Genomic DNA, 144,179 nt, shown 5'->3' with positions numbered 1-144,179 from the left:
GGACCCTCGGTTTACCGGAAGTATTCTTGTTGAGCTGCCTGTATTCATGCCTATCCTTAGTGCCTGCCTCTTTGGCATGTTCCCGGTTGATTTCCATTAAGGAGGCCCTCCAGACTCCCTTTTATTTACTTTGAGGGGATGCTTATGATTATCCATCGGATGGCCACTGCTCTCGCTGTACAACAGAAGGCCATTTATTTTCAGTCCAAGTATGTGCCAGTCCGATCTTGGATCTTTGGTACACTCCAATAAATAAGTGCTGTGATGAGGAAGAGGGACGTGGATGTAATGTTCTGATTACTTACTGTTGATCTTCATTACCCCTATTGCTAATCTTCCTCACCACAGTACCGACACCAGTCTGTGGCTCCCTGGTGCTGTGATTGTCCCTTTTCCTTTGGTATAGACAGGCAGATTATTGGACATGACAGGTGCTTTATATTCTGGGCTGTGAGGTGAAACAGCTATGAAAAGAAATGGTGCAACGGTCCTATTGGAAGGCAGATCACTTTGAATAAGTACTGTGACAAGGAAAAGTTGGATTAGGAGTAATGAAGATTGGTATGATATGATATGGCATTTATAACGCACCTATACACAAGTGTTTCAAAGATTAACAGTAAATAACCGAGCATTAGTGCAGGGCTTGCAATAAAAGACCAGGGTACTAGACCATACAAAGGACTTTTGAGCAAACCACTGTATACATTGGCACTTAAACTTTGCTAAACGTGAAATATACCCAATTTCTACTACAAATGGTTTCAAGAGATAATCCTTAACCCCGGCCTACCCAGGCCTGCTACAGGCCTTTGTCTGACACTGGTCAAGACCTTGCATAGGCTCCCGACCTTGTATCAGTATCTTGTGTGGTCTGACTGACTGTCTAAGAAATGGAGTGATATGTTAAGTTTGTCTCTAAGGCACCTTTCACAGGGCGGCCCCAGTGCTAAATAGTCAGTGTTTGATGCCTCTACATTCTGCCCCTCCTCACATTCCCTCATGTCATTCACACATTCCGACATGTTCAGAAGTCCCACTTATTACGGCCAGTATGTGCTCTACTCTAATACTCATACTATAATAACATGCTGTTTTATCATATTTTGGGCCTAATTCTCAGGTGCTCATGTATTTAAATATAAAGTTTGTTTTTCTAACACCACTTATACTCCTCTTTTGTTAAAAATGTAGGCTTTGTTAGGCCTCCGCAAAAGAAAATCTGATTGAACCCATGGTACAGTTTGCCGTGTAAAAGGTTATTGCATTCAGCTACCGACTGAGTGACAGCATTCTAACTTTGTGTGCGTGCCTTTATTACAGAGATGTTGTTCGTTTTAAGAAAGAAAGAAGTAATACACAGGTGTTAACCAGGTTTCATCTACTTCTGAAAATTCAAAGTTAATGGAGAATTATATTGTTGTTATTGACATGTTTGTAGTGTTCACAGGTCACTCATTTGGTTAATGTATTTCCCATGATGGGTCAGAGAATATGGGATAGGACACAACAGGCAGTCCTTTCCTGTGATCTCTTCAAGGCCATATGTCAAGTGAGGTCATTTCCTGTGATGCCATAAAGTGACAGTTCACGTGACATAATGTCCTGTGATGTCAAGTCCTGCCATTTCATCGGATCAAGTTGATGTGACAAATCGTTTCCTGTGATCTCATCATTATGCAAATGACTAGTTTTGATACATTAAGATTCCTACAGTTTTTTGGTCACAACATATTGGCATGTATGATATAAGTGTAGACTATTATGCACACAAACAATGTTTCCAGCCATAGTTGCACAGAGATATGTTCAATGACTTTTAAAAAAGAATGGATTCATTTCAAACTACTTATCAGAGCGTCAAAATGAGTGAGGGAACCCGACTTTTTTTGTCAACTAAATACATCCATCAGATTTGCTCGTTGAGGCGAAAAAGGAAACCTATTGCTTCTCCACAAACAGTGTTTTCATAGAACTATATTGCCGTCGAAAGCCGTTTTCACTTACCCACATTGTAATTATACAATGATTATTTTCCGAATAATTGGCATTTAATGCAAACCATGTGAAACGCCTGCAATGTATTCTGATGAACACACCGAAACAGCTACAGAATGCGCCTACTGGGTATTAGGCTAATTGTCACCTTTAATCAGCGGATTAGGAAGCTAACAGTGAGGAGACAATGAAGACTAACAGCCCGATAGGTTTCAGCTCCACCTGGAAGACTCTCATGAAATGCACAGCCCGCCAGGGACCGCAGCAGTACGCATTCTAGAAGACTATAATTCCACAATGAGGCGGGGGCGCCCTCTAGCGGCCCAAAGGAGCGTTTTATTGAACTGTGTATCTAGAACTTGTAGTTTGTTTACCTCTTCAAAGGGCTGTGGGGAGATGTGTTTAAGTGTTCCTTGTTTAATGCGGAGTGTTAAACAGCAAGGTTTCGCCTATATATCCAACCATGCATTTATATCCATCCCGAGTTGACAACTTTTATTTGTTATAGCTCGTGAAGGGATAAAACGTGTCTATTTGAAAGGAGAAATCACTCTGTTTCTAAGGAAAAGTACATTTCAAATCAGTAAATGTGATCATGCGTTTTACTGGGATCTTCAGCATTTTTAAACTTTCTGAAAGAAGAAGAAACCAAAATACCGGAACAACGGAAGCTGCAAACAAGTAGCTACACGTAAAGACGAATCGACACAACCGCGTTGATCTTTTTCTGCTGAAGAATGTTGGTATTCTGGAATGTTTTGAGGGTTGGCGTTTTAAAATGCATCATTCTACGAAAATAGTTTGGCCCATCATTCATACTGGAAGGTTTGAAAAATGGAACTATACAGAGGCGAGGTTGAAAGGGTAGGATTTTTATTTTTATGGCAGGCTAATTACAATTGGTTCTATGTATGGGCACTGTAAGCCTGGGGGGCGCTTCTTTGATGAGCTGTCTGCCTTATTGCATACCTTGCATGGTGAAAGTGTGATTCTGGGGGGTGAGTTTAACTGTGTGCTCGATTATAAATGAGACGACTCAGGCACTTGCAGGTACACAAATGTGGGGGCAAGTAGGGACTTTGGACGCTTTCATCAAGATTTTGGCTTAGTCGATGTGTGGAGGGTGATGACTCCAGATGTGAAAGCGTTCTCATTTTACTCTCCTGTGCATGATTCATATTCAAGAATAGATCTGATGTTAGTGTCAGACAGGTTTATTGGCAAGACACAGGATGTAGCTATACACGAGAGAAGAAGCTCAGATCACGCATTAGAGGAACTGCGGTTAGATTTGAGCGCAGGGAGATTACCTTTTTTCCATGACGGCTAAGGACAGGTATCTTGAGTGATCTGGAATTGCTTGATGCATTCCATAGTTTTATTGATGTTTACTTGGTGGAAAATAGGGGCTCTACTAATATATTTCTGGTTTGGGACAGTTTTGTGGTGACAATAGGCAGTGAATTTATTAGTCGGATAGGTTATGCTAGGGAGACTGGACTTTCAGAAATCCCATTGTAGGAAGGTAAACTTAATTGGAAATGAGGAAAGTGGATGATGCTCTGACTGTTGAGATTAACCAGCAGATGGAAAGGGGGATATTTTTAATTGGGAACATGGGATTAAGAGTGTTTTTTACTGGGGACGTGGGGATAGAGTGTTAAGTCATTTGCCAATAAATTGAAGGGCATGACTGTCAGTTCGCTTATTCGAGGTGTGGCGAATAAGAGGCTGTGCTGGTAATGAAGCATGTGGACACTTGTGGACACTTGTGAATGTTTTCGATCCTTTTATGAGGTGCTCCACAAAGAGGATGTTTCTCCATCGGAATTGGAGATGGGTGAGCTTTTCCAGTACCGGCGCCTGATAGCAGGCTTTCTTTAGAGGTTTGTGTTAGTGAGGCAGAGGTGATAATGGCCATCTCCCAGTTTAAGATGGGTAAATCTCTGGGTTTGGGAGGGCTACCGGGAGAGTTTTACGAGGCCTATCCAGTGCAATTCACCCCCTTTGTGTGTGAGATGTGTAATTGTAGCCCAATCTCATTACTCAATGTGGATATTAAAATATTTACCCAAATCTTAGCCAATAGGTTAGACTGTTGTACGGAAGAAATGATTCATAAAAACACAGACTGGATTTATAAAGGAAAGGTTTGGTTATGATAACATCTGAGAGATTATTGACTTTTTGGGTCTTTGTGGTGAGGTTACTACAAAGACTGCTTTGGTGTTTTTGGATGCTGAGAAAGCGTATGATAGGGTTAACTGGGTATTTTTGGAACCTTCGTTGTTGAAGATGGGTTTGGGACACAGATGTCCGAGGGTGATTTGTTGCTTGCATACTGGAGCAATGGCTAAAGTTTGGCTGAATGGGGTGCTTTTGGGGGAAATTACGTTGAGCCCCTTGCTGCTGTAGTGTCCTGTTGAAGGGAATTTTTGATGAAGTAGGACATTTGTGTGACCTTAAAATAAATGGGGATCAAATGGAAGTCTTACCACTTGCATCATCTTGTTGCAGGAGTGACTTTTATTCATGTAACTGCAAATGCACTGAACAATGTGTGAAATATTTAGGGATCTACATAGTACTAGATTTGAAAAAGATAGTGGATTTCAATGTGAACAACCTGATTGAGGTCATTGCGGAGATGTTAGAAAATAGGAGAAACTACAATTGAGTATCTGGCCCAATGTCAATGCTATAAAGATGACTCTCCTTCCAAAAGTGTTCTATGTAATGCAGTCATTGCCACTAAAGTCTGCCAAGAAGGTATAGGGAGGATTAATAATGTTTTTCAGATGTTTCTAGGTGGCAACAGCAAAAGATTGAAGATTCCGCGTTTCGTGTTGGTACGGAGCGTCAAAGAGGGTGGGTTTGGCTATTCAGATCTTGAAAGTTACCACAAGGGTGTTTTTCTTAAAAAGTCTGCACATTATTTTAAAATGGATGAGGGTTCACCACCGGTTTGGATGGATATTGAAAAGGAAGGGTTGACACCCTACTGCACAAACAATTTATATTCCTTGGAGAGGTTCCCAAACATGAGCAACAAGTTACCCATCAGTGATGCTACATGGACTGCTCTTGTTTCATGATTATGTGACAATGATCAGAATTGGTGGTTGAATTATGAGGCTTCATTGTGGCATAACACGGCATTACAGATTGATGGTAGGTCTTTATACTGGCAGAGTTGGATTTTGAAGGGTGTGTTGAAGATAGGGGATATTTTGCGGAATTAGTATATGGTGAGCTTTGTTGCTTTACGTCATAAGTTTAAACTAGAGAGACGTGAGTTGGAACGCTATAGGATGCTTAAGAGCTTATTATTGCACAGGATAGATTTTCTAAGTGCTCCACTTGCAGACAAACTGAACATGTGCAGGAATTTTGCCTCGCCACCGCGGACGGTCTTGACATATCTTAGTTTGATGCCTGTGAAACCGGAATATGCTGAGCGCTGGGATGTGTAATGACAGGTTTGGGCGACGGAACTGGATTGCAATATCTCAGTAGGGCTACATGCTGAAGGGAGGCTACAGAGCAAAATTGGATCTGAATTTGAGATTGATTCATTAGAAGATACTTGAACACTTATATTGGATGCCTGTGCACATGCACAAGTTGGGATTACTCGATAATGATCTCTTCTGGGGATGTGGTAAGGAGAGGGGTACGTTATTGCAAATGTTGTACTAGAGTCCCGCATTTCTGGAAGGATGTGTTAGACAGAATGGATATGATAATAAGTGGGTCCTTCCCTAGATCACCTATGCAGGTTATTCTGTTATCTGAGCAGGACAGGTGTTTGGTTGCCTGTAGTCATACTCAGTGGATAGATAGGTCATTAGTGGTGGCAGTAAAACAGATACTGAAAGTCTGGAAAACAATAAAAAAGCTGCAGGTGGAAGTTATGGTCAAGTTGCTCAACGCATAGAAAGAGCACTTTTTGGGCTTTTTGAGCACTTGTCAAACTAATGAAACAATCTCTGGGGAGAAAAGGAGTGATGGCGATGGGATGGGATATGGCCATAAAAAACCAAAAAACAGGGGATTTGTCATCTCCGATGTCCGTGAACAGTTTGGGGACAGCCCTGTGATGTTCCAGAACATCTCAGATGGTCGGAGGCATCTATATATATATTTTTGCATTACAAGGGTTGGTGAAAAGCAGTTTTTGGATGGCGTATAACTTTGGCGCCACTCAATGAATCTGTATGAAATCTTGTGATATCATTCTAGACGTGACCTTCAATGGTTCAACAAAGTGTGGTGCTGTTTTGCCAAGAGGGAACAAAATTAGACAGGGGGTCCCAAAATATTTGAAAGGCTTATAAATGTGGTACTGTTTCACAAATCTGCACAAATGTTTCCAAAAAGATTTAAGACCGAGATTTGAATGTTTCTGCAAAGTTTGGTGGCATTTTGTGAAGAAGGGGCAAAATTAGAGGGGGCGGGTTGATATCTTTTAGATGGGTTATAACTTTGTTGCTGTTTGATGAATGTGCACAAAGGATTTTGACACTTTTCAAAAAATAAAACATCGATGGATTTGCAGGAAAGTCGTGCAAGGAGCATCGGCAAGGGCCTGAAAGCATGGTTTTGCAAATGTGTCCGTGTTTTATTTTTTGAAAAGTGTCATAATGTAGGTACAAAAAATTGTGATATACCTTTGTTGACTGAGGTATAGCCGGTGGCCATGGGCAGTGGGCAGATTGTGCGAGTCATGGCCTGTGGCCAAAGGCCATGACTCAGAAAATCTGGCAACTGGCCATGATCATGGGAGACTGGCAATGGGGTTAAAGTGGGCATGACCACCAGGACTGGCCATGTGGTGAGGTTTTTCAAAATCGGGATCGGTTTGAATGGGAAAATAAATTCTGCCTGTGTCTACAATTCTGTCCGTGGCTACAGCCCGAAGTGCTGCACAGGATTGCATCAACAGATCGCAGTGACTATCGCTGCATAGACTCCAAAATAATGCTAATCAGCAGATAATTACCAAGCATGCCAAACCAGGTGCTCACGTGATCACCAGGCTACCCCTTGAAATCATTAACCCCCCTTATTTGCGACCATAGTGTGATAAGATATTTGAATTGGATCCCGGACACATTTCCATAGCCTTGCAGCAATGACTGGCCCACAATCCACATGCCTTGAGAAAGAAGCTAGAGAGTCGAATCACATGTCGGCTGACTTCTAACAATAAATATAGCATCAAGAATGGTTTTGAAGACTGCTTCATTTTGACAACAGTTACTTATTGAATACCCCAGCGCTGAGGTGAACAGGGGTCACTCTCCTATTCAAAACCTCACACTTGAAAGAAGGAAGGGCATCTTCACAAAAGAGTCACATTAACAGTAGCATGGTCATTTGATTATGGTACTGGATGAAATGTAGTGATCTACCCATTCTACCGCCCTGCAAGTACTTTGATTTGATTATTGGGGCATGCAGCACGGCCGAACCCTAGGTTTGAAATGGAAGAAATATTCTGTTTGCGGATACAGCCTGAAGTGCTGTACTGAATTACAACAAACCTGCGCAAGGATCCTGAGCAAGGACCTGAAAGCATGGTTTTGCATATTTGTTTGGTGTTTTATTTTTCCAAAGTGTCCAAATGTAAGCAGAAAAAATAGTGATATAAGTTTGGTGCATGGACAATGGGCCTGGCCTTCCGCAAGGACGAATGCCTACTTTAATTTACTTACTGCGGCATGCAGCCTGGCCGAAGCTCTAGGTCTAAATGGGGGAAAAATCTGCTTGCAGCTACAGCCCAGAGTGCTGGACAGGATTGCAGCAAAGTTGCGTGAGGACCTTCAGCAAGCACCTGAAAGGATGCTTTTGGAAATCTGGCCTGTTTTACTTTTTTTTAATTGTTGATACGTAAGTACAACAAATAGTGATATAACTTTTCTGCCGTGGGCAGAGGGCCTGGCCTTCCGCAAGGACAAATGTCTACTCTGATTTACCTATTGGGGTATGCGCTGCTGATAACGACTCACATTAAGTATGGGTTGCAAAAAATATGTTTGTTAATGGAGGATTAAAGTTATTTAATATATGTTAAAAGAGGAATTATTAATAATTTATATACAGTGATGTAACATTATGAAACATTTGCGCTTCTGAAAACATATTTAATTGACAGAAAAATCTTTGTTAAAGGGACATTACGGTTAAGATGTACCCCATCTCGGGACTCCTCTGCCCAAGCAGTTAGCTAGTGGCCTCCCACCTTGGCACCCCTTGGCACTTCCCTCCTGGGCTCCCATGAGCACTTGTCCATCCGTACTGCCCCTTTTATTTATGCACTTCTGTCACTGTACAATGCATATGTGTATTTATAGGAGCACTATGTACAATGTATAAGTATGGGAAATGTAAGTGCAAAAGATTTGTAGAACATTGTTAAGTGGCAGTTGGTGGGTGGAAGTTTAATATGTTGGATATATGTAGAGTTTTTGTTAAGTGATTGGTGGATACATGTGTGAATGGTTTAAAGCTGGCAATGAGGGAGTGTTACAAAAATAACATTAACAAGAGTAGAAGGGCTGTTTTGTGTGATGGTGTGCATATGCAGGCATGGGCTGGACAGGGGAATCCGGAGACTGTGGATGGTTATAAACGGCACTGGATTATGGTGTTTATTGTATGCTAGAGAGAAGAATTTCAGACAGAAATTTGTTTCTGTGCTTTTTTTTCTCTCTACTATACAATTGTCCATTATTTCAATTAGCATAGTAGAAAATGCTAATGGGAATGTTGGAGAATCATATTGAATCCAACTACTTTACTGACAAATGTAAAGTAGATGGAGTCTATAAGTTTATTTTATTAGTTCTATTTTTAAACTGTGAAAGGTGGTTCCTAAAGGAACCTTTTTCTCCCTTCTTTCTTTTTGTTGCAGGAGAGGTCAGAAGGTAAGGTGGGGAGGAAAGTGAGGGAAGGGACAACATCCACAGATATGGAGGGGGAGGTGGACAGGCGACGATGTTATGCGTGTGTTAAATCTAAGGTAGAGGGACGTGTTTATCAGGCTCCTTGATAACAGCTTCAAAATCACTTCATATTTGCTCCCCCCTGCAGAGTGGTGTGTTGCAATATATTCAGAGTTCTATTGTTTTCAAAAGATATGGATCAACAGCCTCTTGTATTGCTTGCAAGGTAGCTGGTGGGATATTGTGTCCCACAGAATTAGGCTGTGTGGTTACAGCATTGGTTGAGGAAGAGGAAGACAGTCTACTACTTCCTAAGAAAGGAACAACCTTTCTGAGAGCATTGTGTTGTTGGATTTGGTGTGGTGGCACACGGAGGTGGTCCTGTAGGAGTACTGCCTAGGTGGTCTGCGACTGAGTAGGTTGCACTCGGTGCATTTGACTTTGGTAGCTTTAGCTTTTGGTACATTTCCAACAGTGGTAAAGAACTGCCACACCCATGATTTTTTCTGGGTGCTAGAGGTAGGCACTTCTTCTACCTCATCTTCCTGGTCTTCTTGATTGTCTTTTGAAGTATTGCACTTCTTTTGTTGTGTAGGTCCTCCAGCTGGTGGTGGTCGTGCCTCTTGGGGAGGAGGGATGGCAATAGCTGATGCCATTCTTAAGATAAATAGCAGTTTTCCTAATCTTCTTCCAACTATGTGCTGTGTGCTAGATTGTTAATGGATTATGAGTAAGTATAGGTGTAGGAGCTGTGCAAGGGTATATTTGGAGCTTCAAAGTTCCTAGATGAGCTGAAAATGCAGTTCCGAACTGTTAGCGAAGCACGGACCTGTTCGTGAAGTGCAGACACGTTCAGGGACATGTCATAACTCGGGAGGATAGCTCAGGAGCAACGTGCTCACCTTGGAACCAAGACGACTGCGGAGCAACCCAGGTTCGATCCCCCGGTCCGCGCTTGGAAGCCTTTGGTCAGTAAGCGCGTTATAAATGACCAATTACAATCATACCGCACGCGAGCGTGGTTACATGACACTAGTCCACACTCAGAAGTGTACGAACATTGGCAAACACAAAAGCACTGGAAAAGTTGCAAAAAGTGTATAGAAGGGGGAAAAAATGGCTATGTTGGGGTAAGTGTGATATTAGTAAATTGTAGCAAATTAGGGTGCACTGTTAAAAACCCATGAAATTCACTAAAATAACTTTGTTAAACGGATTTTATGGTTAAGTTGCACTAATAAAAACCCATGAAATTCAATGAAAAAACTTTGTTAAACGGACGTTATGGTTACAAGTAAAACCGAAAAACCCCATAAATGTGCCAGTTATGGTGAGCTAAGAAACCATAACTTGCGGCATTTGATTCAATCAGTGATGTCATCAGTGACATTTGCGATGTCATCTTTCATGTACTGTTTGTTTTAGCAGTGCACTCTGGTGGCACGAGTTATGTTTCCTTATTTTACCATAACTGGCGAATTTCTGGGGGTTTTCTGTCGGCAATGCTATCCCTGAGTTCTCCCTTGCTACCCCTAAAAGAAAATGTAAAACAAAGTGGCAAGTGGCAATGCAGCTCTTTGTTTCTGGAGTGGCTGGCTTTCTTGTTCAGACCTCTTAAAATGACAGGGGGTACCAAAAGTGTAATACTTTGAGCAGTGACACTAAATAAGAAAGAATAGGAATAACAAATAATTAGTCTTTCTCGAATTCTATACAATAATTGCTAGACTCATTAAAGGTTTATTTCAGGCACACTTCCGGGGGTGCATCACTGATTTAGTCTGTTCTTAAACACCTCAACTGAGCCTTTTATCCTTCTGAGGTCGATAAATGAGTACCAACGCATGTTGGGTGATATAGTTTGTATATTTGTTCTATATAAAGCGCTTAAGCATAAGTGCTATTTAATAACAAATCATAATCATTTGGCCTTGGACGTCTGCTTGCATTCACAGTAATTTGGTAATACGCGCCTATACACACTGATATTAACACTACATATGATGATCCATTCTTGCATGAAATGTATATCACATTATAGTGATATCGTAACCATATTATTTGTAGTGTACTTTGGAACAATTCTATGTGATGCCACGTCCTGTTTTGTCAAGGGGTGAAAGATCATGTTCCATCGGTTCCCGTGATGTCACTTCAGGGTGGGGTCATGTGATGTCACTTCCGCTACCCCTGGAATTTTGGTGAAATTACGTGCCTGTGGGGTATCCAAATATTACGTAGCCAGTAATATCCGGAGGGTCCTAACAAGTAACTATGCAAAATGTGTTGCAGATTGGTGAAATGGTGTGGAATTATATAACGGACAATGCTTCGCCAAGCCACAAACCCACAAACAAATTCTGAGTTTTGCTAAAATCCAGGGGAAGGTGTGGGGGGTCCAGATGGCATGTAACCAGTAATGTCCCGAGGGTCCTAATGGGTAACTATGCAAAAGTTAGTGCAGATTGGTGAACCGGTGTGGAATTGTATAAGGAACAATGCTTGGGCAAGCCACAAACCCACAAACAAATCTTGAATTTTGCTGAATACAGGGAACAGGGTGGGGTGTCCAAATGGCATGTAGCCAGTAATGTCCGGAGGCTCCTAACAGGTAACTATGCATAATTTGGTGCATATGTTACACGCCCAAACCCAAGGGTATCACAGTGTTGGTTACTTATAAAATACTTGTTACAGACTTGGGATACTTGTTACATACATTAAGTTACAACATGTTGAGACAGTAACAGTGTTGGTTAAGGAATTAGTTGAATTTGTCAAAAAGCCAGGTATTAATCATTTTCTTGTAGCTCTGGTGCGATTGCGAATTTCTAATGTGTGCTGGCAAAGTTTTGCAAAGAGTTGGTGCGACTATGGGAAAAGCTACAGCCTCCCACCCTTTTTCTCTTGTAACGCGGAACATTCAGGCATGTGCTGGTACATGATCTTAGGGACCAAGTGGAAACCTTTTGGTTTACGCTATTGTTCAAGTAGGACGGGGCATCATTCTTGATTTGTGGGCAATGATCGGGGTCTTAAAGAGGATTCTCACTTTGACAGGGAGCCAATTAACTTCTCTTCTAATATGGGAGATGTGATCCTTCCGTTTTAGACCAAAGGGAGCGCGCGTAGGGCTTTATTCTGGAGTCATTGCAGTTTGGCAAGATTTATTGTCGTGGTACCCAGTAAAAGGATGTTGCAGTGATCTAGTTCTGAGAGGATCAGGGCTCGTGCTAGTGTTAGGCAGTCCTGGGGTGAGAGGATTGTCGGCTGAGTGAGATGAGCTAAATTGTAGTATAGGTGGTGGAGGATGACAGGGCGTTAATGTGCTTGGTCATGGAGAGATTAGCATCGAGGTAGACGCCTAGTCTTTCCACTTGTTTCAGGACTGGGAATCAATGTACCATCAATATTTACGGCAGAGTAGCTAGCATCTAACGATTTTAGGCGGATGGCGGAACCCACGAGGATCTCTGTTTTCTCATCGTTGAGGCATAGGCTGTGTGTGGCCATCCAGTTTTGGATGATCAAATAGATTTTATTGATGGTGGCAGTGTCTTGTTTGTGGTCCCCGGTAATGGGTATCAATATCTGGGTCTCATCTGCGAAATTCATGTAGATGACGCCGATGGCATCTAGCGCTGCAAATAGTAGTTTTGTGTATATATTGGAAAGTGTGGGTGAGAGGCAAGAGCCTTGACGGGCACCCAGAGTACTGTGATGGGGTCAGCAGCCTCATCGCCGATAAAGACTCTTGAGGTGTGTTCAGACAGGAATGATTTGATTCATAGGGTGGCTTCTGGGGCGAAGTGGAAGTTTTCGGCCAATGCAAGGCACAAGTTATCATGGTCTACCAAGTCAAATGCAGCTGACAGGTCGAAAAGGAGTAGAATGCCTATGTTACCAGTGTCTCGGATGCTGTCCATCTGGATTTTTAAATCTAGTAGTGCTGTTTCAGTGCTGTGTTTGGGGGGTAAACCCGATTGTATGGCTCCCAGAAAGTGGTTACTTTCCAAATAGTGTTGGATTTGTGTGTAGGCTACTCGGTCAATTATTTTCAGTAGGAAGGGAACAGTTGTGATGGGGCAATGGTAGGGTTAGTGGGATCAAGGGTGGTTTTCATGAGTAGTTGGGTTACCCAAGCCGATTTGATCTTGGAGGTAAATGAGGCATTGATGAAGTCTGTGATAATAGGCACTAGGGCTGGTGCACAGAGTTTAACCAGCCAGGTGGGGAAGCTGTCACCTTTGCAGTTGGAGGGTTTAAGGGGAGTGATGGTGGCCAAAACCTGTTCTTGGGATACATTACTGAATTTGAATTGGGACGAGGTGGCTACAGCATTAGGGCTAGGTAAGTGTGAGGGCATACTTTTGCCAGCTAGTAGGTCTCTCTTGGTCTTTATTTTCTCTTTTAGGGTGTGGATTTTGTGTGCCAGTGCATTTTGAATAGTAGTACATCAGGCTTTGTCTGTATGGGCAAGTGTAGCTGTGGGGATGGGTGATTCTAGTTCCCCGAATATGGTGAAAAGTTCTTTAGAACTTGAGGCTACATTAGTAATGCTGGTGTTGAGGGAGTTAGCTTTGTGTGCTACCACTGCCGATTTGTAGGTTTTATGGGCTACGTCAAATGCATTGGTTGTGTTCATGGAGGTGTTCCAATGCTCTTTTGTTAAGGCATACGAGTGTGAGTTCTTCATCAAACCAGAAATACACTCGCTTAGGTTTGTGGTGCATTTTGGAAGTGAGTGGGGCTACTATGTCAAGTGTGGATTTCAGACATGTATGGTTTTGAGTGTAGATGTTGTCAGGGTTAGTATGAGTGGAGAAGTGTTTCTTTAGAGCAGCTGCAAGTAGAGGGATGAGATTTTCTGCAGTGAATTTGCGGTGTTTGTAATTGAAATAGGGTTGTGACTAGCGGGTGGGAGAGCCTGCGTCTTAGTGGTGAGGAGGTCAAAACGTATTAGGAAGTGGTCTCACCAGAGATGGATTCTAAGTTTATAGTTACGTTAGATGTGAGAATCCAGTCAAGGATTCTGCCCTTAATGTGTAATTTGTGTAAAGTGCATATAGTAGAGGGCAGAGCTGAGAGCAGTAGCTTTGAGGTCTGATTTGTCGTTAAATCCAAGTTTGATATCTCCTAGGATAATACATTTGGTTAGTGGTTTCAAAAGAGGAGTGATCAACAAAGGGATGTCGCAGTTGGGTTTGTTAGTGTTATTGGGTAGATAAGGAGGAAGTTGAAAGTAGTTTTAGGGTAATTCAGGAGCTTCAAGAGAAGGAGTTCATATCCTGGAACAGGGTCTATGGGGCATGGTCTGATTTGCATAGTGATTCTGGAGATTACTGCAACGCCACCCCCTATGGCATCCTGGCGGTCTGCCCTGAAGATTGTGTAGTATGGAGGGATGGCTAGAGCAAGGGATGGGCCTGACGCTGGGTGTAACCGTGATTCTGTGATGGCCAAGATGTCTAGTTGTTGATCGAGTAGTAATTCATGGATGTCAATGGCGTGGGCTCATATGGAGCGGGCGTTAATCAAGGCACATTTAAGACCTTTGTTAGTGGCTACTATGTGGGGCAGGATGTCAGTGTCAGGGGTGATGGGTACGGATAGTATAGGTTCTTTGAGCGTTATCATCCCCTGCTCCAGCTGAGGAGTGGGTGGTTGGCGATGGGATATGATGGTGGGTGTGCGCACCAGTGTAGTGTTAACAGTGTGCAATAGGGGGCCAGTTAGGTCAGTGTGGCAGTAGCTTGGGCGTGTGCATGATGAGAGTCTAGCTTGTCTGGCTGACCCTAATGCAGGTATAGTATTGTGCAGTGGGAATGCTAGTATTCTAGACCTGAGGCTTGAGAGATGGGCTGTACCTATGCAGGGAATGGTGGGCCCTTTCTGTACTATGGTAGAGGATGCTGTGAGTCTGCGTTGGGTAAGGGTTCGCTGCTTGAGCATCTGTTTTGGAGATGGGAGTGTTTTACAGGCGGTCTTGGAACTGAACTCGGTGGGTACAGTGGTGGGCTTGGATGATGGCTGCAGGAGTTGCACAGACGTATGTGGCAATTTATTTTGGGTAGGCATGGAGAGCCCATGACTAGTACTTCTGGCTCGAGTGTTGGGAGCGTTACTAATGGGGTATTCAGGGGCTGCTGCAGTGTTATGTTTGATAGCTGTTATGTGATCATTGAATAACGGTGTATAGGGCGCTATGAATGGAGGTACTGCGGGGAGAAAAGGCATCGGGCATGGACTGGGGAAGTGGTGCAGGCAATAAAGGCAAACAAGGCCATTTCCGACCTGTACATAGGCGCCAGCAGTACAATGCAGTATTCACGGCTTACTTTGATGTGTGTTGCCCCAGCGAGCAGTGGTTTCCACCGGCACACACCGCGAGCAGCGGAGAGCTGCAGAGAGCTCATTCAGCCTTATGGTCCTGCCTTTGGGGACAGCCGGCTTCCCCATCTGGCTCGGATGATCCATCGGTATAGGTTTGTGAGGCAACCAATCACAGGGCTCAATAGGCATATGTGCTTTGCCAAGACTTGTGCTCGCAAATGCGGCGGCCATGTTTCCAGGGCAAAGTAACGCATCCGATGCAGGTGGCAAGGCAGTCAAGGTGTCCTCTTGGGGGGTCAGGGGGACGGGCCGACAGATGATCGCAGCAGAGCTGCAGAGAGCTCATTCAGCCTTATGGTCCTGCCTTTGGGGACAGCCTGCTTCACCATCCGGCTCAGATGATCCATCAGTATAGGTCCATGAAGCAACCAATCACAGAGCTCAATCGGCATATGTGCTTTGCCTAATCCTGTGCTCCAAAATGCGGCAGCAATGTTTACAGGGCAAAGTAACGCTTCCGATGCAGGCGACAAGGCAGTCAAGGTGTCCTCTTGGGGGGTCAGGGGGACCGGGTTCACAGATGATTGCAGCAGAGCTGCCGAGAGCTCATTCAGCTTTATGGCCCTGCCTTTGCGGACAGCTGGTTTCACCATACGGCTCGGATGATCCATCGGTATAGGTCCATGCGGCAACCAATCACTGGGCTCAATAGGCATATGTGCTTTGCCTAGTCTTGTGCTCGAAAATGTGGTGGCCATGTTTCCAGGACAAAGTAACGCATCCATTGCAGGCAACAAAGCAGTCAAGGTGTCCTTTTAGAGGGTCAGGGAGATCGGGCTCACAGATGATCACAGCAGAGAGCTCATTCAGCCTTATGGTCCTGCCTTTGGGGACGGTCGGATTGGTGAAATGGTGTGGAATTGTATAAGGAACAACGCTTTGCCAAGGCACAAATGCAGCCACAAACCCACAAATGTTCAGTTTTATAAATATAGATGGCAAACCATTTACTTACTGTTCGTATTATGTGTAGCGGATGTAAATACATCCTGCCATTTACAGCAAGACATGACATTCTGCATGTTGCTGTGCAGTGCTATTTTGAATTATGCTATTTATATTCTTAGTGATGTCATCACATAACCCGCATGACATCAGAGATGAAAAACATTGCGTTCTTCCATCAGGGAATATATCCTTCATCTTCTTTAATTTAAATCATTAGTGTTGTCCCACTGTAGGAAGGAAAATCCTTTTCCAATATGGCCACCATGGAAAGGGAGGACAGGGCTCCGTACAGAGCCCCTCTTCCCTTTCCATGGGAGCCTACAGAAGTCGAAGAGAGAACCCTATGACCATATTACCACAAGCAAATTTTTTTTCCCTTTCAAACCTATCACACTTTCAAATAACTTTACCACATAGCCGGTCCCAGGTGGACATGGTCACTTTAACCCCATTTGTCATCCCTCGTGGTCATGGTCAGTAGCCAGATTGTCCAGGTTATGACCTTATGCAATGACCCAGACAATCTGGCCACCGTCCATAGCCAAAGGCTAGACCTCAGTCACCAACGGTATATCACAATTTTTTTAACCTACATTATGACATTTGTCAAAAAGTAAAACACGGGCACATTTGCAAAACCATGCTTTAAGGTCCTTGCCAATGCTCCTTCCACGTGTTTGCTGGAAATTCCCCCATGTTTTATTTTTTTAAAGTGTAAAAATCTATGTACATATAATAGTCATATAACTTAGCCCCACTTCACAAAATCCATTCAGACTTTACACAAACATTCAAAGTTGGGTCTATAATCTTTCTGAAAACATTTGTCCACATTTGTCAAACGGCAACACAGTTATAAGCCATCTAAAAATGTTGAAACCCCCCCTCGAAATTAGCCCCCTCTTGACAAAATCCAACCAAACTTTGCGAAAACATTTATATCTAGATTAACAATCATTTTGCTAATTGTTGTGCAGATTCGTCAAATATAAGCCTTTAGAATATTTTGGGACCCCCTCTAATTTTGCCCCCCTATTGACAGAATCCCACCAAACTTTGCAAAAACATTTATATCTAGATTAACAATCATTTTGCTAATTGTTGTGCAGATTTGTCAAATGGCACCACATTTATAAGCCTTCACAATATTTTGGGAGCCCCCTCTAATTGTGTTCCCTCTTGACAAAACAGCACCAAACTTTCCAGCACCATTCAGAATCAGGTCTAGAATAAGATTCCAAAATTCTATGCAGTTTCGGTTTCATTGAATGGCGCCAAAGTTATAAGCCATCCAAAAACTGCAACAACCCTGTAATGAAGTATTAGGCATAGATGTCCCCGAACATCTGAAGTGTTCACGAACATCACAGGACTGTACCCGACCATCTGGAATGTTCACAGACTTCAGGGATGAAAACCACCCGTTTTTTGGCTTCTTACGGCCATATACCATCCCATCCTCATCACCCCTCACCTCCCCAGAGATTGTTTAAGTTTGTGTTTTTTAATATGTTTTTACCGCGATGTTCGCAGACACCGGCGGCTGTCCGCGAATCCAACATGGTGGGCGTTTCCCAAAATCTGACGCACTTCACGCTTTTCACAATCCAATCAGTGGGTGCGTCCGATGTCCGCGGACATCACGTTGCCCTCTAGGCCAATCGGATGCCCGTCCCCGGACTGAACAGGGAAGGGAGTCCTCGGACTGAACCCAGATACCACAAATTTTTGTTTTTACCTACTTTTGGGCCATTTTAAGAAGACCTACTGGATGGATTTACACCAAATTTACAAAAGCATGCTTTTGGGACGAAGCCACCGCTCATGCCAAAAATTCCGTGAAAATCCGTCCAGCGGGTTGGGCTGTAGATGTGAGCAAAACATTTTTTCCATTGCGTATAAGGAAAAAAAAACTACACCTTGACGAAACCTCACCAAACTTCCCAGAGATATAGAGATATTCTGACAGGACCATATGCTTATTTTTGCAAAGTTTGGTAAGGATTCGTCCAGGGGGAGCAAAGTTATAAGCTGCCAGAAAAGTGCTCTTCCTATGGGTTGAGCAACTCAACCATAACTACAGGGCTGCTACCGCCGGCCGTGTAATATATATATACATAAAATGGGGAGTCCAAAATCTACTCCTGCCCCCCTTTCCGCAGACACATGAACAGTAAGAAGAGCAAAAGAAATAATGAGCGCACTCACCATTTTGCGCCAGCCCCAGGTGTGCCCATGAGTGACAAATATGCTGAAAGACACCCACTTCACCAACCCTGCAACCGGAAAGCAACACAAACCTTGCCCAGAGTGGATGAAGGGCTTCTGGTTGCCAGCAAAGACTCTTCAATTGACATTCTTGACTAAAAGTGCTAAGAAGACATGCTCACTGCCCTTAGGGCCCTCATGACATAGCTGCGTTTGACAGGAAGGACATTTGCCGTCCGCACTGAACCACTCAAACACGTCAAGAACACAGATGCGCAGTTCTATAGTTAGAGGACAGAAACACATACATACTGTCATTTCTTTTGATATTTTGTCACTAGTCTCAATGCAGCAATACCGCCATGCAGAATCTACAAAGTACAAGAGTCCCTATTTAAAGGCTTGCAGATGCTTACATGAATCAACCCTATGGGACAGCAAAAGTATTTGGACCACCTAAAGCGTTATAACTTATTAATTCATGCAGTATAAAATGGCACAGTGGAAGCCATGACTGGCTCAGGAACATTACAACCAAATACACTTGTCTCAGTGAAGTCCAGCAGCATTGGGATCCACGCGGACAACAGGAATGCACCTCGCAAATCCAAGCTCTCCGCTAAGGTCGTGCAACAGATAAAATTCCTTTCTCTGAACTACAGAGAACTCAAGAGCATTATTAATTCTTATAAAATCCAGCAAATTCAGACCTGCAAAAGACCAGAGCAAGACAATTTCGCAAAGCCCAGCCAACATGTGCAAGATAGTGTAACAAAGAACACCTGCATGTTACATTCAGAAGACACATTAACGCAGTGGTGATTCACACAGAATGATGACACAGAAAGAAAACATTTACCATTATTCAGGAAGATACATTCGAGTTGAGAGCAAATTATGTCTCAGGCCTGGGGCATCAGCTAAACCCATGGGAAGACCTTCACAATGCAACAGTTTAGAATTAGGTAATTGGGAAACAGGCAAGCCAGCCCTCTGACCATGTAGGACGAATACAAATTATTTCTATAAGGCAGCTATGTGTGGCCAATCACTCAACACCCAATCACAGGGTGAGATAGGTTCTGGGAACTGGCCCAAGCTCTGATGTCGGCAGGGTACGATGTCTTAGAAAAAAGCTTGCAACCAGGCTCTGGCTGAGAGAGCGTTTGGATTTGCTTTCCCTGTGTGCCAGAGAAGGCAAAGATTTGGTGAAGAGGGGCTGTACATGGAGTACACTGGCTAAGGTGCAGAGCCAAAAAGGCTCATAGAAATTGAAAGGTGCTAAATTGCCTTCTAGCTTTTGTTCCCTGAACAGCGGATTATCGAAATCCTCAACTTGAGGTGAGGTAAAAGTGGTACATAATGTATTTAGGGAATATCGGGGGAATGACTCCCCTTCAACTGTTAAGATACTACCGTCCTACAAAGATAGATTAGCCAATTATAGTATAGAATGGTCCAATGTTACAGAGGGCACATTGGTAAGACCGCCTCCCCCCAAAGGCAGCTTTTCCAGAGATGTGCAGCAATCGCTACTGACACACATACAGAGCACTTACAAGGGAAAGAAGCTGAACAAATGCCTGGCTATAGTTGAGCTGTGGCGCATGTTCCAGGAGGGGGAAGGGAAAGTGGAGAGGCATCAGTGGATGCTGAACCAGCATAAGGTGAGGGAAGAGGGGTCTCACACTTCTGCACCTCTCCCTGCCCCCCCCCCCCCCCCCAAGTGTAATATCTGATGACACAGATGATGAGCAAGGAATGTATCCCATCAGAGAACTGAAGGCAGCAGAAGGAAATTCAAATCCCACATACAAGCCACCACCATACACTAAGGAGGGCAAACAGGAAGGTGCAGAACAACCCATTAGCAGCACAGGAGCGAGAAAGGAAGGGCTGCAGAATGCGAAAGCAGAGTTTGAAGGCATAGGTACAGAGGAATGTATAGCAGCACAAATACTGTTGAAAATTAAGGGGAAGACAGCGAGGGAGGCAGAAGGAGTGAGAGAGTTGGGAGAAGGAGCGCAAAAAGGCTTGACTGGGCAGACCAAATGGAGAAAGAAGAGAGAAGGGAGAGGGACCAGGAAATTAAAGTGTAGTATGAGGAGAGGGGCAGGAAGAGAGCGGAGGAACTGGAACGAGAGGAGAAAGGAAGAGAGGGAATCATGGGAAAGAAGCGTGGAGAAAGGATAGAAAGGGAACTGAAGGAAAGAAAGAGGGTAGAGAGGGAGTTGAGAGAGAAAAGGGAAAGAGAACTAGTGGAGGAAGAGAGAAGGAGGGAGATATCATGGCAAGAAAAACACAAGTTAGCAGAAAGGGAACAGAGAAAGTAGCAACTAAAAAGACTGCCAAGGGAACAGGGACAAAGGCAGGAGGATGAGGGGGCAATAAAAGCAGTCAGAGAGCGGGTTACATTGGAATGGGAGAGGAAGAGATGGGAGGAGGAAAGAAGGACAGAACCAGACATCACAGACAGACATGCTGGACCTTCGGGCAGTTAGGACATGTTTCAAGAACCTGTCATTTTGGAGGAGCACAGTAAAATTGGGGGGTCAGAGACAACAACAGTATGCAGGGGGCACAGGGAGGTTATTATGCCCAGGGCCAGCAGTAACAAGGGCGGATGCAGGGCTCATTTCAGAAGACACCCCAAGCACCAACACAGGTACTGCCACCACTACAGGTACAGATACCGACACCACAAATGGCAGCACCACTAGCCCAGTACTTAGAAGCATCACAACACAGAGGGACTGCACAGCAGTTAGCACATATACAGAGCATGGACACAATGGAGCCCATGGACACCATAGCAACGGTACCGGTTAGACGACTGGGCGGGGTCACCATGGTGGGGAACAACCCCTTCACAGGAAATGGATTGTCATTATACCCTTAATAGGACAGCCCACAGACGAACCTGATGTGTCCCATCCTGTCAGTCACACCCAATCCTGCGGAGGAACCTCGCATAGGGGTGGCGATAGGTGACACACATTTTCCTTTCTGGTTGACAGTGGGGCGACTAGGTCATGCATCAGGGAAGGGAGATTTGTGACATCATGAGCAGAATGAACAGGACCATTTCATTAACAGACAAAGCCATAATTTGCTCAACAGCAAGCATACTTATGTTGAATGTAAGACAGATTGTTGAGACATATTGGGGAAGCACAGTACAGAGGGGGGTACCTAAAGATAGTGCATTGCAAGACAGTAAACTCAGCTAAATTTTTTAGCAGACGTCCTTCAGCAAGGAGACTGGGCTCATGAGTACGCAAATAACATAGAACAATTCAGTGAGACACGCAAGGTGGAGGAAGGTGCACTTGAGGGGGGAGGAGTGCTTTAAATTGACGGGTCACCAACCATTGATCAGACTGAGGTGTTTCAGGAGAATAGGAACCGCTGTAGTGAGACTGAGGGAAGGCGGTACAAGTGAGGAGGTTGTGGGTGCATGATTGCCATCTCATTATTAAACACATGCAGCAAAACTAGTTGCTCTCACACTGGCACTAGAACACAGCATAGACAGCTGAAGGAGAGACACACTGCCCCGTGAGAAGTGAGAAGCATGGTGATGGGAGGAGGGTACAACAATCCACCAGAGAAACAAATAATGGAATTGCAGGGAGCTGCACCACAGGAGGAGAAAGAACTCTGGGTAAAGAGAGGATGCTCCATGTCCCCAACAGACACCCTTTGGCAACAGAATAACACAGGAAAAGTAGTCATGCCACTAGCGCTTTTGAACACTGCACTGGCGCAAATGCATTAGCCAACACACACAGGGAATGAGGTCATTGCTGCACGAATTGGAGAATCGTGGTTCTGTCCAGAATTTGAACGAAAATGTAGCAAGTTTCCTTAGTACCTGTTTAGCATGCCAGCAGTTTATTGCTGAGCAAACCCTGAGAGTCGTCAGAGGAGCCATACAAAGACTCGAAGGGCCATTTCTACACCTTCACCATAATGAAGTGAATATGATCCAAATGTGCTAAGGATACAGCTACAGGATAGTGGTTGTCTGCCCATTTTTCAGGTGGATTCTGAATTGTGCAACAAGCTAGGGTCTGACCACCATTTAACGCCCACAAGGGGATGACAGGACGGTGCATGCATCTACCTCTGGCTCCTCTCACTAGGGCACTCAAAGATTATGAGAGTAGCTCAGAGAGGTTAGGTCAGGAAATTGAAGAATATGTCAATTCTCAGGTCTCAAGTGTTTCTTTTCCATCTCTCCCCAGATACAAAGGGCACAGGGCAGGCCTGAAGACAACGAACAAATAAATTCAAATGTCTAAGAACTAGAGACTGCACCAAAATTTAGTGCAAGGTTGAAACTTAGCTCTCCTAATAGACTTTGTTAGATCCCTAAGACGTCAAGCGCTACAAAGCGGTGGCCACCCTGGCAACATGGGAGCAACAATCGACAGGGCCAACGCAACAGATTTCAATGATATACAAGAGTGCCCAGCATTGCTGAGTTAGGGAAAAATGCCATCCTATGGTCCGGCGCTTCCAAGCAGCTGGAATAGAGACAGACACTCGTGTGCATCGACAGTTGAAACACATTTTACGTGACTTAACACTTTCTGCACATGCAGGTCGTGAGGCAGAAAATAATATGTTGTGCACCCGACAGATGTAACACTGTTTTGTTCTCTCTTTCTCTTTACCTCGCACATACAGGCTGTTGCGTATGTATGATGTTAGAATTGTGTAGGGAATTTCCTTGATGTTGCCTCGCATTGATCACCCCGGAGCAATTTCCAACCAGTTGTACACTCTATCAGAAGACCCAGATGCTTTACAGCACGATCACCTGAAGCATATTTCATGGCTTCCATTGAATACCTAGCCCACACTTTTCCCCAACTTGAATACAGTGCATACCCTGTCCTACCCACATTGAGAGACCCCTCAATAAGAAAGGTGTGGGGGGAGGTTTTTATTTTCACCCTTAGTGATTATTTAGTTCACAGAGCTTGAGGGTACTGCCAAGTGCTAACTTATTAATGCCTTTCTTGCGATTTTCAGGCAGCCAACTTTATCGTCTCATCAGCTGCAAGGATCCAGAGCGTTAGTGGTTATGGGTGGGTTAATAAAAACTGTAATCATCATGGGGGAATCATTAATCCGCAATGGACTAATGGGGGTGGTCCTTTGGAAATAATTTGTAATGATGAGCATTACCGCTGTACCCGCTACTAAAACTTCCCCCATCCAAGCAGGAAGGCCTACCGTGTCAGAGGGAAAGGGAGACACTGCTGCCAAGATAAGGAGAGGTAAGCGCAGTGTTGCTGCAGACATGAAGGGAGTAAACATAGACCTCACACACGCAGCACAAGTAATCAACAACATGTGGTATACACACATATACAAGTTTGGTAGGGAAACCACCGGGAAGAGCTGTTATGTCTGCTCTTGAATCCCCTATGCCTGTAGTGCCTTGAGAGAATTCATTGCAACTGAAACACCTACAGCAAAAACATGATGCCGATGTATCTCGCAATGTTCCAAACGCGAGGAAGATTCCAAGGGAAGACAGCAACATTGAGATGGATGTCAAAAGGGACGTTCCACAATGAAGACAATTACATCAAGACATTAGCCGCGATTAACAATTACTAGTAGCTCAATGAAGGACTACAGTATGTAACATCGGAGCAAGAGACAGAAGAAACAAAGACTATCACACTGAAGGAGTTGCCATGCCCATGCACAAGAGTAAAGGGATAGGAGGAGAACTTGGTTGCTGGGAAACACCACAGAGATTGTTCTAGGGACGTCTACATGCTAATGATAGCTGGGAAGATGGAGTGGTAGAAAGCAAAGCGCTGACCCTAGCAATGTACCAGTGAACAAGATGCAAAAAGAAAATGACAAGTGCCTAAAGGATTGGGACAGGAGTGTGAAGTTAGTGACTTGGATGGAGAATGAAGATGGACCTATGCCATTAATTCCCCTGAAGACACCGGCATATGTTACCAGCTCACCGGTGATGAAGAAGTTGGCGAAAATGTAGGATGCAAGACGGTTGAGATCATTTCAGTAATGGGAACAGGACCAGCAGTGATTATGGACCACTATTGGGTATGTGGATCTAAAGCATAGGAGAAACTGCCACCGAATTAGGGAGGAGAATGTTCATTGGTGCACATCAACATGCCTTTGTTGGTGGTACCCAAAAAAGACGTGAAGCTTGACGACTTCCCCGAGATGGAAAACAACAGAAGGAATAAGAAATTACTGAATATAGCACCAACAGCCCAAACAAAGGAAGAAGAGAAACAGACAGCACTGAGAGGAGTGAAAAGAGGGGGGAACTACTTCTCAAGCAAATGAGAAGCAGCCTTGGATGAAGAACCAGCGCACCATAGACTGTTTAGCAGGACACAGATGTTCTCTGCATTGCAAGATGCAAGAAAACAGTAGAAGAAGTGATTGGAATGCAAATACTGATGGATGTGAGCATAGGAGGAGCAATGGAAGACATGGTGAAAGGAAGAGACAGACTAAGGGAGAAGATAGCGATTTGTGACCTGGTTCCAGCCGTAATAAAGGTGGACAATCCCTGTGATCCAAGGAAGTACGAAGGGAAGTGAGTTTGGTGCAACCCAGAAGGAGAATAAGCCTACATGTACTGGCCCTTGACGATCATGTGAACTATTATGGACACCTCGGAGGAGTGACAAAGATATGCCGACCAAAAGAAGATGGATGGTGGTTTGGTGGTGTGGTCAACAAGTCGACCAGAGGGGGGACTGAAGAGGGGAGGCCGAAATGTACTCCTGCACTCCTTCCCCCAGACACACGAACAAGAAGAAGAGCAGAAGGAATAATGAGTGCACTCACCATTTTGCACCAGCCCCCAGTGTGCCCATGAGTTACAAATATGCTAAAAGACACCCACTTCACCAACCCTGCAACCTGAAAGCAACACAGACCTTGCCCAGAGTGGATGAAGAGCTTCTGGGTGCTAGCAAAGACCCTTCAATTGACATTCCTGACTAAAAGTGCTAAGAAGACGTGCTCAGTGCCATTAGGACCCTCATGACATAGCTGCTTTAGACAGGAAGCACACGTGCCATCCACACTGAACTACTCAAACACGTGATTGCATGAAGAACACGGATTTGCAGTTCTATAGTTAGAGGACAGAAGCACATACATACTGTCATTTCTTTTGTTATTTTGTCATAAGTTTCAATGCAGCAATACCGCCATATAGAATCTACAAAATACAAAAGTTCCTGTTTAAAGGCTTGCAGATGCTTACATGAATCAACCCTATGGGACAGCAAAAGTATTTGGACCACCAAACAGCGCTATAACTCATTAATTCAAGCAGTACAAAATGGCACAGTGGAAGCCATGACTGGCTCAGGAACATTACAACCAAATACACTTGTCTCAGTGAAATCCAACAGCATTGGGATCCGAGCGGACAACGGGAATGCACCTCGCAAATCCAAGCCCTCAGCCAAGGTTGTGCAACAGATAAAATTCCTTTCTCTGAATGACAGTGAACTCAAGAGTATTATTAATTCTTATAAAATACAGCTAATTCAGAGCTGCAAAAGGCCAAAGCAAGACAATTTTGCAAAGCCCAGACATAACGTGCAAGATAGTGTAAAAAAGAACACCTGCATGTTAGATTCAGATGCGAACACACTCACATAGTTTTGGTTCACACATAATTATGATGCAGAAAGAAAACAGTTACCTTTATTCGGGAAGAGACATTGGAGCTGAGAGCAAATTATGTCTCAGGCCTGGGGCATCAGCTAAACCGATGGGAAGACCTTCACAATGGACATTTTTGAATTAGGTAATTGGGAAACAGCCAGGCCAGCCCTCTGACAATGTAGGACCAATACAAATGATTTCTATAAGGTAGCTATATGTGGCCAATCACTCAGCACCCAATCACAGGGTGAGATAGGTTCTAGGAACTCTTCCAAGCTCTGATGTTAGCAGGGCACAGTGTCTTAGAAAAGAGTTTGCAGCCAGGCTCTGGGTGAGAGTGTTTGGAATTTCTTTCCCTGCGCACATCCCTGTTTGAACTTGCTGTTTGTTTCGGCTCTGTTCCTTTTTGGAAGAGGGAAGGTGTTGGGCCTTCCATGAGTTCTGGATCCAGGCACTCCCAGTAGCCCTACCCTCACTGGGGGTTAACTCCTACCCAACAATTCAATGGAAACACTTTATTAAAGGGACATTATGGTTAGGTTGCACGAATAAAAACCTATGAAATTCAACAAAAAAATGTGTTAAAGGGACGATTTGGTTCCAAGTAAAACTGAAAAACCCCAGAAATGTTCCAGTTATGGTAAACTGCTAAGACAAACACCCAGTACATGAAATATGGCATCACAAATGTCCTTGACGACATCACTGATTCGTTTGGTAGAAAAAAGATTTGTATGGAAGTCTGGCATTTAAGTGATCTGTGGATTCCCGCACCCTGCTGATGCTACTCACAAAATCTGCTGTTGCCTTCTGTATATAAACAGCATAAATGTCCCGGTTTTGTAGTTGATTGTACAAAATGTCAACATGTGGCATTATATCATAAAATAAGAAGAGGAAGTAGAGGAACTTCCGGTCCCTAAGAGTTTGGATAAACCCACTGGCTTCACCTACAGCACTTAGCTCGAACCGACCTGTTGACATTTCATACAAAATACTGATTGTACAAATGCTAAAGTTCCATCGGTTTGGAGCCCCTCTTGGAAGTCTTCTTGCCACTGTTTCCTGAAGAAGTTCTGTCTTTTTCTGGGAACATGAAAGAAATGCTGGAAAGCCAGTCAGATCTGAAAAGAAGACTCTCACCAGGGTTACCTGGCATACAGCCTGCTCCATGAGTAAATTAAGGTGATGGGCATAGCAATGGATGAAGTGTGGATTCGGAAACACATCTCTGATCTTTTTTTGGATTCCACCAGATGCTCCACTAATCACATTAGCACCATCATAACTTTGAGCAATAACTTTATGTTTATTACAGGGCTCTGGAAAAACAAGATGAAGTTCTTTAAGCACAGCTGTAAAAATTGTTTCTGCTGAAGAGTCTTTTAGGTGATTAAAACAATAAAATCTTTCAGCTAGTTTGCTTTTGCCATCAATATAACGAAAGACTAACACAGATTGAATCTTAGTAGAGCCATCAGTTGTGTGATCTGCTTGAATAGCAACATATTCTGTACTTAGTAACTCTTGAATAATAAATTCCTTTGTCACTCCCAACATACAGTCCAGCAGCTCATTCTGGATAGATTTAGAGGTGCCTTTAAACATAGTTGCATTTTTTAAATGTGTTTGCATTGCACTGTCTATACTGCTAACAAAATCCACAAGTCCCCGAAATACTCCTGGGTTTGGGGAACCTTCAGTTTCATTGTGGCCATGTAATGCCAATTTGAAGGCCCCACAAAAACAAACACAGTCAATTAATTTGGAAAGATATACTGCTGTTTGTCCGCGTCCTCATTGTGCCCTTTTATTCCCAAACAATATCCTTCATCCAACTGTGTGGCAATATTAATATGTCCATAGATAGCAACACTAAGAGTGTTGTCCAAGTGAGATTTACACAAATCATGTTTTTTATATTTTGTCAGATAGGCAGTAACTCCCTTTTTTGTCCAGGGCATTTCACCACAAAACAATAAGCAGGGGTTCCAAAACAGGGCATTTTTAGATCTTCTGCCAGTAAGCCACTTATTTGTATCGTATCAGGCAATTGAGAATTGTCTAGTATAGTCCTTGACACAATCTTTTGAAGCCTGTTCAATTGTGATTTCAGGCCTATCTGGGCCTAATCTTTTGACCTCAAGCCTCTCTTTGGATTTCAATGCCAGGAATGGCTTTAACAGTAAAGCTTCAACAGTTTTCATCTCCAAATTACTATAAATTAGTGATTCCAGTGAGAATAAAAAAAGAAAGTACAGATTCAAAATGTGCACTGTACACAGAAAATCAAAACGTAAGCAGCCAGCCACATTTAGAAACAACAGCACTTCTACTGGCATGTAGTGTGCTCTCTTTGTCTCTCTCTTGTGGTGTAGCCGGATTCAGGTTTTCCCACAGCTAGCAGATGTTTTGCACCTGTGTAGAGTAAAATTGAAATTGTTAATCTTATGATTTGATGGCACTGAAGACACATCTATTATCATAGGAGGTCATTAAAGCACAGGCATGCCTTTTGAAGTACAAAGTGCTTAATAAATGTGGTTAGCATGTTTGTGAACGTCTTCAATTTTCTCAGACTGTTGTATTGTTTTTTTTTGTTGATACAACCATTTTTTCCAGGCCTCTTTGACTGACAGCCAGGTATTAAAATAATCAGGAACTCAGAGTTATTGGATGACTGTTATTTTTGCCCTAACCATAGAGAGATTCTATTTCTATAAAGTAAATAGTTTTAGGGAGCATGGTTAGCTTGAAACCAACAGTTACAAAGAGCTACGTTTCACTCCCCAGGCCAACTGGTGCCATATAAACATACATATGTGATGTTAACTCTGTATGTTTGCTGATATGAATAAGGGCATTTAATGAGCAGATTCAAGCGACATTCAAAGTGGTATGGAACCGACATCCTGGTCAGAAAAGTGATATTTGCATCGCATGTGCAAAACAGATTTGTGGTGCACTCAGCAAACATCAATTTTGACCCCTCATAAAGACGCATCACCATCCACTCATGTTTTACCTTGAGTTGATTCAATTCTGTCAAGGGAATTAAGTATGTCCAGATGTAAACAGGGATTCATTCAAGTGCAGCGCTCTGTGGAACCAAATACAGAAGAACATTAATTTGTATATCACAGAAAATACTTCAAACAAACTAAAAGCCTATTGGCATTCAGAGCAGTCCTATTACTTCTCCTATATAAGAATTTGCAAACAGAGTTGATGATATCACATAGGTATAGCTGTTTGGCACTAGGAGCCAAATATAATTGTTAGTAGCAGTTCTGCTTAAGGCTAACAGGCCCTTCTAGGCTACGATCAAGAACTAAGTGGCCCTGAGCAATTTAAATCCCAGGTACTTTGTTCCATTGAAGTGGACATTCAGAAAGCATGTCATTTCAATTCCTTGTGCAATAGGTTTTCTGTTAGTGTGCAACTGCATCTCTAATCAACAAATGACCCAAGTGCAGCTGCGTGTTTACCTTGTAAGGGGCCCAGATATAGGGTGGCCAACTTTACAAAACGGTTTCGCAGGACACTTTAGACACGGTAGCTTATTAGAAGCGTACTGCAGTGTGTGTGCATGCTTAAATACTGTATCATTAGCACTCCCATATATATTAGCTTTTATTGGTAACATTAGTGGTAGATGACATTTTAAAATATGCGCATAACAATAACAATAAAACTGTAGGACCAGAGGAACCTGGCACATTACGTCTTTGCTTTTGTGGCTTATTTCAAGTTGGGCAGTAAACATAAAATAAGTAGGATTTATGAGTTATTTACCCCATGTGGGTTTCTAAGAATTCAATATGTGATCAATACTGCAGACAGACAAATACTTTGAGTTCAAATACCTAATAAAACACTTCCAATGTTTACCTCCACCCAACAGGTGGAGGTCAAAATTGAAAAAACGTGCCAGATGTTGTGATAAGCACTGGTAGTAGACAGGACTCTTGGGGTCTCGTCTCATTTACCTCCGCTAGTGGAAGCTTGAACCTAGTGGTCCTTGCACTCCCTCCCTGCTTCATACCCCCAGGTTAGGATCCAGTAGCACTCACACAGACTTCCTTATTGATCTGGGGGATCCTCCTATCTTCTCTTCTGTAAGAAACACCTTCAGATTTACACTCGAGTCCTGCAAAGAAAGCAGACCTTTTGTTCGCATCTCTGAAATTAGAAGCAGAACCTATAGTGAATCCTATATACCCAGAGTACATACTGCCAATATGCATGTTCAGCAAGTTAGAGTTTTAAATGCCCACTGGGGAGAGCCTTGCAAGTTAGACTTCAGCATACTGGGCCTCACAGTACACAGCCTTGCATGAACAGTGACAGAGTTCAGAGCCTAATGTGCATTTAATGCACTACTGAAGGCATTTATTATAAGTAAGATGTTTTCGTATAGTGTTTCTTGAAGGGCTACTCCCATTCCTGAAGGCCATGATATGTGTTAAACTGCAACTCAATGATACAAAGTTTAGCACTCTCTAAAAGGGTGAGTAACCCCTGCTGTGATTGGCATATCTGTCTACAGGTTGCACACAGATCTCTGAAGCAAGTGCTTAACCTGCTGAGCTGTGAGAAACTTCTATACAAAAAGAAAGCTGTGCCCCCAGTGCACACTGCAAACAAATCTGGCGCAACAAAAACTATATGGATGAGGAATACACCAGAGTGAGCCGCATCCAAAGCATATTGGCCAGTGTTGGGTGGCCTGTAACTCACGGGCCACCCTACACTGCCCAAGATGCTTTTGGCTGAGGATCACTCTGGTGTATTCCTCGTCCATTTAGTTCATTCTCGTGAGGCCCCGAATGTTCACTCAGCAGCAGGCCTGGATGAACATGTGTGGGGGCCCATGTCACCATGATGGTGGTTGCCCACTTGCTTGGAGTGGAAAGCAGTCTGATGCACCCCTGGAGGTCAGACATTAAAATGGAGATAATCTCTTTAATAACGAGAAGGTTAAATAGCCTCCAATTATCACAAGACGGTGAGCCAGCAGGCAGCTGATGAAACATGCTGTATGTTTCATCAGCTCCCTGCACCCCCGCTGTCCCATGATAATTGGCAGATCTTTAATCTTCTCTTTATTAATGTATGCAGCAGCGAAAGAAGAATGTATAACTAATAGCCGCTGAATAGTTATGAATCCTTCTTTCACTGCAGCTCTCTGCTCTGCACAGACACGGAATAAAGAACTTTGTTATTTGTCCCGTGTCTGTGCAATGCAGCCTGCCCTCTGGTGGGCTGCCTGTAAGCAGCTTCTCACTGACTGTGCCCATGAATAATGTTCTGGGCACTACACTGAAATGCACAGACTGTGCGTTTAAGTGCAGTGCCCAGGCCAGTGTTCAAACCTCACAGTGTGAGCGCTAGCCCTGGCTGTCCGTCCAACATCTGGCAGAGTGAATCTGCCCATGCATTGAGTCCCAGGGCTCGGTGACCTTGAACCCCCCTGCAAAACCCCTCCCACAATGCAAGCAAGAGGGACTATCGCGTACAACAAACCCTACCTCTCAAAGTTTTGGCACTGAGTGATCCCTGAGGCTATCATTACCTGGCCTCTTATCCAACCCCCGCCCACTTCAGGCGCCCACCACAAGGCTATCATTACCTCCCCATGCGTGTATCTCCTCAGCCGATCCTGGCTAGCAATGCCTGCCCCAAACTGAGCCCCTCACTGGCGCCTCACGTGCCATTAGCACACACTAATTACACCCATTTCAGCAGCGAGGGCCTCTTCAGAGCTGGAAGGGACAATGAATGGGAACCAGCCCAGAGCATCGGTCTACTGAGTGGCTCCAGGGCTGGGGGGTGCTTCACTGTGAACAAGAGGGTGCCAAGGAAAAAAGAAAAAGGTAAGAGGACCCACATTTGGGATCCTCCCATGCCCTGCACACTTACTACATACATCCAGTGGATGTTCAAAAAATATTTAGATATTCAAAAGTCATACATTGTTTAAACAGTAATTGGATATCCAAAATAAGTGATGAAAGAAGTGTTCTCACTTAAAACCAATAATTTATTACATATAATACAATATAATTTGATGTGAGGAAAAACACATAATACAGACAGTGGTGTCCAATTATTTGAGTGGCCGACGCATTTCGAGGATTCCCTCTTCTTCAAAAGGGCCTGATTGGACTGATGGTTGGAAAAAAAGGTACAAAATAAACGTAAAGTTGATATTTCTAAAGGACTGTTATAGACACAGTTATAAACACAATGGTCAGGTACAGGGCAATTGAGCCTGAATTAGGGTAGGATGTATGGCAATAACAAGGATCAATTATGTAGATTCCAAATATAGTCAGATATTTAATAGAGGTACCTTGTATTAGGGCCAAGCTATAATTATTAGAGGGAAACCGGTACACTGTAACCCTCCCTCCCGAATCTGGAAAATGCGTGGGTTCCTTCGGAATGGAAGCCCCATGGAGGTCCTGGATAGCAGTGCCACTCCTGTAGCAATGAACCAAATAAAAGATTATTTGGGAAGACGCATTTATCACTAGCTTACCTGGGTCATTTTACTGCGAATGGTGGAAAAAAAAGAGGCAGCTTACATTTTTATCTTTGCATATTGTACTTCTGAGCAAAGTCGGACCGGAGGAATAAAGTACTACTGGACTTAAAAAAAGAGGGGTGATTTCTTGTGACAATCTATGTGAGGAGCAAAAATGGCGCATTTTAAAGAACATTGGGCCCGTATTTAACAATTACCCCAGTTGCCCCTTTCACTGAAAGTTATCAAATTGGCCCTATTGGTCATGGGCAGTGGCACAACAGCATTGTGCTGACAGGACTTCAGCCCCTCTCCCCCAAAAAATGTTGTGCTATGCTGACTCGACCTGGCTGACCAGCACAGAGCCATGGGCAGACAGAACAGGGCACAAATGTTAAATGGCGTCTGGGCTTCACTCTTAACAATGGCCTTGCAATTACTAACGTAAAGCATTTCACTGTTAGCGCCTGCACTCATATGCATACATTTTGAGGCAATTGAAATCGTGATGTGGGATTAGTTAGTACTTGCATGCCAGAGGAGTGAATGGAAGGGTAGAGAGGGAACAGGAGACCGCTCATTCGCACAGAGTGGGCGCTTTCAGACTTAAAGGAGAAAGTTAACTGCTTGCCTCATTAAAGCTGCACCAGATTAGTGGGCCTCATCATGAGTTGGGTGATATCCCGGCTAGGATACCGGCCAACTTTATTTGCATTAGCGCCCACCCATCTGGCGGTATTACCGCCGGATCACGGGTTGGGCGCTAACCATTACTCCCCATTCTCCATTGGATCCATTGGACCCAATGGGGAATTTTCGGTGCAATTACTGTTCAGTAATACCGCCGGGGGTAAATATGCCGAAAAAAATGGGCATTTTCTGAGCATATTTACACCCAGCTGTGAGCTGGGGGTAAACATGCCAGACTCGTGATTGGGTGGACCCTTAAATGCGGCGGTAATGCCGTTACTGCTGCATTTAAGGGCTACCACCCAACTCGTGATGAGCCCAATGGTCCGCCTTCCCGCCCCTGAAATTTTGATTTCGTTGCGCCCCTGGTCTTGGGCCCAAAAATTTGCCAGAGCTGCCCTATTTTGTGCAGTATGCACTATGCAAGCAGTGGTGTACTGAGCGGAGGGGACGGGGATCAGCTTGCCCTGCCTGTGGCTCTTTTAAGAGCCAGACAGGGATATTTGGCAGTGGGACACGGCCACCTCTCCCATTCGGCACCTGCAAGAGGGTGCCGCACGGGAAAGGTGTTCCACTGGCAGGACAAAGAGGGTGCCGATCAGGAGTGTTCCTACTTAGCACCCTCAATGTCCTGGCTGCAGGACACCTTTCCCGTACGGCACCTTCATTGTCAATTAGGGTGTGGCGAGAGGTGTCCCTCTGCCAGGACAATGTACTGGGTGCTCCGGGCAGCAGATGCAGCAAAAAAACTCCTTTGTGATCATCTGCTTTTGGATTTGAACAGCAGGCAGCCTCACGCACAGCCTGAGTACCCAGTTCGACAGTGCAGAGACTGACTGCACTGCAGAACTCGGGTCGGGACTGGGTCACTCCATATTAAAAAAAAGAGGAAACAAAACAATAAAAACTTACCTCGATTCCGATGAGTCTGCCCTGCAGTGTGTCTCCTTTCTCTGGTCTTGTCCAGCGCCAAGTGTATGGACTACTGGACTGGAGAGCCCCACCCACATGCCGGAAATGAAACAAAACCAAACACAGCCCACGCTCTGTTTGGTTTCATTTCTCAAAGGGGGTCAATCCCTTTAGAAAAGTAAACCAAACAGAGCCTGGGCTGTGTTTGGTTTTATTTCCAGCATGTGGGTGGGGCTCCACAGTGACATCACTGTCTGGACTCGAAGCCCTGAGCCTCCCTAGCCTCTGAGCATCGACCCACCAGCTTAGAGGAGGCTGGTAATGAGACACCTGACCCTCCCTCAGCTCACTGCCCTCTATCCTATATACATATATGGTAATGAGACACCTGACCCTCCCTCAGCTCACTGCCCTCTACCCTCTATATATATAAAATATGCACAGTGCTTCTGAAGCTGAATGGAAAGAAACCATTCCTTTTATCAGAGTGTGCAGTTTCTTTTTTTGAAAGGCTTCAGAGAAATACATTCTGTTTCAGAGGTGGCTTGCAATTACATCCATGTAGATAAAAATGAAAAGACGCCTTCTGGTTTCTGTCAAGTAACCTGACATTTGCACTGCCCTCTACTCTAAACCTGTGTGTAAATGTACACAGGAAAATAATAAAGCTGTCGTATTTACAAGATTTTCATGCGTAAAAAGGCCTAGTACGCACCTTATCTGGAGGCCTGGGACCACCTCCATGCACCGCCACACCAAATCCAAGCAGTGCAATGTTCCTTTGTTAGGAAGTAGTAGACTGTCTTCCTCTACCTCATCTTCATCAACCAATGCTGTAACCACACAGCCTACTTCTGTGGGACACAAAAACCCACTAGCTTCCTTGCTGTTGATCCATATCTTTCAAAAACAACAATACTCTGTATATATTGCAACACACCACTCTGCAGGGAGGAGCAATTTCAAAGTACTTTTGAAGCTGTAATCACGGCGCATGAGAAACACTGCCCTCTACCTTATATTTAACAGAGGTGCAACATCTTCCCCTGTCCAACTACCCATCCATATCTGTTGTTGGGCCCCTTCCCTCATTTCCCTCCCGACCTTACTTTCTGGCCTCTCCTGCAAAAAAGAAGTTTCCCTTAGGAGCCACCTTTCACTGTTAGAAAATAGAACTACAAAATAAGCTCCATCTACTTTACATACATTTTTCAGTAAAGTAGTTAAATTCAATAAGATTCTCCAACATTCCCATTAGCATGTTCTACTATGCTAAGGCAAATAATGGACAAGTGTATACTAGAGAAAAAGAAAAAAGCACAGAAACAAATGTATGTCTGTAATTTTTCTCCTAGCATACAGTGAACACCATTATCCATTGCCATTTATAACTATCCACAGTCTCTGCATTCCCCTGTCTAGCCCATGCCTTATTAGAAAACCCAGATTGCACATGCACACCATCACAAAAAACACCCCTTCTACTCTTTTTACTGTTATGTTTGTAACACTTCCTCATTGCCAGCTTTAAACCATTCACTCATGTATCCACCAATCACTTAAAAAACTCTACATATAGCCTATCAACATATTAAACTTCCACCCACCAACTGCCACTTAAGAATGTTCTGCAAACCTTTTGCATCTACATTTCCCATACTTATACCAGAAAATTGTACGTAGTGCTAAATAAATGCACATATGCATTGTGCAGTGACAGAATTGCATAAATAAAAGGGGCAGTACGGATTGACAAGTGCTCATGGGAGCCCAGGAAGGAAGTGCCAAGGGGTGCCAGGGTGGGAGGCCACTAGCTAACTGCTGGGGCCGAGGAGTCCAAATGATGGGGTACATCTTAACCGTAACATCCCTTTAACAAAGTTTTTTCCTGTAAATTGAATACATTTTTATAAGTGAAAATGTTTCATAATGTTACATGATTGTATATAATGTATTAATGATTTCTCTTTTAAAATGTATGAAATAACTTGAAACCTCCTTTAACAAACATATTTTTACAACACATACATATCTGAGTCGTTATCAGCAGTGCATACCCCATCAAATCAGAGTAGGCATTTGTCCTTACCAAAGGCCAGGCCCTCTGCCCTCGGCAGAAAAGTTATATCACTATTTTTTGTATTTACGTTTCGTCAATGTCAAAAAGTAAAACACAGGACAGATTTCCATAAGCATGCTTTCAGGTCCTTGCTGATCCTCCTCGCGCTACTTTGCTGCAATCCAGTTTTCCCATTTGAACCTAGAGCTTCGGCAAGGCTGCATGCCCCAATAAGTAAATCAGAGTAGGCATTAGTCCTTGCCTACGGCCAGGCCCATTGTCCATGCACCAAACTTATATCACAATTTGTTCAGCTTACATTTGGACACTTTGGAAAAATAAAACACAAAACAAATTTGCAAAACCATGCTTTCAGGTCCTTGCTGATGCTCCTCGCGCAGGTTTGTTTTAATTCAGTACAGCACTGCAGGCTGTAGCTGCAAGCAGAATATTTCTTCCCCTTCAAACCTATGGTTTGGCCATGCTGCATGCCCCAAACATCAAATCGAAGTAGACGATTATCAAATAATTGCAGGGCAGTAGAACGGGTAGATCACTGCGCTTCATCTAGTATTTTAAACAGATTACCCTGCTGCTGGTAATGGGGTTCTTTTGTGAAGGTGCCCTTCCTTCCTCAAGTGTTAGGTTTCGAATAGGAGAGTAACCCCTGTTCACCTCACCGCTGGGTTATTCAATAAGTAACAGTTGTCGTAATGAAGCAGTCTTCAAAACCATTATTGATGCTATATTTATTGTTAGAAGTCAGCCGACAAGTGACTCGACTCTCTAGGGTGTTTCTCAAGGCATGTGGATTGGGGGCCAGTTATTGCTGCAAGGTTGTGGAAATGAGTCCGGCATCCAATTCCAATATCTTGGCCCACTATGGTCGTAAATAAGGGTGGTTAATTATTTGCAGGGGTGGCATGGTGACCACGAGGGCACCTGGTACGGCATGCTTGGTAATTATCTGCTGATTAGCATAATCTCAGAGTGTATGCAGTGATAGTCATAGTGATCTGCTGATGTAATCCTGTGCAGCACTTCGGGCTGTAGCAACGGACAGAATTTTAGCCACGGGCAGAATTATTTCCCCCATTCAAACCTACCCTGATTTTGAAAAACTTCACCACATAGCCAGTCCCTGGTGGCCATGCCCACTTTAACCCCATTGCCAGTCCCTCGTGGTCATGGCCAGTAGCCAGATTATCAAAGTCATGGCCTTTGCCCATGGCCACAGTCACTAAAGTATATCACTATTTTTTGTACCTACATTATGACATTTTTCAAAAAATAAAACACTGACACATTTGCAAAACCATGCTTTCACGTCCTTGCCAATGCTCCTTGCACAACTTTCCTGCAAATCCATCCATGTTTTATTTTTTGAAAAGTCTCAAAATGTATGTACATAAAATAGTCATATAACGTATCTCCCAGTCGACAAAATCCATTCAAACTTTGCAGAAGAATTGAAGGTTTGGTCTATAATCTTTCTAAAATCTTTTGTGCATATTCGTCAAACCCATCTAAAAATGTTCAAACCCCCCCCTGATTTTGCCCCTCTTCACAAAATCCCACCAAACTTTGCAAAAACAATCTAGGTCTTAAATATTTTTGCAAACCTTTATGCTGATTCGTGAAACGGCACCAAATTTATAAGCCTTTTAAATATTTTGGGACCCCCCTCTAATTGTGTTCCCTCTTGGCAAAACAGCACCAAACTTTGTAGAACCATTCAAGATCACGTCTAGAATGATCTCACAACATTTCATACAATTTCATTGAGTGACGCCAAGTTATACGCCATCCAAAAACTGCTTTTCACCAACCCTGTAATGCAAAAATATGTATGGATGTCCCTGAACATCTGAGATGTTCGCGAACACCACAGGGCTGTCCCCAAACTGTTTGCGGACATCGGAGATGACAAACCGCCTGTTTATTGGCTTTTTATGGCCACATCCCATCCCATCCTCATCACCTCTCACCTCCCCAGATATTGTTTCATTAGTGACAAGTGCAATTTTGTGTTTAATAATATGTTTTTACAGCGATGTTCGCAGACAACAGGCACTGTCCGCAAATCCAACATGGTGAGCATTTCCCCAAAAATATGACGTACCTCACGCTTTTCACCATCCAATCAGCAGGCGTGTCCGATGTCCGCGGATATCACGTTGCCCCCCTGGGCCAATCACGGGGTGGTCTGCGGACCGAACAGATATCACTAATTCTTTTTACCTACTTTTTTGCCATTTAAAAAAAACTACTGAGTGGATTTACACCAAATTTACAAAAGCACACTTTCAGGACAAAGCCACCGCTCCTGGTGCAGAATCAATCTGACGGGCCATATACTTTTTTTGCAAAGTTTTGTGAGGCTTCGTCCAGGGGGAGCGAAGTTATAAGCCACCCAAAAAGTGCTCTACCTATGGGTTGAGCGACTTCACTATATTTTTATTTTTATTTATTATTTGCATTTCTAAAGCGCACAACAGCCCTCAGGCATTGCAGCGCTGTTAAAGAAGGCTTACTTAGTTACATAAGTGCTTACAAAAACATACATAGATACATGTTCCCTAACCCCATGTTACAGGAGGCGGCTTATTTAGTTACTTATTTACATAAGTGCTTGCAAAGACATACACAGGCCGATTCATGGAATAATTAGCGCGGCGCAAGTGGCCAAAAACGTGCGAATCGCAGTGCAAGTGCGAAAATCGCACGAAAAGCAGCGCACATCGATTCATGGAAGGCCGTGCGCGAGAAAACCATCGGATGTGCGATAATAAAGTGCGCGGCGCACGTTAGCGCACAGGCCATCTAACTGCGTGCGCCAGGTCACAGCAAAAATCGCACAGGCCACAGCGAAAATCGCACATAGCGCAGCACACGCAACAAAAGTAGGCGGAACACAGGGCGTAACACTCGGAATGGGGAACAACTTGGGGAACAATGGGCGCCAAAATGTGGGCGTCACGGGGGAAGTACAGGGAGCTTGTGCGCGGAACGCCCACAAGCTCGCCTACAACACGTATTCATGGAATAGAATAGGGCAAAAAAGCGCACGCTCAAACCAGCGCACAGGCACAAACACGACCGCCACAAGAAAGCAGGCGGTAGCGCCTCTGCGCCTGTAAGAAATGTGCGCCAAAAGGTGCAGCAAAAAATAGCACCTATATACTGCCATGATGAATGTCCCATACTGTGGCCCTCCAGGACAAATGACGTGCAAAGGGGTACCCACAAACACGGACACCCGCTGACAAAAAATATGTGTGCGTGTATACCGGGGTGCGCGGGAAGTCTCACACGCGAATTGGCAGGGCATGTGAATTCCAGGGGTTTGCGGGAAGTTCCACATGCAATTTGTCAGGGTACGTGGATTACAGGGGTGCGCGGGAAGTTCCACACGCGATTTGGCCGTGTACGTGGATTCCAGGGGTGCGCGGGAAGTTCCACATGCGATTTGGCCAGGTACGTGGATTTCAGGGGTGCGCGGGAAGTTCCACACGCGATTTGTCAGGGTACGTGGATTTCAATGGTGCGCGGGAAGTTCCACACGCGATTTGGCCGTGTACGTGTATTTCAGGGGTGCGCGGGAAGTGCCACATGCGATTTGGCCGGGTACGTGGATTTCAGGGGTGCGCGGGAAGTTCCACACGCGATTTGTCAGGGTACGTGGATTTCAGTTGTGCGCGGGAAATTCTACACGCGATTTGGCTGTGTGCTCCCAGGTATTCCCTGTACACCCTCCACGGCCCCTGCAGGCAGCACACACCACAGTGGACTACCCTGCACACCTGCTCATGTCACCCAGCACCCCCACCCCCCAGCATCCAGGGGCACCCTCCACCAGGCCCCCACTCATGGCCCCTATCACCCCCACCCCCCAGCATCCAGGGGCACCCTCCACCAGGCCCCCACTCATGGCCCCTATCACCTCCACCCCCCCGCCACCAGGGGCAGCCTCCACCAGGCCCCCACTCATGTCTCCCACCACCCCCACCCCCCAGCAGTGCAGGGGCAGCCTCCACCAGGCCCCCACTCATGTCTCCCACCACCCGCACCCCCCAGCAGTGCAGGGGCACCCTCCACCAGGCCCCCACTCATGTCTCCCACCACCCTCACCCCCCAGCAGTGCAGGGGCAGCCTCCACCAGGCCCCCACTCATGTCTCCCACCACCCCCACGCCCCCAGCAGTGCAGGGGCACCCTCCACCAGGCCCCCACTCATGGCCCCTATCACCCGTACCCCCCCGCCACCAGGGGCAGCCTCCACCAGGCCCCCACCCATGCCTCCCACCACCCCCACCCCCCAGCCACCATGGGCAGCCCCCACCAGGACCCCACTCATGTCTCCCGCCCACCCCCCAGCCACCATGGGCAGCCCCCACCAGGCCCCCACTCATGTCTCCCACCACCCCCACCCCCCAGCAGTGCAGGGGCACCCTCCACCAGGCCCCCACTCATGTCTACCACCACCCCCACCCCCCAGCCACCAGGGGCAGCCCCCACCAGGCCCCCACTCATGGCCCTTATCACCCCCACCCCCCAGCATCCAGGGGCACCCTCCACCAGGCCCCCACTCATGGCCCCTATCACCCCCAACCCCCCGCCACCAGGGGCAGCCTCCATCAGGCCCCCACTCATGTCTCCCACCACCCCCACCCCCCAGCAGTGCAGGGGCACCCTCCACCAGGCCCCCACTCATGTCTCACACCACCCCCACCCCCCAGCAGTGCAGGGGCAGCCTCCACCGGGCCCCCACTCATGTCTCCCACCACCCCCACCCCCCAGCAGTGCAGGGGCACCCTCCACCAGGCCCCCACTCATGTCTACCACCACCCCCACCCCCCAGCCACCAGGGGCAGCCTCCACCAGGCCCCCACCCATGCCTCCCACCACCCCCAACCCCCCGCCACCAGGGGCAGCCTCCACCAGGCCCCCACTCATGTCTCCCACCACCCCCACCCCCCAGCAGTGCAGGGGCAGCCTCCACCAGGCCCCCACTCATGTCTCCCACCACCCCCACCCCTCAGCAGTGCAGGGGCACCCTCCACCAGGCCCCCACTCATGTCTGACACCACCCCCACCCCCCAGCCACCATGGGCAGCCTCCACCAGGCCCCCACCCACGGCCCCTATCACCCCCACCCCCCAGCCACCAGGGGCAGCCCCCACCAGGCCCCCACTCATGGCCCCTATCACCCCCACCCCCCAGCATCCAGGGGCACCCTCCACCAGGCCCCCACTCATGGCCCCTATCACCCCCACCCCCCCGCCACCAGGGGCAGCCTCCACCAGGCCCCCACCCATGCCTCCCACCACCCCCACCCCCCAGCCACCATGTGCAGCCCCCACCAGGCCCCCACTCATGTCTCCCACCCACCCCCACCCCCCAGCCACCATGGGCAGCCCCCAACAGGCCCCCACTCATGTCCCCTATCACCCCCACCCCCCAGCATTGCAGGGGCACCCTCCACCAGGCCCCCACTCATGTCTCCCACCACCCCCACCCCCCAGCAGTGCAGGGGCACCCTCCACCAGGCCCCCACTCATGTCTACCACCACCCCACCCCCCAGCAGTGCAGGGGCACCCTCCACCAGGCCCCCACTCATGGCCCCTATCACCCCCACCCCCCCGCCACCAGGGGCAGCCTCCACCAGGCCCCCACTCATGTCTACCACCGCCCCCACCCCCCAGCCACCAGGGGCAGCCCCCACCAGGCCCCCACTCATGGCCCCTATCACCCCCACCCCCCAGCATCCAGGGGCACCCTCCACCAGGCCCCCACTCATGGCCCCTATCACCCCCACCCCCCCGCCACCAGGGGCAGCCCCCACCAGGCCCCCACTCATGTCTCCCACATACCCCCAGCCACCATGGGCAGCCCCCACCAGGCCCCCACTCATGTCTCCCACATAACCCCACCCCCCAGCCACCATGGGCAGCCCCCACCAGGCCCCCACTCATGTCCCCTATCACCCCCACCCCCCAGCATCCAGGGGCACCCTCCACCAGGCCCCCACTCATGTCCCCCTGCACCCCCACCCCCCAGCATCCAGGGGCACCCTCCACCAGGCCCCCACTCATGTCTCCCACCACCCCCACACCCCAGCAGTGCAGGGGCACCCTCCGCCAGGCCCCCACTCATGTCTACCACCACCCCCACCCCCCAGCCACCAGGGGCAGCCCCCACCAGGCCCCCACTCATGTCTCCCACCACCCCCACCCCCCAGCAGTGCAGGGGCACCCTCCGCCAGGCCCCCACTCATGTCTACCACCACCCCCACCCCCCAGCCACCAGGGACAGCCCCCACCAGGCCCCCACCCATGCCCCCCACCACCCCCACCCCTCCGCCACCAGGGGCAGCCTCCACCAGGCCCCCACACATGTCTCCCACCACCCCCACCCCCCAGCAGTGCAGGGGCAGCCCCCACCAGGCCCCCACTCATGTCCCCCTGCACCCAGGTCCTCACAATCACCAACCATGTGCGTAATGGTCAGCCTCCACAGCCAAAAGGCCCTACCAAGTAACCCATTCACCCACATGGAAATGAAAATTACATGTTACACCCCCAACGTACATAAAGCAAATGAACCCATGTCTGTCACACACAATGGTTGCAAATGAATCTGAAAACACCCAACATGACATGCATGAAAGCAATGAGATGATACCACACAGTGAAGTATGAAAACAAAAATGTATTAAAAAAAATATGAATGCAAATGAAATGAAACAAACTACAATGCCAATGAAAAAAAGAAAAGGTGCATGTCCGTCCCAAAAAATGAAAAACACCAAATCCAAAAAAAATGTACTTCAAAGTCACATTAAAAATGAAATCAATCCGACAGAAAAAAATAAAATCCAAACACCATTGCTCCATGGAGAAGAAAGAATAAAATTAAAAAATAAAACAATCCAATGAAGAACTATGTACAAAATATCCAAGGGTCCATGAGCCCAACTGAACAAAGGAAACCTACAAAAAACCCTAACAAAAATGCAACTATATACAAAAAGTGGAGCTGTGTCCGTCGACTCCAAATCATAAGAATAAACAAATGAAACCTAAAACTAAAGAACTATATACAAAGGCGGCGGGCAAGTCCAGCGGCTCACTCCGTAGTGTTCCGAGCCAGGGCATCATCAAACTCCTCGTCTATGTCCCGGAGGCGGTCCTGTTCCATGGCCCTGAGGGTCCGCAGGGACGACGCCATCTGCTCCTCCAACCCCCTGCGGATTGCCTCGAGGCACTCGGCCCGCCTCAGAGCCCTCCGCATGGAGTTCTCCGCCCTGACCATCGTGAGCCGCTCCTCTTCTGCCCGCCGCCGCTCCGCACCTATCTGCTGGCCCAACCGCAGCCACACGGAAGACACTTCCTGTCCTAGGTCCTCCTGCCCTCCGGCCGATGCCTGCCCCTCCGATGTTGATGGCCCCGAGCCATGATGCCTCCCACGTTGACTCTGCTGCTGCCTCCGACGCAACTGCCTCTGCCAGCACGACGGCATCCAGGCTGATGGAATCCACCGACGCCGTCATGCATGTGCCCTGCCTGATGATGCCGGCACATCCTCCATCTGCTGGGGTACAGTTGCTGTGGTGTCCACCCCTGCTTGACCTCCGACTCCCGACTGTGGCAGGGATGGGATCCCCACTGAGCTGGCTGCATAGGTCAGGGCAGGTCCATAGGGGGCCCTGGTGGCATCTGGGCCGGAAGACGGCAAGGAGAACGACTGGCGTATAGCCTCCACAGCGGAGGAGAGGGCCGCCAGATTGGCCGACACATGCAGGAAACCCCCGAACATGGAAGATCCCAATTGGGCCACGTCGGCACGGTGCTCTTCGTGATGATGTGCGTGCTCCTCCCGGGAAGCACGCACGTCATCACGAATTGCACCCGCGCGCATCGCAACCCCAATCAGGACCTTCTCCATACGGACAGGGGTCCCCTCGTCCGCAGGTGGACGGGAGTCAGGTGACATGGACATCCCCTCTACCTGCGGACGGCCTGGGACGGGGCAACCCTGCTGGTGCATGGTGGTGCACTCACAGGGTCAGGGACAGCGACATGCACAGGCCCCTCCACGGTGACCTGTGCTGCCTCCTGGCCCTGGCCCTGGACTGCACCACTTGCACCAGCAGGGATGCCCCCACCAGGCCCCATGTGTGCCCCTGTGGCGGCCTCCTCCTCCTCTGTGGAAACCACCAACCTGGATGGCTCCTCACCGTCTTCCACCATAGCAGGCCCCTGTGGGGGCTCACCCACCCCTTCCGCTGCAGCCGTGGGGGCATCCCCGTCGCCTTGCTCCACAGCGCCGTCTCCGCCCTCTTCTTCACTAGCCGCTGCGTAGAGGGAGACAAGAACACAAGCATCAGGGTACTGTACAATGGTCCCCTAGACAGGAAGCAATAGTAGATGAGTACCACTGTCAAAGTACACTTCCATCATGTCCCTCCACAACACATGGGTCAGTCCAGGCAAAACACACACAGTAACAGGCATTGTGCATGCCATGGACATTTCCATACATGTCCAATGGACTCTTGAAACATACAATGATATGGAACTCACATGCATCATGGGTCATGCCTATCACATGCACACACTTCACATCAGTCACATCCATCTGGCCCCATGCACCCCAAACACAGCGGATACAAGGGTAACTAGGCTGCATCAGTGAATCTGTGCATTGTCACACACATGTGTCATGCATCCATGGCATGCACAAGTCACAGATACGCAGGTCAGGCACACAGACATGGCTATCATATATGTACCTGCCATCAGCACCCATCCCTCACCCCCACCCATGTCCAGGAACAGAGACTGGCATGCTCTCATGTCTAAAATCTGCATAGGAGTCCCCATGTGGCATTTAAACACATGCAACAACCATGTGGTTCACACATCACTGGTCGCACATCATTACCATGATGTCCCTGCACACATACATGCATACATGGCCTATGTCACACATACAGGCAAGTATCAGAGAACCAGCACACCGCAACATGCCCTGTCTCACACAGCAATGCTTGGACACTTACCGCTCAACTCCAGACGGGTCTCCCTTTCAAGGATCTGGGCGTGGAGCGCTGGGTGTACGCGTTCCAGGACCCTCATCTGGATGGAACTCATGCGGCCCCGGCCCCCCTCCACGAGGCGCCGGGCCTTCACGAGGGTCCTGGACCTCAAGTCCTCCCAGCGCTTCTTGATCTTCTGGACGTCGCGGGTTGCCACCCCCTCCGCGTTGATGGCAACCACACAGTCGGCCCAGATCCTCTCCCGTCCTTCCTTGCTGGCGCGGGACGATCCAAAGAGGGCATCATACTGCCCCAGGACATGCTCCACCAGGACACCAACTTCGGTGGCAGTGAAGCTGGTGCCCCTCTGCCCCTCTGGCCTGGGGTTGCCACTGGTGCCAGATGTGGAAGTGCCCGACATGGCAACCCCAGAGGCAGGTGTGGGTGGGCAACTGGGTCCTGGGGCTGGGCTGTGGAGCGATGTAATCCCAGTCGGGAGTCTTCAGTTCCAGCAGGGGTGGACACAGCAACTGGACCCCTGCAGATGGCTGATGTGCAGGCACCAAATGGCAGGGCACGGTGGCAGCAGGCAGGCAGGCAGCAGCAGATGGCACGTGGGAGGCTGCTCGGGGCACTGGGGGGCAGTAATTCGGCCTTCTGGGCAGGAGCGTGGTCTTCCGTGTGTTTTCGCATGGCCAGCTTGATACGGAGTGATTTGGCACGTGAAAATCCTGCACGTCAGCGTGAAATTCGAGGAAAGGCCCTTAGCGCGTAAGCCCGTCAGCATGCATACGCGATTCTATTGGACCAAAGGCCCTCAGCGCGTAAGCGCGTCTGTGACGTGACCCGCACGGGTGTTACCCACACAGCACGTGATGACAGAGCACACGTGGAAAGACTGCACGTCAGAGTGTCATTGCGTGTAATTGGACAGCACGTCAGAGTGTCATCGCGTGTAATTGGACAAAAGTGCGCGTACACGCGATTGGCCTATGTACGTGTATATCAGGGGTGCGCGGGCACTTACACACGCAAGTACGTCAGCGCACCTGTATCCCGGGGTGCGTGGGAATTTCCACACGCTATTGGACTGGGTACTGGATTTCAGGGGTGCGCGGGTCACACGCTCGCCTACAACACGCGCAACGCATAAATTTGCGCGCTAACAAAATAACAAGCTCAGACCCAGGATGAACATACCGTTCCTAGCAGCAGTGGGCGTGGGCTACCAAAGGAGGAGGAGGAGGAGGATAGTCAGGGCCAGAATATTCACACCCAGAACCAGCCTTTTCGGGATGCCTGATGACCAGGTGTATGGGAGGTACAGGTTTCCACCACACATAATACTGGACCTGGTGAGTGAGTGGGAGGATGACCTCACATCACCCACCCTGTGCTCCCAAGCACTCAGCCCCCTGGAGAAGGTCCTCAATGTACTGCACTTCTTAGCCACTGGATCATTTCAGCGGACAAGTGCCATAGTGGGTGGGGTATCACAGGCCACCCAGTCACGCTGCCTACACCAGGTCTTGAACATCATCACTGCACGCCCATCAGTCCGCAGGCACATATACCTGCCCAGAACACCTGCAGAAAGGCATGCTGCCGCCCTGGATTTTTACGGTGTGGCACGATTCCCCAAAGTGCTAGGTGCCATCGACTGCACCCATGTGGCTCTACGTCCCCCCAGGGCATCAGAGCACATTTATAGGAACCGCAAGCACTGGCATTCCATCAACATGCAGGTAGTATGTAATGCCAAGGGAATCATCACCTCAGTATATGCCAACTATCCCGGGTCCACCCACGACAGCTTCATTTACCGAATGTCCACCCTAAGCCGGGACCTAGAAGCTGGGCGGCATGGCGATACATGGCTGCTTGGTGAGTATGAATGCCACTGCACATGCATGCATGTCAGATAGTGAGCAAGGTCACAACCCCACCAATGATACCAATCACCACCTCCACAGGGGACAGTGCCTACCCTCTCAGCCCCCACATGATGACGCCAATTCGGAACCCCACCACGCCACCCCAGGTAAGATATAACACAGCCCACATTACAACCCGGGGCATAGTGGAGCGCACATTCGGAGTGCTAAAGTCACGCTTTCGCTCCCTTGACCGTTCTGGCGGGAAGCTGTTGTACGCTCCCCCAGTAGTGTGCAGGATCATAGTGGCAGCATGTGTCCTGCACAACGTTGCAACACGCCGGGGCCTGGCCGTGGACATGGTGGTGGCCCCACATCCCCAACCACATGCACAGCCACTGCGCATGGGAGGGGAAAGGGCACGGGGGGAGGCAGCCCGTACACAGCTAGTGGCTAATTACTTCACATAGAAATCACACCCCTGTGGAGTGCACACTGCCCTGGCACATTCCATCTAACAATCAATGATGACTCAACCTGACACTGATCCTGAATGTCTGGAGAATCAACCGTGAAAACCATATCAGCCTGAGATTGTTCACCTGGAAGCGTTACAATGTGTGCATCCCTACCCACACAGACACCACCAATGCAGTTTTGTGAAGAAACACATTTAAGCAGCTAAAATGAATACCCACTTGCAAAATGCAACAAGAGGACAGTGCCATGTCAGCCAACCCATCCCCAGCACCGCCACACGACACACCGTCCCATGTCATGGCATTTGCAGGTAAACAAAGTAATCCCTACAACATGACACTAGTGTCACAATGGACAGTGTCCCTAATTGAAACTTGCAACACCTGAAATGCTCACAGTAATGCAGGACCAACAACAAACTTGAGCAGGTACTACCATTAACATGACATCACAAATGTAATAAATTAGTAGTCTCACCACCTGGAAATGCCTGCACTCCCACCCCTACCAACTGTGCAGTGTTGGCGCCATGTAGAGTTGTAGGTGCACTGCTGCCAACATGGACCCCATCTCCAAACTAGAGGGCCTTGTGTAGACATGAGGAAGGGACCTGCAAATTGGGAGGTAGACACAGATAATGAGTTACACATCAATGCAACATGCACTGTACAACACAACAGCAATATGCACTAGGAATGTATACACAGTATTGACTAGACTACCCACACATGTAATAATAATAATAATAATAATTAGGCTTTTATATAGCGCTACAAACCCTCAGGTATCCGAGCGCTGCTTATTATTACCCACGGTGTGTGGTGCTCATTTATCGACCTCGGAAGGATGAAAGGCTGAGTTTGGCCCCGCCGGGATTCGAACCTGCGTTAACAGGCTCTGCACGGGTGTCAAAGCGAGCGCTCTACTCGCTGTGCCACTTGCCGGCTGTAGTGGGAGTCCAATGTCACCATGTACGTCAATGTCACTTGGCCACACCCTTTGCAAGCCCATGGAAACGGGAAGCAGGAGGGGTGTGTGTGACTCAAACCCAAGCATCTGAACCAAATACATGAGAAGCCTGCATGTGCCCAGCCACAATGCAGCGTATGCCCACAGGAACCACAGAAGGCAACAAATTGTCCCAAAAAAATTGGGAAAAATAAAAAAAATAAAAATAAAAATAAAAATAAATAAAAAATGGCCATTGATGGGCCCGGGGGGGTTGGGGAGGCCACCCAGGAGGTCCGAGGACAGGGTGCACACCAAAACCCACCTGTGTGGATCCTGGGAAAAAAAAACACCTCCATGGGCTCATGGCCCACACGGCTACCCTATTGTGGGAGTATCACTGCTGTTGCTATTATCACCCTGTGCAGCTGCATCCGGAGGTGGTTGCACTATGGGAGGCAGCCCACGCAAGGCCCTAGTCTGCTCCTCCATGGCTGCAAGCATGCGGGTGTGGTAGGTCTCGTTCTGGAGGATGAGTGTGCGGAGGTCCCCATGCAACAACTCACGGGATGCCCGGACCTCCGCCCTCGTTGCCTGCATCTCAGCTGAGAGCGTACGGGTGAGACGCTCCAGCTGCTGTTCTGTCCTTTGGTGTGTTGAAGCCTCAAGCTCAACAAAAGTCGTCCTGAGGTGAAGGAGCTCCTGCCTCAGGGCTTCCCTGTGGCCCTGGGGCTCTATGGAGATGGCCTCCTGTAGAGTCGCCAGTGCCGCCCGCCTGTCCCTGTTGGACGCCAACATGTCCTCCCTGTGTGACTGGCAGATGGAGTCGGTTGCCTGCTGTAGTCGCTCCATCAGCCTTTCAGGGGGGACAATAGAAGTGGCCACCCTATCCATGGCCTGAGCCATCATCTCGGATGATGCTGCCTGTTGGGTTGCCATACCGTAAATGGATTGCTCCCATGCGGTATTGCCAGGTGGCGTACGGCCACCACGTCAGCGGGCACCACACCTGTCTGGGGCAAGGCGAACTGCGCCTTGCTGTGCCGGCACTGCCTGAGGCTGCAGGACTGCATTCCCCCTCTGATCTGGTGGCCCAGGAACAGGATCAGATGTCGCGGAGTGTGACCCTGCATCTGTAACCACCAAAGGCGTAGCTGCCAACACTGACATCCCCATTGAGGGTTCTGACCCTGGTGCAGGTGGGTGGGACAGAACAGAATCCCTCCCTGGAACACTTACCTGCGACGGCACGTAGGTCTCATCATCCGAATCAACACCTGAGTACAGCTCGGGGGAGGTGCAGCCAGAGACACCCCTTGAGAGCACGACCTGCAGCACTTGTGGGTTCTCACCCACCACCACACCACGTCCCTCACTGGTGGTTGGTCGGCCCTCGGACCCCTCCTGGGTCTGCACCATCTCCACAACCCCAGCAGTATCAGGTGTGTCTTCCCTGCAAAGACATAAAAACAAAGAAATGGAGACAGGCATTAGCACCATGGCACACAATGAGGGCTGAGAAGCAAGAGAACCAGTACTTGATTGACACATGTCCCACTTGACTAAAACCCTCCCATGCATGCACCCTCACTGCGTATGAAGGGGAGGCAAATGGCACACATTGATGACACCAAGATGGAAGATGAACACATTTTCTGCATGCTGCCTGGCAGTGGCATCACACATTGGCCTGTGATTGCCAGGTGAAACACACATGCCATCACACAGATGGCATGTACCATTGCTATTGAGTGAAGATGGAGAGGAGGGCAGCACCTATTCATTCAGTCCAGTTCCCGCATGTAATAGCTTTTCTAATTCAAACAGGTCAGATTTTTCACCTGGAGCTGCCAGTCCAAAATGGTCCAATTGCACAGGGACATGTGTGAACAAATGATATCCAGGTAACAAAGTCACTCCACTTTACCATAGCCATGTCAGACATGTGACTAGAGGACTGCGAAATGCCTAGTAAAAGTAGTGGAATGCAAACAATCTGACTGAATGAACAGTGAAAAATAAGCAACAATGTTGTGGCAAGGTGACACTTCAAGGGCAACTGGCGTGCAGTTGGGCTAGATGTCTACTGTTGGCAGAAGGGATACTGCTATGGCCAAATGCAGCTGCGCAGGATGTATTGCATGAAGCACATGGCTGACCCATACGACTCAGGCGCACACACTCTCACCTGGCACACAAACAGAAGCCCTCACACACACACCATGCACATGGATGACACACACATGCATGTGCACTCACCGGACAATGCCTCGTAATCAGGCAGATCTCCCACGCCTTGGATCTGTTCCTCCGTGACGTAGGTCCCAGCAACTGACTCATGTGGAGTGAGTTCCATGTCTACTACTGGAGACCCACCTCCAGTCACTAGAGTTGCGGCATGACTTGAGGCCAGCTTACTCTTTGCCCTGCGCTTTAGGTCATTCCAGCGCTTATAGCAATCATTGGCTGTGCGCCTCACGATTCCAAGGGCACTTACGATGTCCGCAGCGGTCTGCCAGTGTGCCTGGCGTTGTGCAGGTGTGGTCTTGGATCCTGCAACAATGACCATCTCGTTATCATGTGCGGACACATACTCGACAAGTGCATTCAGTTCGTCATCCGTGAAGCTGGGCTTCCTCGACGGGCCGGACTGTGTAGCCGTGTCTGGGGCATCAGCCTGTGCCGGACGAGCACTCTTCCTCTTCCGCTTAGAAGGTGGTGGTGATCCTGAGTGTCCTGCGCCGCTCTGGACACTTGGGGCAGGAGCCCTGGTGGACTCTGTATCAGGAGTGTGGGATTGCACACTTAGCATGGGAGTTGGTGCAGGCATTGGCTCAAGTGTAATGGTGTCAGGGGGAATGTCAGCAGGATGGACTAGGACCGACACTGTCCTGGCTGGGTGTGTGAGAGCTGGGGTGGATGGAGCCGCAGCTGCCCCTGCAGCCTCTCCGCCCTGCCTACTTGGGGCAGCAGATGACCTTGCTGCCCCAGATGCACGTGGCATGATGACATCAACGTGCACCAGCGCACGTGTCATAGGCCTGCTGACCTGGAAGTCAGCCATGGAGTCAGCCAGGTCTGGTGCCACAATGGGCTGGTCCAACAAGGGCTGAGCATGGATGGTGTCAGCCACATCAGCCTCAATGGCAGGGGGGGTGGGGGGGGATTATGGGTGCCCTTGACTGGTCCTCCACACATGGGGGGACAGGCTCACCCTGCAAGTAACGACCACGTCCCCTACCGGATCCACCACGGCCACCACTTGTGGCTCTTCCACCTTTGCCACCCTTACGGAATCCTTGCCTCCCAGCCATGGCACTGATGTTAATGTGCGTATGGGAGTGGCTGTAAACTATTGTCCTGGGCAATTGGGGGTCAAAGGGGTTGGGTACCAGATGGTAATTGTACCCTAGTGCTCTAGCAAGGCTGAATGTGACCCCTGGGGAAAGATGACGGGTCACGCTACGCACAGGAGCCCCAAAAAAGGGAGATGACGTGCACGCAACCCCTCCTAGGCCACGTGTGCAGAAAGAAAAACCTGCACTACGCTGTGGCACCCAGTAACACAAGAATGAACGTATGCGTGTCACACGCAGCCTAGAATGACCTCTGAAGGGGTAGGCTACACACGGGGCAAGCACAGATGTTAGATACGTGCGTGACTCACCGTCTGCCAGGTAAAAGAGCGTGAAAAAGGAGCGCGTTTGGTTGGCAACACCCTCGCTAAAAGAAGATTTGTACGCTGTCTGAGGAGACAGGACAACAGTAGAAGGGAACACTGTTTGAGGGAACAGGCCCAGGTAAACCAGTAAAAGAGAAAAAGCTGTCAGAGGTAACAGGGAATACGAACTTGAAACGCCGTGAAGTAAATCGCGTGTGAAATGACAAGAAGTACAGAATTCACCCACTCGCTCTCCACGAAAAGCACGTACAAGGAAATGGTGTTCTACACGTACCTTTTATACAGGCCCACACGTCCAGCGTCACTTACGCGTATGCGCTAGGGCCATTTCCACCAATTACACGCTTTGTCACTTCTGCGTGTAGGCCCATTCCCACCAAGTACACGCTTTGACACTCGGACGTGTCTTTCATTTTTTTAACACGCAACATTTTCAAACGTGTGCCCAATTCAACGTGCACGTGACTTCATAGACGTGCATACGCTGGCGACGCGTTTACGCGCTAAGGGCCTTTGGTCCAATGACATCGCATATGCGTGCTGCCGTGCATACGCGCATGGCCCTTTCCTCGTATTACACGCGGACGTGCAGTTTTTCACGCGCGCTGAAATGCGCATGCACGTCTGTACGCGTCACGTCACAGGGGCGCTTGCGCTTGAGGGGCCTTCTGTCCAATGAAAATGCGTATGCGTGCAGACGCGCTTACGTGCTAAGGGCCTTTCCTCGAATTACATGCTGACGTGCAGATTTTTCACGTGCCAAATCACTCCGTATCAAGCTGGCCACGCGTATGCACACGGAAGACCACGCTCCTGCCCAGAAGGCCGAACTACTGCCCCCCAGAGCCCCGAGCACGCTCCCACCTGCCATCTGCTGCTGCCTGACTGCCTGCTGCCCACGTGCACTGCCATTTGCTGCCTGCACATCAGCCAGGGGTGCTGTTGCTGTGACCACCCCTGCTGGAACCGAAGACTCCCGACTGGGATTCCATCGCTCCACAGCCCAGCCCCAGGACCCAGTTGCCCACCCACTCCTGCCTCTGGGGTTGTCATGTCGGGGCAAACACCATCTGTGACCACTGACAACCCCCGGCCAGAGAGGCAGAGGGGCACCAGCTTCAGTGCCACCGAAGTTGGTGTCCTGGTGGAGCAAGTCCTGGGGCAGTATGATGCCCTCTTCGGAAGTTCCCGCGCCGACAAGGAAGGACGGACTCGGATCTGGACTGACATTGTGACTGCTATCAACGCGGAGGGGGTGGCAGTCTGCGACTTACAACATGTCAGGAAGCGCTGGGAGGACTTCAGGTCCAGGACCCTGAACAAGGCCCGGCGCCTCTTGAAGGCAGCGGATGCCAAGGGGCGCCGGGGCCACTTGTCGGAAGAACAGATGAGGGTCCTGGAACGCATATCCCCAGCGCTCCACGTCCAGGTCCTAGAGAAGCAGACCCGTCTGGAGTCGAGCGGTGAGTGTACATGCATCCTGATTGTGAGCAGTGCGTGTGGTGATTATTCGGTAGTGTGCAGGTTGCACATCTGTTTGAATGGGGTCGAGTATGGGTGGGGGTGTACAGGGCCGTGGGGCTGACACATGCAAGGGCTGTAATGTGTGAGACATGGATGGTGCTTGTGTGTGTAGGCTTGCATGCCAAATGCAGTTGTGTGGGCACACATGTTTGGATGAATGTGTATGTAAGTAGACATGTCCGTGATGTCAGGCATGTTTGTTGTTTTCGGCTGCATGTATCAGCACTGTGTACATGTGCATGTGTGTGTATTTGACAAGGGTGCAACAGTGATGCAACATGGATGCATGTGACAGCGATATGTGGAAGCCTGATTGGCAGATGTGACATGGATGCCCGTCTGAACAGTGCGACACTTGGCAGAGGTGTACACATGCATGCAAGTGTGGTGGTGTGTGTACATGTGTGGTGCACTTCCTGTGTTGCATGTGATGTTGGGCTCACCTCTGGCTGCTCATGCTGTTGTATGTGTATGGATGGTGGTGGCAGTTGCGATATGGCTGTGGTATGGCTCATGTGTGCGAGTTGTAATGACATGTGTGTTGGGGATTGTGATGACATGTCTGAGGTTTGCCAATGCCACTCATGTGCAACTGTCATGTGTGTATGTGTCCATTGTACAGTGCCCTGATGCCTGTGTTTTGTTTATCCCTGTCTGCAGCGTCAACTGATGAAGAGGGCGAGAGAAGGTACTGTGGTGCACAGCGGCGGGGATCCCACCGCCAGCCGGAGACGCAAGGCCCGGCTCCCCTCCCGTGTTGTCATCTCATCCGGGAGTGAGGAGTCCGGTGACGCGTCCCAGGCCGCAGCTGCCGGGGGGAGGTCCAAGAGGCGGAGGTTGGAGTTGGACTCCTCGGCAGCAGAAGGGGCAGCTGGGACCCCACAGGGCCCAACAGGGGAAGATGGCACGGAGTCATCCAGGTTGGTGGGGGGTTTGGTGGAGGAGGAGGCCGTGCAAGCACCAGAGACAGGGTCTGGAGGTGGGGATCCCACTGGTGCTAGTGGTGCAGTGCAGGACCAGGGACAGGAGGCAGCACAGGCCGCCGCGGAGGTGCCTGCGTGCAATCCTGTCCCCGATCCTGTCCCTGCATCATCTTGCACCAGCAGGGATGCCTACGTCCAGACCCGTTTTCAGGCAGGGGATGAGCTGACGTCAACTGGCCTTCCTCTGCCTGCGGACGTGGCTATCCAGGTCCGGGTTGAGCCTGTCCTGGCTGGTGTGGCGTTGTGTCAAAGGGCCATGCGAGGTGACCTGCAGTCTTTTCATGGAGAGACTGCACGTCATCTCGAATGGCTCGTTGACCACGTCAGCCTGCTGGGACAGGTCACCCAGGCCGGATTCCTCCGTCTGATGGGGCTTGCTCCGACCCCCTCCTCAACTGGACCCCCTACGCGCCAGTCGTCCTCTGTGCCATCTTCCCACCCATCAGTCACCTGGGTGCCCTGTGGAGCTGCCTCTGACGGTGCGGCCAGGCTGGTGGAGGAGGCATCCCTGCCACAGTCGGGAGTCGGACGTCCAGCAGGGGTGGCCACATCTACGACTGCACCCCAGCCGGCGGAGGATGTGCAGGCAGCAGGAGGCAGTGCACGGGCAGAGGCAGAGCAGCAGCAGCAACATGGTGGGAGCCATGAAGGCTCGGGGCCTTCGACATCGGAGGGGCAGGCATCGGCCGGAGGGCAGGAGGACCCAGGACAGAGAGTGTCTTCCGTGTGGCAGCGGTTGGGCCACGCCATAGATGCGGAGCGGCGGCGGGCGGAAGAGGCGCGGCTCACAATGGTCAGGGCGGAGAACTCCATGCGGAGGGCCCTGAGGCGGGCCGAGTGCCTCGAGGCAATCCGCAGGGGGTTGGAAGAGGACACAGCGTCGTCCTGCGGACCCTCGGGGCCATGGAACAGGACCGCCTCCGGGACATCGAACAGGAGTTCGATGATGCCCTGGCCCGGAACACCACGGAGTGAGCCGCTGGACTTGCCTGCCGACTTTGTATATAGTTCTTTAGTTTTAGGTTTCCTTTGTTTGTTCTTATGATTTGGAGTCGACGGACACTGCTCCACTTTTTGTATATAGTTGCATTTTAGTTAGGGTTTTTTGTAGGTTTCCTTTGTTCAGTTGGGCTCATGGACCCTTCGAAGTTTTGTACATAGTTCTTCATTGGATTGATTTTATTTTTGATTTGACTTTGGACAAAATTTTTTTGGATTAGGATTTGGTGTTTTTATTTTTTTAAAAGGACATGCAGCTTATCTTTTTTTCATTGCCATTGTAGTTTGTTTCATTTCTTTTGCATTCTTATTTTTTTTAATACAATTTTGTTTTCATACTTCACTGTGGGTGCCCCTGGTGGCTGGGGGGTGGGGGTGGTGGGAGACATGAGTGGGGGCCTGGTGGAGGGTGCCCATGGTGGCTGGGTGGTGGGGGTGGTGGGAGACATGAGTGGGGGCCTGGTGGAGGGTGCCCCTGCACTGCTGGGGGGTGGGGGTGGTGGGAGACATGAGTGGGGGCCTGGTGGAGGGTGCCCCTGCACTGCTGTGGGGTGGGGGTGGTGGGAGACATGAGTGGGGCCTGGTGGAGGGTGCCCCTGGTGGCTAGGGGGTGGAGTGGTGGGAGACATGAGTGGGGGCCTGGTGGAGGGTGTCCCTGGTGGCTGGGTGGTGGGGGTGGTGGGAGACATGAGTGTGGGCCTGGTGGAGGGTGCCCCTGGATGCTGGGGGGTGGGGGTGGTGGTAGACATGAGTGGGGGTCTGGTGGAGGGTGCCCCTGCACTGCTGGGGTGTGGGGGTGGTGGGAGACATGAGTGGGGGCCTGGTGGAGGGTGCCCCTGCACTGCTGGGTGGTGGGGGTGGTGGGAGACATGAGTGGGGGCCTGGTGGAGGGTGCCCCTGGTGGCTGGGGGGTGGGGGTGGTGGGAGACATGAGTGGGGGTCTGGTGGAGGGTGCCCCTGGTGGCTGGGTGGTGGGGGTGGTGAGAGACATGAGTGTGGGCCTGGTGGAGGGTGCCCCTGGATGCTGGGGGGTGGGGGTGGTGGTAGACATGAGTGGGGGTCTGGTGGAGGGTGTCCCTGCACTGCTGGGGTGTGGGGGTGGTGGGAGACATGAGTGGGGGCCTGGTGGAGGGTGCCCCTGGATGCTGGGGGGTGGGGGTGCAGGGGGACATGAGTGGGGGCCTGGTGGGGGCTGCCCATGGTGGCTGGGGGGTGGGGGTGGGTGGGAGACATGAGTGGGGGCCTGGTGGAGGGTGCCCCTGGATGCTGGGGGGTGGGGGTGGTGGGAGACATGAGTGGGGGCCTGGTGGAGGGTGCCCCTGCACTGCTGGGGGGTGGTGGGAGACATGAGTGGGGGCCTGGTGGAGGGTGCCCCTGCACTGCTGAGGAGTGGGGGTGGTGGGAGACATGAGTGGGGGCCTGGTGGAGGGTGTCCCTGGTGGCTGGGGGGTGGGGGTGGTGGGAGACATGAGTGGGGGCCTGGTGGAGGGTGCCCCCGCACTGCTGGGAGGTGGGGGTGGTGGGAGACATGAGTGGGGGCCTGGTGGAGGGTGCCCCTGCACTGCTGGGGGGTGGGGGTGGTGGGAGACATGAGTGGGGGCCTGGTGGAGGGTGCCCCTGGTAGCTGGGGGGTGGGGGTGGTGGGAGACATGAGTGGGGGCCTGGTGGAGGGTGCCCCTGGTGGCTGGGTGGTGGGGGTGGTGGGAGACATGAGTGTGGGCCTGGTGGAGGGTGCCCCTGGATGCTGGGGGTGGGGGTGGTGGTAGACATGAGTGGGGGCCTGGTGGAGGGTACCCCTGCACTGCTGGGGGGTGGGGGTGGTGGGAGACATGAGTGGGGGTCTGGTGGAGGGTGCCCCTGGATGCTGGGGGGTGGGGGTGCAGGGGGACATGAGTGGGGGCCTGGTGGGGGCTGCCCATGGTGGCTGGGGGTTGGGGGTGGGTGGGAGACATGAGTGGGGGCCTTGTGGAAGGTGCCCCTGGATGCTGGGGGGTGGGGGTGGTGGGAGACATGAGTGGGGGCCTGGTGGAGGGTGCCCCTGCACTGCTGGGGGTGGGGGTGGTGGGAGACATGAGTGGGGGCCTGGTGGAGGGTGCCCCTGCACTGCTGGGGGGTGTGGGTGGTGGGAGACATGAGTGGGGGCCTGGTGGAGGGTGCCCCTGCACTGCTGGGGGGTGGGGGTTAGGGGACATGGGTGGTGGAGGGTGCCCCTGCACTGCTGGGGGGTGCCCCTGGTGGCTGGGGGGTGGGGGTGGTGGGAGACATGAGTGGGGGCCTGGTGGAGGGTGCCCCTGCACTGCTGGGGGGTGGGGGTGGTGGGAGACATGAGTGGGGGCCTGGTGGAGGATGCCCCTGCACTGCTGGGGGGTGGGGTGGTGGGAGACATGAGTGGGGGCCTGGTGGAGGGTGCCCCTGGTGGCTGGGGGGTGGGGGTGGTGGGAGACATGAGTGGGGGCCTGGTGGAGGGTGCCCCTGGTGGCTGGGTGGTGGGGGTGGTGGGAGACATGAGTGTGGGCCTGGTGGAGGGTGCCCCTGGATGCTGGGGGGTGGTGGTGGTGGTAGACATGAGTGGGGGCCTGGTGGAGGGTGCCCCTGCACTGCTGGGGGGTGGGGGTGGTGGGAGACATGAGTGGGGGCCTGGTGGAGGGTGCCACTGCACTGCTGGGGGGTGGGGGTGGTGGGAGACATGAGTGGGGGCCTGGTGGAGGGTGCCCCTGATGGCTGGTGAGTGGGGGTGGTGGGAGACATGAGTGGGGGCCTGGTGGAGGGTGCCCCTGGATGCTGGGGGGTGGGGGTGGTGGGAGACATGAGTGGGGGCCTGGTGGAGGGTGCCCCTGGATGCTGGGGGTGGGGGTGCAGGGGGACATGAGTGGGGGCCTGGTGGGGGCTGCCCATGGTGGCTGGGGGGTGGGGGTGGGTGGGAGACATGAGTGGGGGCCTGGTGGAGGGTGCTCCTGGTGGCTGGGTGGTGGGGGTGGTGGGAGACATGAGTGTGGGCCTGGTGGAGGATGCCCCTGGATGCTGGGGGGTGGGGGTGGTGGGAGACATGAGTGGGGGCCTGGTGGAGGGTGCCCCTGCACTGCTGGGGGGTGGGGGTGGTGGGAGACATGAGTGGGGGCCTGGTGGAGGGTGCCCCTGGTGGCTGGGGGGTGGGGGTGGTGGGAGACATGAGTGGGGGCCTGGTGGAGGGTGCCCCTGCACTGCTGGGGGGTTGGGGTGGTGGGAGACATGAGTGGGGGCCTGGTGGAGGGTGCCCCTGCACTGCTGGGTGGTGGGGGTGATAGGGTACATGGGTGGGGGCCAGGTGGAGGGTGTCCCTGGTGGCTGGGGGGTGGGAGTGGTGGGAGACATGAGTGGGGGCCTGGTGGAGGCTGCCCCTGCACTGCTGGGGGGTGGGGGTGGTGGGAGACATGCATTGTTGATCAGTAGTGCAAGGTGACATGTGGGTTGGCTGCAGGGCATGCCCATGGTGGATGGGCTGCCTGCGGGACATGAGCAGGGGTGCAGGGTAGTCCCCCGTGGTGTGGGCTGCCTGCAGGGGCCGTGGAGGTTGTGGAGCGTACACCTGGGAGGACCCACACGGCCAATTCACGTGTAGTACTCCCCAGAACCCCTGCAATACACATACCCTGCTGAAATCGCGTGTGGAACTTCCCGCGCACCCCTGAAATACACGTACCCTGCTGAAATCGCGTGTGGACCTTCCCGCACACCCATGGAATACACGTACCCTGCTCGCACTGGGCCAATCGCGTGTGGAACTTCCCGCGCACCCCTGAAATACACGTACCCTGCTGAAATTGCGTGTGGAACTTCCCGCGCACCCCTGGAATACACGTACCCTGCTGAAATCGCATGTGGAACTTCCCGCGCACCCATGGAATACACGTACCCTGCTCGCACTGGGCCAATCGTGTGTGGAACTTCCCGCGCACCCCTGAAATACACGTACCCTGCTGGAATCGCGTGTGGAACTTCCCGTGCACCCCTGGAATACACATACCCTGCTGAAATCGCGTGTGGAACTTCCCGCGCACCCCTGGAATACACGTACCCTGAAATCGCGTGTGGAACTTCCCGCGCACCCATGGAATACACGTACCCTGCTCGCACTGGGCCAATCGCGTGTGGAACTTCCCGCGCACCCCTGAAATACACGTACCCTGCTCGCACTGGGCCAATCGCGTGTGGAACTTCCCGCGCACCCCTGGAATACACGTACCCTGCTGGAATCGCGTGTGGAACTTCCCGCGCACCCCTGGAATACACGTACCCTGCTGAAATCGCGTGTGGAACTTCCCGCGCACCCATGGAATACACGTACCTTGCTTGCACGGGGCCAATCGCGTGTGGAACTTCCCGCGCACCCCTGATATACACGTTCCCCGCTTGGCGTTTTCTGTTTGCCAGCCCGGTGAACTGGTCCAGGGTTAGCGCAGCCCTTTGCGATGATTTAGCGATTTTGATGGCTTTTCCTTGCGCAAGGGCGTTCTTGGGGGCGTTACTGGCGCTGCTGCAGGGTCGCTGCGATTCTCTGCGCCACGGCTGGTTTGGGAGCCTAAAATCCATGAATACTCTGTGCGCGGAAATCGGTTTTAGCGCACGTGCCTGGCGCAGACAATCGCACGCGGACACTCTGCGCCAGCCGCTTGCGACACTTTTCTGCGAAATTCTATGAATTACCCTCACAGTTTGCCTAACTCCATGTTGCAGGGCGGCAGCAGCATACAAATGCAGAGTCAAATTAGGTGACACAAACATGTTGCCCAACCCCATGTTGCAGGGCGGCACCAGCATACAAATGCAGAGTCAATTTAGGTGGCACAAACATGTTGCCCAACCCCATGTTGCAGGGTGGCAGCGGCATACAAATGCAGAGTCAATTTGAGTGGCACAAATATGTTGCCCAACCCCATGTTGCAGGGCGGCAGCAGCATACAAATGCAGAGTCAATTTAGTTGGCACAAACATGTTGCCCAACCCCATGTTGCAGGGCGACAGCAGCATACAAATGCAGAGTCAATTTAGGTGGCACAAACATGCTGCCCAACTTCATGTTTCAGGGTGGCGGCAGCAGCATACAAATGCATAAAGTCAGCATAAGTGGCGCAAACATGTTGACCAACCGCGTACTGCAGGGCGGTTGCAGCATACAAATGCATAAAGTCAGTATAGGTAGCACAAACATGTTGACCAACCCCGTATTGCAGGGCGGCAGCAGCATACAAATGCATAAAGACAGAATAGGCAGGCGAGGCTTGGAGGGGATGGGGAGGACCAGCAGGATGGGGCTTGGGGGTTCACACAGCACACAGGAGACCATAGGGGGCTAGGGGGCTCACACAGCACACAGGAGACCATGGGAGGCTGGGGGCTCACGCAGCACACAGGTGACCATAGGGGGGTGGGAGGCTCACACAGCCGACCATAGGGGGGTGGGAGGCTCACACAGCACACAAGTGCCCATACGGGAACTGGGGGCTCACACAGCACACAGGCAACCATAGGGGGTGTGGTGGGCTCACACAGCACACAGGTGACCATAGAGGGGGGTGGGGGGCCTCACACAGCACACAAGTGTCCATAGAGGGGTGGGGGCTCACACAGCACACCAGTGACCATAGGGGGGTGGGGGGCTCACACAGCACACAGGTGGCCATGGGGGGGGGGGGGCGTGTAATATAAAAACATGTGGTAATCTGATATTTTCTCAGATGAATTGCTTCTTTGCCCTTAACAATGGGAAAACGAACATCAGATATTATTGGAGGCTACAACATAAAATAACAATTAACTACACTGCTCTCAGAACCTTGAAATAGTTGGAAAAAACCTTGAAAAATATATAGTTTTTGAATCAAGCTAAGAAGCAAAACATTTGAATACTAATTAATGTTCTTGTGTTTTTTTTAATTTTTTGCTTATATTTTCACATTTCTCTTTTAACTTTTAATTTTGATTTTGATCTTGTGTGTTAATGCTCTCCGGCAATAGATTGGTTAGATCTGCACGATTTTTCGTGTGCATGTGTTTTTGTTGCATATACTTAAATTAGGGTGGACTACGTTGGAATTGCAATGTTACTGTCTTGTAAAAGGGAGTTAGCACATAGCCATAGTGTCGGCATTGACAATGGGCCTCATTATGAGTGTGGCGGTCCGGAAACAAGGGTGCCGGTAAGCGTACCGGCACCCTTGTTTCCGGGCCGCCACACTCTGAGACAGCCTGCCGGAGCCGCTGCACTCAACAGGTCTGACCCTGCCGGGCACAGGGGCCATGGTAGGCAGAGCCACCACGAAAGCACCAGCAACATAAGCAATGCTGCCAGTGCTTCCGTGAACCCATTCCAATGGAGTCCTATGGAAGCACTCCATAGAACCAACAATCTCCTTCAATTATTTTTCAACTGGTCAGTTAACTGGTTCAGTAAACAACATTTGTTGTGCATATTTGGGGAAAGCAAAAGTGGCCCCTGGGAACTGGCTGAGGCAGTCGAAGATTATATACATGCCACCATGCCCCACTGTGATGATTCACGGGATCTTGTCACTTGTCCCCAGAGGGGAGCCCTTCCCTCTGAGGCTAGGGAGGAACCTCACAGGGAGAGACTCCCCTCTTGGGGGCAAGGACTCCCGTTCTGTCAAGGAACTCCCTAAGCCCCTTTATGAGGAGCCACTAATACCATCAAAGCTTCATAAGAACCGTCCCAAAAAAGTTGCTGTTTGTTATTGTAACATCACACAAAATAACCAACAGAAAGACAAACATACTGATAAGGAGAAGAGTGTGCAGGAAATGAAGATTACACAGTTGTTGGAAGCCACCCATACTGGGACGAAGAAGATCGAGCGAATAACAAGGAAAGCTCAGGGAAGAGAGACAAAGGATGACAGGACTATGCTGGGCTGGACCCATCACTTCCCAATAAAAAGAAAAGAAGGACCAACGTGGTGAAGCAAGGAAGTTTCAAACCCAGAGACAGTGAGAAACCAGGAGAGTCTGGAATGTCCTCGGTCGGGAGGACATTGGCAACGAAGAATGGAAAGATACACGGAGAGGGCAGAGAGCCAATCCATGTATTGTCAAGGAAAGTCGAAACGGTGGCGTGACCCAAATGAGGTGGACTGTCTGGTCCTCAAATGACGCTGAGACACAGTAAAATGGGCTCCGCAGAGCAACACATTGAAACGGGAAGAAAGAAGAGATGGTGGAAGCGTTCAAGCTACGAGAGAGAGCCCGGCCCCAGAGGAAGAACCAGTGACACCATCCCGACAGCACTAAGGTAAAGGGAGCAGCAAGAGGCCAGGAGGGGAACAGGGCAGAAAGAGTACAACGGGACTCCTCATACTCATACCAGTGGTTGTGAAAACCTTAAAGACAGTGAAGAATACCAAAGGACTCATCATACTGGTCCCGGTGGTGGGGAATGCCTTAAAAAAGAGAAGAGTACAAAGGCACTCCTCATACTCGTCCCAGTGGTTGTAAATACCTTAAAGAAAGTGAAAAGTACAAAGGGTCTCATCATACTTGTCCCAGTGGTTGTGAATACCTTGAAGAAATTGAAGAGCACAAAGGGACTCATCATACCTGTCCCAATGGTTGTGAATACCTTAAAGAAAGTGAAGAGTACACAGGAACTCATTATACTGGTCTCAGTGGTTGTGAATACCTTAAAGAAAGTGAAGAGTACACAGGGGGCCTCATTACGACCCAGGCGCTAATGGGTTAACGGCGCCGTAAAAGGCTGCGGCACCGTTAACCTATTAGCGCCTAATTACGAGGTCCCTTTGCGGGACCCGACCTTAACAGCTGGTGTACACCAGCCGTTAAAGTAGGGACCCGCAAAGGGACCTTGGTGCTAATTACGGTGCCGCAATTTGCGACACCGTACTTAGCGCCTTCCCCATTCCCATTGAGCCCTATGGGGCAAAAATGGGAATGGGGAAGGGCCATGGAGGAAGAGGGAATTACCGCCCCGCCAACCTTGTAATGGGGTGGTAATTCCCCCTTTCTCCATGGCGGAGTCGGTAATTTACCGGCATGGACCATGGTGCTAATAGCACCATGGTCTTCCGCCAGGGTCGTAATGAGGCCCAGGGACTCAGTATACCCTTCCTAGTGAGTGTGAATATCATAAAGATAGTGAAGAATCCTTTGAAATAATATGATTCATTCAGTCCAGAGAGTGGTTGAAAACTAAACCAAGGATAGAAAGTAAGAAAGAGACACTGCAAGCATCCCAAAGGATTAAGGGTCAAGAACCTATCTTGATAAAACAAGGAACTGTGTTCAAAGAACGACAGGGGAGGCCCAGGAGGTGAAATAGCCCCCTAGAAGAACTGAAGGAACTGGTTCATGTAATCAAAAGAACTATTTGAAGGTAGAATATTGAGGCTAGACAAGCTTGTCAAGGAGAAAGGAGTCATTTCTCCTGGACCACTTTTCTTTTGATGTTTTGATTATTGGCAGGGTCAGCATAGGATACTTTTTTGGGACAGAGGATAGACTGTTGATTTGGAACATACTACTGATAACAAGCACCCTAGTTAGTTTTGTATTAGGTAGGACAACCCCTGTTTGTAGGGATGGATAGAGCTTTTTCCTTTTAGTTAAATAAAAGGAACTTGTGTAAATACCACCAATTGGCCTATCTCCTTCTTCTGACCTACCACACCATATATAAATAATTATTAATAATGGGTGGAGAAGCAGAGGTGGGCAAAACACAGGAAAGAAGCAGTGGCTCTCAATGGGGGGTGAGCTTTAAATGATGGCGGTACCATTTTGATCGCTAAAGCGATTGCATTGCCTGAGTTTACTAATTCCCCAATGTGAATGTGTATTGGCTGCCTAGGAGGGATTAGACTGGGTACTGAGTAAATGCACTGTATGTGTTTCGGCCTTTGCTACATCCCCTAAAATAGTGATGTCCTGTCCAAATACTCCCTTCATGTTTTAAGCACCTGCTGTATACTTCCCAAACAGCATTCAATGCAATGAGCCCCATTTTATATCGCATTAAACGGCAAAAGTACAGTACAAGAAAAATGTTAACAATTATTTTATTTTATTATGCATTGATGGCATATGGCACAGAATAAAGAGCCGGGCAAACTCAGACATTCAAGGTCATTTTTCGATCTTAAAGAACTAACACAGATGTGTACCTCCAACTCAATGAAGCCTTTATTGCTTGTAACATTAATTTGAAGTAATTTGATCAGTGTGGCTGAATTTCCTTTTTGGCCGTGTAAGCATATTTCTAAATAATTTCAGTAGGGTACACATTTGTGAATAGATTTGTGAATAAATATTTTGTAAATTGGTTTCTTTTCACCATTCTGCCTACAAGCGCACGTTTCAAATTGGATTCCTTTCCTCTACAACATTAGGCCTAATATTGAATATAGAGGCAGCGGGCCTCATTCTGAGTTGGGCGCAAAGGGATTACCGGCACCAGTAAGGACACCAGTGCCGGTAAACCCTTTGCGCCCTATTCCGAGGTCCCTTAGCGGGTCCCTCCTTTAACGCCTGGTCTGACCAGGCGTCGTGGACGGGACCTGTTAAAGGACTTGGGAGCTAATAACGGTACCGCAATTTGCGGTACCGTTATTAGCGCCTTCCCCATTCCCATTGAGCCCTATGGGGGAGCCCCTATGGGGGCTCAATGGGAATGGGGAATGGCATTTCCAATGGGGATTTACCAGTCCCGCAAAGGTCGGACTACACCGGTAAGTCCCCATTGGACGAGACCGGTGCTGGTACCGTTATTGGTGGCAGTCATGGTGCTAATAGCGCCATGACTACCACCAATCTCGGAATTGTCTTTCTTGAATCAAAAGGTTCTCTGCACTTACATTTAAATGCACTTACAATACATTTCACATATATGTTTTTTCCACTGTCATTTACATTTATTTGCATTTTTCCTCCACAAATTCAATTGAACTCTTAGACCTACAGTCCTTTAAGACGAAGTAGCAATACTTAGAGGTGGATGGGGATGCAGAAGTTACTCAAACATCAATAATCAAAATGACTGCGTTCTGTTTTATTATCAATTGTCTAAAACAGGGAGTTCAACAGACATCATCTGACGTTGCACAGCACTATCTCAACACAAATTAGAAAAAACATAGCTTATATATCAAATATTTGTCATTACTGACGTCACACTACATGGCAATCTACAAAAACATACCTGGGAAAGCAATTGGCTCTCAATGAACATCTAGGTATATGTTCTATATAGCCGGGGGTTATGATTGGGTACCTTAAGACAGGTGGGCAACTAAGCCCATCCCAAATGAATGGTCATCTTCATCGTAACTAAATACACAACGATTAATTGGTTACACAAACGATAGGGCTCCCAACTACGTGGCCCTCTATAATTGGTTTGGCACATTTGTACCCTTCTGGAATATTCCACACGCTAGCAGCACGCAGGCTACCATCCCAGGTGCATGGAGGGTTGGCATGGTCTTGCCTCCCCACCAATTAGCCCAACATCTATCATCACTCCTACAGTCTGCCAGTCAATTAGGACTTTGAACTTGGCCTTGCAGAAGCTGCTTGTGCCTGAGAAATAAAGGGAGTGTGGCATTGCTCTGTCTCGTGGTTTCGGTTCAGCTTGACCCAAGCTATTTCCACCTCGACCATGTGACTTGGAGACCACTCTTTTGAGCCTTTTGCAGCATTTAATTCTATTAAATGGTGAACTCTTGATGCCTTCAGTGTTTTTTTGTTGGCTTCAAACAGAAGTTTGTTCTTTTCTCACGTTCGTTGTAGCCTCTTTGACAGGCGCCCAACTCACTGTGGCCTCATCTTCTTGGTGCTGGGCCAACCAAGCCTTTCTCAAAATTCCCCTTTGCCATCAGTTTGTTTCCAACTGTACCACACACTGAAATCCCTTCCAATCATGGAGGTTCAAGCCTTGCTAAGGTGCATTGTGGAATATCCAGGTACTCTACATTCCTATATGTATACATTGGCGCCACGTGACCTACCTGTTTCATCCAAGGGTGCAGTCGGGAAATGGTTTTCCCGCAACTGCTTTGGTTTTAACTGTTTGGGCTAACTACCCATAGCTGTATGAAATTTGTATGTAAAAAATGTATTGTGGAATGTTATTGTGGAAATATTTCCATTGTTTGATGTAGGGCGAGAACAGTCCCCATGTATTCCCTGGTTGCAGTCGGCACATCAGCGCTTCCTAGAGCCAGAAACATCATGCAGGGTTAGAATAGTGTGCCCCATGTAGGGAAAGAGTTAGGGTTGCATTAATAGCACAATAAAATAAACAGCTTCGGTGAAGCTTTTGTTCCTTACTCTGTTTTGTGTGTTACAGTACATTGGCGCGTCGCCATGATCTAATTCACTACGTAGCCAGCCTTTATGATTACTTTACCCTACTTACGTTGCTGCATCTGTACAGGTGTAAAATGACTTGGCATTTTTCTTCATTGTTTCTGTAGCATGAGCATCTTCATCTCGAGCCTGAAATACTGCTCATCTTTAACACCTCCTCTTCAGATCCTGTAGAATGTCTATACTCTTCAGCCTCTTGCCTCTTTTCGGTATCAGGTAATAATGTCCCCAGATATAATGTCCCCACACATAATGTCACCAGGAAAAGCCATCAGTGACATTATATATGGTGATGTCCCCTGCTCCCAGTGTTAAAACATTTTTAAAAAATCAGGGGTTGCGGGGGTGTCCCCCGCATGTTCAATGTAATAATGTCTCCACAATGTCCCCACAAAAAACGGCAACTTTTTTATCAGGGGACATTTTTGTGGGGACATTATTACCCTCTTTTCAGGGTGCATCAGCCCTTACTTTGCATGACGTCATCAGTCTCCCTTCTTGTTCAAATGCACATTTCTTCTGGCACCCCAGCCAGACAGGCACCATTTTTTTGTGCATTTATATAGGGTTTTCTCAATGGGTAACTTGTTTCGAAGGTTCTTTGTGGTACAGGCATTCTTATTGGCACAGCTTGTGTAGCCCTTTCCGGTTACCAACATATAGGCAACATGGGGGCAGAGCTTTTGATGGGGTATTTGGCTTCACCTCTACAATCCCTCCTCTGGGCGATTCATCGACCACTCTGTCATCAACCTTCACATCCAGACATTCTCGTCTGAGGAACTGCTTCTTTTGAACCCATATCTTCACAACTCCTTTCAGGCCTCATGCTGATTTCACATGCTCGTCAACACTCCAAGTCATAAGCATGCATTGTCCACTTGGGCTGCAGTGGATCCACCTTCCCATATACTTCTTGTAGTTTCTCGGATACAGAAACTTTGTTCCCTCAAGTGCATGAATGCTGGCCTTCATGTAGTCTCTGATTTCTGCATCTGTTATCTGCTTAGGCTCAACTCCTGATTCGACATCAATCACAATCTTAATTCCTACTGCTTTCTTTGCAGTCTTCTTGCACTGTGTAATTATTATTCTGATCACACAGAATCCAACCATGACCATCACTATCAGGGCTCCGAGGAACTTGAAAATATTTGCAATCCATTGTGGAACCCACGAAAAGATTGATCCAAACCAACTTTCATCAGCAATGTCTTTCACTTCGTCGATCATTTTGACGTGCAAGTTTGTCAGCATCGATATGGTCTCTGTCAAGGTACCATTCTAGTCATCGTGAGAAGGTATGAATGTGCAACATGATTCTCTGATTTTGGCACAAACACCTCTATCCATAGCTGTGATCATGTCAAGGACATATCTGTTCCGGGGGGTCATTAGTCGTATGGCTCTCAGCTCTTCCTTGATAGCATTAAATCCCTTTATGATAGAGTTGGTTGTCTGCAGGAGCTCCCATTGGGTTATTTGTAACCATTTAGTATTTGCTGTTGTCTGAATCCTGGGCATAAAGATTATCATAAATATGGATGAAGTCTGGCTGAACAATCTGTGTTCATATGGGATAGAAAAAAAAGCTTCTATTGACTTTGCTGAGAAATAATTTTCCCTCTTCAATCCATTCAAGAGCTCAGCAGATCTCTTCTTTCTCAGGTGAGCATCTGCCTTTGGGAATTCACCAATGTTCAGATCACTTTTTGGAACACTAATGCTGGAACATGGACAATCACTATAGAACATAGTCCTCCCCAGGCTCTGGGTAGTTTCATGTAGGATCTGGATCCACAGGCCCAGTAGTGATCCATTATCACTGCTGTCCCAATGTTCATTCCTGGCACATCAAAGATTCAACCACAATTTTGATTTTCTCCAAGTTTTCTCGTGCCATTGTTTCTGAAACACAGCTTTGCACTGTCCAGAGGCACTATCTGTAAAGGACCTCCTTTGTCTTTGACCCTTGTCAATAGTTTTGCAAGTTTTGGCCATAAAGGATTGCACCCTTTTTCCACGATGTCAATAGTTGGTTTGCGGTAACCAATTACTACCCAAGCTCTTCAGATAACCACACCTTCCTCCCAGCCATCTGTAGAAAGTACTGATCCCCAGATCCGCATCTGGCCTCTTTCCTTCCATCTTCAAATTTCTTCTGCAGTCTTTGCTGGACTCTCGAGTCTTCTGTTTACTTCCCATCTGATTCCTGCTCCTTTCATTCCAGACTGGTCGTATCGTATCACATGATTCCTGGTGAATATTCTTGCCCTTGTCTTCAAGTCTTGAACATAATCATCTTCATCTGGAGCTGACCATTCAGTTGCCCATACCAAAGATGCTGTTTGGCCCATGAACTGACCACTTGCCCGGCAGAGTGCTATGTGAGGCAATGTGCTGTTTGGACATCTATTTCAATAGCTATGAATACCTTAGACTTTCCCATACTATAAAGGCAGGAGTGCACATACATAGCATTCCTCTTCAGAGGTTCGTTTGCCCACCTCTTTCATATGTTGATACCACATGTTATTCCCCAAATGTGCTGTGCTGTCTAGATAATTATTTAATTCATAATCATCCTCTATTGCGTCTCTCTTGGGTCTCTTTCTTGAATAATAACTAGGCCATCTACTATCATGAAAAATATCTAAAGCAGATCTCCCTCCAAATGGAAGTTCAGACCCATTTGTCTTAGAACTAGGTGCTTTCTCATGCACCACTGGTGTAAGAACAATCACATAGGGCCTAGGCTGCCTTACAATGTCCAACTCTGCATTGTTTACTGGAGTGGGAAGAATCAAGGGGACTCTCCCTTTCTTTGGGCCAACAATATACGCAGCATGAATGATCAAGATGAGAAAAACAACGATACTCATTGAGCAAGCATATATTATGCACCAGTACGTTATGGTCCACCAACGATGTCTCTCCGCTCGCCGCTGTCTTTGATCACTTTCTGGAATAGCTAAATGGTTTATAGACCACATGATTTACCTGTAACTACTTTTTAAGGAAAGAAAAATTCTTTTTGTTCAGGCAATCTCATAAAATACTTATTCAGCTGTTGAATCTGCTCCACAAGTTCCACAAGTTGCTCGCTGATTGCAGGACGATTGATAGGATTTCGAATGAATACAAAAGTGTTATCTTTGCGCCAAACAAGATGAGGATGAGCTTCGAGCAAATAGTAAAAGATCAATGCCAATAAATTGTGAGTGTCATCATTCCACAGCACCATCCGTACGTTCAAAGAGATGTTCTGGTTATTGTCTAATCTGGCCTAGAATTGCTGCCAGAAGACGTCTAATCGCTGGGCCATTCTTAGGATCTTGGACGAAAGTGCGCACATAAACGCAACAGCCAACAAGAGCAGGTTAAGCTCTGAGTATAAAGATGAAGACAGCAAGAAGTAGTCTGTGTACATCGACATCAGTGAGCAGCATGTGGCCCACCAAAGAGAAATTTGGTTCGGAAAGAGTCGGGGAACTGCTCTCTCTTCCAGTCGTCAAACACAAAGTCCAAGTCGGGCATCCTTTGCTTTTCTTTCAAACTCCAATGGCCAATTGTAAGGGCGATAGCTGCCTAGCCCAGCTAATTAAGGACACAGCAAAGGATTTAGCCCCCTTCATAACCAAACTGATTAATGCATCCTTCTCCTCCAACACTATCCCAAGCAATCTAAATGAGTCTTGTGTTTTGCCTCTCCTCAAGAAGCAAACCTTAGACCCCGCTATTCCCACCAACTACAGGCCTATGACCACGGTACCGTTCCTTCTCAAGATAATAGACACAGTAGCATACCTACAAATCCCGCATTATCTTGAAACCAACCAACTCCTAGGTGCCCGACAATCAGGATTCAGACCGCAGCACGGCACAGACAGCCTTAATTGATCTCAAAGCACAGATGGACGAGCTCAATGACAAGGGAAACATCTCCATGCTACTCCTCCTTGATCTGTCGGCAGCTTTTGATCTGGTGGATCACACAGTCCTGTGCAAACACCTGGCCTCGGATGCCCACTTTTCAACTGAGGCCATAGCCTGGATCCAATCATTTTTGGACAACCGCACAATGAGAGTCTTCTCCACACTGGCATCAGCAGACACAATTAAAATAGCCTGCGGTGTACCCCAAGGTTCTTGCGTCTCGCCAACTCTGTATAATATCTTATATTCGAGAAATTGGACAGACTGGGTATCACATACACTAATTACGCTGATGACACTCAGATCCTCATTCCCCTTTCGGGCAATTTCAACTCTGATAAGGCTTTGGTAAACAAAATATACCTCATCATTCAGGCATGGATGGCCACGCATGGCCTATGCCTGAATGATGATAAAACTGAAATCTTGCTCCTCGGATCCGATGCCAATTTAAAAAGACTCAGCTCCAACCACTCTGCATTTAATATCGATGGCAATATCATTACAGTTGCCAAAGCAGTGAAAACACTAGGCTTTCACCTTGATTCGGCCTTGACATTAAAGCAACAAGGGAACTCATTAGAATCTGTTACCGCCTACACGTGCAAGCTTATTAGGGCAAGTGGAGCTTTCCTCTCCCAAGCCAGTTGTATCATTATCGCTAACGCCCTAATACTTTACAAACTTGACTATTGCAATGCCTTGTATTTGGGAGCAAACAAATACATCATTGACAAACTTGAAACATTGTAAAACAATGCCTTTAGAACTGCCCTGAACTTGCCTTCCAAAGAACACATCTCCAATAAAAGAAGAGAGTACAAATGGCTCAAAATCTGAGACAGAATCTCACTTAAAACAGCTCCACTCACCTTCAAATGTCTTAACAATGTAGCCCCCCCCTACTTGGCAGCAAGAATAGTGAGAAAAACTTCTATCAGCTCCACTAGAACCGTCTACTCCTACTGCCTACAGATACCTAAATTTAGACTAAAAAAACAGGAGGCAGCAGCTTCCCAGTCAAGGCAGCCCAATACTGGAATGCTCTCCCAGTTAACATTAGAACAGACCAATCCGACTATAGCTTTAGGAGGAATATTCTCACATGGCTATGTTCTAACGACCCCTAAGATTAACCATACCATCGGATCTCACTCAATCTTCCTGTAAATATGTATATTATCTAACTGATTTGTTGAAATGTAATGCTTCATATGTATATTGTGCCTTACCCTGTAACTAAGCTTTTAAGTATTCATGTTTTTTATGCTCTCTGTTCCGCACAGCTACCTTTGGGTTTGGCGTGCCATACAAAATCAATAAACAAACAAACAATGTCAGCACACCTCTGTGGCTCAAGAACAGTAACTTTCTCACTCCTTGCTGTAGCAAATACAAAGAGTGTTTTCAAGGAAGCCCCAGTCCAACGTCACTGAATTCCTGTGGCTCAAGAACAAATGCTCGCTTTACACTCCTACTAAGCATCCATAAGAGTGCCTGCGAAGGAGCCACAGTCCAAAGTACTCTTTGTCTATCTATTGGATAGTCTCTGAGTCCTCCTTCCTCGTCATCAATCTAGTCTGCATGTGCTGAACTTCTTCTCCTTGACTTGCTTCCGAATGGGTTGGGGATAGGGGGGTCTCTCCAGCTTAGACTTTCACGTCGCCAAGGTAGATCCAAGCTCGTCTTTCCTGAACTTTTACTGCCGATGGAGTGATGTCCTCCACAAAAAAAGGGCCGCAAAATCTAGGCTTGTGCCACTTCCTTGTGAAGTTCCTGATTAGTATTAAATCTCCTGGAAAGAGTCTTGGTACAGGACATTCTTGTGCTCTTGTTGCTGTATGGTCTTCATCTGTGTTCTGAGACTGACACCTGGTCCGCTTGACTTGATCTGAAATGACGGAGATGCTAGCCATCTTACATGTTGAATAGGCACGTAGCTCATCTCCTAACAATTCTGCGGTTGTCTGGGCATCACTTATAGTCCTCGATGGAGGAGTTAGAGGTGTTCTCATTCGACTCCCTGTGACTAGCTCGTGGGGTGTGAGGTGAGGGTCTGAGCAACGTGGGTTTCTTAATGCATATAATGCAAGGGGCAGGCACTGCAGCCACGCCTTTTTCAGTGTTAACTTCAATTTAGCTATCCACTCCTTGAGCAGACCATTGAGTCTCTCACATATCCTGTTCACTTGCAGGTGATAAGCAGAAGAAAACCTGTGTTTTACGCTCAATAATAAGCTTATTTGTTCAAAAACTTCATTCACAAAATGGGGGCCATTATCAGATCTCAGCACCTCACACACTCCCCACCTAGGGAATACTTCTCGAACTAAAAATCTTTCAGCGCAAGTGGCATCAGTCTGTGTGCATGGACCGGCCTCGATCCACCTAGAGAAGGGGCACATTACCACTATCATATACCTATAACCATTACAGACCTGCAGCATATCAACATAGTCAATATGTAAATGCTGAAATGACCATTCGGTCGAGGAATAACTCCTCTGACTATTGGCAGCATGTGCCCAGCAGTAAACTTTTGACATACGATGCAATTTACTACATAAAAAGCAATGTGTTCTAACAGGTTCGGTACAAACCAATCCTCCACAATGGGTGCTGCAAGGCTTTCCCTAGTAACATGCGCAGGGTAGTGTAGCTGTTCTAATGCCACCCTTAATAAGGCTACAGGCATCACCGGTTTACCAGTGCTGTCTTGTCGCTACAGTGCTTTAGAAGGGGATAAAGAACAACCCCTTCGTGTCCACAGTTCTTTCTCTTCCTGTGGAGCTCCACTTTGAATCACCACCAGTTGAGTCTTTGGCAAATGATTAAAAACTTCTTTCATTATCACAGCCATAATTTCTCCCTTGCTTACAGAAGGAGTATCGAAACTCAAAATGTCTGAAGAAGTTGCAACTCTTTTGGCTTCTTCGACCGCGGCTTGGTTTCTGCGTGAAATAAAGTCAGTTCTCTTAGTATGTGCTGCGCATTTAACTATCGCTATGGCTGCTGGGAGCTGTAGTGCTTTTATTAGTCCATTCAATAGCACGACATGTTGCACTGGAGTGCCGTCCGCTCGGAGGTAGCCACTCCCTTTCCAACGTGCCGATCCTGCGTGCATGGTTGACGTCACATAGGCGGAGTCAATGTACACCGTCACGTCCTCCCCTTTGTATTTCTCAAACGCGATAATAAGCGCACTTAATTCTGCAGCATGTGCTGAAAAATAAGATGGCAGCCTTATGCTTGCCACTATTTCAAATTCTCAATTTTCTCTGTACCTCACTGTAAAGACCGGAGGGGGGGTCTGCACTTCCACTCTCTATATGGTAGAGGGGAGGCATAGAGACCCTTGCCAAGATTTTCTATGATTGATAGACGTAGTCGAGCAATCAAAGCCTAGCTTCTCAGGAGGTGATGCGAGCTGGTTCTTAAGTACAGTGTAGACCCCGAGCACCCACGAAGGAATCTCCACACACTGTATCGGTTAAAACACAGTCTTTATATAATTAATACTTAAGGTCATATACACAATCACGATAACTCACTTTGTACTCCGAAAATCAACAATGGTAAATATGTACAATTCTAAAGTGGTACCACTAACGTTATTAGATCTTATTCAAGTGCATACGGTCAGAATGACACACAGATCAAAATAAAGAGGAAATTAGCAGTAGAGAGAGGAAAGAAAGCAAGATGGTTGAGCAGTAGGCAGAATTCTGGTCCCGCTACCTAGACACAGTTCTGTGTGGAGATCCCCCCCACCTGGGCAACCTGTAGAAGAAAGATACAAGCCCAGTCCATATATTGTTCACCCTTAGACTTACCAATAGTTCTGCAACCCCAAAGTACCTTAGTGTTGTGGCGTTCCGCGTCGGGGAAATCGACAACCCTTCTTGAGTGTCCTCCCTTTCAGGCAGGAGTCACGGGTCGTCGAACGTCCGAGGGAGAACAGGTCGAGCTACGACAGTAAAGTGGCCGCATCGTTCCTAGCGGTGCTCGGTGATGGGGAAGCGTAAATGTCCTGCCAGGAAGAGGCGTGCGGGGCACCTCGGTGTCGATAGTCCTGGACCGCAAAGAGTTGAAGAACTGTGGCCCAGCAAGGGCGTTGAGTCGTCGGCGTCTCTGTGGTCTTTGGGTGGCAGGAAACCCACCGGTGGATGCTCCTTGGCGCGTCGACGGTCAGGCCTTCTCCAGCAGGATATGGCTGCGACGATGCAGACGAGAGCGTCCTTGGATCAATGAAGTTCTTAGGCAACGGGAGCATGGCGGCTCCAGTCGGCGACGGCAGTCGTCGACAGTGGCGGACAACAGTCCGGGCGCTTCTCCTTGGAGTTCCGCAGCAGTCTCCGTATCGGGTCGGCATCCTGTCGAAGGTCTGTCTACCAGGGAGCTTAGGCAAAGATCAGCTGTGCACGATGGTTCCTCGTAGCTCGGGAAGAGGGCACCTTACCAGGTCCTCACTTGGTCAGTTCTTGAAGCACAGCAGCTTTCCGATTGCGAAGGAGAGCAACAGCAATTCTTCTCGTCCAGCAGGGCTCAAGGTTAAGCTTCACTCCAGCTACTCGTCGTAGTGGACTTCAGCTTCTGAACATGATTCGTAGCAGTGAGAGGTCCCCAGATATACTTTTGATCTCCCATTCATTCCGCTGGGTCGCACTCAAGCATCCAATCACGACTACGGGCAATCATGCAGGCAGGCAGCCAATTAGGCACACGAGGTATTCAGGCCATTCACTTCTCTCCAGACACTCACAACAAGTTATGTGTATTGGGACAAGTACCGAGCCATTCAACACTCCAAGCTGCATTCATACCGGTTTCGGACAGGGCTGTCTCAACCATTGTGTCAACCACCAGATACTAGACAGCCACAACATAGAATGTATATTCGTCACACATTCCATTCACCCAGGTCCCACCCACAGGCGTACCAACAACATACGGTCGTTGAGAAGGCTCCAGCCAGTCTGGTCGGCACTTCCCCACACTACCATATACGGAACCTACACCCAAAGCCAGTCAGGGGGAAGGGACAGAGGCAGGGCTTCCCGGGACTTCGGGAAGATCAGGGTAACAAGTGATGGAAGGCAAGAGGCCATGGGGCCATTTTGTCCCCATAAGGAATCTACCGATTTCAATGACAGGGCCTGGTCATCCCAAAATGGAGGACGCTCAGGGCACCAGTCATCTCAGCACGGAGCTGCCACCAGCCCGTACCGTGCTCTGTGGGTCACACACAGGTGCCCAAAAACATACACTAGGGGCACAAGGTTCTACCCCTACCCATGGGTGCCATAAGGGTATCCCACGGGTAAGTTCAACAAACCAAAGGAGAGAGAGCTGCACCGCCAAGAGTCCCACATGAACTCCTGCATGGAAAACACAAAAGAACACACGATAGAAAGCAGTAAAGTATAAGGATACGGAGGCCCTGTCACTCCGAAGCATTTCCAGCATCACGGTCGCCCCATGCCCCCAGACTGAGGTGGAGGGTGCCTAATCTCCCACGGGATAGGCACCCTCATCCAGACGGTCAACATACCTTCTGGGAAGGCCATCTGCATTATCGTGACTCTTCCCTGGTCTGTGCTCAATGGTAAAGTCTAGACCTTGCAGACTAATGGACCACCTGAGCAGTTTCGGGTTTTCACCCTTCATCTGCATAAGCCACTTGAGGGGCTTATGATCTGTTTGGACCTTGAAGGTAGGGTCTAAAATGCCTAACGCTCCAAACAATACTAAAACATTCCTTTTCAACAGTAGCCCATATAAGTTCCCTACCCTTAAGTTGTCTACTGATGAATATGATCGGATGTTCTCTTCCTTTATCATCTAACTGGGACAAGACAGCTCCCATTCCGGTGTCGCAGGCATCAGTTTGAACGATAAAGGGCTTGCTGTAATCAGGCGCCCACAGCACGGGTGCCCTACACAGACTTCCTTTCAAGCCATCAAAGGCCCTCTGACAGTCTTCAGTCCAATTAACCTTCCTAGGTTGTTTGGGCGAAGTCAACGCTGTCAGGGGTGCAGCTATGGTTCCATAGTCTGCCATGAAATTGCGATAATACCCAGTGAGGCCCAGAAAGGCTCTCACCTGGGTTTGAGTAGTGGGAGTCTCCCAGTCCTGTACATCCTGTACTTTACTGGGGAGAGGTTGGATTTGACCCCCTCCTACCTCATGACCAAGATAGGTGACTTTCCCCTGAGCTATCTGGCACTTGGTGGCCTTGATAGTGAGGTTAGCCCTTTTTAACACCTGCAATGCTTTATCCAGATGAGTCAAATGCTCTTCCCAGGTGGAACTGTAGACGGCAATGTCGTCTAAGTAAGCCACACAAAAGGCTTCTAGCCCACTGAGTGCATGGTTGACTAATCTCTGGAAAGTGGCAGGGGCGTTCTTCAGCCCGAAAGGCATGACCCTAAATTGGTAGAGTCCCTCTGGTGTTGAGAACGCCGTCTTTTTCTTGGCATGGTCCGTCAGAGCTATTTGCCAATAGCCTGAGGTAAGGTCGAAGGTGCTCACAAATTTGGCAGCACCTATGGTGTCCATGAGCTCATCAGCCCGGGGCAAAGGGTGCGCATCAGTTTTGGTGATGGCATTGACTCCTCGGTAGTCCACACAGAACCTCCAATCCTTGGTACCTGCCTGGGAACTTGCCTTGGGGACAAGGACCACGGGACTGGACCAGGGACTGGTTGAGGGTTCAATAACACCCAGATCCAACATCTTGGCGACCTCAGCCTGGAAGTGGTTCTTGACGGTATCTGACATACGGTAGCACCTGCTTTTGACAGGCAAACTGTCACCAGTGTCAATCTCGTGCCTACACCACGATGTAAGGCCTGGTGTCAGTGAAAACAGAGAGACGTACTGCCGGAGCAAAGCCTGGCAGGCCTTCTGCTGCCCTGTCATCAGATCGGAGAGAGATGCACTCCCTCCACGGAGCCATCCTGAGGGTTGCTATGCAGCAAATCAGGAAGGGGCTCACTCTCATCCTCTTCTTGCCCTGAAGCTAGCAAGAGGCATGAGACTTCGACCCGCCTGTGGAAAGGCTTGAGCCTGTTAACATGGAATATCTGAGGGGCTACCCCAGAGGCTCCCATGTCAACCAGATAATTGACCTCGCCCATCTTGGAGATTATCCTGAAGGGTCCAGTCCATTTATCCGCCAAAGCCCGAGGCTTGGTAGGCTCCATCACGAGGACCTCCTGTCCCAGAGTTCAATCCACTTGCGATGCTTTAAGGTCATGCCAGTACTTATTCAATTCCTGGCTGGCCTAAAGATTCGCTGTTGCCTGACCCATCATCTGTGTCATCCTCCATTTGAGGCCTAACACATAGTCCCCCACTTGCTTGGCGGGACCTGGAGGGGTGGCCTCTCAACCTTCTCGGATCAAGGCGAGGGGCCCCCTCACGGAATGTCCAAAGAGTAGCTCAAAGGGGCTGAAATCAACACTGTCTTGAAGTACCTCTCTGTAAGCAAACTGCAGGCATGGCTGGAGAAGATCCCACTTCTTCCTGAGGGGCTCTTCCAAAGCGCCTAACATGCCCTTGAGAGTTTTGTTAAATCTCTCAACCAAACCGTTGGTCTAGGGTGGTAAGAGGTGGAGAATTTGTAAGTTACCCCGCCTTCTTTCCACATGGTTTTCATGTAACTCGACATGAAGTTGGATCCTCTAACAGAGACAACCTCCTTAGGGAATCCAACATGGGTGAAAATGCCCGGAGAGCCCTGGCAACCACCTTGGCCGTAACCGTCCGAAGAGATATAGCCTCAGGGTACCTGGTGGCATGATCTACCAAAACTAGGATGAACCAATGTCCACCCGACGTGTGAGGGTCAAGGGGACCGATGATGTCGATGCCAACCCTCTCAAACGGTGTGCCCACCACTGGCAACGGTTGCAGTGGGGTGATGACTCTGCCTCCAGTCTTGCCAGATAACTGACAAGTTGGGCAGGTCCTGGAGTGGGACTCCACTTCTACTCCCATCCGTGGCCAGTCGAAATGGGCAGAGAGCCTCTGCTTAGTCTTCTTGGTACAAAGATGACCAGCCAAGGGCACTTCATGCGCCAACTGCAGCAGGAAGGGCCGGTAAACCTGGGTACCACCAACCTCTTGAGGGCACCAGGTTCAGGCTTAGCGGGCTCACTAACAAGGAGCTCACCCTCCCAATTAATTTGAAATGTCCTAGGCACTTCTCCCTGTGCCTGGGACAGAGCCTGTGCCGTGCCCTCAGACCCTCGAGAGAGTGGCACTCTCTCTGTCCCTTACAGAAGTCCGCCCGGGAGGGTCCCCCTTCAGCCAACAAGCATTGAAGGTCAGGATGATCCTCCGGGCTAAGAGCCTCTCCCACAGGAAAGTCTTCTGGCTCGTCTCCCACAGGAGTTGAGATGGGATTTACCACTGGACCCAGCCCGTCCGGAGCATGGATCCCAATGGGTGCTGTCGGAACAGCGGGAGGAGTAGGGGCTCCCTCCACAGAGGCGGCCTTCTTACTCCTCCATTTCTTTTGTGCCTTGGGTTTCCCCTTTGGCAAGGGTACCGGGTTCGCAGCCAGACCCTGTGTGACATGCGATCGGGTGACTGCCACAGCAGCCATGGGTAGACCATCCGTGAACATCCCCAATTCAACCAAATTGTTTCCCAACAAAATATTTGCAGGCACGTTGTCCTGAACCAGGACCGGAAGCTTTGCTGTCTTGTCTCCAATCGTAATGTTGACTAAAGCTACATGCGATAATTTGGGAGGCCCACCAGTTAGGAGCACCTACATAGTTCTCTGGCTTGAGCAGGATCCTGTCCTCCACTATCATGCTTGCCCCAGTGTCTCTCAAACCAGTAGAAGGCTGGCCATTCAAGAGGACACTTCTCAAAAACCTATGAGTGTTTTGCGGGATAGTCGCCAGTACTTCTGCGTACTGGTCCCAGGCCCCAAGGGACACTAAGGAAATCTCTACGGGCTTCCACCTCAGGTACGGAGTAGGAATAGGTCAGGCTGACAGCCTGGACTCCAAGTGCCTTACCCTTACACTTGGGGTCACCCCTTCAGTGATCCAGAGCCCCACAATCCCAGCATGTGCCAGGCATGCGGGGTACAGTACTGGAACCACTGGGACCCTGCTTTGCAGTAGGAGGACCACTACTCTTACTCCCACCCACAACAGACTTATCCCCACCAGGTTTTTGGGTCTTCTGAGAGGAAGGTTTTGGTTTACCCGATTATGATTGCTTTTGGAACTCCTCAGCTTTCTCAGAGGCCCCATTTTCTTTGTCCTTGTCCTTCCCACTGGAGTCCTTAGGGGACACCCAGTGAGAGACACACTTGTCAGCCAACCTAGCCAGCTTAAAGGGGTCCAAAATGTTCTGGTCAGCAACATACTGACACAGCTCTGGTGAACAGGCTTCAGAAAAATGCTCAAAAAACAAGAGGTGAGACAATTCAACAAACGTTTTCACTTTGTAACCATCAATCCACCCATTCATGTTCATGTTTCGCAGCACTCACCCAGTCACCCCAAGACACATTCTCTCGTTTCTTAAAATCCCTGAACCGTTTAAGATACTGGATAGGCGTTTTGCCAAACTTGGCGATTAAGGCAGACTTCATGCACTCATACTGACCCCTTTCTTCCACACTCAGTTTCAGAATACAGTCATATCCAGTTTGAGGCACTCTGCTTAACAAACACTTAGCCTAATCTCTCTTATCAACATCGTGAATTGCACAAGCCATTTCAAACGATTCAATCCATTGGAGGATATTAGAACCCTCTGCATACACACCAACCAAATCTTTCATAAACTTGGTTGCTGGGGATCTGACACTCTCAACTGGTTTAGCTGAAGTCTCCACTCGAGCTTTCTCTACTTTCTCTAGCTGGATTCACTGACATTCAGTGTCCCGGTTCTTGAGTTCAAGGTCCTTATCTTTGAGTTCAAGATCCCTATCTTTTAGCTTAAGATCCCGGTTCTTGAGCTCCACTTGCTGTGCCAACTCCTCTTTCTTAAGCTCAGCATCTAGTTCCAACTTGCGATGTTCATCCTCAATAACTCAAGCTCTAAAGAACTGCTGGGGTTCGGAACAGAGGCAGCAGGAATGGTGGCATTCCCAGAATCAGTTTCGGCGACAACCCCTGGGGTAGAGTCCTCATTGGTTGCATCCCCCCCTTCAAGAGTTTCACAATCGATCTGGTAGTCCACCAGGGCAGCTATCAGCTCAGCCCTAGACTTATCCACAAAGTCTAATTCCCTGGCTTCACAAGCACTCTGGAGAGCCTATAAGCTCATCCGAGTCAATTTCCCATTCGCAATAGATTCCATTGCTTGTAATGCAGTTATCTTGTACATGACTAAACCTTAATTTAACAAAGTGCAGATATCCTTTGTAAGTGGCACGGTTATACACTGAGTCTTAAAACCATAAGCATCCCACCGCTGCCACCAGCTGTAAAGACCAGAGGGGGGTCTGCACTTCCGCTCTCTATATGGTAGAGGGGAGGCACAGAGACCCCTGCCAAGATTCTCTAGTATTGGTAGACGTAGTTGAGCAATCAAGGTCTAGTTTCTCAGGAGGTGATGCGAGAGCGTCCTTGGATCAAGGAAGTTCTTAGGCAACGGGAGCACGGCGGCTCCAGTCAGCGACGGTGGTCGTCGACAGTGGCAGACAACAGTCCGGGTGCTTCTCCTTGGAGTTCCGCAGGAGTCCCCGTATCGGGTCGGCAGCCTGTCGAAGGTCTGTCTACCAGGGAGCTTAGGCAAAGATCAACTGTGCGCGATGGTCCCTCGTAGCTCAGGAAGCGGGCGCCTTACCAGGTCCTCTCTGGGTCAGTTCTTGAAGCACAGCAGCTTTCCGATTGCGAAGGAGAGCAACAGCAATTCTTCTCGTCCAGCAGGGCTCAAGGTTAAGCTTCACTCCAGTTACTCGTCGTAGTGGACTTCAGCTTCTGAACATGATTCCTAGCAGTGAGAAGTCCCCAGATATACTGTTGATCTCCCATTCATTCCGCTGGGTCGCACTCAAGCATTCAATCACGACTACGGGCATTCATGCAGGCAGGCAGCCAATCAGGCACACAAGGTATTCAGGCCATTCACTTCTCTCCAGACACTCACAATAAGTTATGTGTATTGGGACAGGTACCGAGCCATTCAACACTCCAAGCTGCATTCATACCGGTTTCGGGCAGGGCTGTCTCAACCATTGTGTCAACCACCAGATACTAGACAGACACAACATAGAATGTATATTCGTCACACATTCCATTCACCCAGGTCCCACCCACAGGCGTACCCACAACATACGGTCGTTGAGAAGGCTCCAGCCAGTCTGGTCGGCACCTCCCCACACTACCATATACGGAACTTCCACCCAACAACCAGTCAGGGGGAAGGGACAGAGGCAGGGCTTCCCGGGACTTCGGGAAGATCAGGGTAACAGGTGATGGAAGGCAAGAGGACATGGGGGCCATTTTGTCTCCATCAGGAATCTACCGATTCCAATGACAGGGCCTGGGCATCCCAAAATGTAGGACGCTCAGGGCACCAGTCATTTCAGCACGGAGCTGCCACCAGCCCGTACCCTGCTCTGTGGGTCATACACAGGTGCCCAAAAACATACACTAGGGGCACAGGGTTGTAAACCTCCCCATGGGTGCCATAAGGGTATCCCACGGGTCCGTTCACCAAACCTAAGGAGAGAGAGCTGCACCACCAGGAGTCCCACATGAACTCCTGTGCGGAAAACACGACAGAACACATGATAAAAAGCAGTAAAGGACAAGGATACAGAGGCCTGTCCCTCGGATGCATTTCCAGCATCACACTCACTACAGCTGAACCAGTCAGTTTTTCCCCATTACTTGGTTGCTGGGGATCTGACACTCTCAACTGGTTTAGCTGAAGTCTCCACTCGAGCTTTCTCTACTTTCTCTAGCTGGATTCACTGACATTCAGTGTCCCGGTTTTTGAGTTCAAGGTCCTTATCTTTGAGTTCAAGATCCCTATCTTTTAGCTTAAGATCCCGGTTCTTGAGCTCCACTTGCTGTGCCAACTCCTCTTTCTTAAGCTCAGCATCTAGTTCCAACTTGCGATATTCATCCTCAATAACTCAAGCTCTAAAGAACTGCTGGGGTTCGGAACAGAGGCAGCAGGAATGGTGGCATTCCCAGAATCAGTTTCGGCGACAACCCCTGGGGTAGAGTCCTCATTGGTTGCATCCCCCCCTTCAAGAGTTTCACAATCGATCTGGTAGTCCACCAGGGCAGCTATCAGCTCAGCCCTAGACTTATCCACAAAGTCTAATTCCCTGGCTTCACAAGCACTCTGGAGAGCCTCTAAGCTCATCCGAGTCAATTTCCCATTCGCAATAGATTCCATTGCTTGTAATGCAGTTATCTTGTACATGACTAAACCTTAATTTAACAAAGTGCAGATATCCTTCGTAAGTGGCACGGTTATACACTGAGTCTTAAAACCATAAGCATCCCACCGCTGCCACCAGCTGTAAAGACCAGAGGGGGGTCTGCACTTCCGCTCTCTATATGGTAGAGGGGAGGCACAGAGACCCCTGCCAAGATTCTCTAGTATTGGTAGACGTAGTTGAGCAATCAAGGTCTAGTTTCTCAGGAGGTGATGCAAGAGCGTCCTTGGATCAAGGAAGTTCTTAGGCAACGGGAGCACGGCGGCTCCAGTCAGCGACGGTGGTCGTCGACAGTGGCAGACAACAGTCCGGGTGCTTCTCCTTGGAGTTCCGCAGGAGTCCCCGTATCGGGTCGGCAGCCTGTCGAAGGTCTGTCTACCAGGGAGCTTAGGCAAAGATCAACTGTGCGCGATGGTCCCTCGTAGCTCGGGAAGAGGGCGCCTTACCAGGTCCTCTCTGGGTCAGTTCTTGAAGCACAGCAGCTTTCCGATTGCGAAGGAGAGCAACAGCAATTCTTCTCGTCCAGCAGGGCTCAAGGTTAAGCTTCACTCCAGTTACTCGTCGTAGTGGACTTCAGCTTCTGAACATGATTCCTAGCAGTGAGAGGTCCCCAGATATACTGTTGATCTCCCATTCATTCCGCTGGGTCGCACTCAAGCATTCAATCACGACTACGGGCATTCATGCAGGCAGGCAGCCAATCAGGCACACAAGGTATTCAGGCCATTCACTTCTCTCCAGACACTCACAACAAGTTATGTGTATTGGGACAAGTACCGAGCCATTCAACACTCCAAGCTGCATTCATACCGGTTTCGGGCAGGGCTGTCTCAACCATTGTGTCAACCACCAGATACTAGACAGACACAACATAGAATGTATATTCGTCACACATTCCATTCACCCAGGTCCCACCCACAGGCGTACCCACAACATACGGTTGTTGAGAAGGCTCCAGCCAGTCTGGTCGGCACCTCCCCACACTACCATATACGGAACTTCCACCCAACAACCAGTCAGGGGGAAGGGACAGAGGCAGGGCTTCCCGGGACTTCGGGAAGATCAGGGTAACAGGTGATGGAAGGCAAGAGGCCATGGGGGGCATTTTGTCTCCATCAGGAATCTACCGATTCCAATGACAGGGCCTGGGCATCCCAAAATGTAGGACGCTCAGGGCACCAGTCATTTCAGCACGGAGCTGCCACCAGCCCGTACCCTGCTCTGTGGGTCATACACAGGTGCCCAAAAACATACACTAGGGGCACAGGGTTGTAAACCTCCCCATGGGTGCCATAAGGGTATCCCACGGGTCCGTTCACCAAACCTAAGGAGAGAGAGCTGCACCACCAGGAGTCCCACATGAACTCCTGTGCGGAAAACACGACAGAACACATGATAAAAAGCAGTAAAGGACAAGGATACAGAGGCCTGTCCCTCCGATGCATTTCCAGCATCACACTCACTACAGCTGAACCAGTCAGTTTTTCCCCATTACTTTGATACATTTTTGAAGAAACATCAATAAAGAGGGTCTCTCCTTCAGGTAACGCGTTGACTTTTACATGCGGTACGTCTTCATATGACTCCTCATAACTAGCGCAGTCATGCACATGCTCATCTTCTGCCACAGGTTCAGCTACAAATGTGGCAGGGTTCACTATCCTGCACCTGACTATTTTAATGGCAGGATTCGACATAACCACCTTGTAAGCAGAGGCTCTTTGAGATGTCAGCGTACCCTTAGGTGTCTCCAAAACAGCAAATAATGTGTGCTCAACAAACAACGTCATAGAACACCCCATTACTATGCTGGCAGACTTTTCAATGGCGAATGCGGCGGCTGCCCGTGACTGTTCACAAGGGAAGTGACCCCTCATTACTGGGTCTAAAATCCCACAATAATATGCTAAGGGTGTGTACCCAAATGTAGTTCTCTGTGTGAGGACTGCTGTCATGACTGCTCCGTTTGTGTGTGAAAATAAAAAGAATTCCACAGAATAATTGGTAATTCCTAAAACTGGAGCTGTACAAATTGCTTTTTTCAACTCATCAAACCCCTCCCCCATCTCCTCAGTCCATTCAATGTTTTCCCTGTTTCCCTGTGCCTTCTTCAGAGCCTGCAACAAGTGTCTCGTGTATGAATTATAATCGAATACCCATGCTCTTACATAATTACACAGTACCAGAAACTACTGCATATGCTTTATTGCGTGCATTTTGCCGTTTTCATAATCGCCTGTGCTCTTTCAGGTGTAACCTTCTTTCCTTCATGCAAGAGTAACTGTCCTATGTATAACACTTCTGTCTGACAATACTGTATTTTTTCTTTATCCACTTTATATCCTTTATCTGCTAAAATAATCATTAGCTGAGTTGAATCTAGTTTGCACTCTTCCTCTGTTGTGCTGCAAACTAAAATATAATCTACATACTGCAACACAACACTTGGCATATCAATGTTGTTCAGGTCCATCTGCAGGGCCCTATTAAAGATCGACGGAGACTCACAATACCCTTGTGGCAAACGTGTGCCTTTCAACTTAGTCTGTCTAAATGTAAATGACGTAAACCCCTATTACGTATCTTTCAAGTCAATCACCATGAAATATCATGCTTCTGGAGGAATACTGCACAGAATTGTCGCCAGATTTGGATCTAGAGGAAACTCTGCCTCTACAATCTGGCTAATCGGTCTCATGTCGTGAATTAAACGCCATGACCCCCTTTTGACACTGTGTTATTACATGGTGACTCTGACGTCAATAATATGCCTTGATCCATCATGGCAGATATAGTCTGAAAAATTCCCTCATCTGCCTCTCGAGACATGGGATACTACCTCGCTTGTGGTAAAATTGCTCCTGGCCTCAACTTAATCTTATCTTCTCCCACCCCCTTCAACAGGCGTACGTCATAAGGGCCCGTAGTCCATAAGGAGATTGGTATTTTCTCCATGTCGTCATCAAAAAATGTGGGTGCTGCTGCACTAGCACCATTCACTGTGGGACTTCTCGTCTCTCTGCCTTAAGCCAATAAGTGATGCTCATCTCAAACACTACTTCGTCATCTGACGGGTCATCTCTAAACATATCCTTATCAGTGACATCAGTCAATCTATATCCCTCCCCAATTGCAATCACTGTTCTCCATGTCTTGCCTTGGTCCCAACCTTCGAGCATGGCCAACTCCCCTCGCACTATGGCTGCCTGGAATTCCAAGGGAAAAACCTATCCTCGCTCTCAGTCCATGGTTATCTGTTCATCAGTTATTGTCATAATCATACCCACTAACCCAGGTAGCCATGTTAACAAAATGTGTACCCCATAGTGAAAAACCTCAGGCTCTAGCAGCATTCCTCGCAAAGCTATTTGCCCTGTAAATGCCATAATGGATTCACTTACATTCAAATAATATTTTCCTGGTGTAGAACACACTATGCCTTCATCAGTAAAAGAATTGTCATATTTAACTTTGTCATTAAATCTCGGCCCAGTATATTAACTGGCGTCTGTTTTGAATACAATAATGCAACAGACATATCACATTTTCCTATAGAGAATGACAATTTCTCAGTAAAAGGAACTCTCATTGTAGCTCCTGAGAATCCTTGAGCATTCATGGCATTACCCGGCAGTAAACATTTTCCCTCTCGTATACATGAGCGAGTCGCTCCAGTGTCTACTAAAAAAAGAAAAGGATTTGCCTCCTATCATGACGTCAACCCTTGGTTCCTCTTGAGGATTTGGCATCACAGACAGTTGTGAACACATCAAGTCACACTGAGCTGACCTATTGTGGGTACATACTTATTCCCGTACCTGTGAAAGGATTCCCACCCTCGACAGTGACAACCCCTATTCTAGGAGTTAATAACGGTCCTGTGTTTGCATTCTGCTGAATGTGCATGGGTGCGCACTGTGACTGCCCTTGTGGCAGATTCAATAGTGCTTGCTATGGGTGCAAAGCCTGTTGTGTTTGTGGAGCTTGCGTCTGATATGCGGTCTGATCTTGGGCGAACCTGTGCCTGCTTTGTGGACTATATGCTGGAGGATAAACTGTTCCCCCTCTTGAGAATTGCCCATTCTGTACATACCCTTGGCTCCTACATGTTTGTGCTATGTGTGCTGTCATTCCACATGTCCAACATACAGGAGGGAATCTCCTTACCTTTCCTCCCTGCATGCCTTGGTTATCGTTTTGTACATTTTGAAAACCTCCCTGATTATTCTAGAAGCCTCCCCTTCCCCTGAAAAATTTCCTCTGCCTCTCTGCACAAACCCGTTTCCTCCTGGATCTGACTGCCATTCGTTATTCACCTGCGGAATACCTGACGTCTGTTGTGATCCTGCTGCTTCTCCACTTGTCAACATTGCCCCTTCTATAGCATATTTGGACAAGTTCTTCCGTACTAACTTAGGATCTCTATTTTCCCAGTGTCCTCTTTCTTCCGATTTTTCTCTTGCAATAATCAGCAATGATGCACTATGGTCCGTTGTATTTCTGGCCATGGCTTCGCCTCCATACCTACCAGCTTCTTAAGCTGTCTCTGTACCTGTTCTGGCAGTCCCTGACATAGAATATGACAGAATACAGGTATAGATTTCCCCCGCGGTTCCCGCATTTCCAAACTCCACTGCTCTTGAAAATTCTGAATGTAAATTAATGGATCCTCCCTTTGCAGCATCTTGTGTGCCATTATTGCACCCGTATCGGATGTATCAGGATATTGTACTCTAAGTGCTTTCCAGACTACTGCTCTACAATTATCAAACGGCACGCCATCATATACTGTGTTTTGTGCCATGACACTCGAATATCCTGCTCTTGTCCAAATGTCATAAGCCCTCTCCCCAAGGATAGCTGCTTGGAGACCCTTAATGTCCCGTATGGCCACAGTATTTCCTTCGGTCATCTTCTCTAACTCATATACCCATTTTCCTGCACCCGACGTTAAGCTTGGTAACTTACATCTTAAATTGTCCTTGTCCATTTGGGGCCATGTTATGTACTGCGAGCTGGCCCCTCCTTTCTTCTAGCAAGGGAAACTGTGAAATCCCAAAACCACAATCGGCTTCCATCGTGTGCCTATCCATAGTAGGGACAATGGTTCCCAATAGCTGTCTCCCTGGCAGTGACCTCAGTCTGCTCACATATGGCAGCAACTCCCCCCTCACACTATGGGAACGCCCCTAAGGTCGATCTGGCCGCGCCAGAGGCTCTGGCATCCTGGATTTAGGTAGGTCCAGATCCGACCATCTTACTTCCTTGTCTGTCTGAAAACACCCCTCAGACCCGCATGCACCAGCTCCCTCTTCCACAAGGAAAGTTTCCCTTTCTTCGTCTGACACATCTTGTCTCCAACTTGTATGGCTGTCCTCTTTCTCATCCCTGTTTAGAATCAGCCTGTCTAAAGACAAAGCCCAATGCTCGAGACTGAACAGACTTCCTTCCTTGCTTCATGACTGGGAAATCTCAAAGTGATCATTTTTCCCTTTATTCTTTAATTCGCTTTTTATTCTCATCTCATGATATGCTTTTGCAATTCTGTCTCCTATAGTTCCTACTTCAAATTCCTCCTCTAGATTTACCCTAGAGGGCCGTGGCATCGGTTCCTGCAGTGAGAAGATTTCCTCTACGTTCTCCCATGCTACTACTGGATGTGGTTCCATTAGTTCTTTCTGAATGCAATCAATATTGTATGCTCTCTGTTTTCTCTTTCGTTCCATTTCCTCATTAAATGCTCTTTGGTTCTTTGCTTCTTCCCTAACTCTCTCTTCCGCCTGTCTTGTCACTTTCCTTCTCTCATTTGCCCAATGCACTTCTTCATCTCTGCGTCTTTGCATTCCTTTATCTCTCAATTTATGTTCTTCCTCTTCTTCTCTTTTCTAGTCTGTCTTGCTCTTTGATCACTCTCTGCCTAATGTCTTATTTTCTTTGCTCCTCTGCTCTTTCTTCCTTTCTTAACTGTTCTCCCTGATACATTTGTTCTCGTCTTTGTCTACTCTTTCGATGAGACTCGTCTTCTTTCAATGATTTCTCTCGTTCCCTGTCTTTTTTATCTTGCTCGTCCATATCGTCCCTTTGCCGCACTTCCTCGATGCTCTTTCCATCAAGTTTGAGCAATATCTGACCACCCATCTACTTGTTATGTATGAGCGTTATCTCGTCAGTTTTATCTTTCTCTCCTTTCCATCTCTTGATTTCCCTTTCTATATCCCAGGGTCACACCTGGTCGCTCACTTTTCTCTTTGTCTCATGAGACCTTAGAGATCACATCTTTTTCTGGAGCCCTCTCCAGGCTCTTGTCACTGCTATAGGCAGGCGCCTCCAATGTCGGATTGCTATATCCTGCTCCTGCTTTAAGCTCTCTGAGTGGATATACTCCTTCATCTTTTTGCACTATTGCCATTTACTTCATCACCCCCTTTTTACACTGATTAAGCATCCAGTCTTCAGGAGGCAGGTGTTCCTTTTCCTCCTGGTACATTTTCCAGAGTTCTGGACTAGCTAACTTCTTTTCCAATGTCATTCCCGTGTACGCAGCGTGCAAGTATCTGGTCATATGTTGCAAAACCGCTTTTGACAGTGATCTCCCTTGTGGCCACGGCATGAACATTTTGCCTGCTGTACCCATAACCCATTCTGCACTGTATTGCTTAGGCTTGGTTGCGTGTTTTGGCAACTGTTTGCACAGATGTATAAGCGGAGTAAAATCCTCCACTGTGACAAGTCTCACTCGACTGTCAATACTTACCGTCCGTTACACAGAAAATACCTTTTCAGAAAAATAACACAATATGAGCGTGCACCAATCGTCACAGCTCCAAGCCTCTATGTCTCACGTTATTTAAATCTACCTACTCAGTCAATGCTCTTAATGACTAAATAAATAAATAACTTTTACTCTTGCCTTTTAAACACAATTCTGCTATTTGTCACTCTTTAACTCTTCACTTTTCTCCTTTACACATAAAAATACATAACATACAAAACACAGATGAACTGGCCAGCCCACATATATCTCTGCCAATGCTCCTCGAGGCTACTCTCTGCCCCTAACTTATTCCTGATGCAGAGTTTAGATTGTTTTCTTTAACAAAATCTATTTTGTTAAGAGGAGGCGTAGCTAGAATGCGAGCGGAGAGGACGTGAGTCCACTGGGGCTCCTGCTGCCACCACAGATATCCTGAAAAATAGCCTGCTTCTGTGGCTCTGCATCAGACCATAAGCAACAGACATCTGCCCACAGGGAGCGGGGGGGGAATATTTACGCCAATATAGGAAATCAGAGTTAGGCAATTGAGGGGATACTTGGAGTCCGCGGCTGCACAACCAGACACACTCCCACACAATACGGGGGCCTGCTTACTCTTGGGCACTTGCACCCACAACAGGCCAACCGGCAGATCAGACACTCACCAAGAGGACATCTCACTAAATCTGCAACACCCCGGCTGTGGTGGGGCACACGGGAAAGGGACTGCTGCCAAACCTGCTCCACCGCGGGAGACACCAACTGCCAGCCTACGCAAAGCTGCCACCGATGCCCTGGAGGGCACATACAAGCGCTCACCCCCCACAGTGCTTGAAGCGGCCAATGCTCTGGAGTGCGCCACCATCCTAGTGGCGGAGGACCGAGATTGACCCATATAACTCTCGGAGTGTGGGAGGGCAAGACGGGACACGCCTTAGTCACAACCGATACTGCAACATCCTGATAGGGGTAAAACAGAAGCGAGGCACTGACGTCCCGGGTGCGCATGCCCTGAGTCTACAGAACTTACCAACACTGGCACCAGATACCACCACAACACCAGCGAACCGACCTCCCCGCTCCGAAGATGGGCAAAGACAAACTGAAAAAAGCGTCAACATAAAGCAAGATGGACCAATTTGCGGTAGCACAGGCCCAGGTGCCGCGACCCACACACCACAACCAACCTCCCCCGGAGATGAGGACGCCCTCTCTCTAAGAGACATGATTGCTAACTCCCGCTCCTCTATGGAGATGAAAATGGACAGCATAGCGGCAGACATCTCCTTTCTCCGCCACGACCTGCAGAAACTCGGGAACCAAAGACAACATTAGAGGCATCAACCAACAACTTTCACAAACACTGAACCGTCTGAAGACGCTGGAAGCCCGTGTGGAGGAGGGAGAGGGCAGATCGTGCCGCAACAACGTGCGCATCCTCAGCTTTCCGGAGGGAGAGGAAGGGACAAGCATGGAGCTCTTCTTGGAGCAATGGTTAGTAGACATCTTTGAACCCCATCCATTCTCTAAATTCTTCTCGGTGGAGCGAGCTCACAGGATGCCATCGGGCAGACCTGTACCAGGCACACCACCCAGAACGGTAATAGCCAAACTACTTAATTACCGAGACAGGGACGTACTCCTCCAGATGGCCCGCTCCAAAGGAACAGTCACGCATAATGGCTCTCGGATCGCCTTCTTCCCCGATTACACCCGGGAGGTGCAGCGGGCGAGACAGTCTTTTGAACCGCTGAAAAGGCAACTTTTTCACATGAATGTGAAATATGGACTGCTGTTTCCGGATCAAATCAAAATTTACCATAAAGGAACTACAGTTCATTTCAAGGATCCGAAAGAGGCCTGGACATGGGCGGAAGAGCACATTAAAGGGGACTGGGCGGCAAGACCAACAGACCAAAGAGGGAGATCCCAGCCCAGACCGAATCATGTCCCCACGGAGAGGCACCCAGAAGCCCCGGAACCAGCAATCCTGGCACAGGCGGCAAACCCCGCCGACTGAATAACAAAAAGCCAACTGGTGGAAAGATGCAACAGAGAACCAAGCTGGTGGGACAATGACGCCCCCCTGCGAATCTCAGGAACCACAGAATGATCAAAAGGTGGCAAGAGCCATGGACACAAGGGAATTTCTCTTGCTTCCTTGTTTGTTGGAACCGCAAGTTTAGGCTGACGCTCTAGTTCTGAGTGTCAACAGTGTTCAGGCGACAGGTTCTTTGTGTTTGGGTGGAGTATAGGGAGGGGGAAAGGGAAAGTTTACGTTGTTTTTGTTTTGATCTGCAGTTACTATGCATTCACAAGGCTAATGAGTCATATCAATCAGCATAGGCTGCCCCATATCATTTCCTACTAGCAGCACACCCCTACTGTAACCACACCCTGCACAGTGGCCCCATGATACGACTCCATAGAGCCCACACATCTGATGCTGTACACTACAAATGGCACCCACACTGACCCACGCACTAACCCTTGAGCGTCCTAAGTCTCTCAAGCTGATCACGTGGAACGTGAACGGGCTGGGCTCTGGAATCAAGCGACGTCTTGTCATGCAATTCTTGAATAGGCACTCCCCTGACATTGCCCTGATAACGAGACACATTTAGCGGGAACCAACTGCACCTTCTTTCGCAGAACCAACTACTGATCAGCGCTACATACGGGATACACAATGGGATCCAGAGGAACCCTCATCCTGATACACAAACGCGTCCCATTTGTGCCGCTGACAATAGAACAAGATCCCAGGGATCGCAATGTGGTGTATTGATGCAAAATAATGGAAGGAAAGCCTACCAAATTAAAGCAGGAGAATGGATTGGCCAAAGTAAATTGCAGAAAGCCATGTTTCCAAAACCAAAAGAAGTTAAGAATAGTTAAATGTTAAATGTTAAAGGTATTTGTACCGCGCACCGTCACCAACGGAGTTGGTCCGCAGGCGCTCTGGCGGATCTGTAAATGAGAAGGTGGGATGGGTTAGTAGGTGAAGTGGGAGTAGGATAGTGAGAGGAGTGGTGTTCTGTTGGCAGCTTCAACTCGGTATACACTGGGTGCTGAGCTTTGGTGCGAATATTGGGTTGATGCCAGTCCTTGTGTGCTGTTGGTATTGCTTATGTGTTGTTGCGGTGTTGTGAAGTGCGTGTGGGTTGTTGTGCGAGAGATGGTTGTGTGAGATTTTTGAGTGAGATAAGTTTGCAGAAATGCTGAGTTTGAACAAACCAGAAGAGGCACACTGGGTTTTGGGGAGGCAAACTGTGGTCCGGTAGCCCAAGTTAATTTAGAAAATGAAGAAGAGGTTATTGCTGAGGTAGCTTGTGCCCCACATAATGGTCCATTACTAGCAGAAACTCTCACAATTTTCAGTCTTCTCCTCACTTGAATCACTTGCCTCGGTTACAGAGGAACGTCTCCCTTTTGTGGAGGATATGGTCCTTCGTCGTGTGGATCTCTGACCTTCAAAAAGATAGTGTCTAACCCGAGAGGAAGCTACTATGCCTAGCTAAGGAAGCCAGCTGAGGAAGTCAGCTGAGGCTAGGTATCTCCCCTCTGGTGTAGCCCGGCATGGGGAAAAAGCCAATGCAGCAAAAAAAACAGAGTCCGAGATGCGCTGAGAAGATGTGCAGAAATTACTGCTGGATGGGGCGGAGGTCCATAGAAGCGGCAGAAATTGATGAAGAGCCAGAAGGAATTCTATACAGCAGAGCGGGCAGAAGCCAGAACCAGCCAAGGTAATAGCTGAAGGCACGGAAAAGGCAAGTGCTGGCCGTTGTGAGCGCTAACAGTAGAAAAGGCAGAAACAGAAAGATATAAGCAGAGAAGGTAGGAAAGCAACACTAGCGTTTTACCCAGAGCTGAGTGGGAGGGTTGCAACACAGTGAATGTGCGATCTTGAAAAAGACGCGACCGGCAGATGCCGTTCTATACGGAACGTGCAGGAACATCAATGGTGGATACTCCAGGAGTGCCACAACTTCCAGGGGGATCGAAGTATGACAGTATTCCCCCTCTGATACCTGGTCATTCTGGGCTTGCCTGGGTGCAAACAGTTTAAAGGCTGAATCAAAAGGGGTGCCTTGATATGAGAACAAGGTCTGCATGACTTTTTAGATACAGGGTATCCCTTCCACTGCACCAGATATTGTAAAGTGCCTCTGAAATATCTGGAGTCACAAATCTGGGATACCACATAGTCCTCCAGTTCCTCAGGAGGTTGTGATACCTGCCGCGGTCTCCTTCAGGCATATGGATCTGGCAGGTAAGTGCGTAACAGGGATGAATGGAATACAGGATGAATCCGGCAAAGGGGTTTTGGTAAATGAAGTCTAAAGACCATTGGATTGATCTTGGCAATTAATTTGAATGGGCCGATGTATCTAGGTGATAGCTTAATAGGGTGAATCCAGCGTGGTAAGAACTTTGTAGACAAACATACCTTGGAACCCACTTCTCATCCTGGCATGTGTCTCCTATGTTTGTCTAATTGCTCCTTATTTCTTTCTTGCTTGTTTCCAGGTTTTCATAAGCTACCTTGTGAGCATGAGAGAAGTCATCCAAAAGAGAATCAATAGAAGGTAGACAGGTGGACAGAAACACTGTACAGCATAGAGTGCGTGGATGTAAGCCATAAGAGCAAAAAAAGGGCTCATCTTGATAGCAGAGTAAATAGAATTATTGCAAGAAAATATATGTGGCTGTTGGTAGAAGGTCAACCCAATTGTCCTGGTTGGCATTAATGAAACAGCGGAGATAATCGTCTATGGTATGTTTGAGTCTCTCTCTGTCTGTCCATTGGACTGAGGATGGTAGCCTAAAGATAGAGCAGTTCGATACCAAGGAGATTGCACAAGGTCTTCCAAAACAAAGAGGTATACTGTGGGCCTTGATCGATAGAATAGTCTCTGGAAAACCTTGTAATTTGAAGACATCCTTAAAGAATAGCTTGGCCATCTCTGGTACTTCCGGCAGAGGGATGAAGTGCACCATCTTGCTGAATGAATGGACAGCCACCATGATGGTTGTACAGCACTGTGAGGAAGGTACATCGACAACAAAATCTGTAGAAAGATGGCTCAGAGGTCAGATAGGTATAGAACCCTGTTCCAGCTATCCTGCGGTTTGGCTTTGCTATATTTATAGTGGACACACACAGGGCAGGTCTACACATAGTTCCTGACACCCTTACGGACTGTCAGCCCCAGATAGATTGTGATAAGACATCCAATGTTGCTGAAAAACCCTTATGCCTGGAAAACTTGGAATTATGGCACCCTGCCATGATCCTTAGTTGGAGAAAACGTGTCAGAATCAATAGTTGGTCTCCGAAGAAAATCAGACTGTCTTCCTTGATCCATGGTCTGTTGACCACCCAGAAACAAGAGGAGGGGGGGCGCTGTGAACTGTCATACATGGCGCCTATCAAACCTGAAATAGAGCCTGCTTAAAGAACACTGGGACTGATATAACTACCAGCGACATACTCAAGAAGACCCCCGGCACAACATGTGAAAGTTATACCAAGCTACGCCCAGCAGTCTCCAAGATATACATCCTCTTGTCTGTGCTGGCAACCCGTATCAGTAGACCAGCATAGTACTACCCGATTGGCCATGCGGTGAAGACAGCATCCCGAACAGAGTCACACTGGGAAGCCCAACGGCTGAATATCAGCACGTCAGGCGGAATTCCGGCTGATGAGGGTGAAGGAAGGCAGTGTAGTGCTGGGTCTGCCACCAGGCAGCTGCACCATCCATCCAGTAACAAGATATACCTGACATCCTGGAAAGACTACAAGCAAACACGTTAAACTCCTCGCTGCAGAAATAACGCACTGTGGTGGCTGGTGGCGAGCGGCCTGATCTGGTTCCATTCAATTTCTCCCTCTCTCCACGTTGCTACCAGACACGTCCGAGGGACTCACTCAGGAGACCCTCAAGAGACACAGGGGTGCAGGTCCTTGCAGAGTGTCCCTTGTGCGAACATCCACCACACAACAAAGTAAGTGTGCCGGAAAGTAAGGAACCCCAATACTGAAGCGAATTGCAAATCGAAAATCCATAATATATAAATAAAACATTATGACATCCTAGCGGCCTATGCTGAAACTATCCTCTCCCCTCCTCCTACTTCTCCTATCCTTATTAACATTTACCGCACATGGAGAGGCCGGCCCTACTGGGAGGTCAGTTGTAAAGCCTTGATATCAACCGCAGATAATAGACCATTGCTTAATCATCATTCATATGAAACTGTGAAGTGGTTATATACTCCTTATCGGACTATAAATGAGAACTGGATAAAACAGGATCAGGTCCTGGAGGCAATGTTATGGGATTGGTAAAGTGTGGGTAGATCGGAGGACCCAGATTAACGTGGAACAACACATGCAACATAAAAAAAACGTCCTATGATCAGTAACTGGATATACCTACCTTGTATTCCTCCTCTATGATCCCCAGCATACAAGCGCTGTAAGAACATATCTGAGACTACAGTAGATCTACCAGCACCTTCTTGTATGCACTGTAGACATTGCTTCTGAGTCTATCCAACGTCTGTACTACGCTCAAGCAAGCACAGTGGCCCGTAACCCGCTAATGCATATAAGTCATCACTGGAAGTACACACTGTACCACTCATTCGAATAGACGAGGGGACGACATTTGGGGCTGTAGCTATGCCTAAAGGAGGAGAGTGTCAGAGGAAACAAAACATGCTTGACGCGTACACAAGTCAACTGAGTCAATCTAAAACTGTGGCAACATCTGAAACCCATAAACCTGTTACCGATATGAAGGAAGCTTCAGAGATCCCCAGCCTCAAACAAATTATGGAGGACATGCAGGCAGGATTTGCCTCCCTCAATGGAAAACTGAATGACATAACAACGAACATAGCTACTCTCAATGGCAAAATGGAACGTATCAGCACGCGACTCATGGAGGCAGAATCATGCATTGGCACGGTAGAAGACAATGTACACATCCTTAAAGCTCAAATGATGACCATCACTACAGACCTGAGAGGAGCCCTAGCCAAATGCGTCAATCTGGAATCCAAATCTAGGAGAAGCAATATACGCATACTGAGCCTTCCTGAACACCTTGGACATGGCCCTATGGAAACGGCTGTAGAAGACTTGTTGAAGGAATTGCTGGGAGCTCAGCAGTTCTCCCCTATGTTCGCGGTAGAGCGGGCCCATAGAACTCCCACAGTGAGGCCCAAACCTGGAGCACCTCCCGGAGTAGTCAAAGTGAAACTTCTAAACTATCGCAACAGATGTGCCATCATCCGATTGGCTAGAGAAAAGGGCCCGCTGAAATACACCAATACTTCCCTGCAGAAATAGCCAGACCTCTCAGCAGCGGTGCAACAGGAGCAGAAAACTTACATGGGAGTCTAACGCATGCTGCGTGAATGATTGGTACCGTATTCCATGCTTTTCCCAGCAAGACAGAAGGAATAGGAGAACCCTTTACGTCTACCTAAATGCACCAATCGACAATTTGAAGCCGATTCCACTCAAATTATGTAATAATTGTTGAAAAGTATAATGTTGATATCATAAATTCATACTATTATCAGGAAGCAGGGATAGACTATATAAACTTCATATGATGCAAGCTCACAAATCCTCAATTTAATGACGAAAGGCACACCGCCTAAGGTTGGTCTACGCAGAGGCAGTAGCCCCCAGGCAAGGTTGCAGTTGTTTTATTATAGTATAATGCACAAGTTAGGGTATAGTACAAGATTAGAAGGGTCAGGGAGGGGGGTGGGTACAGTACACATAGTCCTGATTGGGAGGGCAATGAGGGAGAGGGGAGAGGAGAGTTGGGGAACTGAAAAGGTTGGAGAAAAACGGTCAGTTAATCATGAAGCTCGACATTGTATATGCATACATATTCGTAATAGTACATGGGCTCGCACGTATTGGTGGTATGAAAGGGGCCCCTAGGGGTCCCTCACGTCTATGGGAACAAGGCAGGTCACCACACACGATAGATATGCCAGACACGAGGTTGTGTTCCCAAAGCTAGGGTTTATTGCAAAGCAAATAGTCTCAGTTGGCCAACTCGGTCTCACGCCCCGCGACGTGTATCTCTAGACCTCGAGGGACGCAAGAGAGCGAATTACATACATCAGTTACATATATACAAAATGCATATCATACAATCAGCTGTGACATGTTTAACACCCCCCTTTATTGGGTTTCTTTGAACTCTCTTTGATGATGGACACTTTCGACGAATATGACACCTTCAAATGTCTATTCTAGTAACAATATGCAACTTTGCAAGTGTGGAGACATCTTTTCTTTGTTGAACAGAACACAGTGCTTCTGTTCTTGGAAGCAAGCTACATACGGGGGAAGAGTCACATTCCAGACCTTGCTATCTATGAGGTGCTATTTGTGTCCTGGGAGCCGACACGCTGTACAGGGCTTGGAAAAGGGGGGCCGTAAGAAGAGCATAATTCAAGTGTTTAGCTGCTTTATTCTAACATATTCTACCATATAACGAGACTGGCTGGCAGCTGTGAAATGATTAAATGCCCTGCGGCTCTGCTTCAAGGCTACATTCGGGAGGGAGCAGGGCATTCCTCCCCAGAGCTACCTCCGTTGTGTTTCAACAAACTCTTATTAGCCTTGCGGCCCTGCGGCCTTGTCCTTTCACGTTCAGACAACAATGTTAACAGTCGAGCAGTGTAAGCAGAAAATGTGCTGCGAAGCAATGTGAACAGAAAGCAATGAGCAATCGAAAGAAAACAAAATGGTGATCCTTGTTACATCAAAATGGCCGTTCATTGGTAAACTTGGAAACCTGTATTTCTATCGTTTCGTACATGAGACGGTTGGCCTTCAGCCACCAAAATACGTTTGCAGTCAATCATGAGAGGTATCCATTTTTCTAGACTGACAAACCCTCCTTTGGCCGTATGCCAAACGTCTCATTCATTTATTGTATCCTCCTCTGATGACGAAAAGTCTGAAGCACTTATGTCTGAGTTTTGCATGCTACTATAAGCATCATCATCTTCATTAATATTTATAGCCATTAATTCTTTCACTGTTTTCATTTCATTTGTGTCTCTGTCCTGTCATCCCGACCATAAGTTTGTTTTCTTTTTGTCATCATATGCATACATCCCTTAGTACATCCCTCAGTTACCTCAGTGCAAACTAACGGTAGGCAGTGTATGCAACAACAGCACGTTATGAATATTCCAAACACCACTACTAATATCGAGATGAACTTCCATCCCCAAGAACGCAGAATCCCCCAAAACCAGGACTCTATTCCCCAGCCCCCTTCTCCAGTAGGGAGTTCGGAGCTTAGGACATGCATTTTCTTTATTGCTTCAAAAATCGTAGGGGAATAGTCATCTATGAATACACAGCACGCTGATCCCACAATTTTGCAAATTCCCCCACGATCAACCAGGATTACATCGAGAGCCATTCTATTTTGCAGTGTCATTAACCTAATTCCTTTTTCTTCCAATGTCATGTTAAATAGTATCTGTCGTTGTGTGTATGCTATCTTTTAGTATTCTGGACAGCTGCCTTATGTTGTAGGAGTTCACTATCTGGGACAAGAATGGAACGAATGATTTTGCTACGTCCGTCACCATCAAAACACCTTCGCTACTCCTTTTGGTTCTAGATCTGGATAGTCTGGCCATGTCTGCTGTTTCTAAGAGGAACACTCCCGGGAACAGTAGACCTAGGTAACATGTACCTCCTCAGTTTCTGGGCAACCAAGGATATGCTTTCTCTCCACATATAAAATAGACTGGATCTCCCACATATACTGGTTCTATTTCCCATTTTAATACTGCTGTATTCATGCATCCAGTAAATGTTCCTACTAAATAGGAGCCTTTCTTTTTTAGACAAAAAGGGACAGTTCTCGAGTTGTAATTTACCGTGTAAGAAGGGGGAATTGCATCTTTATTCCCGTCGGTTCTTACACGAAACGTCATCACAGATGTTTTAACTGGTGGGGACAATCTATCTTGTCTATTTTGTCGTGTTATTTTTCGCGTACTTTTCTTCGTAGGTTCTGGGATCATCACTTGTGCTTTGTGGAATATGGAACAACCCACAGGCCTCATAATTATTTCCTCAAACTCATTAATGTTTGTTCTGTCTAAATGACCCGTAATACTCTTGTTCCACTTCCCATAAAACATTGCACTTATGCACTGCATGCAGAACTCAATGGCAATGGTTGTACATACCACCCTATTCCTTTCCCCGCATGCTGCGGTAAATGGGTGCATACCCAACAATTATTTTTCTTTAGAATTGCATGCGTCATATTCATGATGAGTGATAGCGTATTGTTCCCATACCCTTCTCTGTGTCTCTCTTCCATTGGGGACAAGGTATAAGTAATCTCCTGAACCGGGCTTTCAGTAGTGGATATATTAATTATTGGTAAAAACATTCCCAATGGGTGTATAGATTCCACATACCATAACACCAACGCTGTCGTTATTGGTGCTATAACACTCATGAAGCACATTATTATCGTCAAAGCCAGCATACAATTTTTTTTACCATGCGTTTTCCCTAAGTTTACAGTCTTTATAACTAAGTCATTCTCAGCCGTGGTGCAGGAGGAGGCTGAAACCGGTCCTGACATTCTTCTCACTGTCCTTCTTCTTCCTAACAACATTCGTCGTGGATATCTCTCTTCGTCGCACTTGTCCGGATGTCAATAAATTCAAAGGAATTGTCAACAGTTTAGTCTGCCGGCCCTTTGCAGCCTGGTTTGCTTATTCGTTCTAGGCAAGATCCGTTATTCTCTCTCATACTGCTCAGGGGACTTCTGAACAGTTCTCTATTGCCTTAGTACCATGTGCGCCCAGCTTGTCCGCTCTGGTTCAGGACACATGTACTTTTTATGATTGCACCGAGGAGCCGCGAGTCTTGAATTGTCCGATTTGCACAATTCTCATGCTTCTCTCCTCTACACCTCTAGTTCCTTCTCCGTCTATGAGCGGAACCAGAGGTTAGCATAAACACCAAAGAACTGTGGATCACTCTGTCTTTCGAGGCCGCAAATCATATCGCCTCACTCCTGGTATTGTGTGATCCGTGAACAGTGCCGATGCACTTCCAAATCCAGGCTCAGCGTCAGCCTGCGGCGCAATGACAGATGCTGGTGTGCGCCGCGACAGTGAAGCGGATTCGGTCTTTTGCTCTGGCGCAATGGCAAGTGCTGGTGGGCACCAAAGGGGTACACGTTTTGTATCTGACGTTATTTGGAATGCAGATTTCGTGTCAGCCAGCAGTGATGTAGGTTCTGCTGGGCAACGTTGGGGCACTCTTTACCCTTTCCCCTTTTTGGCAATCTTTTCAGGCTTTGTTTCGAGTTCCACTTTCAGCTCTGACAGATTTAGCGGCAGTGGACTGGCAGCAGTTTCTTTCGTTTCTGGGACCGCTGTCTCTTTCTGGTCATCCGGATTGGGCAAATCTTTCAGTGAAGATTGGATCTTTTTGGCATGGGTGGCATGGATCCATGACTTCCACCCATCCACCCGTATTGCCGTCTGCGTTGCCAGAAGCACTTGATAGGGGCCGCGCCACCTGGGTGCTAACGACGATTTTCTCTCAAAGTTCTTTAGCAGCACCCAGTCGCCTGGCTCCAGCGTGTGCCCTGGACCAGTATATCTTACGGGTAAAGCCTCCTGCACCTGCTGATGAATCAAACGTAATTTCTGCATTAAAAGGCCACAATAAGTGCTAAGTACAGGATGTTCCACTTCGCTCAGTCGCTTTGGCTGAGGTGCGCACCAAACATTTGCCGGCCTCCCCATCACAATCTCATACGGGGAGAGCCCAGTTCTAGTCTGTACAGACGTACGCATGCACAATAGTGCTATCGGTAATGCATCCACCCAACTCAACTTGCTCCCTGCACATATCTTGCTAATGTTTGATTTGAGGATTCCGTTGTGCCTCTCAACAAGACCAGCCGAACTCGGATGCCTCGAACTATGAAATCTCTCATCAATCTGATGACCTGCACATATCTGTAACACCACTGCGCCCACAAAATGTGGACCATTATCTGACCATATGACACGGGGGAAACCAAAACGGGAAAAGTATTCTTTAAACATTACTTTTGCCGTACTCATTGCTGTGCAGTCTTTTAAGGGATATGCCTCCACCCACTTGCTGAATGCACAGATCATATAAGACATATTTCAAGTTTTGGCACCTCTCCATCTCTACGAAATCAAAATGGATTACCTCAAAAGGCATAGAGGGCAGGCCAAAACTGCCTATTGGAGTCACTGTTCCCTTTCCTACAATGTGTTGTAAACACGTGATACAGTTCTGCACCAACCTCTCTGCATTCTTCTTTATGTTTACATTCTGCCATACTGTAGATAGGTGCTGTATTATTTTTTCGCACAGATGTGAGTAGGGCTGTGAGCCATTGTGACCATTGCAGTCACATAAGAATTTGGCAACATCCAGTTTTTAGTTCCCTTGTCCACCCAACAACCCTCTAAATCTAACTCAGCAGAGCCCTCTGCCCACCCTTGTATCTCATCAGCCGTGGCTTCGGCCTGCATCTCTTTCACAGTGGCAATTCCATCTTCTATCATACAGGGTACTTCCTCAGTCTGAACTGTCATCATTTTATTATTCAAATCAGTGGCAGTTTGTTTTGCAATTCTGTCTGCAAATGCGTTTCCCTCTCCCACTTTGCATGTTACCTTTTTATGTGCCTCGCATTTCACTATTGCTAGGTGCTTTTGGAAACGTGAGTGCAGACAGCAATCGTACAATCAAGGGGCCATGTTGAATTCTGGCACCATGTGATATCAAGAAACCTCTCTCAGCCCAGAGTCGACCAAAGTTATGAACCACCCCAAAAGCATACTGACTATCAGTATAGATATTCACGTTCACATTTTCATAAATCTCACAGGCTCTGGTCAATGCTATTATTTCTGCGGCTTGTGCCGAGTTGCAGGGAATTCTTTTGCTTTCTACAACTCTCTCTAGGGTAGTGATAGCTGATAGCATAAGCGGCAGTTGTCGTGCCATCAGGTAGTTTAAAACAAGAGCCGTCACAAAATAACCCTCCATCTGGCTCCTTTTGTGGGATGTCACTTAAATCAACTCTCCCCTTCGTTTCTTTCTCAGTGACCATTAAGCAATCATGCGGCGGTGATTCGTTGTCACCAATTTCTTTTATGGGCAGTGGCATTAATTCTGCAGGATTCAAAGCGCTACACCTCATAATTTGGATATGGGGCGCGAATAAGACAATTTCGTATCTTGTCAGTCTAGCAGAGGTGAGGTGTTGCGTCTGTGTCCTATTTAATAGGGCATCTATGGCATGTGGCACCATCAGAATTAAAGTATGCCCCAATACCATCCCTTCCGTTTGTTTCACCGATGCAGCAGCCGCCGCGACAGATCGCAAACATCGTGGTAGTGCGCGCGCTACAGGGTCCAGAGCAGAAGAAAAATAGCCGCACGGCCTATTTCTTCCACCTTGTTCCTGTGTCAAAACAGCTAATGCACATCCTTCATTCTCGCATACAAATAATCTAAAAACGTTTTCATAACTTGGCGTGCCCAAAACTGGAGCAGAACATAATGCAGTTTTCAATTGATCAAACGCTCTCTGACATTCTTCATTCCATTGCAAAGGCATCACCGCATCCTTCTTAGTTAATAGCACCATTGGCTTCACAATTAACGCAAAATTACCGATCCACTGCCGGCAATAAGAAGCCATGCCTATTATGGCTCTGATTCCTTTCTGTGTCTTTGGAATAGGCATACAAAAATACTTTCTATGCGTTCTGGCGTTAGCCTTCTCCCCTCTTTCGAAAGTAGGTAGCCCAAATAAGCTACCTCCTTTCGATTATATTGAAACTTCTTCAAACTAGCTTTATGGCCATGTGCCGCTAAGTGTGACAGTAGTAATACGGTGCTCTTTTTACAAATCTCTTCTGTATCAGCAGCGATCAACAGATCATCTATGTATTGCAATAGTTCACACCCCACTGGTAATTCTAGCATGTCTAGCTGCTCTTTTAACGCTCTACTGCAAATGCTCGGACTTTCCGTATATCTTTGTGGAATGCGCGTGAATGTAAATGATTGTCCTCCTAATGTGAACGTGAACAAATATCTACTGTCCTTGTCCACCGGAATGCTAAAGAAAGCATTTTTTAGATCAATTACGCTAAAGTATTCTGCTGAGGCAGGTATCATTGTCAATATTGTAGTGACGTCTGGGACCAAAGGAAATTGTGGATCTACTACTTTGTTTAGCGCGCGCAAATCAATTATAAAACAATATGGTACTTCATTGCCTCCTTTCTTAAACACTGGAAGAATCGGGCTGTTACTGCCTGTAATTTCTTCAATTACCCCTAATTTCACCAAATCTGAAACAATACTTTTCAATTCTTTCTCTCCGTTAGCCAAAATTTTATACTGGGGAATTCTTGGCAGTGTAACTCCTTCTTTCAAAATGATCCTCACAGGCTCTATCTTCAAGCATCCTACATCGTTGTCATGCATCGCCCATATACAGGTTGGCACTTCTCTTAACTCTCCTGGCAAGGTTTCTGACATGAACTCTGACACAGGGGCATCTTGTGGCCAAATCGTTAGAAACACCCCGTCTGATGTACAATGTATAATCGCACCTAGCTTTTTCAACAAGTTCAATCCCAACAAGTTCTCCGCCACAATTGTCTGTTAAAAGGAAAGGACAATGTTCAGTGAATGGTCCTATACTAACTGGGACTGGTTGGGACACTGGGTTTATGACTGGTGTACCTGCGAACCCTACGGAAACATTCTTTTGCCCTGACAGTGGTATAGCCGTAACCAAGTGATGGTCTATTGAACACTTTTGCGCTCCTGTATCTCTAAGGAAGCGGGCCTCCTTATTCCCAACTCCCATTTCTACGTAGGGTCCTCTCTGATTCACGGGAATAGACACTGGTTCCGATCCCTGCCCTGGGCTGTCCTATTGGGGAAATAACACATCGTCCGATGTGTAGTCACTACTATTACTGTAATACTTATTTGGCTGCGTATTGAAAATGTTCCCACTCTTTCCTCTATTTCCCCCACTCTGATTCCCATACTGTTGGTTTTGCTGACCCTGACTCTGGTTAGGAGCACTTTGGTTTTGGGCTTGGTTTTGATTACCTTCATTATTGTGGTACTGCTGCATACTATTCCTATTTGGTCCATTCGCTCCTTGGTGCCCTCTGTGCTGTCTTCTCTGACCGGGTCCATTTCTATTCTGTAAATGTGGACATTGCGCTCACCAGTGTCCTTCCTCCTTACAGTATGCACACTGATTTGGTCCCAATGGCCCCCCATGCACATTCAAGTTACTCCTCCCTTGTGCGTTCCGTCTTCCTCTATTATGTCCTGCTACTTGCTGCAGTAACACCCTAGTTTTCAGATTTACTCTATCCCTCTCCTCCTGGTCCTTTCCCGCATTCACTCTCATCTCGTAATATTGGGCCATGTGCAATACTTCACTCAGCGTTTTTGCTTGCCATGCACTTTCTGATGTCATTATTAGGTTCTGAATTGGAAGTCTCAACCCCCTCACATATTTATTAACAAATAGCCTCTTCCCCGCTTCCGAGGTTACATCCTGCACACTGAAGTCTGCGAATACTTCTTTCAATCTATTAAAATAATCTGTTGCTAACTCATCCTTGCCTTGCACACATGCAGTCAACTTGTCCCATTGAATTCTTTTCTCTTGGACAATTTCTTTTAATTTCTGTATTATGTGTGCTGGTAATGCTACCATGTTCGCTCCTGGTGTCCCTCCAACCGCTTTATTCCTGTCTTCTATTACCAAGTCCGCCCACGTGGCGCCATAGGCTGTTGCGTCATCCACCTTTCTTATTTGCTTCCATATGTCTGTTGGCAGGATCACTGGGAATATTAGGTCTATGTCACCCATGGTAAGCATGGATGATTGCAGGCAGGACTCTACTTCCTTGTAAAATCCTGCAGGATTCTTTCTTATATCGGGAATCGTCTGCTTTATGTTGTTCACCTCCTGTCTGGAAAAGGGGACATGCACGTACTGGGCGGTATAATGGGCTGGCGTTACCTGCGCCGCTACGGTGCCCATTGCGGGAACCTCTGTTTTAGGCACAAAGGTAGGTGGGACCTCCCTCATAGGAAATGCCCCACTTACTGTCCCTCCCCCTTTTCTCATGTGCAATAATATTCCCAGATCAAGCGATAGGGCTGTCTCTCCATGTCCCTCACTCTAGTGCTCTCTTATATACTGCCATTATTTCGGGTGGGCTGGCCTTGTCGTTTTTTTATATCTTTGTCTAGTAAATGTTCAGCCATCGACTGCAGTGCTTTTCTTTTCATGAGCATGGAATATTCATCAAATATCTCATGTATCTCCATTGTGGGGATATTGGGATCCGACATCCATCTGAACGCTTCTCGTATACATACTTTCAATTTGTCGCCCCTCTGTACTGACGACATAGAATGTCGTTGCTGTATATATGGCTCTACCGCCTCCTTTCTATTTCTCCCAATATCCTTACCCCTGTACCCAGGTGCAGTAAACATTTGAGCATATTCATTATCCAATTCATTTTTAAGCTCAAAAAGTCCATACACATGTTCCCTCACTTCTTCATCTCTTTGTCTACAGCGTGCTAATGCATTTAAGTCTAACAATCGCTGTGGTGGTAATTTCCCAATTAACTGTTTCCATCTCTCCACCAAATATTCACCCATGCATTCCAACACTACCTGTCTTTCGTTGCTTCTTTGGAAGTCATACATCAAAGCCAATGCTGCCGTCCCATCATTCCCGTCTATATACATTTCTGCCTGTTGCTGCAATTCCACCTTCCTTTCTTTGCTGATCGCACTGCGAGTTAGCCTCGTGCATCCACTTTGTTCAGTCCCACCTCTCGCCCCCGCGGTTTCAACTTCAACCCCTGGAGGGACGGACAGTACCGAGTCTGTATCTAAGGCGGGAGGTGCGGATGGGACAAGGGGACCGGGGAGTGTCTGCTGTGGGCCTGGTTTGCTAATAGGAATTGTTACGTGCGCGGTCTGTGGCTGTGGGAGGGCTTGAGCTGCGGGAGGGGTTTGAGCAATAGTTACTGACGTGTTTGGCCTCGCTTCTGATCTTGAGCCTTGTTTTGTATGGATCAATATGTTTTCCATTACTTCATCTGCTATGTTCAATTCTCGTTGTGGGTATATTTTTTCTATAATTAACTGGTCACGTCTACCTGACCTTCTTAGACTCTCAGTCCACTTCTCCTCCTCCTTTACTTCCGCTACTTCACCTTTTGATTTATGCCTGCGCGCATGCTTCGCTGTACTTCTAAATCAGAGCATTGCTTCCCTTTTCCAGTCCTTAACAATATCAAATGCTGCGGGACGCGCTTTCTTTCTTATCAACACTCTTTCCAAATTATCTATTCTCGCTATCTCAAAACTACCATTTATCGGCCACTTATGGTCTTGTTGCTTTCTGGTTTGCCTATGCCAAGTCTCACAAAATAGTATCGCTCCCACACCATACTTCACATACATCTCATACGCCGGCGTTCCCCCAGGTGGTGCAATTTGGCCATCTTCCAAAGATTGTCTACCACAGCGGAAAAACCCTGCTACGGTGGACAATACCCCAGGCATGTTTCAACCTTCCCCCTGGTTAATCAACCTTACCTAGGGCGTTTGATTTTGCAAAGTCAACTCTCAACCAATATCAGGATGACTTTGAATCGGGGAATGACTCACCTGATAAATCAATTTGTCCTCCAGGACACAATTCGTCTGTATACTGACGCAACCAATGACGTCGTGTCTGCGTTTCTTTTCTTCTGCCTCGTTTCGGGACCCTCACCTCCTTGTTCTCTAGCCAGATACGACGATCAGGGATCAGGTGTGTGCAGATCTGCAAAGGAATCTCTCATCACTTCTACAGGGCGCCCCGAACACCTCTTGATCCCGGCTCGATCGTCCCATCCTCGTCGTTCTCCGCCTTTACTCAGTTACAACGTACACGATGGAACAAGTGGGGGAGGGTTCCTATTCGGGTTCCATCTTGAAAGGGGCCCTTAGGGGTCCCTCACGTCTATGGGAACAAGGCAGGTCACCACACACGATAGATACGCCAGACACGAGGTTGTATTCCCAAAGCTAGGGTTTATTGCAAAGCAAATAGTCTCAGTTGGCCAACTCGGTCTCACGCCCTGCAACGTGTTTCTCTAGACCCCGAGGGACGCAAGAGAGGGAATTACGTACATCAGTTACATATATACAAAATGCATATCATACAATCAGCTGTGACATGTTTAACACCCCCCTTTATTGGGTTTCTTTGAACTCGGTTTGATGATGGACACTTTCGACGAATATGACACCTTCAAATGTCTATTCTAGTAACAATATGCAACTTTGCAAGTGTGGAGACATCTTTTCTTTGTTGAACAGAACACAGTGCTTCTGTTCTTGGAAGCAAGCTACATACGGGGGAAGAGTCACATTCCAGACCTTGCTATCTATGAGGTGCTATTCGTGTCCTGGGAGCCAACACGCTCTACAGGGCTCGGAAAAGGGGGGCCGTAAGAAGAGCATAATTCAAGCTTTTAGCTGCTTTATTCTAACATATTCTAAAATATAACGAGACTGGCTGGCAGCTGTGAAATGATTAAATGCCCTGCGGCTCTGCTTCAAGGCTACATTCGGGAGGGAGCCGGGCATTCCTCCCCGGAGCTGCCTACGTTGTGTTTCAACAAACTCTTATTAGCCTTGCGGCCCTGCGGCCTTGTCCTTTCACGTTCAGACAACAATGTTAACAGTCGAGCAGTGTAAGCAGAAAATGTGCTGCGAAGCAATGTGAACAGAAAGCAATAAGCAATTGAAAGAAAGCAAAATGGCGATCCTTGTTACATTAAAATGGCTGTTCATTGGTAAACTCGGAAACCTGTATTTCTATCGTTTCGTACACGAGATGGTTGGCCTTCAGCCACCAAAATACGTTTGCCGTCAATGAGAGGTATCCATTTTTCTAGACTGACAACTAGGTTCCCTTAATGTCTTGAGCTGGAATGTGCGGGGCCTTAGCAACTTCACTAAGGTGAGAAGGATAATATCCTACATTAATCACCAAAAAGTTCAGATCATATTCTTACAAGAAACTCATGCAAAGGGAGCAGCAATTACTACGTTTGCCAAAAACTGGGGTCCAAATAAAGACTTTACCAATTATTCTTTGCAATCCAGAGGAGTAATGACACAAGTGCATAAGGAAGTCACTTCTACCCCCCTACATGTGAATACCGACCTGGAGGGCAAATATGCCATAGTCCACTGTAAACTATGCGCCAGGGAAACCCTACTAGTGAATTCATATGGTCCTAACTTAGACGACCCGGAACATTACCGAACACTGGCTGACATCATCATAGGCTATCCACTGGTCCCGGTGATATGGGGGGGAGACCTGAATACAATCCTTAACCCGGACCTAGACAGCACAGGCCGAGCTCCCAGACCTTTATCGAAAATGGCAAATTATATTATAGAATATATAGATATAGAATTGTTGAATACCCTTGCTCTACAAGAAGTCTGACGGCTGCAACACCCGTCCGACCTGAGCTATATGTATTATTCACTAAAAAAAAACTTTGTTAAGGGGACGTTATGGTTAAGTTGCCCTACCAAAAAACGTGTGCCCTTCACTAAAAAACCTATTCAAATGTGCCATTATGGTTCAAAGTAAAACCGAAAAACCCCTGAAATTCACCAGTTATGGTAGGCTAAGCAACCATAACTGGCCGCACCATTGTGCACTGCTAACACTAACACCTAGGACATCAAAGATGACATCACAAATGTCATTGATGACATCACTGATGACATGACATGTGTAGCCCCTTCGTTTTTGCTCACTGACACATCTAGGTTAGGTGGTTTTATTTAGTGACAGTCAGAAAGGTAACTTTCAAAAGTTAGTACATTTATAGATATTGCTATTCTCACATAAGTTTCCTTACATTTTAATCTCATCATATAATGTACATATGTAAGGGAAGAAGCAGGCCTTCATTAAGAAACAGTTGTTAATGATACTGGCTCTTGTTTGCTTACTCTACTCTCCATATGTAAGCCCTATATTTGTATACATTGTGGTCTATTTATGTTTTGTGTGCATTACTAGAAATATAAAGTAAGTGATGCATTATTAGCAACTTAGTAGATGTTTCACACACCTGATAACTCAGATACAGAAGTATTCACCATTTTCTTGTACAACTTTAGAAAGTGCAAATATAGAGCCTCTATGGTGTATGCTGCAGGCTCTACCTACATTTCTATATGAGTAGGTTGCGGTACTGGAAAGAATACTGCAATGGAATTTTCTTGAGCACCCTATATTGCGTGATGGAGTATGTAGTTTATTACACATGTCCCGATAACCCCTGATACTTTTTTGCCAACATGACATTCACAACACCTTGTCTGAAAATTAAATATACATGTGATGTGATCAGTGATGTCATCAATGACATTTGTGATGTCATCTTTGATGTCCTGGGTGTTAGTGTTAGCAGTGCACAATGGTGCGGCCAGTTATGGTTGCTCAGCCTACCATAACTGGTGAATTTCAGGGGGTTTTCGGTTTTACTTTGAACCATAATGGCACATTTGAATAGGTTTTTTATTGAAGGGCACAGGTTTTTGGTAGGGCAATTTAACCATAACGCCCCTTTAACAAAATATTTATTGTAACTGAATTTCACACATTTGTTGAAGGGGAACCTAATCATAACAGCGCGTTAATTAAGTTTTTATGCTGAATATACACTATCGGCATGTGATCTTGCAGATATGTAGTATAGTTTGATTACTTTACAAACATATAACGTAGACCATACAGAACCTCCTCGCTATCGATATTGTGAAGGCACAGACTGAGCGCCTGTCTGCGGATGGACGTGGACGAGGTCATCACTACCAAAACAGTCAGGGGCCATCTGAAATTGTACTAATGTGTCACACAAAAAATGTGCAACTTTGAGAAAGGACACAGAAAGACATTACAATTAGTAGTAAATAAATAGAGAAACCTAAACGTCTTAAACAAAAACCATGCATTTAATGACCATGTAGAATGAAATGGATTGTACCATAAAAAGAAAAAGGATGACTCCAATGTAAGTACCTCACAGAAACTCAGTAGGCAGGACCGACAGTAGATGCTAGCACTTCAAGGAAGACAAATTACAGCAAAAAGTAAGTTGACTTCATTTTTCTTATATGAGCATGTATTTTTTTTGGTATAATGGGCAGAAAAAATAATGTCTTTCTGTTCTTTTCGTACTGAAATGTGCAGTACTTTGGAGTGGCTGGCGGAGAATTTTCCGCTTGGGCAAATGTCCGAAGATAGCGTCAGTAATGCTCCACAGTGCTCTGCATAAGCAAAATAATGTTCAGTATTTTATGGCCATTTAACATATATATATTTATTTATAGCAGAGCCGGAAAAAAAGAAGAGAAGCCATCAAAGGACACAGATGAAGACAGGCTGAAAAGGATAGAACGTAGAATGGAGACACTGAATGACAATTTTAATAGATTAAGGGAATTTGTGGAAGAATTTGTTAGAGGAAAAGTATGTTACCACTGTCCCACCTGTACCAGTCCCCCTTCTCCAATCCCCAGTTAACCGTCCCCAAACCTTCAAGAAGAAAATAGACGTTTTGATGAAATATCCATCCCTTCTTCCCCACACAAATCATCTCCTCACAATGAGCGTGTGTTGAACCCTTATTCCCCTAAATTCGTGTCAGCGTCTGCATCCCTCTGAGTTTCTGTTGATTAAAGTGTGTGTCATTTTTTGGAAAGTTTTTGTATAGTTGTTGTTGAATACGGGTTAGAGAAAAAATATATTTTTTTGAAAGACTTTAAATGTTCGCGAACAGCGTGCCTGTTCAAGCTAGCCGTACGCAATACAATGTGGATGTTCTGACGGCAATAAACCTACCCGTACCAATGGCAACCAAGATGGAACTGATCTTAGAAGGCACCATCTGTGCAAGTTGTGTGCAAAGAAACAGAATGGTGTGTGCTAAGGACATTATACCTCTCTGTACGGCTCACAAACGAGTTAAAACATGTTCCTAGAACATAGTAGGTAGGCACGATGTATATAAATGAGGCAAATTGGAAGTGTTCTAAGAACACTATATTTGTCAGTATCGTCCACAGCAAGATGGAACCGTCCATGGAACAGGCACGGTGGCCGTCATGTTCGTTATCAAACAAAATGGAGGTGTCCTAAGGAGACAGGACCTGTCCTTACAGTCATCAGATCACGTACGCACATGTGCAGTACACCCATAAGTACTGCGAACATCCCGCCTGTCCCTAACTCCATCTCACTTGTGGGGCACCTTTAATTAGTTGCAGGACCCGACCACTGTCCGTAGCACACTGGCGCGCATGCGCACGTGTTAGTCTGCATTTGCTGTTGTGCAGCCATGCTTTTCCCTCGTGGATGTGTACAGGACGTCATCATGTGACCACACCCACGCTGAGCATGTGGACTAATTTGCGCACTTTGTCTGCTTCCGCAACACTACAAAATAACTGACACATAAATGGGAAAGTATTTTTCAGTATAACATCACCATTTGACATTTCCCATACAATAGCTCCAACTATGATTGTGTTGTTTACAATTTTTGCTGCGTTTTACAGGGAGAAATGTGGTCACGAGCCTCATTCTTAGACCCCTATAAATGGCCACACCCCCAAGCTCATCTTCATTGTGCTTCTGGCTATAGCAGTTAGAGTTGTGCTGCCTTTTCTGCTGTAGCGACCATCTGGCAAAAAAACCTTATGGCATCCATAGCTGCTACTGCTGCATTACCCTCAGCACCACACCCAAACCCTCCACCGCCACCACCTTCCCAAGGGCCTGGAGAGGGATATAAGGGTGAGGATGTAGAGCTCGAGAAAGAAGCGGAAGAAGAGAATGAGGTGGAGGAAATCCGCACTACAAACACTCGGTGCAGTCGTGGGTGTGGCAGTTGTTTTCCATTTATGGGAACGTACCGAAAGCACGTGCGAACCTGGTCAAGTGCAACCAGTGCCAGTTGGTGCGTACAGCTTTGGTACGACAACCATGAAGCGACACCTAATGTCGTTTCACAGTGCGGGTATTCGCAAGGTGGTGCAATGTGAAGAACGTAGTTGATTGAGTTCCTCCACAGCATCCTCCATGTCCGATCCTCTCACCACATGAGACACTCCTGTGAGGGAGCGCATTTCTCCAGCTGCGTCACAAGCCATTTGCGATGCTGTTGACCCTTACCTTTCGAGGGTCACAATATTGTGTATGTACTGTGACGCAGTTCTCTGCAGGGGGGAGAGTCTTCAAAGTGCTTTTGAGGCTACGGTCACTGAGCATGAGTAGAACTGCGCCCTACCTAAGTGAAGGCCAGCCTATATCTTTCTCTCTCCACCTGGCCCTTCTTATCCCCATGGTTGGTGTCCCTTCCTTACCCTCCCTTGCCCTCCTCTCCTAGTGTGCTGTGTTCATAAGAGCAGTGAACTGAAAAGTTATCAAAATTCAACAAAAGGCTCATTTCAGAGCCGACCTTTCTCAATTTAGCAATAGAGCTTTGAAGTGACCGTTGTAGGCCCCCTCGCTTTTTTTGAAAAGTCAGCGGACAGTCATGGGACCCACAAAAATGGAGAGTGCAAGCAAAGCAAAACCAATGTACTTTTTTCGCTGGGAGTAAGTGGTGGCTCTGAAAAGAGCCTTTCATTGGTGTTGAGTATGCTTCGAAAACTGTAGGGTGGAAAAAATGGATTGCCAAATAGGTTACTATGATTCCAAAAAAAGTTGCAATGCATTTTGTACATTGCGAAGAAAAATTTGATTGCCAGCATATGTGAGATGGACTCCATCTCTGCGAAATATGAAAGAGCTGCGAAAGAAAATGTTTTCATTGTGGAATGAGGACAGGCCAACATCTCTCAGAAATGCACAAACAGCCTTATTCACATTGCGCCGCACTTTCTCCATTTGTGGGCCAAATGCAGATGAACGCAGCCACTTTTGTCTTTGAGCAATACGGGAAAAAACTATATGGCAATTTGGAAACATGTCCATGACTTGCGCAAGTCCTTCCTTCATTGCAAATTGCAAAGAAATGCCAGAAACATGGCCTAAACTATTGCAGCCGCAATGAATGATAAGTATATCAGGATGACGCTCTGTCTGTAAAGTAATGCAGAGAGGTACCAAGTCCAACCACCTCATTCCACGCATGCTATGCCAATGCACTTCCACACGAGGAAATCCAAGATCTGCAGATAGACCGCAACTTTCCGCATGCACCTGCAGCCAATGTATCCATGAGTCTCCCAAAATCCAGATAATGGGCCTCATTACGACCCTGGCGCTAAGTGAAAAACGATGACGGTAAATGGTTACCGCCATCGTTTTCCGCCAGGTCCGATCATGACCCGTGACCGTTAACTACGATGCCATTAGCGGCATCGTAGTTAACGCTGCCGCTAACTGCGCTAAGGGTGCACGCACGCGACCGCCCACACCGTACTTAGCGCCAAGGCGGAAAGGTATGCAAATGCCGACCCAAGCGGACATGCACCTAACGCCATCACCCAGCCCGTTAAGTACCTTACCGCCATGGTGCTAATAACGCCATTGCGAACCAACCGTAAAGGGCCATGTTAAGTGAATGCAGCTGCCACAGGTGCACAGAAACAGCACAGGTGAAGGCAATACAGACTCAGGAAGTACAAAAAGAGCACACCCCACCCCTTCCCACACCCAGTCACACTCCACAATGATACCAATACGACTAGCAATGTTGGGGCTGGAGGACCTGATAGCAATGCATGTGCTACAACAGCAACAACAACAACAGGCAGCACAGAGGAGACGCAGGAGGAGAAGGAGGGCAAGGCAGGCCCAGCACAGCCAGTGCCACCACGCAGGCAGCCCCCAATCCCACGCATCAGAGCCAATCCATTCAACCTCACTGCTGAGCAGATCCACACCCTGTACAGTTTGGACCGGGACACCATCACCGCCATCGTAGACATGACACACAACGACATCGTCAGCATGATAGAAACTCCAACCGCCATCCCCCCCCTACTGAAGGTAGTGTCTGTACTCCACTTCCTGGCCACAGGCACCTACCAGCACACAGTCGGGCACCTGCATGGCATTTCACAACCATTATTCTCACGAACACTCATCCAAGTGCTCGATGCCCTCCTCAAGCACACAGACGACCACATCTCATTACCACGGACTGCCCAGGAGATTGCAAACACCAAAGTGGGTTTCCATGCACTAGCCGGCATACCCGGTTGCATTGGTGCCATCGACTGCACCCATGTGGAATTGGTGGTTCCACGTGCCATGGAGGTACCGTACCGCAACCGGAAACAGTTCCACTCAATCAACGTGCAAATGGTCTGTGACTCCAACAAGATCATCACACATTGTTGTGCCCGATTCCCCGGATCAACCCATGATTCTATGGTCCTGAGGAACTCCACAATACCACGCTACATGGAGCGACATGCAGGGCCAAGATCCTGGCTACTCGGTGAGTCCAATGTCATGGAAGTGGGCAGGTGAATGACGTACCGATGCATACTCCACCTGGCTGAAAGGGGGGGGGGATGATGCATACTCCACCTGGCTGAAAGGGGGGGGGTGATGCATACTCCACCTGGCTGAAAGGGGGGGGGATGCATACGCCACCTGGCTGTGAGTAACACAGAGAACGGTGACAGAGGATGGGCACTCACAATGCACACAACCCCTCTGCATACATTGGGTGATGGCATGCAAAACAGGCCATGGGAGCCATGAGCATATACTGGTTGCATTGTGTGAATCAATTAGTGCATGTAGAAGTGAGCCAAAGTAACAGTTGGATGCAAGCCATGGTGGAACATCATGTTCTTGATCAGAAAACATGACTGACACATACATTCTCGCCTACATACAGGTGATGCAGGCTATCCCCTGAAGAGGTGGCTCCTTACACCAGTCCGGAACCCGCAGAACCAGCACGAGGAGGACTTCAACCGTGCACATACACGTACTCGTGTGGTCATAGAGCAGACATTCGGCCTATTGAAGGCACGGTTCCGAAGCCTCAGCAGGTCTGGTGGGGCACTCCTGTATGGCCATGAGAAGGTGGCAAAGATCGTCATGGCATGTGTCATGCTACACAATATGTGCGTCAGACGGAATGTGCCCCTGCCCCCTGACACAGAACTGCAACCACCTGACGATGAGGATGAGGAGGGTGCAGATGGCGCGGCACCCCATGGAGGAGGCGATGCACAGGAGGGGCGTGCAATGCGCCAAAGTATCATCGACCACTGCTTCTAGCACACACGGCTGGTGTGTATCACATGGTGACTGCACTTGGGACACTGTGTGGCTCTGGGACATGCACACTGTGGACTGTACACCAATAAAGCACACATACGCAATGAAAATGTCCACACATTTCTTTTTCGGAAAGAAAAAAGTGTATTCAAACTATGAAACGTCGTGACACACCCCCTCCCACCTCCCCCCTGCACACCCCAACACACCCCCTCCCACCTCCCCCCTGCACACCCCAACTCACCCCCTCCCACCTCCCCCCTGCACACCCCAACACACCCCATGTAGGTGTCAACAGATGCCTGTGACAGTGGCCACAGGCTGTTACAAGCCCCCTCTCCCGGCCCCCGGGGCACCCCTGGCTGTGGAGCGCAGGTTACGTCTGGAACGTCGCACGGGGCTGCTCTGTGCAGAACTGGCAGTGGAGGATGTCCCTGCCTGCCCCCGTGCATGCACGTCCTGTAGGGTGTGGGTGAGCTCAGTGAGCGCACGACGCAAGCCGGCAAGTTCAGCACAGATGTCCCTGGACATGGCCTGCATGGCATCCTTCAGGGTGGCAGTGCTCTGCGCTACTTCGGCCCTTAGGGTCTCCGTGGCCTGTTCAATGGTTGCCCTAGCCCCCACACATTCCGCGGCATGCTCAGTCAGCATCGTGGACAGTTGTTGCTGCCGTTCTGTGATGTCCTCGAGGGACTGCTGCCCCTGCTGGCCCATGGCCAGTGCTGGTGGTGTGATGGAGGGGCTGCTCCCCTCCTGTGGAGTGAGGACTGGGCACGGGGTGGAAGGCCACTCCTCTACCTCTGTGTGCCCCTGTGTGTGATCCTCATGGGGGCTGGCATCTGAGAAACAGGGGGAATGTAGTAGGTCAGTGGGGCTTCTGACCTCGTGCTCCATGTCTGAGTCTGAACATGCAGCTATTGCAGCTGTCTCACCGATGTTGCTGCTGGCCGCTGACCCGGTGCCTTCTGTGGCAGGCAATGTCGGTAGAGGTGGAGCAGCTGCTGCTGGCCTGCTGCCTACAGGGGTGCTTGCCGGTGGGACGTCCGGTATACTCGCAGTGGGTCCTGCTTGTTGTGGGGTCTGCCTCACTGCAGCTGAGGTTGAGGGTGCGGGGACGGTATTGATGGCCTTCTTGGCTCTCTTCGTCGCAGGGGTGTCCTGGTCCTCGGGGTGTGAATCTGTGCCTGTGGTTGAGCAAAGGAGGGAGGGCGTTATTGATGGGTCTGCTGACTTTGGAATGACAATGATTGACATTATTCTGGTCAGTAGATGAGGCAGATTTCAGGCAGGGCCATGCAGGTTGTCTCCTTTTAGTGTGGACTGTGGATGCAGGTATGCGGGTGCCCGCAGTGTATACAGGGTGGTGCTCGCATGTGGCTATGGGCAATGTTGAAATGTGTTGCATTTACACTGTAGGGCAACCTTGTGCTACACATGAATGGACTGCAGTGACTATGGCATGTCTTGTTTGAGGCACCTACCTTCATCGCCTGATGTCGGAGCTCCCCTTTCCATCCCTCCGACGCCTTCAATGGATTCCATGCCAATCGTGGTTGCACAGATCTCCTCCCACGGTTGGAGTTTTAGTGGGGATTCCGACCCTCCACCGGTACCCAGGGCAAGGTTGCGGTTTGCAGAGATGACGGCTCTGGCCCGTATGCGTAGGTCATCCCAGCGCTTCCTGCACTGCTGTGGGGTGCGGGGTACGGTCCCCACCGCGCTGACGCGCTCGGCCACCAGGGCCCAGATGGCCTTCTTCTTCGCTATCGCTGTCCTGGTCATTTCCGGGGAGAAAACGACACCTGGGTTGTCTTGCAGGGTCTCCGCAAGCATGCAGAGTTCCTCCCGGCTGAATCTCTCCTGGCGCTGGCGGTCACATGCCTTCTTTACAACTTTACGCATTTTCGGGTACTTGGATGGGTGGGTGATTGGTTGGGACAGGTGTCAGGGTTGGATCTGGTGTTGTTCGGTAGGATGGCAATGGATTGTGTTTTTAAAGATGGCCGACGTGCTGTTTCCCGTTCCGGCGCGATGACGCTATTTCCGGTTCTGCTTTTTACGGCCACCGCAAATTACGGTGGGCGCTAATTACGGTGGGCGCTAATTACGGTGGCCGCTACTTACGGTGGCGGAAGTGCACCTTGCTCGCTTTACGATGCCGGTAGGGGCCTTTTCCGCCATGGCGTTAATTGCATTACTGCCATGGCGTAATGCTCGTGCGCGATGGGTCGTAATGTGGTGCTCTTTACGCCATCGGCCCACGGCGTAAACGCTCATTACGCCATGGCGGTAATGACGGAAGATTACCGCCTGGGTCGTAATGAGGCCCAATCTGTTTTCGAGCACACAGAGCCATGGCTGTCTGGTCTCCTGTCAGGGAAAAGACGTTCTGACTAAATATCTCTGTACAAAACACACCCACTGACCTTTACTGACCAATCCCTACCTTTGCACATTCTCATTTGCATGCGTCTCCACCCCAAAATCCCTGTTGGCAAAAGGCGGCGCCTGCAAACTACCGCCATATTCACGGACATGTACAGGGCCAGAGCGTGCCGACTGTACATTTAAATATTATTCCCCTTTTCCCCTTGAAGGTGGGCTCTGAAAAGAGCTGTTGTTTTTTGTATTTTTTTTTTGGGCAGGTGCCTTACAGACACCTGTTATTCCTCCTTTTTTTTATGCTATTTTTTGTTCTTACTTTACTCCTACAACCATTACAGAACCTTCTCCAAAGCAAGCCTCACATTCCAAAAGAACATGGCATTTCCCAAAGAAGATAACGCAACACCATCTGCTTCGAAATGAGCCGCATTACTGGGAGCAATGTTCTCGTGGCTGCAGAAAAACATACCAGCACGTAACATAAAAGCACACATGCCGCGATTAATGTTGCACCTCCCAATACGTTGATCAGGACAGAAAACAGAACTATTGTCCCATTTTCCTCTAGGCAGTAACCCAGAAAAAAATATTTTCGCAGTTGAAAAGATGTTCATGACTGCTTCAACCAACTGTTCCAAATCTTTCAAAAAAGTACTTGAACTCACGTAGCCCAAATGGCAAGCACCGTAGAGCAAAAGTACCACATGAGGACTGGTCATCGTTCGCATCTCGGTGCAAACTTGGAGAAGTGCCGCAACACTGCGATCAGTCTCAGTACTCCAAACCACCTCCACTCCTCTCACATCAAAATGATGTGCCACATGCCTGCTTTCGGCATACAGCTGTAAACCTTGGACAAAAATGTCTCCAAGGACCAAAACCCTGACCCTCTGCGCCTCTGCCATCTTCAGTATACGGACTGTCTTTCGCCACAAAGAAACAATGTGAACATCTGATTGGCTGATGCCCACAGTCCCTTTTCCATGCTCGATTTGCTGTAGATACCCGTATGTGACACGCCCTACCCGCGGACAAGCGGTGTCTATGTGCGGCACATAACTCTTAGCCAGTCCTTCTACCCTTTCCACATCACTCATGATTCCATTTCCTCATTGGACACAGCTAAGCAGTCACACAGCCATCCACCAATCACATTAACCATCCCTACATCTAACTCCGTCATCAAAATTTTGCACTTCAAATGTACTATTGATCACTGTGAATGCAAGTCGCATATCATTGCAAAGCACGTACTTCAAAAACTACTGTGCAAGTGACACAGATTTCTACGTACAGCTCCATCCATATGCATATGCACGCGTATAAACTACAGGTATGCATATTTTATTCAGACAACATGTGCAACCCTTATGATTTCATTTCAATATTCCAACTAAATCTGCATAGGCAATACATACCAACGGTCGTCATTTAAGTACAAGATGTCCGATTTATCATTGACAAACTGCACTACTTCTTACTGTCGCCTGCATAATTTATACATACATTAGAAGCCTCCCTTTTTAGTGGTAAACTCGATTTTCATTAGAAAGTACGAGAAAAAGTAAATGCTCCCGATTGCTGTGGTGACATCTCCCTTCGAGGGTCTCCCGATTTTTCGAAATCGTACTTATAATGTGAAAGTACAGATCTTTTCCCCATCTACTATACTGACCTGTCGCTTACAAACCTCTCTGCCATAGATAACACAGCTTAAAAGAAACAAGACATTTTCGTAACCTAAAAAGTGTACGCATTTCTGAAGCACGTGCAACTGACATACTGCAAGTAACATAGAAAGTCAGCACATAGTGCAGTGAAAAGCACACATCCACTGTGTTCAAATATCAAAGAAGAATACTGCGACTGAAAATACAACATTGACGTGTACTATAACATCACAGCTTGAAACACACAAAGTTACTAACTTCTTCTTTTTACAATCGCAGTCAAGACTACTCTCCTGAAAATCAAAAGCATCTACACTGAAAATGACATATCTGAAGAAACCTTGTCATTCTTCAAAATAAAGTAAGTACAGTACGACCTTTATATTCTAACTATTCCTCAAACAGACTGTGTGGGTTATGTATTTAATTTGTGCACCAAAGCAAACAGTGATTTCTGAACCATTCTACCCACAAATCACCATTTGCTAAACAAAGATTAACAGACAGAATGACTCACAAATCCCTGTATGTTTGGAACTCAAATAACATAGAGATCCCTTAGAATGTTAGTACTAGAAAAGAAATAGCTGTTTCAATGTTATGCCACTACGTTCACTATTAATGCTTCTCCTCACCAGTAGCCCACTTTCTACTCTCATCTGAAACACATTGTAGTAGTATGTAAACAAAAAACTAGACTTCCCAAATCATTTTAAGAGGCCAGTACACATTCACACACCACCACAAAGTGGTTACCTAGCAAACTCATGCACGCAAGCACACAGCACACATACATTGTACAACAGACCAAACCATGCCTTTTTTTTTCAACAGACCCCAAAAAATGCCTACCAAAAAGCAAGTTCGTAGAAAGGAACGCAGAAGTAGAGCAAATAAAAATAAAAGTTTCCAACCTAAGCATCCATCTGTAGCAGAGTTTGTAGAGAACGTTGGAACAAAACGGCTAATACATTCGTTTACCAAAACAAAGCAAGCCTCAACTACCGAAACTTTACCTCCTCCAACAAAATGTGACACAAAGCACAAAACTCTTCACAAAAAATCGGCTACCAGTACCGCTAACAATGCTCCTATTAATCCTGAAATAGTAACAAGAACCTATAGTAAAACAAATATTTTAGCCTAAATGTTTTGCCACAGAGTCCTTCAGAATCTAATAAGAAAAGGACCGAAATCATCCTCACCCCTTAAAACCTACCATAGAAAAATAACCCTACAAGCTCTCGTGGACAGTGCAATCATTCTCAAAAGGAAGTTGTTTATATTGGTGTTAAATAGAATGAAACCACTAACAAAACTAAGTACGAAACTGCAAAAGAAACTTATCAATAAAAGAAATGTGAACAAAAACAACTTCTTACATATTTGTGGAGGTGAATGGAGTCACACAACAACCACAGAACCATATTTTAATGAAGAAACATACAAATAAAATCAAACAAACACAATTGCCATCCATAGCAGTGGACGAGGATATGAACAAAAAAATAATAATACCATCATGGAACAAGAAATACTGCTTAGAAAAGTATCCCCTCAAAACTCAGAATTACCTCTCGATTCAACTGAATCAGACCGTCCAGTATACAAATGGCCGTGCACGTCAATGTGTGCCATTCTTAACAAATCTTTCAAATCTTTACGTCAGTTCCTCAATCAGTATGTGAAAGGTAAAGAGAAAATGAAAATGAAAGTGCTGCAAAATATGGATACCTGTCCAGTGCACAAATAAACAGGACTACAAGGACATTCATTAGCCTGCATTTCTGGACCTATTTGCAAAAGCACCTTCCATGATATCAAAAGGATATCAATACATCATTCAAATGTAAGAAACCTAGTGTATAAAATATACTATGCTAAAAGTCCAGCTTCAGAATTAGCCAATTTAAATAAGATTCTTCTGCATGGAACACCCAAGTATCTACAAGAAGAAATTGACTGTATCCAGAGAAAATATTTTGGAAGTGAAAGTTACTTACAAAATGCAATAGTTTTAGAACAGACTACCAACATTTCTGCAGATAGCAACCTTCTATTACACACATACAAAAAAGAAATACTAACATTTAAAAGTGCATCGGCTGAAATACCAAACCATCTGTGTGTGTGTTGCCGCAGAACGTTTTACAAAAGGAACACAAAAAATGTAGACATAGCATACAAAATAGAAGACAATGAAGATTCCAAATGGTTTGAATTAGCTCTCTACCTTTTAGCCAAAAACAAATATGAAATAAGTGAACCCCTAATATGTTGTAGTTACTGCACTACACAACTAGACAACAATCAAAGTCCTTCACGTGCTATCACAAATAATTTGGAATTGTTCCGACTATCAAAAACCTTGCAACAACTCAATTTGTACGAGAGCATCATGATTCAAACAGTTCATCCATTTCAAGCAATTATACGCCTTCACCCAAAAACAGCAAAATTACCTCCCTCTGAATTGGTGAAAAGCATTCTTGGCAAAGTAGTTTATTTGCCATTAGATCTTACAGAAAATGTACACACTCTAGGAGTGCAATGTTCAATAGCACATTCTTTAATTGGGTTGGTGAATGGTGTACCAACCAAAGACAAAAAAAATTGGCAACAACTGGTGGACTTACATAAAGTTAGACAAGACTTGCAATATCTAAAAGACAATAATGAATACTACAAGGAAATAAATATTGAAGAAAGCTTAAGGGAAACAACTGAAATAATTGAACAGTCAGCAGAAACTGGACAATTTGAACTTCTGGATCCTGCTGCAGTATCCACTCTTTTGGACCAGTACACAATTCATCCATTGCATTCCAATGAAAGCATAGATGATGCACTAGAAACTTACCAAATGCGACAAACCAAATGTTCACCAATGAGCATATGGGAAAAAAGTATAGAAGCACGTGCTTTTCCACTGCTATTTCCTACTGGCAAAGGTGGAAGGTACGATGATAGACCCACTCAGATTACGGCATCAGAATACCGCTCATTACGAATGTATTCCCAAGATCCCAGGTTTAGATAAAATGTGGAATACATATTCCACCTACTCTTTGAAAGTGAACTAGCAACGCTATGTCACAGAGTTGCACAACTTTTGAAATGTGGAACCCACTTTCAAAATATGTCAGCTACACAATTAATACAAAAAGTACAAGAAAAAGATGAAGGTTTACAGTCAAGTATAACAAATTTGTTTGCAAACATGCGTGGTACAAAAGAATACTGGTTCCGACGGCATGGAGATGTACGTTGTATGATCAGAAACATTGGACTACCAACTTGGTTTGTTACACTAAGTTGTGCAGAATATGCATGGGAAGATTTACATGAGTTCCTATGCATATCAAACAATAACAAAACCAACCTACATTTATTAACACCTGGAGAACTTTGCTCTCTAGATCCAGTTAATGTGTCAAGATATTTCCATCATCGTTTCATTGCTATGCTACACTTTATTTGCAATAAAACTGTTCCTACCCTCGGAGAAGTGCAGCACCTCTTTGGGAGAAAAGAATACCAAGCGAGAGGAGCACCACATATTCACATGCTTTTATGGATCAAAGGTGCACCTAAATTTGGTCAGGAGACTGATGCCACTGTTTTGCAGTTCATCCAAAAATATGTCACTTGTGAAATCCCTTCACAACGGACACATAGTGACCTGCACGGGCAGAATTTACAATTTCAAAGACACAAATGTGGCAAATATTGTTATCATAAATACAAAAACAAAGGGAAATACTACACCAAATGCCGGTTTGGTTTCCCTAGACCACTTACAGAAACAGGTGAAGTGAACAACTTCATGTCTTCAGTTCGACATAGTGTGAAAGGTAAATCACCTAAAAACACATACTACATAAAAAGAACCGAAGAATCTAAATATATCAATGATTACAATGCAATCATTGCCCTCTTATGGAATGAAAACATAGATGTGCAGTACATTGCAGACAATTCCACTGCAGTTGCACGATATGTTACAGCCTACTTAACAAAAGCTGAAAAAACAGAGCTTCAAGACCTCTCGGATGACTTATCATCATACAAAACACTATCTCAGAAATTGTACAGCCTAGGCATAAAAATGCTCTCTAATAGAGAATGTGGCACCTATGAAGCAACATAATATGGTTAAGTTGTGGTCCTGCTAAATCTAGAAAAAGAGTTCTGAAATCATACGAGGACATAGAAACAATTGCCAGAAATGATCCCAAAAGCCAAGACATTTTAAAAAACAATTTACTGGACACATACTATCCCAACAGGAGTAGCACTTTGGAAAGCATGTGTCTATACCACATAGCTCAAAACTTTGGATACAAAAATAATATAAAACCTGATGAAAGCAAAGGCAGATATACAGTCACAGATTGTGAAGACAGCTTAGTGAAACTTACAAAACGAAGCTTGATTAATCATGTTAAATTGTCATTAAAAACTCCTCAACAGAAAGAACTGTATTACATGTCTCTACTACAACTTTTTAAACCATGGAGAAAAGAGGAAGAGATACTTGATAACTGTGACTGCTATGAAGATGCTTTCAGAGCAAATGAAAGTACTATCACCGATGTGAACTTCACGCAGTACAAAGAAATGTTGCACAATGAACAGCAACATGAAGAAGAAGTTCAGGCCCAACTAGATAAGGACTCTTCCGACAGCAGTCAACCTTCTGTAACAGAAAGTCAAGAACCACTAGGACAGCCACTAATAGCAAATGAGGCAGAATTAGCTATGACAGAAGTGGAAAACACCATGTGTCACTTTCAAGAAAATATAGAAGACTTAACTGTACAACAAAAAAAACTTAACAAAGAGCAGCACACCATTTTTGAAGACGTAACAAAACAGATTGCACATGGTGTAGAACACAAAAATAAAGAATGTACCTGCCAAAATTGCAAACCAATACTACTGTACGTCAGTGGTGAAGCTGGGTCAGGGAAAAACATTCTTAATGAAAATCATCAGCAAGTTCCTTCAGCAACTGACAAACAACAAACTATCAGCTGTTGTAACTGCCCCCACAGGTTTAGCTGCCAAAAACATAGGCGGTGTCACTTTACACCGATTACTACCTCTTCCAGTAGAACACCAAAACAAATTAGACTACTACAAACTTTCTGCAGAAGCTGCAATGGAACTATGCAGAGTATTAAAACAAATGAAAATGCTACTAACAGATGAAGTGAGCATGGTCTCCAACCTAATGTTGGCTTTAATTCACCTCAGATTGCAAGAAGTACTTAAAACAAACTACGAAGAACTCTTTTCAGGAAAACACATTATCGTTTTTGGAGATCGTCTACAATTGACACCAGTGAAAGGGGAACCTATTTTTAAAACCGTAGGACACAAACTCTGCTGTAAAACTGTTGGCAGCATAGGAAATGTCAACCTTTGGCAACATTTCCAATACAGAGAATTAACAGAAAACAAGCAGCAATCAGCAGATCTCACTTATGCCAACATCCTGAAAAATATTAGAGTTGGTGTACTATCTCAGGAAGCACAAGCAATATTGAAAAACTGGCACATTCATGCACTTTACGGCAATAATGCATGTGCTACTGATGTTATGGAACAATTAGCGCACAAAAATGTCAATTGTACAGCCCTAATGCCAACTCTTGCAAGCTGTGTCAAATTCAATGAAACAATGTTAAATAAAGAAATGCAACCAATAATTGAAATTTGCGCCACAGACTAACTAGACGTACATGGTATGACCCTACCCATGTATGAGCAAGCCACAACAAGACTAAGTAGTTTAGAAAATTCAATATCCAACACAGCTGGGTTTGACAAAATATTAAAATTATCCTTGTACACCCCCCATCTGAAACAATATCCTGTTCCAGAAAAATTTAAACGTGGTAAAAGAAAAGTAATTCCATCAGAAATGCAACAGACTCTGATAGCAAATCCTTCAAAGAAAAGAAAAGAAGGAAAAGGGTCATCAATTACCACAAGCAAAGAAGAACCTATTAGGGAAAGTAAACCAGGTACTTCTTCAAAGAAGGAAGAGAAACTCCGAAAAAAGCACTCTGAAACAGAACTAGCTGGTCCATTAAAATTTTCTAATAAAAGTGGTGTAAATTGCTATGCAAATGTAGCAATGAATATTCTATTTCAATTGCCACCAATGGTGAACAATATTTACTTACACAGTACAGACCAATTGTGTTTGCAAATGTTAGTCCTTCATAGAAACGCAACAAACAATCCTGACAATACGTACAGTGTTCATGGAATAAGACAAGAATTGGACTACTGTGCTGGAATGGTGAGATTCACTATAAACACACGGGAAGATCCACAAGAATTTCTAATGTACTTACTACAAGTACTGGAAAACAAAAGCATACCTATAAATGAAATCTTCCAGATTTCATACATGTGGAAACATACATGCACTCTCTGTAGCAATGTCATACAGGAACAAATCCCAAATGAGTGATTTGTGTATGTATCCATACCTAATTGTGAATCCATTCCATTTCAGCATCTTGTACAGAATGCAAACCATGGCAGATTGTGCACTATGTGCAATTCAGACAATCGCTCCACCTTACTAATACAAACACATAGTGAGTACATAATCCTTATGCTGCTACGTTATAATGCAGATGGTACCAAAAACAACTGCAAGCTGACTGGATTCACACACGGTCAAGTGTCACTGGCAAAGAAAACCTTTACAACAGTAGGTATAATCTACCATGCAGGAGCTACAACCAATGCAGGTCACTACACTGCATACTTCAAAAAGAAATGTGGATGGGTGAAATGTAATGATAGCACCATTACTCTGAAGCAGAGATTGCCAGCTAATCTTACAAATGCGTACTTAATCTTCTTAAAGCCAAAATGTTATGACTAATGTGTACTTCAACATTACCAAAAAATGAAGTGAAAGCCTACATACAGTTAGAATACGCCAACAGGTATCTAACTGCTTTTAAAAATATCAACAAGGCTACAAGCATAACATAAATCAGAAAGAACAAGGAAACACTCAAAGAAAGGAAAGAAATAGTTTGTAGAATAGCAAATGAAGGGTTTTTCTAATCTGCCAAGGATTTTTTTCTCCCAGACCCAAGGATTTAAAAAACAAACACAGAAACTGAGCACAATGCACAGTACACTGTTTTGTAAACTAAGTATGAGGGTAAAAAAAAAGCTAAACTGTCTATTATACAATGTAAGAAGTCTTCATAAAATGCAAACACTAATATGCTTTTTTTATTTTATCACAGACATTATAACTTATGCAGCCAAGACTGTACACTCTCCCCACAACCATCTAATCGATATTCAATACTACAGTTGTATCCATGGGTGTGACATGCTGCAGTGGTTGTGGCCAGGACCTACAGTCTTGAAAGTATGGCCTTCGGCCTAGGGCCATGCATCCAAGACTCTAGGCCCTGGCCACAACCACTGCAGCATGTCACACCCATTGCGGCGTACTAATCAATAGCACACCCATAGGAACAAATAATGTAATAACGACATGTACTCAATTGCAATGTTCGCTAACACCACGCATGTCCTTACAACAGTTTCAAGGTGCCTGTGTGCAGGACAGCCTGAAATAATACCCCTATTAAAACCCTCATTTTGTGTACACACAAACATTCCGAACAAGGCGTGCATAGAGAATACAATATTAACACCTACCGCCTGAACAAATACATTTTTTCACCTATCTCTGACAGTGTGAACCACCCCAAGCACTATGACACAGCAAAATAAGTTTCGAAATAGCATTTTGCCGCTGGTGCCCGCTGCGCTGTCGCGCGCATACAAACAATCTGACAAACAGCACGGCTCATTGCAGCCAATCCACAGAGACGTTGCGTGTCCGCGGTCATGCCGCCAGCCCCTTAGCCAATCGGCATCTTGTCCGCGAAACGAACAGGGAAGTGTGACTGCGGAGCGGACATAGGTATCAGTAATTTTTTGTAGACCTACTTTTTGATCATTTTAAAGAAAAGTACTGCACAAATTGTCACCAAATTTACTAAAGTACGCTTTCTGGACCAAGCCCCTGCCGCAAATTTGGTGAAAATTCGTCCAGCGGTTTGGCCTGTAGCTGTGCGCCAAGTTTTTCCCCCATTCAGTCTATGGGAAAAAAAGACGTTTTGGGACCCCCCTATAACTTGTCCCCCACTGGACGAATCCTCACCAAACTTTGCAAACAAATTCAGAGTGGCCCATATACTGTTTTTGCAAAGTTTGGTGAGGATTCGTCGAGGGAGAGCGAAGATATAAACCGCCCAAAAAGTGCTCTTCCTATGGAAACAGCAACTTAACCATAACTACACAGCCACTAGTGTGGCTGTGTAATTCCACTGTAAATGATATGTCCTCTAGGATAGATGTCTTTTTTATATCGAACCACCTGGTCGGGCAGACTACAGAGCCTGGCATTTTGCCTCGGACCTACTCCAACCATTCCCCAATCAAGATGTGTCTAAATTGGAACGACGTGGCTCGAACTCGATATCCCTGGAGGTTTAAGTCACTAGCTTCACAAGACCTAGTATTTGGCACTGACCTGGAAAATTGTATACGCACGTATTTCATCTTAAACGACAATGGGACAGAATCACAAGCCACACTCTGGCAAGCTTTTAAGGTGTATATTAGGGTAATGGCCATGTCGCGTGAATTCGGGGTACTGAAAGATATACGTAGGGATCTGGCTAAGAGTGAGAATGAGCTCCAGAAACTAGAAACTGTAAATGCAGGAAATCCGCACCGCACTCAGCTAGCAGCGATCAAAGAGCAATTGGAGATATATGAACAACTAGCAGATAGGGAAGTAAGATATTTTGTTAGACCTGCCATGGCCAGACGACATGGGGAAGGCGAGAGACCGGAAACAGTATTATCGGAATCTGTTAAGTTAGATAAAGAGCGTGGACACATTGGCGATCAAAGACGAAAATCACAAGCTACGTTACTCTGAAACAGGGATTAATGAGGAATTTACAAAATTCTATAAGGAGTTTATTTATTTATTTATTTATTTGATATTTAAATGGCGCACTTAACCTGTAGGCATCTCGTCGCTTATCTTACAGGGGTGAAAAGTACATACATTACTTAGTTACAATGATTTTGTCACACGGTTGTTGGCCTCTTGCATATCATTGAGGATTACTTAGATTTCATGATAGTGCTGTTATTTACATACATACATGGCAACATTTCATATACAGGTATCAGCATAATACTGTTGATCACATACATACGTGGGCAGAACTGGCCCTCTAGAGAGTACTGTTCAGTGATTAGATGATTAGAGGATCCAGCTATTCACGTGTTGTGTAACATGTGTTAGTAATTTGTTCCCTGTGTGAAGAGGTTGGATCTTCAGTAGTTTACGGAAAGTCCAGAAGATGTTTTCATTTCTGAATTTGGCTGGCAGGGCATTCCATTGTTTCACAGCTATTGTAGGGAAGCTGCTACCTCCGGCTTTTTGCAGTTTGATTCTAGGTGTGGCTAGAAGGTTCAGGTTAGCTGAGCTAGTCGGCCGGTTAGCATGGGCTCTGTTCATTTTGTCTGCTATGTTTGTGGGCGCTACTTTGAACAGACATTTGTGTGTTCGTGTCAGGATATTTCTTGCACCAAAAGCCAGTGCACCTTTTGTCTGGTGGTGGATATGTGAGTAGATTTGGGAATGTTAAGTGCCGCTCTCAAGGCAATATTTAGTAGGACCTGCAGTTTTTTAATGTTTTGAATTTTGGTGCCAGCGTAAAGGGCGTTACAGTAGTCCAATATGGACAAGATAAGTGTTCTAGCGAGCGTGATGCAACTGTCTGGTGACAAGAAACGTCTACATGCGTTGATCAGCTTGTAAGTGTAAGCTGTTGCTGACGCAGTAGCATTTACCTGTTTGTCTAGAGTTAAGGAGGAGTCCAGGTAAAAACCGAGGGTTTTTACTTCTTTAGATACTTTTATAATGTTACTGTCAATGTCGAAGGATTGGAAGGCTTTGTTTAGTTTAGTAAGGCAGAGTTGAGACCCTATGAGAAGCAGCTCCCTCTTATCGTCATTAAGGCTTGCATCGTTAGGTAGATGGCATTGAGCTTGGCAGAGTCTATGGCATGGTCGCCTGTAATAGCTATGAGGATTTGGGTGTCATCTGCGTGGGTAGTATAGGTGACACCCATGTTTGCGAGACGGTCAAATAGAGGCTTGGTAAAAATATTGTATAGCGTAGGAGAGACGCATGAACCTTGGGGTACTCCACAGGTTACTGGGGTAGGTAATGCTTCCACACTAGGGGAGAAGACTTTAATTGTTCGATCTGACAGGAATTATTTTATCCACAAGATGGCATTAGGGGAGAAGTGAGCTGCTGACTCTAGGTGTTTGCATAGGATATTGTGGTCAACAAGATCAAATGCTGCCAATAGGTCAAGTAGGAGAAGTAGGGCTAGATCGTCCTTTAGTTCATCCATTTGGATTTTTAGGTCCAAAAGAGCTGTTTCCATTCCATGTCTTGGACGGAAGCCCAATTGTCGTAGGCCAAGGAGGTTATTAACATCCAGTAAGTTTTGTATCTATAGGTGAGCCACTCTGTCTATTATTTTCAACAGGAAGGGCACTGTTGTGATAGGGCGGTAGTTGGTTGGTGTATTAGGGTCCAGCGTTGTTTTTTTTAGAAGTGGGAGAACCCATGCATTTTTTAGATCAGTGGCTACTGTGTTGTTAGCAAAAGAAGCGTTAATTAAACTCATAATAAAAGGGGTGAGTTCAGAAGCACAGTCCTTGATGGCCGTGCCTGGGCACGGGTCACCTAGCCACCTTGATGGTTTAAGGCTCGAGATGATTTTGAGGACTTCCTTGTTTGTGACAGTTGTGAATTCGAATAGAGGCATTGGGCTGGTATCCATGGCTGGGATAGTTGGGCGTTGAGGGTGTGAAGGGTGGGTAGTCATTTTTTTTGCTTCAACTTTCGATTGAAGAAGTCCTATTTTGTCTGACAAAGCCTTCTGTATGTTGGAACACCAGTTTGTGTCCTTATTGCAGACTTCCGCTGGTGGTGTAGGGGACTCTAATTCTCTAAGGATGGCAGGATGGCAATGAGCTCCTTGGTTTTAGAGTTGGTCTTGGTTATTCGTTCGCTATACGAGGTGCTTTTGGCCTGAAGGACTGCTTGTTTGTAATCATGTGCCACTGTCATGAATTCTGCTTTGTTTACTTCATTAGGCAATTTTTCCAGTCAGTCTCTGCTAGCCTTTTGGTAAAAAGTAGGGTTTTTAAGGCAGGTCTGAACCATGCGCGGAGGTACGCTGCTGGCTTGGCTGTCTGTGTCCTGCTCCAGGCCGCTGTTCCGCAGGCAGCCAGGCTAAGTAGGAACACATGGCAACACTGCTGTCCCGGACAGGATGTCCAAAAGAGAAGCCATCAGGACACAGGAAGAAAGTGTTGAACTGGCAGCCACAAACCGCACTCCAGCCAAACAACAATGCACACCATGCTTGGTTTAAAACCAAGCATGATAGGCATCACCTCCTAACTAGACCAGAGCCTTATGGGCAGACAGTCCAGCACCCTCCCCCACCCCCACGGCTGCACGATGACCTTCCTTCTGGGCATCTATGACAAACCTTATCATACATGCCCAGAAAGAAGTCATACCACAGTAAGCATGCAGGCTGTCCGCTGGTGCCTGCGGGGGCCCCTATGGCCATGGGGCACGGGTCAGCTGCACAGACTGCCAAAAAGTGAAGTCCTTCAAATTGTGAAGGAATGACCAGGCACTCCTATGAGGAACCCCCCAGAAATATTCAAGAAAGATTTTACAATATTTGTTTTGTGAAAATAAATATGTTTATGATCCCACAACAAATAGTGGGTCAAATAAAAATCGTGAATATTCATTACACAGTATTCAAGTCATAACCAACACGTTAATTCATAATTCATTGTTTTTCAAACAGTGTAGATTCAAAATGTAACAGAAATGGTTAAATAGTAGAATAATAGAAACGTGAAAACTTTAAAACATTGTTCTTAATCTCTTAAAGTGTGACAATGTGTATTACACAAGATAAATCTATACATAGGAATGGTCACTCTTCAATAGTTATCTTGTATTCATTACGCGCTTTGGGACTGCTCTGTCCCTTCTTCAGATGGTAACACACTGACATCATATATAAAAATATGTATATATATATAAAGATCAATTTAATTTCTAATAGTTTAGAAAATTGTCACTTCAGTGTTAGAAGTAGAATGTACTGACCTTCATATTCAAGTTGAATTGTGCACTAGCTGCAACTGCTGTATTAACACTACCTAAAAACAAAGATAATATTGAGCACCTTCTTGAGTCAATTCACTGGAATTCACGACTGATCAAGATGAATTAATAGGCTAACTTACTATCTACTGAGATCGTATCAGTATATGTCATAAAGAGAATCGTGTTCCCGAATTCGGCCTGTGGGGTGATAAGAAACAGATTCATAGAACCACAACATACTTGCTACTAAATCCCATTTTTCTACATATTTTAAGCCGCTAATCTTACAGGATTGTGTGGTTGAGCACGGGGTGAGAGGATCTGCAGCAAAAAAGTCCTTCCTCATTGCGCTCAACCAAATATTTTGCTGGCCAGTCATGTGATGTGGCACCCGGGTGGATACAACGGTCACATTATTTTCTGTTTACGTGAGTTGCACAGACAGTCCATGCCTCGGGCTGGCCCTGATCACACAACACTGTGTGGAGTCCGTGTTCTGCACTGCTCCAGGCTTCAGCTGCTGCAGTGACCCAGAGCGGAGTGGGACAGGCCGCCTGGAGACCATTGAAATGGCAGCCGTAAACGGTGTAAATCACAATAACAGAACATAAGATAACATGGACACCTGTTTCTGGTTTGCCCCTGCTCAGAGGGCAACATAATTGTTTTGGCATGGGACACAAAGCAGCCCCTCACAAGGGGCCACGCTCATGATACCACTGGTTACAATTGTATCAAACTCACATAAAACCGTGGATATAACTGTCATCATTACTCTAGGACACTGTTTGAATTGGGTTGAAAGAAGTTAGTCATTATTGATTGTACCAACATAAATTTGATTTTAAAGACAGGTCATAATCTATTTGAATTGTAAAATTAGCTGAACAAATGAATAAAAATATTTAAACAAGTTTATATTAAGAATGTGTCTATTTATAGGAAAGAGCCAACAAAATATTTGCTTAGTTTGAAGAGTAAAATTATTTTCTCAATTTCACTGCACAGCTTACAATTAAAACTGGAAGATAATATTGTTCATTTTTGTAGTATTTGTCCCTGAAAACAAAGCCTTTCTTTGTCAATGGAAATAACAAGGGGGGTCCTGGGAGACTCTCTGCCAGACATAAGTCCCAGGGCAGTACAAAGAGTGATGTGTTTGGAATATTTCTTCTCTGTGAAAGATAGTAAGCTAAAGACTCTGGGTAAGGCTCTTGTAACCAGGACTAACGTCTGGCAGAGAGTCTCTCAGAACCGCCCCTATTATTTGCATATTTCTTTGGCAATGGGGCCTCACACTATAGGGTCTCTTTGTTATTTGTCTCAAACTAACAATTTCAAGGACATAATGTGGCGAGTAACCAGAAAGAAATGATACGATTCACTATAATGAAGCATAACATACAAAAGTTAAGTTCCCATTAAAAGGAACTGTCGAGCGAGACAGGGATTCAATTTACATTGCTGTGATGGAAAATCAGAAAATAATGTAAGGAAATGTTTCCATAATATTTATGCAATTGTTTTCTTGATGATTAAGGATGTGCCGCATTGATATTCAAGTTGAAGCAAAGACTGGACAACGTAAACGTGAATTTTGCTGAAAATTTGATATTTAAATAACATGTTGATTTATTGTCTAACTTATTTTTCAACTTTGTTAATGATTTATATTTTTGCCTTACCAAATTTACATAGTTCGGTCATTTGGACATGTGTGTGCCACGGATACAATCATCCTATGGATGGGTTCTTTAACCAGAACTGGACAGTAACCATCAGTAACAGAACTGTAATATCCGTATTCTGGGACGATGGTGGGGCACCAGTTTGCCCCTTTGTGCTGGCAGTGATACAGAACATGCCCCCATTCATAATATGAAGACATGCAGATGGCAAAGTGTTGCATTTTGACGTGTAAGGAGACCTTTCTTCTCAGAAACCGAACGCTGTGTGCTTCAATACTAAATCCAAGATGGAACTCAATTCTCAGAAACCGAACGCTGTGTGCTTCAATACTAAATCCAAGATGGAACTCAATTCTCAGAAACCGAACGCTGTGTGCTTCAATACTAAATCCAAGATGGAACTCAATTCTCAGAAACCGAACGCTGTGTGCTTCAATACTAAATCCAAGATGGAACTCAATTCTCAGAAACCGAACGCTGTGTGCTTCAATACTAAATCCAAGATGGAACTCAATTCTCAGAAACCGAACGCTGTGTGCTTCAATACTAAATCCAAGATGGAACTCAATTGCATTAGATTTTACCACACGTAACTTTGACTTCACAATTAATAGATCGATGGCGGCAATCCAAAAGATTTGAAGGAATGTGACAGTTGAACTAAACCTTGGAACTATTCTTTGTAGTAAACAACATTTTCTTGCAATCATTATAGTCACAAAGGTTTTCAATGATTCCTTGGATGTAATCTTCTATTTTTAACTTGAATTAAAAAACATAACAACTTGGTAAATTCCTGATTATTGGAACTTTCTTAATAGTTTAAGTTGTTTTCTTCTTTTTGTGAAAAAAGTAAACTTTTATGCTAGGTGTGTGTGTGTGTTGATCTTCCTGGATTTGCATTAATAAGCGATGACAGCATACTTTTGGCTATACTGTCCATTAACGTCATGGGAATGGGGTAGAGTTTATCGGTTTGACATGTCGCTGTCAACTTGAAGGACGGGTGATCTGATTTACTGCTGCAAGGGCACTTGAACGTAGGGGGATAGATCAACAGATAAGATTAGCAAAAGATGGCGGTTTCCGACCCGTGAGTTTCACATGTGTAAATGTAAGAAAACCGAAGGTAAGATGCACTGGAGAAATGTTTTGGATCGATCGATACATGTCCAAAAATACATTCCCGATCCATTGGGCCAATAAAATTCCTGAGAACTTCCCCTTTAACAAATGTTTGCGTAACTCAATGGCTACCAATAAGGTACATTGGGCTACTAATGCAGTTAATTGGATTGTAACCCTGGTGAAGCTAAAACTAAATTACACTTGCCACTGGCCTATTCTCTAAAACCAATGTAGGGTGATATAAATAACTCTGGGGTGCATAAAAAGCACTCCTGTTTCGAGGGGGCCACATGCCTACAATAAGGCCATATAGTAAAACAAAAGGTTGATTCTGTAGAAGTCCGTCTGACCACAAAAAGAGGTCAGTGATCCCTATAAGCAAAGGAAAAAAAAAATCAAAAAACTTTAGGGGTCCAATAAAAGGGACAGCAGGACCCCAAAAATCTAATTCTGTCCTAACACAACCCCTTTCCAATGGTGAGGTCCCCATGACAAGAGGCAGTCCTCTGTTTGTGTAAGGCCCAGAGAGAGTTTGGGTTTGCACACCCTATTATCTTGATCCTTTCCTTAAAGCCTATCACCACCAGCCGTGACGCTGACGAGTGTGATTTTCAGAGCCACCGCCTAATCTGCAGAACCATAGTAGATTTCGGAACTCTTCAAGCGAGCAGAGGCAACAGGACAGAAGGCGGGACTGAGGGAAACACCCCACCCCACTGACCGTTCCAAAAACCTAAGCAAACATCAGCCCCCCAAACATGGAAACACATGCCTCAAAAACGACTGAACTGGAGAAGAAATACTACACCCCACCAGGGTTTTAAGTGGGCCGGGGCTAGCCAGGGGCTGAGCGCTGGCAGTCTCCCAAAACTCTGGTCGAGCAGGAATGACCAAACTATTACAAACCAAAACAAATGCCTGGGTGCACTACTCACATATGAAACTTGAGATCTCTGAAAATACGAATGTTAACATTTCGCCATTCTTGCCAGCTACACAGGAAATCAAGCTTCTAAATCCCGAAGACAATACACAGGATGTAGGTTAAAACTCGTGTTTTTTGTTTTGGGTTTCAGGGTCAGTGCATATTGGAAACAACATTCTTTAAAACTCCCGCTAGATGGCAGTGGTGTACTAATATTTTGTTCTGTATTTCTCTCTGAATTTAAATCTTAAACCATTCTCATTTTCATTGTGTTTATTGTGTGATTTATAATCACGGAATGTATACAAGACACTTCAGATCGCTGAAAGCCTTGATGTGCTACTGGCCTTGATGTGCTTCTGGCTTTTGATCATAATGTCCTATCAGTTGCACAGCGCTGACTAGCTGAGAATAATGCTGCGCTTAATACCTACCTAACTATTATTGCAATGACTTACAGACAAACAAGACCATTTATTTATGGTGCTCTACGGATTTCCGCGTGGTTCCCTTCCTTCCTGGGGCTAGGTTACAGAAACTTTGCACTTGTACAGGGGCGAATTTGCATGGTATTAGCACCAGGGCAAAGTTTGCCTTTGTGCAATAAACATTGAGGTCGGTAGAGAACCTTTGCTCCATGACAAGTGCAGGTTTTCCTGGTATTAGCACTAAGGCAAAGCTTGGCTTTGAGCAAAAACCTATTGTTCAATGTATTTTTGCACCCGGGAAAGTTTGCCCTAGAGCTAATACAATGGTATTAGAACCAGGGAAAACTTTGACCGGGGACAAAAATGCATTGAAAGCATACGTTTTTTGCACAAAGGCAATTTTTGCCCTATTATTATAATTATCAGGGTATTTATTGAGCACGGACCAAGCTCCAAGAAGCAACGGAGCGCTTTACAATCATAATGGGAACAACTTGAAGAGGGAAGCAGAGAAACAAGGGAGTGGGGGGGCTAACAACAGGGGCGGGGAAGATGGGCAATTTGTCAGCAAAGGCTTTACAAGCAACCAGGGGAGGAAACGGGATCAGATCACCGAGTCTCATGTAGGGTGGGGAGTGGAGGGTGTGTGTACTTACATGTTAGGGAGGAGTCATTTCTTCATAAGGAGGCCTTCGTGCGAATACCATGCAAACCTTTACACTTGTCATTGTGCAAAGGTTTTCTAATATGGCCCCTAGTGCTAATATTATGCAAAGGTTCCCTTGCACCGGTTCAACGTTTCTGTAATGTGGCTCCTGGTGCCTTCCGGGTGCGCATCCCAAAGTGCAGGGTACTTGGATTCAAAGGACCTACTGCCAAATTGGACTATTGTGCCTCGGGAGGCCGTACTTGCATCGAGCATAGTAATGACCGACCACTTCCCCATGGTTATGTTTACACAGGCCAGGTAATTGACCCTGGGGCAGGGAGGGGGGAGGGGCTATTAGGCAGTCTTTCTTAATTGACCTGTGAAGCCCCTGCCGCACACGAGTGCGCGGAGGGGCTGTTGTCAGGTGTGGGAGTGACGGGTAAATGAATGTGGGGCTGTGTGCGTGTGTCTGTGTGTGTATATGCGCGTGTGTGTAGACAGTGTGTGTTGTGCTAGGAAGGGGGTGGTGTGTGGTAAAAAGAAGGATTCTGGGGCGGTTAAACACCCCGATTTAGAAAAAATCTAGTGGGAGAGGGTGGAGAAGGGGGAAGGGGAATATGTCTTATTTCAGCATTTTAAAGCCGACACAAAAACATCTGAAAAACAATCGGTCTTTTTTGTGTTCAGTCTTTAAAATGTGAAAATACGACATATAACCCCTTTGGGGCCAGCTAGCAAGAAGCATCTCAACCACACATTGCCACAATTTCTTAACACATAGATGCTTACACACCAGACCCACTCACTAACCATCGCAATATGCTCTGTTTCACAACCCACAGCGCCATGAGGCCAAGCCAAGGGCAGCAACGTTGCTGCGCAGGACCCAATAACACAAATAGCACGTTTGTTCAACCATTATTCTACTCAGAGGCGTTGCTAGGGGGGGCTAAGGGGGCTATAGCCCCTGGTCTTTTGGTTGTAGCCCCGGATAGAATCTCAGGAGCTACAACCAAAAGGCTAGCTAGCCCCCAGTCTCGACAGTTCCGAAATAAGCGTAGCCCCGGGTCTTTTCCAGACCTACCAACTCCCCTGATTCTACTCAAGCTATCTTATATGAGAAATGATCATCCTTTTTTATCTTTCAATTTGATTGTGAATAGCATAATTAATTCTCTAATTTTGTGTTGAAGGCGGACCGCAGATTCGAGGTATATGGACCAGAATTGGGGAACAGCCTCCTGCTGAAGATGTGTGCCCTCCAATCTCTCATTCAATGTCGTAAGGCCGTCAAAACCTACCTGATTAACTAAGACAGGGGTGGGAACTGCATCTGGTTTAGTGATTTGATTTCCTCCTTTGCAGGTTATGCTTTGTTTTTTCTGTTGTGTTTTTGAATCTTTCCGTTCTGCGCCTAAATACGATTACGTTTGTCAAGTGCGCTATACAAAAGTATCAAATGAAATCAAATTGATTCAAATTATATCATGGAAAGGAATGAAAGCTGACCAGGACACATGTACTAACTTCTTGAGCCTGCAGGCATGTTCAGGTTACTTTATTACATGTAGTTCCAGGGGTCCAGTTACTCTTAAGGCAGACTGGGGGAGGACACTGACCGGTGCATTCTGAGGTTCGGGTCTAACTGTCACTAAGGAACCATACGCGCATCACATTGACCCAACATCCTACCAGCAGAGAAACAGGCCAGGAGGACAAGTGCGAAGCATCACCTCAAGCCTCCTACTCTCCACAGACTTACACTCGATGCAACACGCTGGAATGTATGTTCTCTCTCTCCGACCATATAGTGTCAATGTTTGCGGATTTGTTTACTGTATGTTGTTTATTCGTGTCTCTCTGCTTTAGCTTTAAACATGATATGCGTATTCTGCCCACCTTCTGTAAAAGCTCGGGCCAATCTGTTACCTCACACAGCTTCTCAATGTATCCCCCGCATTAGTTCTCCTCGGCAGCGTTTGCAACTGGAATTCTTCCAGGCTGTATGAGGAAGTAAAGGTGCTGTGTTTTCATTGGATCGGTGGTGGGGGCGGGGAGTAGGGGCTGAAAGTAAGGCTGTTCACTACTAACACAAACCCTTAACAGTGAAGCCAGCTATGAAAAGAATCGCCATTTTAGAATGGGTCCTGTGGTCAGCAAAACATCCTTGCTTAAGGACGGGTAAGACAGCTATAGTCAGGCTTCATGAAACAGTGTTTACTGAAAGTGAACCAGAATGACTGGCCTGAGATGTCATAACTCACACGGGACGCGATCCGGATGGCTGAATGTCTTGGTTCCCAAGATGAAGCTGCAAATGCCTGAAGCTAGTCACCAGCCCTGCATCGAAGGCAGGCCCCGCTGCCGTGTGTGCAGCTAAGCTACACCTGCACAGCAAGAGCAGGGCCACGTTTACGATTGCATTATACACCACAAGGAGCATTATTGGAGCTGGGGACGCTAAGCTAGAGCCACATGTGTCGGCTGATTGCTGTCACAATAAAAGATGATATCGCGTGCATGTGTGCGATGCTTGGGCCTCTTCAATCCGACAGTGATATGATAGGTTATTTATAACGCGCTTAATACCCAGAGGTTTCCAAACACGGACGTGGGGATCGAACCTGTATTGCTCTGCGTCGTCTTGCTACCAAGGCGAGCACGTTGCCCCTGAGCTATCCTCCCAGTGCTAATGCCGTCAGTGAGTATAACTATCACTTGCATGTTTAAAACTGTTTCTCAAGATGTTACTATACATTCTGATGTCAATAATCTTGAATTCAGAAAGTCTGTGGCCGGTACAGCGACTAGATGCAGGGGCAATCACAACTGAAGGGATGGGTCACACAATTAAATAGCTTGTTTGATTGTCTGTGAATGCAAACTCCTTGCCTGACTCCGAGCAGTGTTTATGGCACTGGAGCATTTCTGGAAAGAGAGGCCTTCTCCTTCCTGGCTAACATAAAGAAAAGGCATGGGGGGCCCATGAGACACAAGAGGCAGCTTCTGAAAGATTTCGAGAAGATCAGATGCTGCACGGAAACAGGAAATAGTATCTTGCAAGTTTATACTCGATAAATATTACATAAAGAAGTGGCACTCCCCACATTCAAATTCATTTTTTAAAAACTGGGATTGAAATAGAATGGGAGGAAGTGGCCAGATATTCACCTGATTGGGCCCTGCAACCTGCGGATCGCCAGATGTTTTGGACTACAACTCCCATGATCCTTCACTGTTGACTATTGTCTAGGGTTGATGGGAGTTGTAGTCCAAACATTTAAAGCAAGTTACAGGGATTACGTGTAGGTGTACCCCGATATATCTCATTCGGGGTACATCCTGACAATATTCTTCCTTGAGGTTGCAAACCATAATCTTTCTTTTTTTCTCAAGTATTCCCTATACCCAGAGGATTAACGGAACGTTTTTATTGATTAAACGAGTCCTGGAAATGGAGCAATGGGCAATATAACTGTGTCACCCTCAAACAGTGATATTTGTAGATTGGGCTATTAAGTGGCACTTTAGCACCACCTATAAGACAGACCTTTTTCATTAGAGTACAGATAGCGAGAAATTGCATATGAGGAGGGACACACAGCTTGTAGGTACTGTTTGGTTGTTTGCCCACCTATTGACTGACCATGGCCATGTCAATCCGTATGGCCATTCTTACCCAGTTCCTGCCCCTTCTTGCCAAAAAACACCTCCTCAGGGGAACTCTCTGAACTCAATTTAATCAAGTCTTAACATCAAACCTTACATGCTAAGGGGCTACCAGTGTCTCCTGCGAGTTAATGACTTAGTTGGCACTGTAAACATGCTGCTTGTATAGTATAACTGTCTTAAACAGGTCTGCCTACAGCCACTTTGCATCAGCACTAAGCGTGTCCTTCACCGAAGTCCTGGTAAAAAGAAGCATTGGCAAAGCCAACAATTCTGGCTTGTGTATAAGTATTAGGAATTTGCCAAGAACAGCTATAAGATGCCCAGGCATTTGCGCCCTTTTGCACCTGCTACCATTAATAGCCAGTTAATATCACTATGGCAGTACCTGGCAAGTGCCTTTCCCATTCTTACACAAAAGCCCAAACTGTTGCCATTGCCAATGCTTCTTTTTAAATGTTCTCACTCATAAATGGTGTGATATCCTCAAGCTAGGGGCTGCATCAAAATGCCCATAATTGCTCGGTGCATGGACGTCCTTGTTTAGTCCCTGTCAGTGCCTGAAACGTTTTAGTTAAAGGTTCACTGACCCTAAAAGAGTCTGCTTTGAAAATAAAAGTAAAACAGAAAGACTGAGGTGTGCCAGGTTAAATAGCGCTTGAGTAATTGAATATTACAAAATCAAATCGATTGAACCTCGAAGGATTGGCTGCAGCAACCTGAGGGAAAAGCGGGCACCTCAAACCCACTTAACAAGACAAATGGAACAATGGGTATTCCCCCATTATGGATGCGCTGCCAGCAAAACAATTATGAAATAGAGAAGTCCTCTCGCACACTTCCTGTGCGATAATTGATCTGGTTAACACAATAATGAAAGTTTTATAAGTTTAATCTTCATCACATCCAATGTGTGTTGTGGCGTGACAGAGTGATATGCCAACACGTGTTTCGACCTCGCTCGGTCTTTCTCAAGGCAAAACTCTGTACAGCAAATGAAATATACAATTTTGTAATGCATCAAAATCCCCATTAGTAATCCAGGACATGAAATACAGTGAGCACAACAAACAAGGGTAATGGCAAGTGCATATATACATTACCAGCAGGATGGATGTAGCAACATTGTCACAGGCAGCATATACAGAAAAAATTCAAGAAAAAAGAATACAAAATAAAAGAACATGTCATTGTTTATATGTATATGATTGGAGTAACATGCGACAATATTCTAAACTAACATCAATACGCAGTTAATACAATTGATGTGCTACCCAGTGCTTGTCCACAAGAAGTGTAAATGTTGTGCATGTGGATCTCCATGCACCATAATAACAATGTGTATATCTTCTGAATTTAAATCCGTGCATGTCATCGCCAGGTGCCAAAAAACCACCAAAACAGCACACATCACCGAACCCATTGGGTCAACGCTAGTATTAGGTCAAAGATACCCCATGCAATGTTGAAATAAGAAACCAGTTAAAATTGGTAAACACCAGAAAATCCCATTCCCACACCCTGTAAGGGTAACACGATACCAAACTCGAATTTAAACAAAATTACCATAGATTGATTGGGTAGTGTTAAATGTCTTGGGTTTATTATCACGCCTGAAAAATCTAGAGAAACAAATCATGCATAAGTCAAAGTTGTGAAACCGCTTGAAATCAGTAAAAATATTTCAAAGGGTGAACCATTACCTTCCTTACCAAAGTTTGAATTATGTCAATGCGAGCAATCTAATTCATTAAAAACGTCCCGCCTGAAATGGCATGTCTGTTTGAGTAAACCACAACATCCATTAATATAAAACAGTTCGCGAGGGGCCGATTCTTGTTTCATCATAAACACTGAACATTCAAAGTGTACGAGCCCCTTACCGTCATTAATCTCTCGTCTACATTGAATCCTGTTATGCTGTGTATATCTAAACGCGGTGCGATCGGCATACCCATTTAATGAGAAAACAAAAGAATTTAGAAAAAAGCACCCTCCGAACACGTGATGGATAATCACGTGTGCGGCGCCGTGCGCGAATAACACATCCGAAGCAAAAGAAGTCGCGATCACATGGAGATTGATCACGTGTGAAAACACGGATCACCTGCAACATTAACACAAAGACTAGAAGGATAACATCGAGGAAAGCCTCGATGAGATGCATGAAATAAAAAAGAGAATTATATATACCAATCCACGCCGTTTTATAAAATGAAATAAGTATAAATGCAGATCGCCAAAAACAGTAACCAATTGGGAATACAAAATAATAATAATATTGTATAGATTAAATTAGCCCATGGGTCAAGCGATAGTGCCTGGCCGGTCCAAATAACTCCTGCAATGACACGCACGAACAGAAAATCCCCCGTATGTCACATACCCTCACCATCTACAAGAACACATGCAGTTCCGTGTCGCTGTTAAGTCCCAGGGTAGTACAACGTAACCTACAG

General features: G+C 47.0%; 1 long non-coding RNA gene across 1 annotated transcript; it reads right to left on the bottom strand.

Moving 5' to 3' along the window:
* Positions 1-27,492: 27,492 nt before the first annotated feature.
* LOC138452624 (uncharacterized) lies at positions 27,493-140,043 on the bottom strand. The gene is made up of 4 exons (XR_011260269.1): positions 139,981-140,043; positions 30,260-30,336; positions 29,212-29,286; positions 27,493-28,604 (listed from the first exon to the last, which is right to left on the bottom strand). It is a non-coding gene; the product is annotated as an uncharacterized lncRNA (long non-coding RNA).
* Between the last annotated feature and the right edge of the window lie 4,136 nt (positions 140,044-144,179).

Source organism: Ambystoma mexicanum, chromosome 4p (assembly GCF_040938575.1).
Source record: "Ambystoma mexicanum isolate Mex_15411 chromosome 4p, UKY_AmexF1_1, whole genome shotgun sequence".
Classification (NCBI taxonomy): Eukaryota; Metazoa; Chordata; class Amphibia; order Caudata; family Ambystomatidae; genus Ambystoma; species Ambystoma mexicanum.
This window is presented reverse-complemented; position numbering and strand designations above follow the sequence as displayed.